This window comes from Babylonia areolata, chromosome 26, assembly GCF_041734735.1.
Source record: "Babylonia areolata isolate BAREFJ2019XMU chromosome 26, ASM4173473v1, whole genome shotgun sequence".
Taxonomy (NCBI): domain Eukaryota; kingdom Metazoa; phylum Mollusca; class Gastropoda; order Neogastropoda; family Buccinidae; genus Babylonia; species Babylonia areolata.
The window spans coordinates 31,113,556-31,245,725 of NC_134901.1; the positions used below are offsets into that span (position 1 = coordinate 31,113,556).

A 132,170-nucleotide genomic window follows, 5' to 3' on the forward strand; every position below is an offset into this window, starting at 1 on the left:
AGAGGTCAGCATCAACACTCCATTCAGGTCCACACCAAACATCCCTGCACGGTCCACAATACAGTCACACACGGAGACGTACGTCCACCCGGCCTGTAATACGAACTACAGGAAGTATTCCTTCTTCCCGAGGACTGTCAGGGACTGGAACAGCCTGCCTCCAGAGGTTATCTCCTCAACCTCGGTGGAGTGCTTCAAGTCCCGAATCTGACCGACCAGCACATCTCCCCCCCCCCCCCCCCCCCCGCCCCCCACCTGCCCCCCCGCCTCCTCTTCCTCTACCACCACCACCCTACCCCACCCAAGTCCCAAACTGCCAGTTCTACAAAACAACCTAGCTAGTGGAAACCCCCAGTTCTTTTCACATCAGAACCATCAAAATGATGATGGTGGATGTTCAAGGAAAGAAGAAGACCAATTGAAACTAAACTTGCCCCAAATACTAATGTGTTAGAAAATCTCTTTGACATGAACATCAATTCAAAAGGAACATTTACAGACTTTGAAAGTAAATGAAATCATATGTGAGTCCTACAAATAAAAGGAGACAGATATTGAAGTGGACATAAAAAGGCCGTGAGGCCAAGGCAGTCAAACTGTCTGTCCCTACACCACAACTACTACTGGTACTAGTACTAATAATAATTATGGGACCACAGCAAAATAATTAATTTTGTTTATCTTTGGGACTTGATCCATTCAGAATTGCCCCATTTGAGGATAACTTTCACTTCCTGGACAGAGGAGTGACCGAGGGAAACTGGGACTGTCAAAACAAATGACCATAAAATAACAGACTACATATTATCGTAGTTAAAGAAGTGCGCGGACAAAGTTGACTATGTCAGCTCGTTGAGGATGGCAGAGACAGAAGAAATGACAAAATATGTAGAGGAAGGTAGTCATCATTTGAAGTGCCCGGTGTGTGGTAACATTTATCGAGAGCCAGTGATCAACATATCCTGTGGCCACACCTTCTGTCGGCTGTGTGCCGACACAATTGCCGATTGTCCAGTGGATAATGCCGCGTGTGTCAAGGAGCAGCTTGTTATCAATAGGTTTGTATTTTTTCCGTGTTTTTGTTGTTGTTGTTTTTCTTTTTTTCTCCCCCCCCCCCACCCCCTCCAATAACTCAAACTGAGAAATCTGAAGCTTCCGAGTCTTGAGTGTAGGAAATGTGTGATAGTGATTATGATTGAGACATGTATATATATATATATATATATATATATATATATATATATATATATATATATAACATCTGCATAGACATTACGACCAAAGAACCACACATAATTTTTTCACACTTCATATGGCAGTACACACACAGGAGGACATGCACTGAAGCTAACCAAACACAGATCTCATCTCACTTCACACTTCACGAACAGAACTATTATTCACAACTAGCTTAATCACATTTCTACTGCAGGAACTCTTAATTATTTCCAATTCTCATTAGATAGACACTGGAAGGATTGTAGCTTCCAGATCAGTTTATCATTTATAAGGTAGACGTAGCATTAGCACCTAGAATATATATGCCTTGTCTCGCAGTTGCTTCTTGCTGGGAAAACCACCAAGGGGCATTACTCTTGCAATTTGTGTGTGCATTCAAGCTGGTGCGTGCGTTTATGTGTGTGCATATGTGTTTGTGTGCATGCATTTATGTACATACAGTATGTGTGTGTGCGTGACACTTTTTGTGTGTGTGCATGGGCAAAATTCTGCAACTCTTCATGACAGCAGTTTCTGAGCACAGTTGTAGTATCTTTACCATGAAATGAAAAGATCAGTGTCATGACCCATAGTTCTGATAATCATTTAGTCTCAACCAAGGGAATGTGTGGAAAACTGCAAACCCATATCGCTATTGCATATTTTTCATAAATTGTATTATTCTTTTTTCACAACACATTTTTCTGTAAAATTTTGACTGTTCTCCCCTGGGAGATTGTGTCATGGGGTCAGCCTAATTCTCCCCCATGTCGATACTCCCCCGTGTTGATACTCCCCCAAGGTGATACTGCCCATTGTCGATTCATCCCTTTGTCAATACTCCCCCGGCTCGTTAATCCCTCTCAAAAAGATCCAGAAACAGGCAAATACACTTGTATGTAGGTACAGTTGTGACTGATAATGCTTTTTGCTTGATCAAAGATGTGTTGTGGAATGATGAATGTGTTATGTGTTCTCTTCTTACAACCGTCCACCATCAGAGTTGAGCAGCAGTGCACGACTTGTATGTTGGGGCCCGCAATTATTGTGTGGGCTCGCTGCTTTGTAGTTACATGGGCCATCTCTCTCTCTTTGTATGTCTCTCAGAGATTCTCTCTCTCTCTTTTTCTCTTTCATTTTTATTCTCTCTTCCCTTCCCCTCTCTCTCAGTTTCTCTCTCTCTCTCTCTGTGTTTCTCTCTCTGTCTCTCAGATTCTATCTCATTTTCTCTCTTTCATTTTTTTCTCTCTTCCCCCACTGTTTGTCAGTTTCTGTCTGTCTGTATGTCTGTATCTCTGTCTTTCTGTCTCTCTCATTTTCTGTCTTTCTGTCTCTCTCCCCTCGTCTGTCAAACTCTCTCTCTCTCGTCTTTTTTTTTCTTTTTTTTTCCCTATCCGATTTTGTTTCATTGTGTTCACCATTTTTGTTCTGATTTGTACCCCATGTCACTAGAGCTGTACAGCTAATTACATTAAACATTTTAGTGTTCAGTGCTCTCTCTCTCTCTTATATTAGTGTGTGTGTTTGTCTGTGTGTTAGTGTGTGTGTGTGTGTGTGTGTGTGTGTGCTCGTGTGCACGTTTATATGAGTGTGTGTGTGTGTGTGCTTAAATATGACTGTGGATTCGATTAGTGTGTGTGTGTGTGTGTGTGTGTGTGTGTGTGTGTGTGTATGAAAGTGTGTAATAGTATTGGTTGTGTGTGCATGTGTGTGTGTGTGTGAATACACAGTAATGGGGCAGTATGAATAGGAATGTACCCTCGTGTGTGAGTGACAAATGAAAAGAAAGATTTTATTGCACCAAGGTACACCAACATAGACACGTGCTTTGTATGAAACCATCACCTGCAAGTGGTCTTCAAAGACATGAGAGCTGAGGTTAGGGACAGGAACCATCTGTTGGACAGCTGGGTGTTATTCTGTTATATCAGTGTTATTAGCTTGGACTTCGCCTTGAGTTGTGCTGTTCACCTTAATTTTCTTTTGATGCGTGTGTTGACTGTCCACCTACCACTATGAGTGTCTTCAATATGGTTGAATCAGTGAAAAATATATTTTTTGCTTCTCTCAGAAAATAATAATGATAATGATGGTAATAATAATAATGTACATTTATATAGTGCCCTTTCTCTCTAAGAGCTCAGGGCGCTTTACATGAAAGAAAAATATTACAAGTTACATGGAACATTCATGACCACTCTTTCTCAAAACCCCTCCCCACGTTGCCCCCCCTCCTCCCTTGCCCCCCTCCTTCTCCCTCCCTTACCCCCCGGACGCACACAAACAGGTACCATTATTCAAATAATTTTCATTATTTCATTCGTTCAGTCATTCAATCTGTCTCTCATCCACTCCTTTCAATCTATCTTAATAATAATAATAATAATGGATCCTTATATAGCACACTATCCAGAAATCTGCTCTCGGTGCTTTACAAAAACGCTTTTGTTAACATAAAACATCATCTATGTTACGTACACACACCAAAATGTGACTACACACACACACATACACACATGTGCACACACATGCACACACACACACACACACACACGCTGCATACATACATTTTAACATACATGTGTATCTAACAGCTACCCTAACACATACGCACACATAGGCAGGCACAAACTTACATAAACACACGCACACGCACACACAATACACATTCATATACATGCATGTAGTTATGTACACATACATATGTATACACACATAGTCAAGCACAGCTAACGCAAAGGAAGTAGACCTGCCACAATTGAACTTATTGCTGAGGGAAAAGGTGAGTTTTGAGACGAGATTTAAAAGATACAAGGGAATCAGAATGACGGAGGTTATCAGGGAGCTTGTTCCATGTCTTTGGTGATTGAAAAGAAAACGATCTGTGTCCATAGGTCTTACTTCTGACGTGAGGTATCCTGAGAAGTTGAGTATCAGAGGAAGAACGGAGCTGGCGAGATGGGGTATAGATATGGATGAGTTCAGAAAGATACTTGGGGCCAGATCCGTTGACTGCAGAAAAGGTCAGAGTGGATAGCTTATAGTCTATTCGATCAGAAACAGGCAACCAGTGGAGAGACTGAAGGAGAGGAGAAACATGGTCAAATTTAGAAGCTTAATACAATATTCAACAGAACATCTCTCTGTGTCTCTTTCTCTGTCTTTCTGTCTGTCTGTTTTATACGCAGACTGTGTGGGCACTCTTCTGTGTGTGTCAATGTGCCAGTGTGCGTGCGTGCGTGCATGCGTGCATGTGTGTGTTTGTGTTTGATCGGTCCATATTTATTAATTCCGTGCATACACATGCAGCCACACACATACGTGAACACATTCTCTCTCTCTCTCCCCCTTGCATGTGTGCGAGCACACACAGAGACAGATATGCACTCACTCACTCACTCACTCTCTCTCTCTTTTTATCTGTCTATCTATCTGTCTGTCTGTCTATCTATCTGTCTATCTATCTATCTCAGATACAAGTGTACACCCACCTACTCTCAACCACACACGAACTCATACATGCAGCCACCCCCCCCCCCCCCCCCCCCCGCGCGCGCGCGCACACACACACACACACACACACACACATTCACACAGTTTCGCCGCGGTATGAGATTCAGTTTTGATGATGATTTTAAAGTTAACTTAATTTGTCACAATTTACTAAGAAAGGAAAGAAATTGATTAATTGCATGTATTAGGTGAAGGCATGCGCTTTTCGGGGGGATATCCTGCTCCTCTGTCAGTCCGTTCCCTGCTTTGTCTTTTTGTCTTGGATAAATTATTGTGGAATGCCATTGTTTGGTGCTTGTCAGATCTTTCACAAGCTTGGACACTTTTTGTTGTTGTTCAGGCTGTCTTCAGTGTCTTGACACTGTGCCTCGATCCATTCCTAATCTGCTCTTTTCATGCGTTTCTTGATCTGGTTGAGAGCTCTGTTTTGTTTGGCCCCATTTACCTCATTCTTCCTCTTCTTCAGCTCCCTGATTTTGTCACATAGGTCCAGGACATCTGACGTGACCCAGGGCTTCTTTGCTGGTCGATGTTTTGAAAGAATCTCAGTAATTTGTCGAGGTTGAACATAATTCTTTTGCGGCCAGTTTCTTTTGTGGCCAGTTTTTTTAAAATCTTCAGGTGGAGGTGGAATGTCAGCACCACAAGGTCATGATCACTTCCGACATTAGCTCCTGGCAAAGTTCTTGTCTTGGCAATGCTTACACTTGACTGAAAATGCTATTTGATAATTGCGTAATCTGTTTGGCTGTGGTGCTCTTCATCTGTGTGGTGTCAAGTCCACCTTCTGGATGCTTTGTGCACGCCGATTGTGCTGGCCATAACAATGTGGTTAACTGTTGTATCTGGCAAATTCCAGGAGCCTAAGGCCTCTGTGTTTGACTCAGCATTGCAGGACAGTCTGCAAGCGCCTTTCCAGTTGTTGTAAGCATCCTCTCCTACTTTGGTGTTCCAGTCCCCTTGCACAATGATGATGTCTTTCTTGGGGGGTTGATCAAAAACTTCTTGCACTTGTTCGTGTAAATCTTCAGTCCACAGCCTCGTCGTCATAATCGCTTGTTGGTGCCTGACCACTACTATTAACCATTGGAAACTACTAACCACTACTGATCACTGACCAATACAGACCACTGACCACCACTGGCTACAACTGACCGCTGAACACTGCTGACCACTATTGGCCACTAGTCACCACTGACCACTATTGACCACTGACCACCACTGATCGCTAACCACCACTGACCACTAGTGACCACTACTGACTGACCACCAATGTCCACTGCTGACCACTGACCATTTCTGACCACCACTGACTGCCGACCAGCAATGCCCGCCGACCACCAATGCCCGTTGCTGACCACTGACCATTGCTGACCACTGACCACCACTGATCACTGCTGACCACCACTGGCCACTGACCATGAATGACCGTGGAGAATATAAACCCGGGAGAATGTAGAACTTGGGGAACATAGACATGCTTTCGAGCTTAGTTACCATGCAAATACATAAAATAACCTCCCTCCTCCCACGAGGCCTACAAAGCAAAACAAAGTGTTAAAGTCATGAACTGTCGGTGAAGGAAATAACAATGACAGATCATAGATTACTAAATAAATGCTGAAATGTCTCCAAATCAACTGAAATATCGCCAATCCACTGATAAGTCATCAACTGGCAAAATTTTTACAGTTCTCTGACATGCTGAATAGCAACAATTCAGCGGTTAACTGATGAGGTGACAATTTAGTAGTTAACACCCTCCTTGCATATAATATTGTTGCCGGCGACATTATGTACTGGAGAGTGACAATATATGCAGTGAGGGGTTGCACATATATTGTCGCCGGCAACAATATTATGCCGCAGTATCTCTCTTTGCCTGTGCCTCTGCATGTCTGCTCTGTCTGTCTGTCTGCTTCTGTGTGTGTGTGTGTGCATGTGTGTGCGTGTTTGTCTGTATCTGTCTGTCTGTCTGCCTGTTTGCCTGTGTGTGGCTCTGTCAGTATGTCTGTTTTCTTGTTTAAAGCCAGCATGTATCCTCCAGTAAGCCAGTGTATACATATATATATACACAACCAGTCGTATGTTGTAGCTTGGGTTTCTGCATATGAATATCATATGTACTTTTACATTCAGGCATGCAGGTATACATGCATGCATGTGTGTCCGTGTAAGTGTTTGTGTATGTATGTGTGTGTGTGCGCATGCGCATATGCGTGTGTGTTTATCTCTGTGTACATGTGTGTGAGTGTGTGCGTGTGTGAGTGCATGGGTGCGTGTGTGCGTACGTGTGTGTTTGTGTAGGGGGTGGGGGTGGGGGGCATGCGAGTGGGTTCCTGTATATATGCGTGCATGTGTAGGTATATGTGAATTTATTCAATAATCTGTAGGGTAGCAAATGGTAATGCTTACTCTGGTGGGGGTTGTAAATAATAGGTCAAGTGCTGCTTTCGTTATTCCAAACATTAAGTCTCAACAGTTACTTCATCTGGAAAAGTTCTAAAAAGTTCTTCTTCACTGTTGAACTCACAACAATTTTTATGGTGTTAAAATGTATAATCTTGTTTCTGAAAACCGTTTTTCAGAATCTATTTTGTGTTGATAGTAAATCAGTTCTTCACGCCATAAGATTTTTAAAAGACACAGTCAGGTCAGAACTCATTGAAATAACCATTTAGTTCATGAACTCGAGGCTTACACTTGTTGCGGCACATATTGTCGCCATGCACATGATTATTGTCGCCAGTGATGTATGCCAGGCGGGACACAACAAAAAATCAACTGCAGTGGCGACTCTGCATGCAGGCTATAACATGTTGCGGCATAATGTCACCAGGAATCACCACAACAGTTTTGTAGTTGTTGTGCTGATGGTGGTGGTGTGTTCGTGTGTGCATGCGTGTGTGAGTATGTGTGAGTATATGCGTGCATGTATTAAAAGGTGTGTGTGTGTGAGAGAGTACGTTGAAGTTGTGTGTGTGTGTGTGTGTGCATGTGTGTGTGTGTAAGTGGGTGGTTGCGTGTGTGCGTGCACGGCTGCGATCGCACCCTATGTTATCTTATCTCTAGCACTTTATCTTTGCCATCATATTACCTCCACCACTTGGCTGGGTCGTAAAACATGCAACTTTTGTGTCTGTTGTGCTCACTGTGTCGATGTGTGTGTGTGTGTGTGTGTGTGTTCTTAAATGTGGGTCTTTGTCTTATGTGTGATGTCTCCTCGTCAGCCCCTTCACATCTGCATCTGGGGTGGGGAGCTCCAACATGGGGCCATAAAAGGACCATAAAAGTGGCCCATAAAAGGTTGGAAGTTGTTTCAGGCAGCGGGATCAAAGCATAGTACGACAGCTTGGCCGAAGGTTTGGGGTGGGGGTGGGGGGTATAAACTTTACGGGTCGGTGATACCATATCGAGGTCCATCAATGTATATGTGCATTTGTGTGTATGTGAAGCCTTACCACCACCCCCCAAAAAAGAATTAAAAAAATAAAAAAATAAAAAGCAACGAGCAGTAATTGACATGCACAATTGATTAATTTCCTTCTTTATTTTATGTATTACAAATTATATAACGTGAGTTATATGTGCTAAATCTTACAGCAGCAAAATGCTCTCTCTCCCTGTGTGTGAGTGTGTGTGTGTGTGAAAACAATCAAAGAAAACATGAACAATCCATGCAAACACTGATGCATAACCCCACCACCCAAAACTATATGCCTTAAATAAATCATACAATTATTGATATCTTTTTACCCTGTGTATGTGTTGCTAATCACATTACATTATATTGCTTATCAATGCTTATTCATTCCGATTCAGATCTTTGTTGATTAGTCAAGTCCGCTTGCTGTTATCATTTGTATTTCGTTCCAAGGATGTTATATTGTAATCTCATTTTTTAAGCAAAATTTCACCAATTATGATTATCTAACACACACACACACACACACACACACACACACACACACACACACACACTTTCATACACACACACTAACTCATATGCGTGAACAGTTACTTTTCCCTCACCAGTAGCTGTCTTTTCCCCGTATCTTTGTCAAATAACACTTGTGGCTAAAAGATGCTAAACTGAAGAAGAAGAAGAAGAAGACAACAACAACACACACTCACACACACACACACACACACGCACACATGTATGGGGGAGTATCGACATGGGGCAGTATCGCCACACCCCCGTGTGTCACTACAGTGAGAGCGCCACCCTTTTCTTTTCTCTTTTTTGTGCCTGCAGGTGTATTTGTTTACCAGTAGAACTACAAGTGGATTTTTCTATTGAATTTTGCCAGGGACAACACTTTTGTTGCCATAAGTTTTTTTATGTGTGCAAAGTGCATGCTGCATTTTTGTAAGTGCTTCTGTATTGCATTCTTAAGCATTTACATTTACAGTGATGATGGCAGGTTCCTCAGATCATTGAGAAGAAGGTCCTTGGTGACAAGTCCTCTGGTGGCTGTGCAGGCTGATTCTTGTGCGAGCCACACACCCTGGCACACAGAGGGCAAGGAAATCCATGAATTGGAGGGCTCTGGGCAGCCAATTCTTTCCTCTGTATGCACTTTTCCTTCGCAGTTAGCCTTCTTTCAGGTTCAAAGGTCTCAGTGTCTGTTGTGGTTGTTGATCTCCAGCTGCCTGTCTTTGGTAGTGTTTCCCAGCCCTTTTTTTGCAATAACAGCTGCATTGAGTTGTCACCTCAGCTGGTCTTTGTAGCATTTTTTGTGGGGCTCTTCTATCACATTTTCTGTGGCAAAGCTCACCGTAGAAAATGGCTTTGGACATTTGTTTGTCCTCCATGCATGATAGATATCCCACCCATCAAAGTTATCTGGTCATTAGCGAGGACTTTCATGTTTTTAGATGTTTGTCACAGTCTTTCCACTTGATGCCCAAGATGGTTCAAAGGCACCATTCTTTAGCAAAGAGAATTGGAGGAAGGATGTAGCCTCATTTTACCCCATTGTCAAATTGGGAATGGGTCAGACAAAACATCACTTGCCCCATCTGAACTTCATGGAGCTGCTGCAGCATCTTAAGGAGGTTTGGTGGGCAGCCTTGTATTCACAGAATATCCAGAGCCTGTTTCAGCTAACTAAACCAAAGTCTTTGGTCAGTTCTATAAAGGCTTTAGTTAGATCAATTGTGAAGAAGAAAAAAACAAGAAAAACAAAAACAAAAAAGACCCCCCCCCCCATATATATATATATATATATATATATATATATATATATATATATATATTCATTCAGTTCTACAATACTGGAAACAGTTTTAAGACATGCAATGCAAAAATGAAAAGTGCAGAAAATATGTCAGATATATTTTCTGGTATGGTTTAACCATCCCACTATATGATTCTAACACTGAAAATAAGTGGCTTTAACAGCTACCCTGAAAAAGCTTTCATTATGAACCAGTGTGGCTGAAATGATGTGGGTTACACAGTGGACACCATCTATTACTTGTTCCAATAGCAAACAGACACTGTAGCAGAAATTATTGAAGCTGAAATATTACAAGAACAAGCAAGAGAATTACTAGAAAGATGTCCGCTAAAGGTGGACGTCGTAACCCACATACTTTTTGGTTCTTGACATTTCTACAGAAACTGTGGCTGTATGTCTTCACATTTATGACTGCTACTTAAAATATTTTTACCCTTAAGAAAACCTGATAACAGTAAGTTAATTCACAAAGGATGATATACATGCAAATACTCTTAAATAAGATATTGTGGGTTAAAACCTGATAACAGTAAGTTAATTCACAAAGGATGATATACATGCAAATACTCTTGAATAAGATATTGTGGGTTATATGGACACCAAATTTCATACTTCTTCAACTGTGCAACATAAACAAAAACATCCTTGATTGGATGCTTGATTGGATGATTTATTGCTCCTGTATTTGTGAGCTTCAGGCTAAAAATTAAACTGCATTATAGATAATTCAGTATAGCAGTGCTTTTGTCTCAGTATTAGGAGACAAAAAGTGTTGGCCACAGGACCTGACATATATACAGGGCAGCAACAGGTGTTGAAGTTGGGGCCGCTTTTGTAATCCCCAAATTTAACATTAAAAAGATGTAGCCATCTTGTGAACTGAGTGGTTTATTAGGGGACGGTACAAAAGAACTAACTAATGATGATTTACTGTATTGAAGGATAGACAAGAATTCCCGCGCACAGGCCAGGAACATATAGAGGCCAGTCACAAAAGGGGGGTTTTCTATTATTTTATTTACAATAGTTATGAGAAGAAGAGAATAGAGGAAGAGATAAAACAGTGCCTGGAATGACACAAACATATATCATGAAAATAAGTACAACATGTCAGCACAAGTGAATAGTAAAGCACTTGTATACATATTACATGGAAAAACTATCACTCAGTTTGGGATAAGCAACAACATAACATAAGATAATGCATATGCATGAAGACCAAACACTGACATCAAATGACATTTCTGATACATTTAAATTGTGTAGATAAAGTGGTTAAAGTTAAGCTGATTTAGCGAAAGTACACTGACAGTATAGATTAGGTAAAGCTTATACTGTGTCAAAGTGACTCAAATGAATCAGTTTATCATGTTGCACTATACTGGAGTAAGCCGTATAGAAGGCATGATAACTAAATTACAATTAACAGACTGTGATACATAACAGTTGGTTTTAACCAATAACTGATATTAATCCAACACTATCTTGTAATCACCACAACAGAATACTACACACATCTTAGAGTAATGAGAATCAGTGAAACACTAGCATCATAACTGATATCAGCATGTGAAATAATACATGAATAATAAACAAGACAATAGAATCAGTGGCTTTGGTATTTTACTGGCAAACTGATAGACCAGATAGTCAGTGAAGAACCATCATGGCTTAACCATTAAGTGGTGAATGAACTTACACAAGTTATCCATTGCATCAAAGCCAAATATCAACATAGCTAAGCTTGTGCTCAACATTTAAATCTCCTCTGCTGAAGCGGGATAAGGAACCTAACCTTCATCAGTGACAGCAGATGTGAAAGAATGCGTCATCCACTAGAACATTCTCGAACAAACTATCAGTGTCCAGAGACGTCATTGACTGTGATGTTAAGAAGAATTAAATGGAATACTGCTCCAAGCATATGACGACTTGGCGATTATCTAGATCAATCATAGCTGAGCTGTGACTACATGTCAAAGCAGTAACTGAACAAAGCAATAACTGAACAAAGCAATATCAACATACTCATATGAACACAAGTACTGTATCGAAGAATACAATTTACAAATCAACACATTCTACACACTAGTACTTACATTGATATGTAGCGAGATGTCAGCCTCTGGGACAATGATATTAGCGAGATGTCAGCCTCTGGGACAATGCACACACACACACACTGCTTGCGACATGGCAAGAGAGAAAGAGAGCAGGGCCTAGCCGGTGACTCACCAGGTGAAAAGTGACCACTGATCACCCACTCCATCTCTTTATGCAAGTTAAGCGGACTGCAAAGACAATCGTGTGTGCTGAAAAGCAGATTGATTCAAATCAGGCCAAATCCAACAAGAACTGTGTTTCTTCCAAGGTGTTCAGTTACAGATTTCTAAATGATTCCTGAGCCAATTTATGTCGGATAGGTTGCAAAAGAAAGAGCTCAACACCTACTTTCTAATGAGTATAAAATGAAGTGTTGTTTATTTACGATAAATTTATAATCTTACTTTAAGTCACCTGAAGAGGGTCAGTTTTAGCGAGCTCATCGCAGAAAATTACAAACTGTGTTAAATCAGTTTAACGTAGGCAAACATAAATGGAATAGATTTAAAGATGGAATCGCGACGATTCTGCCAGTATATAATACTTGTATTTATTGATCCGACAAAAGAGATATTAATAAAATATGCTGTGTCAGAAACACAGATGTCAGCACACCCAATCGCGTACAGCGACGCTAGTTATGGAGTGGTGTGTGGCGAGACAAAATGACGTAAGCTTAGCGTCTGTTGAAATCTTTAGACTGACGAATGATTAAACTGAAACCAAGTGTGCTTCTAACTGATTTAAGTGTGTGTGTAAGCACAACAAATATAATATTTCATACAGAGACTTGATTTAATAGAGAATAGGTTTAGAATGGGCTTTGCATCAAACCAGGAATGGTGTCACACATTCTGCGCGAGCCATTGAAGACCAGCAAGATAATTGCGAAAATGGCATTTGCTATAGCTCATGTGTGAAGCAGTTTCTGAAGCAAGCAGAGTGCTTGGTTACAAAGAGATTCCACTTAACTAAATGTTGTTAACTGCTGAATTGTTTGCAGTTAAGATGGCTTTCACCTTTTTTCTAGTGGTATGCCTCGTATACCTCCAAAAATTCTTATATTATCTGATTTAGAATCAGTCTTGATGGCTATACATAATCAGTCTTCATCTGAACGAGCAGATATTATTTACAAAATTTTGTATTTGATCCACCAGTTAATAATGCGAGGTTCAGACTTTCGTGGATTCCTGGACATTCCATCTTCATGGCAACAAAATGGTTGATCTTTGTGCCAAGGAAGCTGCATCGAACAATTCAGTTTCAATTGATTACAATATTCCTGTTTCTGTGTCTGAAGCCTGTACCATTCTCTCAAAATCTATCTGGAGTTTAGGACAGGAACAGTTCTCAGAAAATTCAAATAAGAAGCATTGGTGGGATCTCTCTCTTCCAGTAAAGAAAGGCATTAACCCCCCCGGGATCAATTTCCACTAGAAACTTGATACACAGGTTATGGTTTAATGCAAGGTTACGCAGATTTTTGATACCTCCACCACTGTGTTTGTGGTGAGCCTCTTGACAACCTTCATTTTTTGCTGGAATGTTCAGACACACAATCACATTTCAAAGACTTCATAATATGATTGCATCCTTTAATCTTTCAGTTACCATGTCCAGCGTCTTTCACCCAAGGAAAGAAAAATGATTTGTCTCTGACTAAAACTGCAATTAATCAAAAGCTATCCAGTTGGTTGGTTTTTCTAATTTGATTGGTCTTTAAAAAAAAAAAAAAAAATTTATATACTTTTTTCCCTAATGCTGGAGAGTTATCCCTCTGTTTTATTTAATCCAGATTAGTGTTTCATTTTGGGTGATAGCATCAGATTTACTTGCAGAGCAAAGTTCTCATTACTCTAATTATTGAAACTGACCTACTCTAACATGTAGTATATTGTCTTGATTACATTATGAAACCTTGATTTAATGATTGCACACTGTAAATGTGCAATGAAATACACTTATATATATATATATATATATATATTATATTTTTATGTATGTTAGTGCAAGTATATGTGTGTATATGTATGTGTGTGTATGTGGGGGTTGTAGGTGATAGAGAAAGAGAGACAGAGTGTGTGTGTTGGGGGGGTGAGGGGGAGAGGCAGGGGGGTGGGGGGGGGGGGGTGAGAGAGAGAGAGCTTGTGCATGTGGGTGTGAATATTTACATGTATGTCTTTGGAGCGGGGGAAAGAGATCAGATTGTGACTATACAAGTGTTCTTGGGGGATGTGGTGGGGGAGTCTGAATGGGCGTATGTGTGCAAACATGGATATATGTAGGGGGTGGGTGGGGGATACACATCTGTGAATATATGCGTTCAACACAATGTCTGCGTTCAACACAATAATGCCATCAAAACTATATTTTAAACTGAAAGACCTCTTGCTGCCTGAATCAGTTTGTGCATGGATCCTAAATTTTCTAAGATGCAGACCACAAGTTGTTAAAGTTGGTGACCTCACTTCCTCCACATGCATTCTCAACATAGGCACCCCACAGGGATGTGTTCTATCCCCACTGTTGTACTCACTATTCACACATGACTGTGCAACTCAAAATAAATGTAACACCATGGTCAAGTTTGCCGATGATACTACTCTAGAAGGGCTGATTATGAACAGTGATGAGTCAAAATATAGGGAAGAAGTACTGGAACTTGTCAGCTGGTGTGATCAAAACAACTTAGAACTCAACATATCAAAAACCAAAGAATTGATTCTAGATTTCAGGAAGGTCAGAGCTGACCCCTTACCACTTGTCATTAAAGACAAGCAAGTAGAGATCATCAGTGTGCTTGAGATCATCAGCGACTTTGAATTTCTCAGACTGTTCATTTCCAACGATTTGAAATGGGAGAAAAATACGGAAAAAATTGTTAAGAAAGCACAACAGCACCTGTACTTTCTTCGGCACCTCAAAAAGTTCAGAATTAAAAAAGAAATCATGGTTGATTTCTTCTGAGCAGTCATTGAAAGTGTGCTAACCTTCACTATTACAGTTTGGTACGGAAAGGCAGAAGTTGCAGCCCTTAACAGAATTGTAAAAACTGCCACCAAGATTACCGGGGCTGATCTACCTTCTCTAGAAGACATATATATATGATAAGTGGCTACTCAAAAAAGCAAAATCAATCAGCCAGGACGAATCACATCCAGCTTTTGGGATTTTCGAGATGCTCCCCTCTGGTCGACGGTACAGAAGTATAAGGACGAAAACCAATTGCTTTGCCAATAGCTTTTTCCACAAAGCAGTCAATGCCCTGTCTCTTGAACAAATCCAGTATGATAAATAGAATTGTGCAACCAACAACCATCTACCTGAAGATCTAGTCATCAGCCCCATCCACATGTAATATGCAGCTTCTGTTCAAACGTGTGTGTGTGTGTGTGAGAGAGAGAGAGAGAGAGAGAGAGAGAGAGAGTTTGTGTGTGTGTGTGTGCGTGCATGTGTGTGTGTGTGCGTGCATGTGTGTGTGTGTGTGTGTGTGTGTGTGTGTGTGCAGTGCATGCATGTGTCAGTATGCACAAGTTTTTATATTGATATGCATTTGTATGTATCCTAATTTCTACTGTATCTGTGTGTGTGTGTATGTGTGAGAGAGAGAGAGAGAGAGAGAGAGAGAGAGAGAGAGAGAGAGAGAGTGTGTGTGTGTGTGTGTGTGTGTGTGTGCAGTGCGTGCATGTGTCAGTATGCACAAGTTTTTATATTGATATGCACTTGTATGTATCCTAATTTCTACTGTATCTGTGTTTGTGTATGATTTTCGATTTATCTTCGTACAGTACAGTCCCCCCCAATATTCCTTGTGACCCCGGTACACTTGGTAATAAAGACATATTCTATTCTGTTCTATGTGTGTGTTAAAACATTTTTTGAGATATTGATGCTATTGATATTTGGTCAATTGATTTGTTGAATATATTGCTTTTTGACTCACTTGTGTAAACAAAGTGAGTCTATGTTTTAACCCTGTGTTCGGTTGTCTGTGTGTGTGTGTGTGTGTGTGTGTGTGTGTCCGTGGTAAACTTTAACATTGCCATTTTCTCTGCAAATACTTTGTCAGCTGACACCAAATTTGGCATAAAAATAGGAAAAATTAAGTTTTTTCCGGTCATCTTGTTTAAAGGAATATTGCACCTTTGGGATGGGCACCAAAAAAAAAAGAAAGAAAAAGAAGCCATATTATATGCAAACTGAATTTACTGTTATATTCATATTTTTTTTATTCTCTAAACTTGGCACTTTTATCTGATATTCTGACACAACAAGAGCAGACATTTTTATCATTTTTTGTTCAAACAGGAATTTCTTTTTGCTAAGCATGGAAGTTTTTTTTTTTTGCATGTCTTTGGTGCAGATATTAAAGAAGGGAAATTAATCTGTAATTAATGCTAGGGGGGGTTTATTTGCTTTAAACTGATCTTTCTCATCTTAAACATTACATTTTGAAATTATACTCAATACATAAAAAGCTTGTGTGTTTTACTCTCAGTGTACAGGGCTATCACTATGTTCATTCGCCCAAGTGGTCTTTTTCGGAAAATATTAAAATCAATACGATGAGTGGACTTTATAGGTCTATTGGCTGAGCCCTGAAGGTGATGGGCAAAAATCAATTGTGTACACATATTTATACATATTCAAAGCGCGTGCTCATATTCTTCGCGAACGCAAACGACACCATTTTGTTTCAAGTTGTTGACCTGCCTGTTCAATCCTATATTCAATTGACAATACATGATAACATATGATGGAAAGTTGGAGAAGGAGACCGTTAAATATTTATTCAGAGAAAGATTTGTGAACGCCTCACCACTTACTGGATTATGCCCCAAACTGCCATAAAAATATCCACAGAATCAGTCGGAATTCACAGTTTAAAATAATAAACCATGAGAGTTAATACCCTTGAATTGATGAAATGTAAAAATTTCCAGTCTTGACTTTTCTCAAAATGAAGTCCTTTCTTTCCACTTCATATGACATTTAGAAGTACTTGTACTTGGCTCTACATGTTATTAGTTTAACAAAATACTCAATTTTCATATCAACTTTAAAACTATAAAACTAGAATGAACATAAAAGAGAAATTGAATTGACCGTGTCAACCAGGTGTAACTAAACTTGTACATCTATCTAGATCCAGAGAAAATGGCTAAATGTTGCAGTGTGATTGCGGGGATAGCCACGTCTCCTTTACCGCGGACTTAAAAAGAATCTTTAATTGCCCTTAAAGATTTTTTGAATGCCCAAGATACACCAGAATAATATGATTTAAACAGCGTTCTCACTGTGAATACCGCAAACGATTTATCGCCCTTTAAAAAAGCATGTTAAAATGTTATATTTTTTAACGTCAGCTAAGGAGCCATGATAGTGTAATGGGTAAGACAGTTTCTTCTCACCCGATCATGCGGGGTTTGAATCTGCCGGGTTTTTTTTTCTCTTTTCTTTTTCTTTTAACCCGAAGCTTTATAATAACAAATACAGAACACATTTTAACAATTAGATTTAAGTTAACACAAGTGAGTCTTGAAGGTCTTGCCTCGCTTGTTAAAATTGTATTGATATAATTGTTTTTGTTTTTTTTCAAATTTGATTTTCTTTGTGTTGCTCAGTTAATATTAATTCAGGTGATTGTTAAAATGTCAGTACAACAAAAAGTTAATCAGACAATGAATGGTTTCAGTCAGTCAGTTAGTTTAACTGGGTCAGAGCAAGCGCTCAGTTGGAGGGCAGAAGAAATGCTACAAAGACTGCCTCAAAGCATTCTTCGAAGACCTGGGCGTCTACATCAACATGTGGGAGATGCTTGCTCTGGGCCGTCCAGCTTGGTGCAGCAAGATCATCACAAGAGCCCATGCAGCTGAAGCTAGGCCCTTCACTGAGGTGCAACGAAAGTTTGCTGTGCACAAGGCCCGAGCAGCGTCCACTGCCATGACAGCACCCACTCACTTGTGTCCCACATGTGGGCGAGCCTTCAAGGCCCAGATTGGCCTCATCAGTCACCTCTGGATCCACAGCCACCGATCAGCCATGGTCATCTTCAAATCCAAGGATGAATTCCATATGCTATACCACATCTGCTAGGCAGATGCGTGATCAGCAGCATTACTCAGTGCGCTTTGTTAGGTATTGAATGCATGCAAATATTTGTGTACCTATCAGAGTGGATCACTTAAATTACATAATTTTGTCAGAATGGATCGGTTTTACATAATTTTGCCAGAGGACAACACTTTTTCTTAGCCCAACTCAGTTAACACCTTCCATAATTTACAACACTTTTTCTTAACCAACTCAGTTTAATACCTTCCATAATTTTATATATATATATATACATATATATATATATATATATATATATATATATATATATATATATATATATATATATATATATTTATTTTTTTTAATTTTTTTTTTTTAATATATCAAATATTCCCAACTCTTCCATCATCATTTAAAAAAAAAATTTACACTGTGGTCTGAATGTCTAGTGGATAGAGGAAGTAAAAATTGTGATCTCACAAACACTCGCTTCCCAGTCAGGTGCATTTCCACTAGGCCATTGCTCCACTGATACTGATATACATATATATATATATTTTTATTTATTTATTTTTTTAAATTATTTTTTATATATATATTTTTTTATATATATATATATATATATATATATATATATATGCTGATTGTGTGCAGACTAGTGGTTGGCCAGATAGATGATCTGCTGATTCATTGTCAACATGGATTGATCCTCAGAGATGGAAAGCTTGTTCTGGATCCCACTGGCTGTCCAGAGATCATTGTGCTTGGTAAGAAACTTGCCTGTTATAATGTCACCCACCTGAAACTGATTATAATGTCTGTTGAAAGTACCATTTCTCTTTCGTTGGTTCAAGCTGGCTGATAGGAGTCTGGGATGATGCCAACAGCTGGTGAGAATGACAAGAGCAGACTTCAGGAGATTGGATTTTTTTCTTTTATTGTATAAGACAGAGTAAGATTAGATCATATTTTTCTCTGAGTCTTCTGTCATTTTTAAAAACAACTTGACAAACATGTTTTTAAGAAGAAGGGAATGGAGTCAGATCATCAGTATTCAATTTAAACCTTTTATTGACAGCAACTCAACTGGGAGTCCTTGTATCCTTTCTAAAGGAGTGTTCCATTTGTTGTGCCTAATTTGAATCATGTGTGACAAGAACTAGAGAGGAGGTTGAAAACAACCTGACAAAAGAAAACAACATTACTGTCAAAGCCTGCACTGCCAAATACAGAAAGACCTACATCCAGGCTGCAAGAACAAGCTGGATGGAGAAAACAAAAAAGCTGAACAGAGATGGCAACAAGCCCTGGAAACTCAACAAAGCCATGAACAACAAAGAGAGAAGGTCAGTGCCTGTCACGCTTCAAAAAGACCAGGAGATGGTGACAGGGAGAGAGCAAACTGCTTCATAGACATCTATGAGCAGATCAGCAACATCATTGTGTCAGAGGACAGAAAACAACAAGTCAATGACGAAATAAAGAATCATCAGGATGACCAAGACCAACCTGAATATGTGGACAGGCCTTTCAAACTGAAGTTTGAAGAAGCTGTAAAGTCTTTTCAGGACAAGAAATCTCCAGGTCCTGACAAAGTCACCAACGAAATGCTAAAACACCTTGGCACCAAAGCAAAGACCAAACTCCTTCTCTCTTCAACAAGAGTTGGAAGACGGGGCATGTTCCACAGAGCTGGCGAGAAGCTGACATGGTGCCCATCCACAAGAAGGGCAAAGACAGAGCCAGGTTTGATAGTTATCGCCCCATCAGCCTCACCAGCTGCATGGGCAATCTCCTAGAGCGTATGATCAACTCGTGCCTAGTTTGGCACCTGAAGAAGAACAACATCACTCCAGAGCAGGCAGGCTTCCGCCAACATCATTCCACTGAGGACCAAGTGACCTACATAGCCCAGAAGATCGAGGATGGCTTCCAGGACAAACAGCATACACTGACGGTGTGGACAGACATGGAAAAGACATACAACAAAGTCAGGAAGGATGGCCTCCGGAGGAAGCTCCAGAAGAGTGGTGTGACTGGCTGTATGTACCAGTGGATCTCGCAGTACCTGAACAATAGGAAGGCCCAGGTCCATGTCAATGGAGCATACAGTCGGAAGAAGACACTGAGAGGAGGAGAGGGTCAGAAGTTCATTGCACCAAATTCCAATGGAAGAAAAATTGAAATACATGCAGGAGGTCAGTACTATGGCAACACTTTTTGCAGGATGTCAGCTGATGTCTTCCATGCATTCAACTAGTTAATTTTCCAAGACCCTTTTTTCTCAATAATGATTTGCTAACTGGACCACTTGGAGCACACGTGTAAAGAGGGTTTGCCTCAAATGTGTTGACAGACGATAGACAGGAATCACATATTTTTTACTTTTTCAAGATTTTTTTGTCACAGATCAGTTGACCAATTTATTTATAGAGGAAACAAAGTGGATGCATAGCAGACACTTTGTTGGATCAGTTACAACCAGGAGGAAGGGAATATCATCAAAGCGCTCTCTCCTCTAAAGGGGGACTCTCTTAGGTGTAAGAAAAGCTTGATGGCTCACTCTCTGACAAAGTTATTAACTTTTTATCTTGACCAAACCCACATGTCATTGCAGGGACAGTTACTCACTTTCATGACTACAGGTGTTGTTATTGTTATCATAAGCTTGTAAGCCATTTTCTTTTCTTTTACAGGTATATATCAGACAATAAGCATGCTATTTCCAGCTGTATTTTGTTTGTTTTCTTTCTGGGTGTTATTCTGTGGAGGTTGAAATAGACTTTTTATTGTATGGAAATTATCATCTTCACTTTGAAATGCCTGAATGATAAAGATAAAAATAAAGATTAACAAGAGAGGCAAGGCCTTCAAGACTCACTTGTGATACACTTAAAAAAAAAAAAATCTAATCGTTAAAATGTGTTCTGTATTTGTTATTATAAAGCTTCAGGTTAAATGAAAAAAAAAAAAAAAAGAAGAAGTCCTAACGGCAGATTCGAACCCTGCGTGTTCGGATGAGAAGAAACTGCCTTATCCATTACACTATCGTGGCTCCTTAACTGATGTTAAAAAATATAACATTTAAACATGCTTTTTTAAAGGGCGATAAATCGATTGCGGTATTCGCAGTGAGAACGCTGTTTAATATTATTCTGATGTATCTTGGGCATTCAAAAAATCTTTAAGGGCAATTAAAAAATCTTTTTAAGTCCGTGGTAAAGGAGACGTGGCTATCCCCGCAATCACACTGCAACATTTAGCCGTTTTCTCTGGATCTAGATAGATGTACAAGTTTAGTTACACCCACCAGGAATCGTACGACACGGTCAATTCAATTTCTCTTTTATGTTCATTCTAGTTTTATAGTTTTAAAGTTGATATGAAAATTGAGTATTTTGTTAAACTAATAACATGTAGAGTCAAGTACAAGTACTTCTAAACGTCGTATGAAGTGAAAAGGACTTCATTTTGAGAAAAGGTAAGACAGGAAATTTTTGCGTTTCATCAATTCAGGGGTATAAACGCTCATGGTTTATTATTTTAAACTGTGAATTCCGACTGATTCTATGCCGGGATATTTTTATGGCAGTTTGGGACATAATCCAGTAAATGATGAGGCGTTCACAAAGCTTTCTCTGAATAAATATTTAACAGTCTCCTTCTCCAACTTTCCATCACATGTTATCATGTGTTGTCGATTGAATATAGGATTGAACGGGCAGGTCAACAACTTGAATCAAAATGGCGTCATTCGCGTTCGTGAAGAATATGAGCACGCACTTTGAATATGTATAAATATGTGTATGCAACCAGTTGATTTTTGCCCTTGTCCTTCAGGGTTCAGCCAATAGATCTATAAAGTCAACTCGTCGTATTGATTTTAGTATTTTCCGAAAAAGACCACTTGGGCAAATGAACATAGTGAAAGCCCTGTACACTGAGAGTAAAACACACAAGCTTTTTATGTATTGAGTATAATTTCAAAATGTAATGTCTGAGATGAGAAAGATCAGTTTAAAGCAAATTAAGCCCCCTAGCATTAATTACAGATTAATTTCCCTTTTTTACTATCAGCACCAAAGACATGCAAAATAAATATAACTTCCATGCTTAGCAAAAGAAATTCCTGTTTGAACAAAAAATGATAAAAATGTCTACTCTTGTTGTTGTGTCAGAATATCAGATCAAAGTGCCAAGTTTAGAGAATTAAAAAAAATATGAAAAAACAGTAAATTCAGTTTGCATATAATTTGGCTTCTTTTATTATTTTTTTGTGCTCATCCCAGAGGTGCAATATTCTTTTAAACAAGATGACAGAAAGAACTGAATTTTTCCTATTTTTATGCCAAATTTGGTGTCAACTGACAAAGTATTTGCAGAGAAAATGGCAATGTTAAAGTTTACCACGGACACACACACACACAGACATAGACTCACTTTGTTTACACAAGTGAGTCAAAAATGGATCCAGGAAATTACGGACATGTACATTTAATATGCATATCTTGTAAAGTTTTAGAATCTATAATTCTGGGTGACATAGTTAAGCACTTTCAGAACAATAACTTGTACTCTGAATGTCAACAGGGTTTTAGAAGAAAAGGATAATGTGTAATGCAGTTATTTGAAGTAATGGAATGTTTTACAACTAAGTTAGATAATGGAGACACAATAGATGTAGTATATGTAGATTTTAAGAAGGTGTTTGATACAGTACCTCACAAAAGATTGTTATCAAGCTAGAAGCATATGGAATTAAGGGTAAACTCCTTGTCTGGATAAAGCACTTTTTAACAGGTGGAATACAAAGGGTAAGACTTTGGAACTCCTGCTCACAAGTAGCTGATATTTTATGTGGTATTCCACAAGGCAGTATACTAGGTCCAATTCTTTTTACATTATTTATCAATGATCTGTCAGAAAATGTGAAAAGTACAAGTAAAATCTCTGCAGATGATACAAGACTTTACAATATCACAGGTAACAGTGGGAAACTACAAAGGGACTTTGATACTTTACAGGAATGGACAGAGATTTGGAATCTTTAACATTCAAAAATGTAATGTTTTAAACATTGGAAGAAAACATCCTAAACATGAATATGCAGTGAATTTTAGCAACAGCATAAATCCTATTACTGTTTGTTGGGTAGAAAAAAGATCAGGGAGTAATTTTGATGAAACATTATCCTTTGGTCCACACATACAGAATGCAATTATTGAAGCAAACCAAATAATAGGTGTAGATGAAAGGTCCTTTGATTACATCGATAAAGACTTTTATCGAAATTGTACAGAGCCCTAGTTTGAACGCAGATAGATAATAGAGTATGGAAATGTAGTATGGTATCCACATTTAGAGACAACCTATTGCTTTGAAAAAGATTCAAAGGAGAGCCACCAAAATAGTTAAAGAATGCAGAGATATGACATACTTTAAACAGTGAAGATACCTGCAACTGCTGTTGTTGAAAGGAAGAAGATTAAGAGGATATTTAATCCAGACATATAAAAGATTGAATAACTTAGACAATATCAATGCAGACAAAATGTCTGTTAAGAGTTATTCTGATAAAACATGAAAACTGCACAAAGTCTTAACAAGCTAAAAGAACTGCTTGATAGTGATCTCAAAATACAACAAACTTTTCAAGGTTTTGATTAGTAGGATTTATGTTCATTGATGATAAAAGGAAATTAGAGCAAGCATGCAAAGCAAAACAGTAAGAAATCATGAAACAAGAATGACTGAGAGATAATTTTTTTTTTTTAAACTGGCCCCTGTTACTTCTACCCTATGTCAAATCTCAATGTATGATGTAGGACTTGATTAACTGGTATGATATTTTTATATATGAGTGTTTGATGATATTTGATTCAGACCATGCCACTGTTGTAGAATTTTGCATTCTTGGCTACATTTGATTTGTGATGAACTGCTGTGGTTGCAGGTCAGAGAAAAAGCCATGAAGACAGCTGCCCCTTTGCCATGGTTCTGTGCCCCAATTCCACTGCCTGTGGCCTCATGCGACGCAGCACACTGGAAGAACATCGATTGCAGTGCAAACATGCTGCTAAGCTCTTCCATACACACAATAGTACGTGGATGTATTTGCCAAAATATGATCCAGAATATATTGTCAGTTTATATGCTTGATGTTGATGGTTATATGGTTATTGGCGCTCCAATTTAAAGATGTAATGACAACCAAGTGATAGATATTGTTCTTAATTTATTTGTCATTCTCCATCAGGATATAACTAGATCTAAAGGGTTGTAAAGGGTTTGTGTATTTCTTCTCCATACTCGGCCAGAATTTCACCAGTACATGTATGTCTGTTGGGTGGTAAATGGTAATACTTACCCCGGCATGGGGGATTTTCAATGTGATTTTCTTGCATGTTTTTATGTCAGAAATCATGATTTACCTGTTTGCCATGTTTGAATTATGATATAAATGTAGGGGAAGGATGATAAAGGCCATTTTCCCTTCTTTTGGCCCTATAAATGACTTTTGGGGGTATATGTGAAACGATGCTATATCCACATATTTCATCACACAGTTAATTTTTTAATGTTTACAGAAAGGAATTAGAGTGAAATATCCCATGAATGACTTTAGAATTGGATTAGTGCCATAATAGCTTCTCACATGACCAAATATTTCCAGTGTGCTGAAAATGCTCAAAAGCCAGCAACCAGGTTACAGGATGAAGAATTTCTTTATCAGTGTAAGGGAACTCCTGACATGATTAGGCACTGTATCAGAATGTATTTATGTTATATATGTAGTATTGCATTTGATCAGTCTAATTAACATGGTTTATGGCCCAGCTGACCACAAGGGCCATTCTGTAAATAAAACGGGGTGTTTTTTCTTTTCTTTTTACAATGCATTTTTATGAAGGAAATCATGCAGTATCAGTCTGAATGGGGTTTATTTTGGTTTGAATGCAGGGGGAGTATATCTGTGTGTGTGTGTGTGTGTGCGCGCGCGTGTGTGCGTCACTTTTCCTTTAAACTGTATAGATGAAGTCTTGGGTAAACCTGGTTGCAACACCACAGTGCCCAAATAATGAACTTACATTCATTTTCTTTGTGTTAAACAGAAAGGTTACAAGCATGGACAGACAAATTATGCATCATTCACAACAAAAACAACTTTGAGACAGATATAGAATTAGTGACTGAACAAAGCAAGGCTTCGATTGAGAAATATGAAATTTGATGTTCACAAAACCCATGTGAATTTTGAAGGTTACACAAAGTTGGCAAAGAGACTAGATGATACATTGTACATATTTCACAGAGAGCGTTTCAAAAACTTTACAAATGTCAGCAGAGCGATATTCTTGGCACGCAGCCAACGCGGTCTGATGAGAACTGAATCAAGTGACCGTGTGAGAGGGGTGAGGAGGAGGGGGTGGAGACTGAGGGGGCGTGGCCTCACATCCATCTTATCACTTGGAGAAGTCACAATGTATTGTGTATCTATCTCTTAAAAAATATATATATATTGTGGTTGTTCTAGTATGATTTTGTGTTTGCAGATATCCATTTGTCCAGAAAATATGATGTTTTTGTGCAAATTACCTGACTAATGTTTGTAATGAACAAGTTGAAAATGTGACAAAAAACAAAACACTGATTTCAAAACAACAGCATGTCACTAAAAATATATAAAATGGGAAAAAAGCATGTGTTTTGTATTCTTTATTCATTTACCTTTCAGAAAATATATACTTTTATGGGTCTTTCTCCAATAACAAAGAGCACAGAATTTTTGGAAAATTTATACCCGTTTTTTGTGAAAAACCCTGGCAAATAGATTTCACTTAAATCTTATTTTCCTGGCAGCGAAAGGGTTAATTAATGAAAACAGTGAAACATTGACATTGGGACAGAAAGCCAAAGAGAAGGATACCACAGCCAGACCATCAGCTCCAAGCTCTTCTTTTTATAATGATTGAAACGTACACGCGCGCGCGCGGGCACACACGCAACACACACATAGTTGTTGCACTCTGAATGTAATAGTATCTTATCCACATGTTTTTCTTTTTACATAATAATTGATGTGTACATGGTGAAGTGAAGGGTGTGTCAGTTTTGTTTTTTGTTGTTGTTTTTTTGCTGACGGGCATTTTATTTTAGATGAGCCTAAAGAAAATTTTCTGTTTTTGGTTGAAGCAGATAATAAAGTATTTTGAATTGAATTGAATTGAATTGAAAAAGATGACTTGCACTGTAAGCTTCAACTGTTTTGTTTTCAAGAGATTGCTGCATCATACTGGTTACTGGTTACTCGTTGTGTCCGTGTTGAAGCTCTTTGGAGCTTGTTCACAGGTCTCCCTAATACAACTGAAAATACATACGCATACGTGGCGCAAGATATCGACAGTGACTAATAGTAACAATCTGGGTCGAATTTTGCAGGTAGCTCCTTCCAGTGTGCGTCGAGCCTGTTCTTAAAAGCACTGACTGATGGGGCTGTGACCACACTGTCTGGCAGGCTGTTCCAGGTGGCGGTTACGCGCTGAACAAAAAAACTGCTTCTGATGTTGAGTTTGCAGTGTGATTTGTCCAACTTCAGGCTGTGCCCTCTTGTGTCTCTGCCTTGATGGTAACTGATATGTGGGCGGCTGGTCAAGTACAGGCCATGCGTGTATTTATACATTTCGATCATGTCCCCCCTGAGGCGGCGGTGCTCAAGACTGGGCAGGTTCAGTGCAGCAAGGCGCTCTGGATACGGCTTGTCCTTCAGTGATGCAATGAGCTTGGTGGCACGCCTCTGTACGTCCTCTAGTTCGCAGCACAGTGTCTTGTGTCGGGGTTGCCATACTGTGTGTCCATACTCGAGAATTGGGCGAACTAGAGCCTTGTATAGCTGGATGAAGACTGCGGGGGTGAGAAAGTAAAATGATCTTCGGATGACTCCAAGAAATCTGTTTGCTTTCTCAGTTGCTTGGTTGATGTGGTTCTTGAAAATCAGCCCTTTGTCAATCAGGACGCCAAGGTCCTTCTCTACCTCACTTTCTGCTAGTTCCACAACTATCAGTTCCCCTTGTCCATTATGGCCTTTCATGTGGTATTTCCTGTCTGTCTTTGGGTTCCCTATTCTCATGACTGAGCATTTATCAGGATGAAACCGCATTTGCCATTTTGTAGACCAATTGTGAAGTCGATCCAGATCGTCTTGCAGTGTTGCCATGGCAGTATCGTTGTCGTTTCTTGCAAAAACCTTCGTATCATCGGCGAATAACTTGATATGGCTCTGGACATGTCGGGGCAGATTATTTATGTACATCAAGAACAGAACTGGACCGATGACACTGCCTTGTGGGATGCCGCTTGTCACCTCTCCTCTCTCTGACATTGCTCCGTTGACATAGACTCGTTGCGATCGGTGGCTCAAGAAATCCTGGATCCACCGGAGGACATTTCTTTTGATGCCGTGGGCTTCTACTTTGGCTACAAGCCTACGATGTGGGACACTGTCAAATGCCTTCATATAGTCCATGTATATTGCATCGACTCCTCCTCCTGCATCCAGGGCCTCTGTCCAGGTGTCAAGAGTGTCAAGCAGCTGCGTCACGCATGATCTCCCCTTGGTGAACCCATGTTGTTCTTGGTCGATGAGGTCGTTTCGCTGCAGGTGTTCAGTGATATGCTCGCGGACAAGCACCTCCATTACCTTGCACAGGACACAAGTCAAGCTTACTGGCCTATAGTTGTTCGCTGCAAAACGGCTTCCTTTCTTGAATACTGGGGTGATATTTGCAGTCCTCCACTCATCTGGGATCTTGCCTGATTCCATAGATTTTTTGAACACAATTGTGACTGGTAGCACGAGGACATCTGAAAGCCCAGAGGGTATACGAGGGCTGAGTCCGTCCGGTCCTGGGACTTTGGTTATCTTCAGATTTGCCAGCTGCTTGCGGACGCTTTCCATGAGAATGTCCATATTAGATAGCTCTGTGTCATATTCATATTCAGGCATGTCTGGTAGGTTGCCTTCTTTTTCAACTGTAAAGACACTCTGGAAGAAGGTGTTCAGCAGATCTGCTTTCTCTTTGTCTGTAGTTGTCTTTGTTCCATCATTTCTCTTCAAGTCAGCGATACTTGTCCTTGTTTTCGTCTTCGTCTTTACGTATGACCAAAATGACTTAGGGTTTGTTTTGGCTTGTCCTGCTACCATCTCCTCTAGTTTCTTTTTTGCTTTGCGGCATGCCTTTGTTGCCTTGTTCCTGCTTTTGATGTAGGCCTGATAGTCCTGTCCATTTTTGGTTTGCAACCAGCGTCTATACAGCTTGTGCTTTTTTCGCACCGTTTTGAGTGTATCTCCATCAAGCTACTTCTTCCTTCTTGCTCTTGAGCCTCCTGTTTTGGGGACGTGTTTCTCTGTTGTTTTGTCCAGTTCCCTACGCAGCTTTTCCCACGCCTCTCCCACTGACAGGTGTTCCAGCTCCTCCTCCCATCTGATGTCTTCCAGGTCTTGCCTCATTTTTTCAATGTTTGCCTTTGCGAAGTTGAAGTGTTCTGTCTTTTCAGATTCCTTGTATGAACAGGATAGGTTGACTGTCAGTACTACATGGTCGCTTTTTCCAAGAGCTGGTGCTATTGTGATGTCATTTATAATGTCTTCCCTGTTGGTCATCACCAGATCGTCTAGAGTTGGACACTGGCCTTCTCTAATTCTTGTTGGTTCTCTCTGGTGTTGAATCAAGAATGCTTCCTTTGTTGCTTCTAAGAATTTGCTGGCTGGGTGGTTTTTGCCTTTCAAGCTCCTGTTATGCACCCAGTCGATATCGGGGTAGTTGAAATCGCCAATTAGCAGCAAATTTTGGTGCTTCTTGTCTGCCACGTTTACAAGTAGTCTATTGAGGCTTTCATTGTTTTCCTCTGTTTGATGATTATCGGTGCCTGAGCTCATGTTGGGGCTTCTGTAGATCAGCCCAATTGTGATATTTCCTTCTTGGAGCTTACAGTCTATAAAAATACACTCTTCAAAGTCCGTTTCCAGTTCATTGTTCAGGGATGGTCTCAATTCGCTTTTAACATGTAAGCAAATACCACGCCCATTCTTCTCTAGGTTGTGGAATTGATCATAGCCTGGAATGGTGGTTTCGCTCTAGCTCTCTTGGACAGCAAATCTCGAGTTCTTTGGCTTAACTTCTACGATACCAATCACTGCAGGCTTATGGATTTCTATCATGGCTTCTAATTCAGTTCGTTTTTTAAGAAGACTATCCGCATTTGTGTACAAACATGTGACATGACTAGAAATCTTTCGCGTAGGTGTTGTCTGACTAGATAAAATATTTGGTGTAGATGTTGCCTGACTAGAACTGTTCAATGTAGCTATGACTTGACTAGAAAAGTTCGAACAGGATGGCTTGAAACTATTTACACTATTTACATGCTTCTGACCTCTGCCTAATTGTCTTCCCCCTCTCGTGCTGGTGTCGGGTATTTCCCGATGTTCACGACTCTTCCGTTTCGGCGCACCCATTTCGCTGATTCGTCCCCCGATGTCTTGGCCTCTTCCTGTTTCTGCTTGAGCTCCTTGAAAAGCGCCTCTTCTTCCTTCCTCTCTGTGGGTGTCATATCGTTTCTTGCACTGGAGTTTGTGACCAGCAGCTTGGTGTTGCTGTCTGTGTCCTGCTCTCTGGCTGCCCTCTTAGCTTTCCTGAATGATTGTAGAACTTCATCCCTGGTGTGTTGGCTGGGGAAGGAGAGTCTCAGTGGCCTGGGATTTTTTGCTGTTGAGAGGTTTCCTAGTCTGCGGACATCTGTTGGATTGTGCTGGTTGTCTGAGCAGCTGATTTCAGTCATGAACCTCTTAACAATGGTTTCTTCTTCCTGAGTTCTTTTTTCTTTGTCTGTTGTAGAAGGTTCCTCCAGTCCAAAGATGACCAGGTTTTTGCTTCTTCTCGCCCTATCTTCTGCCTCTTCTCGCTGCTCTCTGACTTTCTCCTCCATCATTTTTTCAATGCCATCTTTGTCCAATTTTGCCCCTCCTGATGCATGTTCTACCCCTCCTGTTGCTGACAGACTTTTAACCGCTTCCAGCATCTTGGGTGGGAATTCTCCTTCCTCAATCTTTTTGAGTCGATCCTTCGTGTCGTTCATTTCTCCCTCAAGTGTGTCTATTCTGTCCTCCATCATTCCAAAGCCGAGTGGAAACTTTCTGGCTAATTTGTTGCAGGGTGTAGGACAGTACCAGTGGAGGCCGGATTTCTGTTCCTTCTGGTTTGCTTCTGCTTGTACCGCCTTAAACAATGATTCTCCCAGGCCTACACATTTTGCATGGTACCAGGCCCTGCACAACTCGCAGCCAACAGATCGCTGTCTTTCCTCCACCTCCTCCTTACAAATGCTACATTTGCTTGGCTGCTTGTCCTGGTCACTGTCACAAGGCTGGCTGCTGCTCCCCTGGTTTAAAGCAGGTCCTTTTTTGCCTCCAACTGTCTTGCTTGCACTCATTTTTCCAGTTGAAGATGGACCGAGAGTTGGTAGTTTCGTGGTAACAGGTGAGCTTGTGATGCTGAGCTAAAAATAGATCGGCAAGACCTAGTCTGCTTCGTACTTGTTCTTGGTCTTAATAAGGAAGAAAAAAAGTCACTCACCGGCCAGATGATGTTTTGGATGATAATGTTCTGCTCAAGGGATGTTGAATCGAAAAGCAGGAAAAAGGAATCACAAACAAATTTGCTTAGGCCGGAAGTGGTAGCTAAAGTTGGGCGCGAAGATCTGACCGTCTTCAGCGGGTCCACCTCGGCGTCGATATTTGCTTTACAGTGTCAATTACCACAATTAACTTGTTTGTCCAGCTCCAGAAGCACTTTATACACTTTGCCAGACGATCTGATATTGTTGTCACAAAACTTATTTTGCTAAATCGATTTAATTTGTGGCCTCGAGTTCACTGTCTTCCATCTTACACCACGCATGCGCACTCACATCTCACATCATGTGTGACAAAACGAGGAAATGGAACCCAGTTTCTAAAGACTAGAGCTATCAAACAGGGAAACATGCAGCTACTCAAGCCAAAGGAATTGTTGTGTCTAAATGCATGACAGATCTTGTGGCACGGGAAGTACACTATCACAAATTCTTTCAGAAGGGACTTAATTCTGAGGCATGTGGATAGACGTGAAAGAAGAAACAAATTATTTACACAGCAAAGGAAGCCCACAGGGACGCTTTTAACAATGTGTGAGTAAATTGAAAAGAGCACCATTGGCGAAGATGAAGTAGAGCGCTTTACAATGCTGAGTGACGTATTATGCATGCAGTTTCACAATCTTAACCACAGGACTGAACATTTTGGGACAAAAGAGGTTTTGCAGCTCCTAACCAGAGTTACTAAACTCATGAGACATACATAAAGGCTGAACCATTAAAAATGCTTTTGTTGTTTCTGCATCAGAGGACAGAGGGTTGGAAGAGGCAGTCTCTTTCAGAGTTACAGATAGGCTCAGGTGAGGCCAAGGAATAAAATGCTCCTGATTCTGTGAAGGACTTTCTGGTAAATGTTCTGACTGGAAAGAAAAATGCTCCTGAAAAAAAGAAACAGAATCACTGCCTATATTTCGTAAGATGTGTTATGCTTTCACAAGTGGAAATGCCAAAGCACATCGTTCTGGGCACTGCAGTCGGCCAACAGGAAATGCTAAACTTGTCAGTATACACATTTTTAGTCACTTTGGCCACTGTATGTCTCACAGTTGTGTCCTTGAACTTGAAACTGCAATCTCTTACAATGGACTTTGAAGTAAACCATCTGTCCCGATAAAGTGATTCCTCACTCCTGCAGAGACTATTGATTTACATGAGACAGGATAAGGATCTGGCAAACACATTCAACACATGGAATTGTCATTCAGAAAATAGTAAGAAACTCTGAAAACCAGGCCCAGACACTGGTTTCCAGTGATGCTTAACCTTCATTGACACACCCACATAGACTTCATTATCAGCCTCCAGAGCTCCAGCCATGTTTCACAAAAGATAAAGTTGAGTCCGTACTTAAAATAGATGACACTCATGGCCCCATTCAACTTACTGCAAATGATGCTGCTATGTCCAGATTCATACAGATTCTGACCAGATACAAATTCTGTGAGCAATGCACAGGTTGGGTGTCACTCACTGGAGCGAATCTGGCCAATGTGCAAGAGCAGTCACCAGTTGACTGCAACCTGTTCATCCTGTCACAGACAATATAATAGTTTAACACATTTTGCAGGTGTCACTGAACGCAACAAGGCAACTGGGTCAGGAGTATGCCTTTGTCATGTTTGACCTTGCACTGATGGTCATTTGGCAAAATAAACATTCCCAGAGGAATGCAATTTGTCTCCGTTCATTTCAGTTTTCTTTTACTTTCCTTGGTACTCAGGGAAAACTCAGAAAAGAAGCTTTAGAATTATCATTGTTCAGTCAAGTGCCTGCGCCAGTGGCTCCACTGAAGCTTTTGTGACCGAGTTAAATTTTGCAATTTACTCTAAACTGTCCGATATTTCTGCTGGCCACATCTTTCACAAGTGCCAAAGAGGGGAGTTGGTGTGTGTTTTTTGGTGTGTGTTTTTTTTGTTTTTTTGTTTTTTTTGACATTGTCTGGATTCTTCAACAGCAACTGACATTGAATGAGACAGGTAACTATGGACATCAAAACTGACCAGTCTGTGAAGTAGATACTGTGACCCCCCACACCCAATCCCCCTCTACCATCTGCTGATGCAAGTGGGGTGTATGGACACATGAATCATTAATGATGATGTTTTGTTTCCCAAATAAAACGTTCTAAATTGTGGCGATGTGATATGTGAAGTTGTGGAGTTTTGGTCAGCGTTAGAATGTCCGTAGTGCTTGGGTACATTTTAGCAGGTCATTGTTGATACTAGAAGGCTGAGTAATATAATATGAAGCTCAACAAACCTAATCTTAATCAAATAGAACACTTCACCACTGATAACAGCATACCATTTTTATTGATCACACACTTTCACCGCAATACGAAAACCATGCCTTTTGGGGTGTTTTTTTAACCTTACCCTGGTATATTCATAGTGTAATTCATTTTTGGCAGACAGGTATATTTGGACAGCATATTGGTCAAATGTTTGGGAAAACATATTGAAAAATCCCCCCTTGCCAAGGTAAGGGGGATGGGAGTGGGGGGTTATGGTCACCTGAAGAACTATGTTGTATGGTGTTGCATACAAATGTACGGGGGAGGAGGAATGAACACAGTGATTTTATTAAAGGAAGAGAACTAGAGCAATAAGAATAGAATACATAGCTATGTTTTCAAAATACAAAGAAATATGTCAAATGAATTATAAGTTATGATAAGCCAGCACATGCAAATTACAACAAACCCTTTCTCTCTCTCTCTCTCTCTCTCTCTCCTCTCTCTCTCTCTAATTCACTGGGCATTGTTGTATGTACAGATCACCACAGTCAGATGTGTCAGTGTGAGAACCACATGTCTGAAGTGACACTGCTGAGGAAAAAGGTGAGTGTTGCTTACCACTGACTTTCTAATTTGTTGCAGGGTGTATATATTTATATTAACCCCATGGGTGCCCCAAGACAAAATGTTCCATTCCCTTCCAGAATGCAAAAAAGTGCCCATGTACGGAAATATCTGTCTGCATCATTGTAGGAAATTTTCTATCACAAAATCATAAATTGATTTGAAAATGTCATATTTGGATAGTGTGTTCATTTTCCTTTCAGATTTTTTTCTCTCTCATGGGCAGTTTACTTATTCTGAAAAAGAGTAGCAATTTTTTTGTTTTTATGTGGAAGATAGGAATGCTATGAGAGGTTCAAACATGCTGGGATTTTACAGTTAATAACTTTCGTAGTGTGCCCATTAGTGGTAACTTTGATTTGATTTATGGAGTAGACAACATCATCATCAAAATGTCAGAGAATTGGACATGTCCAGATTTATTATTGTGTATAAAATAGAGCACAGATAAAAAAATTTTTGATTAGTTGTTAACTTCTAATATGATTGACTGTATTGCTGAGCAAACAAATGAATGTGCATATGTCATGACTTTAGCAAAACCACATAGCTCTGGAGATGAACTCTTGCTGGACATCAAGAGACAATGTGATCCAAGTAAACTACAGCAAGAACCATAATCTGAGTGCTGCAATTAAGTAAAACTGTGTTTTAATGTGAGGAGAGTGTCCTAGTGACCCTTGAATGACACATGAGCCATGAAGGCTCTTACAGAAATGTATGTCTGAACCTCTGTAAAACCACTGTCCAGTGTTTCAGTGTTTGTATTTCCTATTAGGTGATTGTGAGTTGAAAATAAGTGTGATTTCTAACCACTTATTTAACACAGATTGAATTCATATTGTATGTCCACTACTATTAGGATTGAGATGACAAGAAATGAAACTGAGTTTGTCCTTTGACTCCTGGAATTTTAAGAAATCATGTAAACAGTTTGAGTCTATATAAAAACAACAACAACTTGTGTGTGTGTGTGTGTGTGTGTGTGTGTGTGTGTGTGTGTGTGTGTGGTAAGCTTTAACATTGTCATTTTATCTGAAAATACTTTGTCTGCCAATAGCGAATTTGGATTAAACATAGTGGGGAAAAAAAGTTCAGTCATACCAGTAATAGGTTGTAAGTCTTCCGGATTAAGCTGTATGTTGGTTTATGTCATCGAGGATCCAATTAAAAAAAATCTCAATTTATGGTTTGGTTTGAAGACGGCCCGACCCCCTTTTTTTGTTCGCAATTAAAAGAAAAGAAATACAAATTCTGCACAGAACACACACATTGACACTAATGACACCATTCATGTATTTACTGCCTTTGAATATTTGAAAGTGGATACTGAATTAACTAGAATGAACATGAAAGAGAAATTGAATGGGCTGCATTGTAGTTTCTGTCAGCATGTCTTCTTCTTCTTCTGCGTTTGTGGGCTGCAACACCCACGTTCACTCGTATGCACACAAGTGGGCTTTTACGTGTATGACCGTTTTTACTGTGCCATGTAGGCAGCCATACTCTGCATTTGCGGGGTGTGCATACTGGGTATGTTCTTGTTTCCATAACCCACTGAACACTGACATGGATTACAGGATCTTTAATGTGTGTATTTGATCTTCTGCTTGCATATACACATGAAGGGGGTTCAGGCACTAGCAGGTCTGCACATATATTGACCTGGGAGATCGTAAAAATCTCCACCCTTTACCCACCAGGCGCCATCACCATGATTCGAACCTGGGACCCTCAGATTGAAAGTCCAACGCTTTAACCACTCGGCTATTGCACCTGTCCTGTCAGCATGTCGAAAACACAGATCTGGAGGAAATGGCTACAGTGTGCAGTGTGCCTGAGGCGATGGCAACGTCTCCTTTACTGTGGACTTTGAAGAATTTCTTAAATTATAAGGTATACCAAAAAAAGGATCCGGAAGACTTACAACCTATTACAACCTATCACCTGAAATACTATAATCAATTTATGACACCAAAGAATATACATTTAGATATTATTCTTTAAACGTCATTAGTATGATGCAAGTCTACTTTCTCTCGAACCGAATGTGACTGGTTCAAATCTGCTGACATGCTCTCTTTTTTTTTTTCTCTCCAAAGCTTTATATCATTAAACACAGAACACATTTACCTTTTTTTCTTTTTCTTTTTTACTGGATACAGTGTGTATCACAAGTGAGTCTTGAGGGCCTTGCGTCTCTTGTTATTTTCTAAAAATCACAAAAAGATTCTATTGTGTAACACAGTGATTAACTTATTTCAAATGACCTCAGTATAAACAAACTGCTGTTTGAAAAAGAGTCAAAAGGTTGTATCAAGAATTGCTTACAAAGAGATCTTTTTGATATTGCACAAAATTAGATATCAAGCTAAAATGGTTTCAGGTTTGAATAATACACAGGATACTAAGTATAACCACATTTCTGAAATAAATGAAAGTTGAAGAAGATGATAGTGCACATTTCTTTTTGAGCTAAGAGTTTCAATTGAACACTTTCCTTGAAGTTGTGAATGTGTACAGCATTTCTGGTCGGGATTACCAGTACTAAATGAAAAGTGTGCTTTGTCCTTACACTTACCATGGAGATATGATTGTGTACTGCATTTATGGTAGGAATTACCAATAGTAAATGAAAAGTGTACTTTGTCCTTCAACTTCAAATGAAATGAAAACATAATGATATGTGGTACAGATTCAGAAGTTCAAGCAGATACATATTTGATTTAATCATGTTTGCCAAGTCCTATATTTGACTCACTTGTTGAAACAAAGTGAGTCTATGTTTTAACCCAGTGTTTGGTTGTCTGTGTGTGTGTATGTGTGTCCATGGTAAACTTTAACATTGCCATTTTCTCTGCTAATACTTTGTCAGTTGACACCAAATTTGGCATAAACATAGGAAAAATTCAGTTCTTTCCAGTCATCTTGTTCAAAACAATATTGCACGTCTGGGATGGGCACAAAAAAATAATAAAAGAAGCCAGATTATATGCAAACTGAATTTTCTGTTATATATATATATATATTTTTTTTTTATTCTCTAAACTTGGCACTTTTATCTGATATTCTTACACAACAACAAGAGCAGTCATTGTTATCATTTTTTGTTCAAACAGGAACTTCTTTTGATTAGCATGGAAGTTATATTTCTGGTATTTGTCTTTGCTGCAGATAGTAAAAAAAAGGGAAATTAATCTGTAATTAATGTTAGAGGGGTTAATTTGCTTTAAACTGATCTTTCTCATCTTAAACATTACATTTTGAAATCATACTCAATACATAAAAAGCTTATGTGTTTTACTCTCAGTGTGCAGGGCTTTCACTTTGTTCATTTGCCCAAGTACAGTGATCTTTTTCGGAAAATACTAAAATCAGTACTATGAGTGGACTTTGTAGATCTGTTGGCTGGGCCCTGAAGGTCATGGGCAAAAATCAGTTGCGTACACATATTTATACATATTCAAACCGTGTGCTCATATTCCTCGCAAACGTGAAGGTCGCCATTTTGTTCCAAGTTGTTGACCTGCCCGTTCAGTCCTATATTCAATCGACAATACACGATAACATGTGATGGAAAGTTGGAGAAGGAGACTGTTAAATATTTATTCAGAGAAAGATTTGTGAACACCTCATCACTTACTGGATTATGCCCCAAACTGCCATAAAAATATCAACAAGAGAGGCAAGGCCTTCAAGACTCACTTGTGATACACTTAAAAAAAAATTCCAAGCTTTTTATGTATTGAGTATAATTTCAAAATGTAATGTTTAAGATGAGAAAGATCAGTTTAAAGCAAATTAACTCCCCTGGCTTTAATTACAGAGTAATTTCCCTTTTTTACTATCTGCACCAAAATGTTTGCAAAATAAATAAAACTTCCATGCTTAGCAAAAGAAGTTCCTGTTTGAACAGAAAATGATAATAATGACTGCTCTTGTTGTTGTGTCAGAATATCAGATCAAAGTGCCAAGTTTAGAGAATATAAAAAATATAAATATAACAGTAAATGCAGTTTGCATATAATTAGGCTTCATTTTTTTTGTTGTTGTGCCCATCCCAGAGGTGCAATATTGTTTTAAACAAGATGAATGGAAAGAACTGAATTTTTCCTATTTTTATGCCTAATTTGGTGTCAACTGACAAAGTATTTGCAGAGAAAATGTCAATGTTAAAGTTTACCACGGAAACACGGACACACAGACACACACACACACACACACACACACACACACAAAGACAACCGAACACTGGGTTAAAACATAGACTCACTTTGTTTACACAAGTGAGTCAACAAAATCAGTCGGAATTCACAGTTAAAAATAATAAACCATGAGAGTTAATACCCTTGATGAAACGTAAAAATTTCCAGTCTTGACTTTTCTCAAAATGAAGTCCTTTTCACTTCATACGACGTTTAGAAGTACTTGTACTTGGCTCTACATGTAATTAGTTTAACAAAATACTCAATTTTCATATCAACTTTAAAACTATAAAACTAGAATGAACATAAAAGAGAAATTGAATCGACCGTGTTGTACATTCCCAGTGGGTGTAACTAAACTTGTACATCTATCTAGATCCAGAGAAAACGGCTAAATGTTGCAGTGTGATTGCAGCGATAGCCACGTCTCCTTTACCGCGGACTTAAAAAGAATTTTTAATTGCCCTTAAAGATTTTTTGAATGCCCAAGATTCACCAGAATAATATGATTTAAACAGTGTTCTCACTGCGATTACCGCAATCGATTTATCGCCCTTTAAAAAAAAGCATGTTTAAATGTTAAATTTTTGAACGTCTGTTAAGGAGCCATGATAGTGTATTGGATAAGACAGTTTCTTCTCACCTGAACACACGGGGTTCGAATCTACCGTCAGGACTTTTTTCTTCTTTTTTTTTCTTTTTTTTTTAACCTGAAGCTTTATACTAACAAATACAGATCACATTTTAACGATTAGAATTTTTTTTTTTAAAGTGAATCACAAGTGAGTCTTGAAGGCCTTGCCTCTCTTGTTTTAGATGTAAAATAAGTAAACAAAACAAACAAACAAAAAAAGAGCCACACGTTTCTGGTTTCCTAAGGGAGTTAAAATACAGATTCCTCCCCCCCCCTTTTTTTTGTTGTTGTTGATAACCTCCTATAATTTTTGGTACAGACTTTTTGACTTGCTTGTGTAAACAAAGTGAGTATGTAATAACCTGGTGTTTGGTTGTGTTTGTGTGCAAGAGAGAGAGTGTGTGTGTGCGTGTGTCCATGATAAACTTTAACAAATTCATTTTCTCTGGAAATATTTGTGTTTTAATACCAAATTTGGATTTTACAAATTTGAAAAAAAATATATATAGTAATACCAATCACAGGTTGTAAGTCTACCGGATTAAGCAGTATTTCCATTTCATGAAAGGTTTATTTTGTTGAGGCTCTGATCCAGAACATTTATTGGGGCTATCTTCTCATTTAGTTGCTTGAACATGTGTTTGGGTTTGATGAAGGCATGACACTGTTTTTCTTGTTCGCAGTTAAAAAAAAGAAGATATACCGGTACAAATTCTGGACAGAACACAGAATGACACTAACTACACAATCGACATGTTTACAATGTTTGTGAATATTCCAAGGTGATGGTCACTGTGTCTTTATCTGTCTGTCCATCTCTTTTATCTTTTTTTTTCCTGCTACTTTGTTTCCCTTTAGATGTAAAACTGCGCATTCACAGTTCTATGTTTTTTGTTTTTAATTTTTTTTTTTTTTTTTTTTTGATAAACTTATGAAAGTTCAAGTCATGGTATTTTGTGGGTGGACATAATTATTGTTGAAATATTTGCACTTGTATTGGACATAAAAGCCAAGTAAAGTTATTTCATTTTCCTCAACTATCATGTTGTATACATAGACACACATCCACTCTCCATGACTGTGTATGTTCAGCAACAGTTAACAACAGTGGCATTGATTCAGCTGGTGTGTGGATTGTCTGACATTTTTGTAAAGAGGGATTCAATGCCTTTCATGTTTGGAGTTTACATCTGAGTGATGGATAAGTTTGTGGTGTGAAAATAGAGAAATCAGAAATGATTACTTGCAAGGAAACTGTAAATCTTGATTCTGATTGAACACTAGGGCTGCAACAACAGTAAGAGTATGATGTATGTGTATGTCCTTACAGTAGAGCAGTGGAATGTACCCCACATCTTAGCAAAGAAGCTTATGCACATGGGACTTGCTTTTCCCTCTATTTCATGGATTTTAGACTATCTTACTAACAGGCCCCAGTTTGTGAAATTAAATAATTTTATGTCTACTGTTTTTTACAAACACTGGGGCACCACAAGGCACAGTGCTCTCACCATTTCTGTTTACCCTGTATACGGCTGCAGAAGTTTGTATAACACATGCCCACTGGTCAAGTTTGCAGATGACTCTTGACTAACAGTTTCAGTTTCAGTAGCTCAAGGAGGCGTCACTGCGTTCGGACAAATCCATATACGCTACACCACATCTGCCTAGCAGATGCCTGACCAGCAGCATAACCCAACGCGCTTAGTCAGGCCTTGAGACTAACAAGACTGATTACTGATGACGAAGATGATGACGCTGACTATCGAAGAGAAATTGACAGATTTGTGAACTGGTGTGATGAAAATTACCATGAACTGAATGTTGGCAAAACTAAAGAACTTGTAATTGACTTCAGGAAAAAGAAACCATGTTTAAGTAAGATTATCATTAAAAATGAAGCTGTTGAACAAGTATATTCATACAAATATCTTGGTGTGATAAGTGACAATAAGCTTTCTTGGAATGAAAATTCCACTGCACTTATTAAAAAAGACCAATAGCTGTATGTACTGTCTCAGAAAAAATGAGGTCTTTTAATGTATGTGACCAGTTGCTCCAGATGTTTTACACATCTGTTGTCTGCAGCGTTTTAACTTATGGCGCTGTGTGCTGGGGGGGAAACTTGACCAAACACGACAAATACGGGTTGGAAAAAGTCATTAGGAAAGCGGGTGGGGTGGTGGGTAAAAGACAAGACACCTTTAGCGACATCTACAATAGAAAACTGACTGACAGACTGAAAACAATTTTGACAGACGAAACACACCCACTACATGATGACATTAATAGTCGACGATCGGACAGAAGTGGCAGGTTCATAGCTCCACGCGCAAGAACATCTCGTTACATTAGCTCATTCATTCCTTGAGCTATTCGCGCACACAATCAAAGCATGCAATACACTCACTCATAGGACTCACAAACCTCCCCCCCACCCCCTCCCAGTACCACCTGAACTCTACGGTAGGCGAGTGCATGGGCATGGGCAGACATTTTGTGTGGGACTGTGTGGCTGAGCACAGGCAAGCGTTACTTGTACGTGCTTGTGATTTAATGGATTTCATGTATCTTAATGTTAGTTTACTGATTTTATTGGCGTGATATATGTTGTGAGAGGGTGTGGGCGCACAAGCATTCATACATGTGTGTGTGTGTGTGTGTGTGTGTGTGTGTGTATGTGCATGTGTGTGTGTGTGTGTGTGCGTGTGTGTGTGCATTTTATAAACACGATTTATTTGATAGATGTTCTGATATGCTGGATGTTTTTATATGTTTACATTGTTGTGCAATACGTTATTGTCTTGATATGTGCATGTGCGTGTGTGTGTGTGTGTCTGTTTGTGTTTGTGTGCATTTTACATTTATATACGATCTATTTGTTGGAGATTTAAAAAAAATTTTTTTTAACGTTATACGCTACCTTGTCTTTACACGTATGTGTGGTGGGGTGAGGATGAGAGTTAAATATTTATATTTTATTTGCTGGATGTTTTCTATTGGTATACATTATTGTCTTAATGTGTGCGCATGTGTGGGTGTGTGCAGGTGTGGGGTTGTTTTAGTCAGCTACTGAGAGTTTATATCTGACTTGTTTTAGTGTATTGTATGGTACATATGTTCTTTCTTTATGTTGGTGTCTACAACGAGCCTGCGATTGCACATGTTAATTTCCATGTGGAGTAATAAAGTGTTTTTGAATTTGAATTGAATATGTATATATAGTAGAGCAGTGAAATGTATGTCACAGCAGTGGTGCAAGTGCATGTCCTTATAGTAGAGCAGTGAAATGTATGTCACAGCAGTGATGTATGTGTAGTATTTCAGAAGTGCTGTGTGAATCTTATTAGAGTAGTGATATGTATGTCATATCATAACAGTAATATAACAGTAATAACAGAAGTGACTCGTATTTCTTACTGAGTGTTCATCCAGGATCAAAAGCAGTATGGGCCAATTGATTCATTTTTCTTAATTTCAGTGGGTTATTTACAGGTTGTATGTATCAGTGGCACTTTATTTCAAACACACTGTGACATGTCTTTGAATTTTTGATTGTTTGTTGTAATACCAAGAAATATGTGGGCCAATCAAATTGTCTCTGCTCAAATAGATTGTTATTAATACAAGTATTTGTGTATTTTGCGTAAACAACATATTTTCACACAAAACACAAGCATGCTGGTCTCCATCATAAGAGTGTGCTCAGTATGATCATCCAATTTTTACACGTAATTTTCAGTGGCCTTAAAATGAACTCATTTGATTACGGCGTGACGTGGTTGTCATGTCACAGCAGTGGTGTTTGTGTCATTATATAACAGCAATATGTGTGTCATATCATAGCTGTGATGATGTAGATATGTATGTCTGGCAGGTGGACACACTGGAGAAATCTAACATCTCTCTGCAGTCACAAGTGGACACTCTTTCACAGCACGTCAGTGCACTGGAGCAATTCAAGTTGGATGCTTCATGTCAGCTGGACAGATATACAAGGTAGGAGTGACTTTTTAAAAATACTTTATTTAAGTTTGTTAATCAAAAGAAACTTTTTTCCAAATTCAAAATTTCGCAAAGTTACAAAAATAGATAGACATAATATACGTTTAGGTTTGATTCAGTCAAGAAAATTAACCCCTTATTCCCATCCCCAGTGGGACGCCTGACAACCCCAATATTTGTGACTGAATTTGTACTCCATCACAATATGTGAAATGGTATATATATATATATATATATGTGTGTGTGTGTGTGTGTGTGTGTGTGTGAATATTTTGAGACTTTGTGCTAATGTTTGTAATGTCATGATGAACATGGAAAATATAATATAGTCATTACTAAAATTATTTTGCAGTGCTGAAACACTGACTTATGCTGAATGCTCTGGATAGCAAATGTTCACATTATGGTCAAATTAATTCAAAGGAAAAGTAGAAACAAAAGCAAAGCAGTACAGCGGAAAGACATCAGACCAATAGTGTCACTGTCACTTTCATTGTTCTGATGTCATTATTTTAGGAAAGTGCTTTCCTCTGCATTATGGAAATCCAATTCTTCACAGCTGTAAAATGTCTCTAAAATTTCCAGAAGCACCAAGCCAACATAATGCACTTTAAAGATAATGTTATCAATGTCAGTGTGTGTAATCTGGGTTATGGGTATGGGTAATGGAACCAAATATATACCCCAAACGAAGTTTAAATGTTCAAATATAAAACAAGAATGATCATGCACGTTAAAGTGCACCTGTACATATCTTGTACATATCTTGATCGTATTCTGATTTAACTTGAAAGGCCTACACTCTTACATAATATCGATGAAATAAACACTTAAGTTGCCCATGAACACTGAAGACATATCACAGATTCAGACTCTTCAAACATGTGTAGAATGGATCGAGAGACTGCAACTGTTCTTAACACTTTCTGATCTTTCTTGACATAAGGCAGCGCCATTCAGCAGCATGCTGGCATGCTTTACAATGTGGATGATTTCGTATGGCAAAATGTTCTACATGTATGTATCAAAGCCATCCTCAGTTTGAATTGAGGAGCCTGGCAGGAAAGTAAAAAGCTAAACTGGCACTGTATATTTTGCTGCAGTTCACAATACGCAAAAAAACCATTGTGTAAACATACCTCATTTCGGTTTCCATTATGGTACAACAAGTTTTGATTTGCTTTTCATAATATCCGTCTACTCAGTGTCGTATTGCAGAGCAACAACAGTTACCATTATATTTATGTTTTTTCAGAGTTTGAAACTGCAGAATAAGACAAATCTGCAAAAGCCCCTTTTTTGTTGCAAAAGCCCTTTTAGTATGATCATTTTTACCAAAAAAATATTATCAGTCAAGTGACTGACTGGCTGCCACATCGATGGAACATATCAGAATTATATGCATCAGTGACTGATGACCTACATGAAACCTAAACCCTGAACATATTAAGAACATTCTTATACAATTTGACATAAAGGTACCCCAAAAGATGGCTGTACATATTAACATTGTATATCTATGCATGAAAATGAAACTTGAAAGCAGAAAAAATACATATATGCTAAAGATTTTGTGTGTGTCCTACAAAGGCAGTGTTGATGGTACTACATTCAGAACTGGTGCTGTATGAATAGCACAGCTGTCAGAGTTTTTGTGATTTGGAAGAAACTAAAGTCAAATGAAAGACGAGTAAAGCAAAATATAAAATCTGACTGATACAGTCATAGAAAGCAGTGAAAGTTTCATCTGGTACCCTCTGTTTGGAGAACTTAGAGACTGAGCGTTCTATGGAGCTGGAATATAGATTGATCTACAGCTAAGCAATTTCTCAGGGTGTACAGTTATATTGTGTGCTTTTTGTATTAACAGTACTATTATTATACTTATGATTTATGTTCAAAATATTGTCATATTGTGGGGGTGCAAAGTCATCTTGCATGTACTGAAAATCTAGCCTATAGCATCTTGATTTTGGGCAGTTTCTGGCATGGAGACATTTTTGTTTGGGTATTTTTTGTAGCCATTTCACTCTCTTTGATTTCTCTGTTATACAATAAATTAATGACATTGATTTGCCTTGGATGAAACTTAAATTTTTTTTTTTAAAGCTAGTAAAATACTCACATTTAACTGAATGTGTTGTTTACTTAAGTTGCATGTGTAACAATGTGTTGAAGGCCATGCATGGGAGAGAACTGCAATGGCTCGATCTCTGATGAGTTAACTGTAAAAAGTGGTGTTGACCAAGTCAGATATTGTCATCCTGATGTCCAGCATCATGAAGTTTTCACTAAATTATGACAGCCAACTTTGGACTAAAAATTGTGATGATTGTGTGAGATTTGCGCGGAAGTGGGAATGGACGAAGACAAAAATGAAAATGGATTTTAAATTTGAGACATGATGCAAACAAGATTGACTCTACAGATGTGTGTTTCTGTGTGCCATATGGTCAGACTTAATGAATACGGATCCAGTGGAAAGTAAATGCTGACAAAACACACAAATGATCAAGCACACAAAATGACCTGCGGTGTAGATAACTGCAAACCTGATGGAGCAACCACATCATCTTAATCAACTGGAAAACACACCATTGCCAACCAGACTGCGGAAATGAAACCTGTGTAATGCTCAGTTTGGCAGAACACTGTTTGCTGTATTGTTTTGCCAATTCATTGGCGAAGTTTGTGAAGAGCTGTAGATAAAACAGGTGCTCCAAGATTTCACATTATCAAGAACAGCTGCTACTTCCTTTGGCCTCAATATTAACAGTCCACTATATATAACCGTCAGTGACTCAGATCACCACAAACATGACAGCCACACTCATCCTCCCCTTATTCCTACTTTCATGAGCAAAATGCATGGTGTAGGCAGAAATTCAACCTCTCCCCTTATCCCTCTCTGGATGCAGCATTGTGAGATGCGTACAGTGACAGTACTATGTTGACAGTTAATGAGTGACTCAGCTGTTCAGTGCTAGAGAACCTGAGACTGGTTACATATGATGAAAGTGATTTTGTGCTTAAAGTTGAATAGAAAAACACTCCTTCCACCATTATCTCCAGTTGTGTAAGAAATATTACTCCCAATGGACAACTGAAAGTGACACCTGGGGATGATTTTTAAAAATTATTTTTACAATGGGTATGCTGTAGCTCTCTCTCTGTCTCTGTGTGTGTGTGTGTGTGTGTGTGTGTGTGTGTGAATTATTTCACTATTATAGTTTGTTTTCATAACAGGAAAGGGCTTGACTTATGTTTTGTTTTTAATAAAACATTGCTGTTGTTTTGCTCCAATGCATTCTACCTTTTTAACACCAGTAAACCTTTTGCTATGCTGGATTGTACATTCTGATGAATTAAAGACCCACACTGAGTGAAAGTTTAGTATAAATCTTTTCTTTAAGTTTTTCTATACTAAGGTACGCTATAGTGTACCTCATGTGCACAACGCTTTGTTACTGTGGTACGCTATAGCGTACCACGAGTTTAAAAATTCATAATTCACAGGTTAACGGTCTTGTATGAAACTAAATGACACAGCTCTATTCTATAGTCAAAAGTGCACCTTTACTTTTATTGTGTCTGAGAATGCCTTTGTTTGAGTACAGTACTTGTGAGTGTACAGTCACCCAACTCTGGCCTCTCACTCAATCGCTGGACAAGATGGCGAAATTGGCGAAAGTGTTGAAGACACATGGTTTCAGAGACAGTGACTCAGCAGCAGACAAACATGTAGCTGTTGCTGATGTTGCTGAAGGCCAAGATATGAAAAAGGAAGAGTTTCGGGAAATTCTCATGCATGAGTGGCACCAAAGCTTCTCTGTTTTTCTGATATTTTTAGTACTCCATTCTAATAGGCAGTACAGCATGTGCATATGCGTGAGTGAGTGTGTTTGTCCAGGTGATACTGATACTGATTCTATAGTGGATCTCCATTGTGCATACACATTTGCCCATTCAAATGCTACAATTAAGAAGTGTCCGTGGTGTAGTGTTCCATGATTGTTCTGGCTCTGGTCTGCTTTGATTTGACTCCACTTAGCGTCCCTGAACTCATTCACGCTAAGCAGCAGTCAGACAACGGTTTTAGAGGCTTGCTCCATTTATTCCCAGAATGCTCCTAACTATATCCATAGTAACAATCTTGTTACCGAATTCTAGCCAAAAACGACATCCCTCCTTTTCTCGGGAATTAATTTAAACCATTTAAAAAAAAAAAAATTATTTTATTTAATAAAGCATGACCTCTGTTTCTAACCTTTAAATTAATGTTAAAGTGTGTAATGACAAAATTTAACGAAACCGACTATTTCTCTTTCATCATTCATCATCATTATGCCCATCGCTCCCGGTGGAGCATAGGCCATCGACGACTCCTCGCCATCGCTCTCTGTTCTGGGCTGTTCTGGCCATTCCAGTCCAGTTTGTCCCTTGATGCTTCAGCTCTGCCTCGGTGTCTCGCCTCCATCTGTTGCGAGGCCAGCCTCTCTTCCTCTTTCCCTGCGGGTTCCAGGTCAGGGCTTGGCGTGTGATGCTGGACGCTGGCTTCCTGAGGGTGTGTCCAATCCAGCCCCACTCCCTCCGCAGTATCTGCTTGGCCACTGGTTCCTGTCCCACTTGCTCCCACAGATCTTCGTTTCGGATCTTCTCCTGCCATCGGATTTTGTAGATGCGCCTCAGACAGGTGTTGAAGAATGTCTGAATCTTCTGCTGCATCGTCTGTGTTGTCCGCCATGTCTCGCATCTGTAGAGCAGAATTGACTTCACATTGGAGTTGAAGATGCAGAGTTTGGTTTTCATACTGATTGCTCCAGATGCCGAGATGTTCTTGAGCATGATGAAAGCTGTTCTTGCATTGCCGATTCTGGCTGTGTCGTCTCAGTCCGTGCCTCCCTGTCGGTCAGCCACGCTTCCCAAGTAGACGAAAGACTCCACCTCCCTGATGGGCTCTCCACTGACTGTGACTGGTGTGTTGGCAGTGGTGTTGATCTTCATCAGCTCGGTCTTCTTCTTGTTGATCTTGAGCCCTGTCCTGGCTGACGTGGTCTCCAGGCGAGTGGTCTTGTCCAGCATCTGGCTGTGGTTGTGTGACAGGAGCGCCAGGTCATCAGCAAAGTCGAGATCATCCAGCTGTGTCCAGAGTGTCCACTGCATACTGTTGTTCCTGCCTGTTGTAGTGGTCTTCATGATCCAGTCGATGACCAGGAGGAAGAGGAAAAGTGACAGCAGGCACCCCTGACAAAGTCCGGTCTTCTCCTCGAAACTTTCGGACAGCCAGCCTGCGTGGGCAGTCCTGCAGCTCATGTCCTGGTAGGTGCACCGGATGAGGGAGATGATCTTCTGTGGGACTCCATAGTGCCTCAGCAGCTTCCACAGCATCTCTCTGTCCACGCTGTCAAAGGCCTTCTCATAATCTAGGAAGTTGATGTAGAGGGGGGAGTTCCACTCCAGCGACTGTTCCACGATGATGCGCAGGTTGGCAATCTGGTCGGCTCAGGATTTGTTCCGCCGGAAACCTTCCTGCTGGTCTTGGAGCTTGGGTCGACGGCCTCTTTCATCCTTTCCAGTAGAACCCTGTTGAGAACCTTGCCAGGTGTTGACAGGAGCATGATCCCTCGGTAGTTGCTGCAGTCCCTGAGGTCTCCTTTCTTCTGCAGCTTGATGATGATTCCTTCTTTCCACTGGGCTGGTACCTCCTTCTTCTCCTAGGTCTTGCTGAAGAGGCTGTATAGCATGTTGACAGCTGTTTCCATGTCTGCTTTGATGGCTTCTGCTGGTATCTCGTCCGGTCCTGCAGCCTTCCCATTTCTCAGAGTCATGATGGCCTTCTTGATCTCTGCTTTTGAGGAGGGTTTGTCACAGTTGATGGGCAGTTCTGTCTCTGCGGGTGGGATGTCTGGTGGTGCGTCAGGGGCGGGGCGGTTCAGCAGCTCCCTGAAGTGTTCTGCCCATCGTTTCAGCTGTTCCTTGGTTGTTGTCAGTGGGTTCCCGTTCTTATCCTTCACTGGCTTGTCTGTCTGCTGGAACTTGCTGGTCAGCTTCTTGGTCACCAGGCACAGGTCCTTCAGGTTCCCCTGTGCGGCTGCTGCCTCTGCTTGACTGGCCAGGTCGTCGATGTAGTCCCACTTGTCCTTCTTGATGCTCCTCTTTACATCTCTGTCCGCTGCTGTGTACTCTTCCTGTGCCTTTGCCTTAGTTGCTCTTGTTCGGCTCGTGTTCAGTGAGGTTTTCTTCTCTTTCCTTGTTTCCAGCTTGTGGATGGTGTTGGCAGAGATCCATTCCTTTTGCTGAGTCTTCTTCTTGCCAAGGACCTCTTCACATGTGTCGTGCCAGAGCTTCTTGCTGTGTTCCCACTGTGTCTCGATGTCCATCTCACCGTCTTCTGTCAGCTCTTGTAGTGGCTGGAACCTGTTGGAAAGGCTGATCTGGAATGCTGCTTTTGTGTCCTTGTTTCTGAGCAGTCCAACAATTAACCTTGTCCGTGTGTTGTGTTGTCGTCGTAAGAAGGTGGTGGTCTGATGACACATCGGCTCCTCTCATCACTCGCACATCCTGCCATGATCTCCTGAACTTGCGGCTAATGCAGATGTGGTTGATCTGATTCTCCGTTACATGGTTCGGGGATCTCCATGTGGCCTTGTGGATGCGCTTGTGTGGGAAGATACTTCCTCCTATCACCAGCTAGTTCAGGGCGCACAGGTCTGCATGTGCTCACCATTCTCATTCATCTGTCCCAGTCCGTGTGTCCCCATGGTGTCCTCGTAGCCGGTGTTGTCCCTTCCGATTTTGGCATTGAAATCTCCCATCAGTATGGTTATGTCTTTGGCTCCTCTTCTGTCTATCACTGTCTGTAGTTGTTGGTAGAAGTCATCTTTCTTCTCTTCTTCCACATCATTGGTGGGAGCATAGCACTGGATGATGTTCAGCCTGATGTTATTCTTCTTGGTGGTAAACTTGGCTGTGATGATGTGGGAGTTGACAGGTTCCCAGCCAATGAGTGCCCCCTGTGCCTCCGGTGCCAGCATCAGGGCCACACCCTCCTCTGTGTGTCCTGAATACAGCAGTTGCTCTCCAGATGAAAGTCTCATCTGTCCTGACTGTAGCCACCTTGTCTCACTCAATCCTAGCACTCCGATCTTGTAGTTTTTCATCTCTCTCGCTACTTGGATGGTTCTTCCTGCTTCATACATCGTCCTGATGTTCCATGTGGCTACTCGCGTTGTTGTCCTGGGTGTCAGAAGGGGAGTCAGCGTTGCAGCTTCCTTTCGGCTTTCACTGCACCACATCATAAGTCTCCGGGACGGAGACCCTTCCTTGCCCAGGTGAATGTTTTGGTTCTTTGTCGTCGATGCTTCTGTAACTGGTCTTTTTTACAGGTAGGGTAGTTAACCCTACGCAAACCCCTTTAACCTCCGAGCGAGGTGGTCCTGCCTTAGTTGCCTCTTACGACATGCATGGCAGGGCAGTGGGTCAATTCTATCAGTGCCCAACTCACAGGGCATTTTTTCTTTACTTTGAAGTTAATGTTCAACTTTTTTTTCTTTAAAAAAAAAACAACAACAAAAAACACATAATAAATTCACAGTGAAATGTGATGTTTATAACACAAATGGTTTTCACTTGAATAACTGAATTTAAAACTTTATAGTCTATGTTTCACAAAATGTCCCTTTCTCATTAATGTTTTTTGTGATATGAAATGTCAGCTTTTTTTTCCCCTTGCAATGAAGGTTATATTTTCTCTTCAATATCATCACCATGACAATTTTCCTGTGACAAGTTGCATATTATACAAGCATGGTAATAATTAGCAAGGGTATTTTCACACACACACACACACACAAGAAAAAGAAAAAGAAAAGAAGAAAAAAAACCCATAAGAAATCCACTTATAATGTGACACCCTGATTCCCAACTAGCTGAACCCATTTGACAGTCAAATAACATAGTTCACAGGAGACATCATAGAGCTACAACTGCCCCATTGCTACCAAGTTAACATATGGTGAGTGTTTTCTAATAATAGTAGACCAAATTCTTCTTTTAACTAATTAATTATGTCAAGTTATCATGAAACAATAGTGCAAATACATATCATTTGTTGGGCACTGCTTCTTTTTGCTAAATAAAAGTATCCAAAAAGAAAAAGGACATGGAGTCTGGGGTTTTCAGTGAGCAGGTTTTTGTAATAACACCAGTTGGCAGAGAATTCATTTAGTCTAAAATTTATACTTGCTTTGTGCTTTTCTGTTTTGTATCTATAGGTAAGTAGTGTTCTAAATATATTCAAGTCAGGCTGACTGTTATCCCGTTTACACTTATAAATGTAGGATTTAGCTACCAGAATGATAAAATCAAATACCACATCCAAACAAAACCAGGTTTTCAGTTAATCTCAAATTTGATGTTAATTCACAAGTTTCGTTAAACATAGTCTGAACACATTTCCAAAAACACTGTATAACTTGGCATTTCCAAAAGATATGATCAATACTGTCTTTTTCATTATTACAAAAATTACAGTTATTGTCATTCATTATTCTTATTTCTTTAAGGATTACATTTGTTGCTAAAAATCTGTGGGTTATTCTAATCTGAAGCCATTTTAAATTGATATCTTTAATTTGTTTTGTTTTAAGGAAGCATTCTTTCCATTTGATTTCATGTAGTAATTTTTCTTCCCACTTCCTACAATATTTGGGCTCTGGTCCACTATCACACATGATGTTGTAATACAGTTGTGTTCCTTTTTTAACAGAATGTAGTGTTTGCAATGCAGCATTTTTCTCTGCTATGGTATTAACATTTATAGGTATGTTACACTTTCGTATGAAATTTTTAATTGATTTTTTTTATTCCAGTGAAGGTCACAAAATCAATCGTTAAATCATATTTTTGTCTGAATTCTGTAAAAGATAAAAATTGTCCATTCCCTCCAATAAAGTCAGCAACTTTTTAAATACCTTTTCCAATCCAATTTTTGTAAGAAAGAATACTATGACCAACTCTTATTCTTTCGTTAAAGAGAATGGGTTCAGCAAGCATCTGACTAGGATTCTCTATTTCAGTTTTATGATAAAATTTATCATATGCATTAAGAACTTCTGTCCAAAATTTATGTATTGTTTTATGTATTCCTAATATCTTTGGGCCATAATTTTCCATATTATTCTCTAATGCTATATTTTTCCATTTATGATTTGTCTCTTTAATTTTCCTAAGCCATGTTAGTTTTAAAGAGTGCAAGTATGTTTTCAATTCAGGACAATTTAAATATTTTTCCATTTATGATTTGTCTCTTTAATTTTCCTAAGCCATGTTAGTTTTAAAGAGTGCAAGTATGTTTTCAATTCAGGAAAATTTAAACCACCGTTACTTATATTTTTTGCTACCGTTTTTCTATTTATTCTATCCTGTTTTTTGTTCCATATGAAAATATTGCATCTTTTTTTGCAAATCATCTATAAAATCACCAGGGGGATTAGGAAGCAATAACCATAAATAAATCAATTTTGACAGGATAAGTGATTTAAGAATTGCAACTCTGCCAAGTGGTGTTATTTGTCGTCTCGTCCATATCTTAAATAGTAATTTTATTTCTGTTAATTTTTCATTGCAATTCATGTTTTCGCAATCTTTTAGATCATTAGTAAACCAAATGCCAAGTATTTTGAATCTAGGGGGATTCCATTCTATGACAAGGTGTTGCATGTATCTTGTCTTTGACCTCTTTTTGCATCCTAACCACACTACACTTGTTTTTCCAGCATTCATGTGTAATCCAGATTTTGCTCCAAAATTTTTTATTACTGATATACACATTTCAAATGATTTTTTATCGTCTTCTAAAGTAAACTCTGTATCATCTGCATATTGGGATAATTTATGTTCAGTATTATTTATTAGAATGCCTTTAATATCTTCATTTATCTAATCATTATTGCAAGAATTTCTACAGACAGAATAAAAAGATAAGGAGAGATTGGGACACCTTGTCTACATCCTCTTTTGACAGAGAACCATGTGGATGCATGTCCATTAGTAATTACAGTTGACTTAATATTAGCATAAAAGGTTCTAATCCAGTTGTTTATGCTTTCCCCATAACCAAAAGCCTTCAGTACCTTAAACATAAAGTTCCAATCTAACGAGTCGAAAGCCTTTTCAAAATCTATATTCAACAGCAGGCCGGGTAGATTCTTACAATTTAGGTACTCTATCAAATCATAAATCAATCTAATATTGTCTCCTGTATACCTCCCAGGAACAAAACCAGTTTGATCATCATTAATCAAAGTAGGTAATACAGTCTTTATTCGGTTAGCTATGCATGTTTATCCAATCTTATAAACTGTATTTAAGAGGGATATTGGTCTCCAATTTATTATGTCTTCCCTTGCTTTGTCTCCTTTTGGAATACAAATTATAATGCCTTCTTTTTGTGTTGGAGTGAGTTCACCCTTTGATTATGCTGTATTTAGAGCTCTGACAACAAAGGGTCCTATCCTGCCCCAAAACACTTTGAAAAATTCTGCAGAGAATCCATTGTTTCCTGGGCTTTTTGAATTTTTCATTTTTCAGAAAGCCTCACATGCTTCTTCTAAATTTATTTCCCCTACTAATTTGTTGGCTTCTTCGGTGTTTAATTTTGCCATGTTGCTTATAAGGTGATCTATTTCACACTGTTCAGCATCCCTTTCCCTGTAAAGTTGTTCATAAAATCCTTTAACATGATTTGATATATCCCTTGGTTCAGTAATAACCGAATCATCTTTATCAATAAGTTTGGTCATACATTTACTAATATAGTGTCTTTTCTCTAAATTACAAAAGTATTTTGAGAAATGTCAACTTCTTCTTGAATATCTTTAGTTTTAACATTTAACAACTTACATTAACTAACATTGAATTTATTAAACAAATAAATGTTTGAACAAATTAAATCAATGTAAAGAACTTATGCTTCAATTAACAATGCTGAATTGTGTGGTAATGTACTTGTTTTACATTACAGTCTTCACACTTTGAATGTGTTTTTGCTTTTGTCTAGTGGGTTAGAGCATCTTATCTAACCCAAGTTAAGTCTTCATAAAGTCACTGAATTTCTGTGGTATTTTCTTGGTCGTATAGGTCTGTGTTTGGGAGTTGAACTCTGCTCATCATTCGCTTCAAATGTCATTAGTACGACCAGTGGGTTTGTAATGTTTCTGGTGTCATTGGGATTTGCAAAGTGTGGTGTTTGCACACCGGGTGGGCAGGACATTTTCTCCGTTGTCTTGTCTTCTTGGTCTGATGTTGGGGGCGCAATCTCAGTGGGAATAGCTCCAGCCTCCTCTTCTTCTTTGTGATGAAGATTATTTCCTCATGAGGGAGGAGTTACGGCTGTAGACGGCTCCATCTGATGACTGGATGGTGATTTTGCTGCCGTGTTTCTGAACAACTTCGAAGGGTTCAGGGATGAATGGAGTGTGCAATTTTCCAGTCTTCTGGTTCTTCATCAGCACCCTGTTTCAAAGATCGATGTCTGAGGATTTTGCTCCTCTCCTCTGATCAGCATATAGTTTTGAAAGTCCTTTTCTTTCAGCATCATGATCTCAGGTTTCCTGATCAATCATTTCTGTTGTTAGTTGAGGAATTTTCGTTCAAATTTTGCGTCCGAACAGAAGTTCTGCAGGGCTTTTTCCTGTTGTTGGGTGAGGCGATGCTCGATAGGCAGCAATGTAGGTCAGGATCTGGTCTTTCCATTCTTTTCCCTCTGCTTTTGCAATCTTCATTCTTTTGAAGAGAGATCTGTTCTGCCTTTCTATTTCTCCATTGTTCCAGGCCATCTCGGTGTACTTTTGATGTGTTTCACTTCGTTTTCTTTCAGGAACTTGGCAAAGACTTCAGATACAAATTGTGGGCCATTGTCCGAGTGTAGAGTCAGTGGCAGTCCATGCCTGGCAAAAACTGTTTTTAGGACGGATATTGTTTTCTCAGCAGTTACTGACTTCATGACAGCGACTTCGTAGTATCTACTGTAGTAGTCAATGATCATGAGGACTGATTCGCCTGAAGGAAGTGGTCCAAGGAATTTGAGAACGATGTCTTCCCATGGTCCTTGTGGTAGTTTTGTGCTATCCACTGGTTCTGGTGGGTTTGGTCGGCTCACGAGTTGGCAACCGTGGCAAGTTTTGCAGTATTTTTCTGCTTCTTTCTCCATTCCAGGCCACCAAACTTTGGTTCGCAGGTTTTGTTTTGTTCCAACAATCCCAAAATGTCCTTCATGGGCAAGGGCAATGATTCGTGGGTGTAGTTTCTTCGGCACGATGATTCTTGAACCTCTCAGCACTAACTTGCAGATTGTACACAGCTCTGGACTGATAGCTGCTTACAGTTTCAAATTGTTGTCATTCCATTTTCCCGTCTTGAGATTTTCTCAAATCTTTGTCAGTTCTTTGTCTTAACCTGAAGCTCTTTCTATCTCCCTTGTGGTCACTGCATTTGGCGTTGCACTCACTGCAGTGAAATGAATGTGTTTCTCTTTTTCTTCGGCCAGTTTTGACTCAGTTGGTGTCGGCATTATAGTGAGTCAGCGATGTTGGTTTTGCCTGGGATGTAGACGACTTTGAATTTGTAGGCTTGGAAGTTGAAGGACCCATCTTTCTATCCAGGCACTTGGTTTTGAGTGTGGACTGTAGATGACTTATAGAGGCTCATGGTCCATCAGCAGATCAATTTTTCACATGCCCAGACGATGGCAAGGGCTTCTTTCTCTGAGTGTACCGTCTTTCTACATCTGTCAAGCTTCAACTTGCATAGCTGATCACTCTGGGTGTGTTCTCATCAACTTGGCCGGACAAGAATTCCCCACTAGTGATGCATCCATGATGATCTTGGTTTTGGCTTTCGGATCAAAATATCCCAGTTTTGGCGCTAGCTAAGGTTTTCTTTAGTGACTCAAATGCTGTTCACTGTTCTGGTCCAAAGATGAACTTCTGGTCCTTTCGTGTCAATTTTCGTAGCGGGTCGGCCAAAGTTGCAGAGTTTGGGATGAATCATGAACAGTAGTTCACAAGTCCCAACAAGCTTCTAACTTCACTTGCTGTTTCTGGTTCTCTGGCGTTCTGGATTGCTTCTACTTTCTCCTTTGTGGGATGAATCCCGTTTGCTGTCAGTTTGTGTCCCAGGAACGTGATTTTGGACTTTCTGAACTTGCACTTTTCTTTGTTCAGTGTCAGGCCGGCGTCTTGCAGATGATGAAGGGCTTGGTATAATTGTCGATCATGTTCTTCTTTGTTTGGATCGTGGACTTCGATGTTGTCTGTCATGTTTGCTACTCCTGGTATTGCGTGGAGAACTTTCAGGATCTCATGCTGGTAGATCTCACTTGCTGCGCTGATTCCCATGACAAGGCGTTTGTATCTGAACAGACCGCTGTGTGTGACAAAAGTGGTCAGGTCTCTTGACTCTAGTTCTAGTTGATGATAGCCTAGTTTGAGATCTAGTTTTGAGAACATTTTGCTTTCACTCATGCCTTGTAGAATTTTGTCCATTGTCGGGATTGGATGTCGTTCTCTCATGATGGCTTCATTCACTCTTTGCATGTCAACACATAGACGAATGGCTTCGTTTAGTTTGGGGACAATCACGACTGGACTGACCCAGGGCGTTGGCTTTTCGATTGGTTTGATAATGTCTTTCTCTAAAAGCTCTTGGATTTTCTCCTGTAATTTTGTACAGAGTCTGAATGGAGTGTGTCTCACAGGCTGAGCGATGGGTTTGACATTCAGATCAACGGTGAGCTTGACTTGATGATCTTTCAGTTTCCCAAATCTGGTGAAGGGTGGTTGAAAATCGTTGAAAATGTCAGTTTCTTTGTTGTTTGAGGACACGTTCTGAATGTTAATTCTGATTTTGAGAACACCCAGCAACATGGCGGTGTCTGTGCTCAAAAACGCTTCACCTTTCTCTTTGATTACACAGAATTCAGCCATGATGCTGGTCTCACCTGCTTGTATTTCTGCATTGAAGCAACCAATGGTGTGTAGTGGTTTATCAGATGTGTATGGGAACAGCTTCTTGACACATTTTCTTGAAGTACATTTTATCTTCTGTTTCTTGAGTTCTTTCCACAAATTCTCATCGATGATATTCGTGTCACTTCCTGAGTCGACAGTCATAGCAATTGGTATTCCTCCTGTCTTCACAGGAATCTTCTTGTTCTTGATGCTTCAGTTGGTAGCAAACACGTGTTTCTTCTTTATCTTCTGAGTGTTTCGTTTCTTCTTCTTGTCTTGTAGCAATGTTTTGACTGTTGACACTGTTTGTCATGAAGAGGTTCGTTTCGTCTTCTTCACTGTCTGTGCTATCTTCAGCATCCAGTTGATGAACTGTGTTTCCTCTTCTTCTTCCATAGAAGTGGGTTTTCGACTTCTGGAACTTTTCCTTTCCGTTTCTGTCTTTGTTTCTCTCAAAGTTTTTTGACCGGCACATTGCTTGGAAATGATTGGCACCTCCGCATCTTGAGCAAGTATTCCCCTTGGCAGGGCAGCTTGGGTCTCTGCCATAGTGATTTCCGCCACACCAGTAACACTGAGTGAGTCTTTGAGAACTTTCGTGTTTGGCACTCTAACCTTGGACACACTTTCTCCCTCTTCGGTCTTCATTTCCTGGGCTTGATCTTCCACAGCTTCAAAAGTAGCTGTAATTTTGAGGGCATTTGCCAGATCTAAGTTGTCTCTCTTTTCCACAACTTGATTGCGGATCTGGTTTTCTAGATCATCAGCTCCAAAGTCACAACCATCTGCTTGTTCATGTAAGCATGTGATGTATTGTGCTACTGTTTCTTCCGGGAGTTGTTCTAATTTTCTGAATTTGTGACGTAAACATGTTTTGTTCGGTTTGACGTTGTAAAGTTCTTTTAGAGCCTTCACTGCTTTGTCATAGTTTTTTTATGTCTCCTGTGTTTTGTAAAGTTTTGAAAGTGTCTCTTACTTGCTTTCCTGCAGTATACAGTAGAAGTGCACATTGTTGTTGTTTGTTTTCATCCGAATCTTCGTCAATAAATAGTCCGACACTGTCTGCATATGATTCAAACTCTTCCAGCCATGCTGCAAGTCATTCATGTCTATTCTCGTCACCTTTGTAGTGTTCCGTGATTGTTCTGCTTTGATTTGACTCCACTCAGCGTCCCTAAACTCATTCAGCAGCAGTCAGACAACAGTTTTAGAGTCTTGCTCCATTTATTCCCAGAATGCTCCTAACTGTATCCATAGTAACAATCTTGTTACCGAATTCAAGCCAAACATGACATGTGGTTACAAAAGACCACATTTGTGAAATTTCTGTTATATGAAAAAACTCACCCCTCAGTTGTGAAAAACATGGATTTTTTTCAAAATATGATAAATCAGCCAATAATAAAGTGAGCGTTTTGAAACTTTGCCAGATGTTATATTCTTTATATCAACACAAAATTCCACAGCTGTATGTGCTTGCATTCTTCTTCTTCTTTTTTTTTATTTATTTATTTTTTTTAGGTATTTTTCTTATAACATAAACAAACGGACAGTACAGAGAGTATAATCAAGGAAGTTATTGGGCAGTATAGAGTGAGTTAAAATTGTTTTTCATTGACAGCTTTTTAGGTTCGAATTCTTCCCTTTACAGTCTTCTTGAATTTTCCTAGAATTCACCATCATTCCCTCCTAAATCACTGTGTTTTGAAAATAATACAGTAACAGTGTTCAGGCTGGACTGTGTTTTATTGAGCTATACAGGCTTTCATTTGGGTTGAACAAGATTTTAGGCTTGGGCAGGTCTCTGCTGGGACAAATATGAGTCTTTTAATATAATAAGTTGATGAAGGTAAGCCTGTTGTATTGAAGTGTTACATGTTTGCTGTATGTTCAGTTCAGTAATTTATTGTTTTCTTGTTTATACTAACTTTATTATGGCGAGGTCAGGACTGCCAAAAAGCAGTTGAAGTGTGGCAAAGCCCCTGGGAAAGATGGAATTCCTGCATAACTGTACAGGTCACTTGGAACTACAGCCTTCAAACCTTTCAATTCTGACCGTGGTTAAATCCACAGTTTAGGGGGGTAACTGCAATATCAGCAGTCCAACCACTCATTTGAACACGCATATATCTTTGGACATGGTGACTGCCTTGATGTGTGTTTGATGCAATATGTCAGCAAGTTTTGGTTCAGTTTTGATGCATTTTTTTGTGTTCAATAAAGGGAAAAGCTGTTGCACATGTCAGGATAGTAGCCAGCACGTACGGTACAGAAGAGGTGGCTAGAATTTTGTTAGATTTTCTGCACGTTGAGAATAGCAACAACAAAAACGTGATAGAAAATGAATGTAATGTTGTCGTTGATTAACTGAAGTGATTCTGGTTATCCTGATGATGATAGAAAATGAATGTAATGTTGTTGTTGATTAACTGAAGTGATTCTGGTTATCCTGATGATGGTAACATGCAACAAGCTACATCAGCAGGAAGGGGGTGGGACTGTGTTACAGGTGGGTACAGAAAAAAATACACCAATATTTCAGATTGAAACCTTCATTTTGGGGTTTTCATTTACTGTGAAACTCTCAAGCTGAAATATTGTTAACAGTGAGCTTTTGTATTGTAATATTGTGCAAGTGTTTGGATGGGAGGATGTGTGTGTGTGGATGTATGTGTCTGTTCATGTATAGTGTTTATGTTTAAAACAACATGACAGTGGAGGAAACAACATAACTGCACTTGGTTATTGTGTCTTATGCATTTGCAAACATTTTAACACCATTTCCATCCACAAGATAAACAAACTTGAATTCTTTTTTTCTTCTTTTTTGTGTTCTTTCATTCCACTTCAGAATTTTCATTATTGGATTGATTTCCATCTGTCATGGTACTTCACTTTGTTTGAAAGAATTTTTTCTCGTTGAAATGACAGATTAATTTGCTTCATTATTGAATAATGTGTTTCATAACTGGGATGTTTCTTTGTTTTAAGATTGTTGGCTACAGACTCGGTCAGCATAGTTTAGCGTGAAATAGCTAGTGGTTTTCATGTGACTTGTTTCTTTGTTTTAAGATTGTTGGCTACAGACTTGGTCAGCATAGTTTAGCGTGAAATAGCTAGTGGTTTTCATGTGACTTGTTTCTTTGTTTTAAGATTGTTGGCTACAGACTTGGTCAGCATAGTTTAGCATGAAGTAGCTAGTGGTTTTCATGTGACTTGTTTCTTTGTTTTAAAATTGTTGGCTACAGGCTCAGTCACCATAGTTAGGCGTGGATTTTTTTTCTCAAGGCCTGACTAAGCGCGTTGGGTTGTGCTGCTGGTCAGGCATCTGCTTAGCAGATGTGGTGTAGCGTATATGGATTTGTGACACCTCCTTGAGCTGATACTGATTCTCAAGCTGGGGAAAACAGAGGTCCTGGTTCAAGTAGCTCGGAACATAAGCCTGCCCCAGCCAAACATCACTATTGATGGAATCCAGCTAAAGTGCATGGAGAACTTCTTGTACCTTGGCAGCATAATAATATCTGCAGATGGTTCACTGGATATAGAGATCACATCCAGAATGAAAGGCCAGCCAAGACTGACAGTGAGGGTCCTTTCAGCAGAAAAGCATCAGACTGGCCACAGAGATCAAGGTCTACAAAACTGTTGTCATTTCTTCACTGCTCTGCGGATGTGAAACGTGAACCCTGTATCCCCGGCATGTCAAACAGCTGGAACAGTTCCATGTGAGATCACTGTGCTTGATCATGAACATCTGAAATTTCAGCTAATCATGAACATCTGCTGGTAGGACAAAGTCACAAACCAAGAAGTGCTGGACAAATCTGGCTTATGGAGCATTGAATCAATGTTGCTGAAGGCTCAGCTATGCTGGACTGGCCATGTCAACAGGATCAACAACAGCTGCGTATCTAGACAGCTGAAATAGGGTCAGCTAAAGAAAGGCTCATGCAGACAGGGAAGGCCAAAATTGAGGAATAAGGACACTTTGAAGACCTATCTCAAGTGGAGCGGCATACAGCCTCATGAACTTGAAGCATCTGCAGCAAACAGACCAGCATTTAGGTCTCTCATCTATGGCTGACTTTGAAGAGGACCAGCAATGTATAGCTGCTGCGAGAAATATGCATCACATGGCAGCGTGTGCCCCACCCCCAGACAACAGACTACCATTGTAACATTGGTGGGCACCTGTGTGCCTCAGGCCTTGGACTGCGGAGCCACTTCCATCTCATTGCTGAAAACACAGACTGCATCATCTTCAGATTACAATGACTTACTTTATTAATAAAGCCCAAAGGACTCAACTTTTTTTCTTTCTTTTTTTTCTTAGTTGCCATTTTGGGTTTATATTGTATCAAATTCAGTTTATGTATTTAATTGTGTGTGCACTTGTATTTGTGTGTGTGTGTGTGTGTGTGTGTGTTGGTACCTGTAACTTGTTGAATTCAGTGGCTGATGGATGTGTGTGTGTGTGTGTGTGTGTGTGTGTGTGTGTGTGTGTGTGTGTGTGTGTGTAAGTGTGTTAATGTGTGTTGTGTTTTGTTGTTGTTGTTTTTTTAGTATTTTGGATGGAAGTAAAGGGACTTTCATATGCTTGTTTCAACAGCACATTTGCCAGCCTCCAACAGCAGTGTGAGCGACTGTCGTTACAGCTGCAGCAGCTGTCCACTCCAGGTCAACCTCTGCGTAAATCCCAGTACAGTTCTTCTTCATCGTTAGCTGAAATTTCAGGTAAACATGCTGCTCTCCTTCATCTCAATTGAAATACCTGTGCAATTGTTTCTCCATTACGTGACTGGATATCTGCAAATAACAAAAAAAAAGAAGAAAAAAAAGAAAAAAAAATTAGAAAGAAGAGAGAAAGAGGAATTAACCTCTTGACTGCGCTGTTGACGTACGGCATACATCATGAAATGTCACTCAACAATGCTGTATTGACGTGCGCCGTACGTCATGTTACAACGTTCTGTTTCAAGTCCCACATTACAGAAAATGCAGTCTGCTCCCCTGAGAGCTCTTTATCTCCTGAGTTCCATAAGCTAAAATTATTCATTGGATTGTCATATTTATGGCGAAAGTTTTGCAAGTTTGTACGAAGCTCAAGTTGTGTTTGCAAAGCCATGGCTGAACGCAGACAAACCCCGACACTTGCACTAATTTTGAAAGAAATCTTTCGCGATGCAAACATTAGAGATGAAGATTGTGGACTGAATGAGATAGAACTGCGTGAAGTTGATGCTGAAGACGCTGATTTTGACATGGAGGGGGGTGGGAGGTGGAGTTGCTTGACGAAACTGAAGACAGACAAGCTCAGCTGATTCAAGATGCAGGTGGGTGTTTACAAGGTTTGTCAGTTTATTATTTGCTTTCTGTTTGTTGTAACAATGAATATGACTGCATTGTGTGTGTTTTGAATGTGTTAGCTGTGGTAAGTAGCTTCGTCAGTCACTGATCAGTGTCTGTGTGAGAGAGAGAAAGTCACGTGTGTACTGTGTGACCAATGCTGTGCGAGGGGGTGTGGCTTGCTGGCTGGCTCATTGTTGAAGACATCGTGTGTCACTCGCCAAGAGCTTTCTGTGAATTCGTTCCCGAGTGTGTATTGGGTTGTTGTTGTTGTTGTTGGGTGGGGGGAGGGGGCCGGGGCCAGGGAGAGGGTGGGGGTGGTGGGGGGGAGGAGATGTTTACTAAACTGAAATCAGAGAATGATATACAGAATTATATGCCTAAATTACTTTGTAAATGCAACACTTGTAGAAGTGTGTGTGTGTGTGTGTGTGTGTGTGTGTGTTATTATGAGAAAGAATGAAGGGGGTGTGGCATACCATGAACCAGTTTCAGTGTGTGTGTGTGTTGGGGGGTGGGATGTTGCGGGGAGGGGGGGTGTGGGGGGTGGGGGGTAATTGTGTGTGTTTGTATTTCAGCTTCTGAAAACAATCAGAAATAAAATGGTACCATTTCATAACCTTTTTATATGTAAAAAAAACCCACAACAACAAACTTAGTCTTTTATGCAATGTGTTTCAGGTATGCAGCATGGTGATGATCATGATGTTCATCCTGGACCATCTGTAGTTGACAACTTGCCACAAACCTACAGCTGAAGACCAGCAGCAGCAAGACCAAAGGACAGTAAACAAGCCTCCAGCACTTCTGGATTGCAACAAAAACATGGGTGCCATGGACCATCATGACCAACAACTGCGGCCCTACGATGCCACAAGGAAAACCCTGAAGTGGTACAAATATCTGTGTGTACATTTTCTACAAATTGCCATCCTGAATGCACACATCCTCAACAAAAAAGCAGGCAACAGCATTACGTTCCTGGACTTCCAGACGGATGTAACTAGTGCTATGATTTTTGGTGACCAAGACCCAGACACTGCTACAGATGACCACGCTGTTCGTCTGTGTGGACAACACTTCATTGATGTCATCCCACCTACCCCACAGAAGGCCCGGCTACAAAGGAGGTGCAGAGTCTGCTGGAAGAAAGGGCAAAGAAAGGATGTGAGGTTCTACTGCCCAGACTGCCCCAGCAAACCAGCACTGTTTCCACAAGTACCACACACAGCAATTTTACTGGTGATAGATGCTGGGTGAGTACACCCTTTTGATTGTTTGTGTGGACTGTGTTGGAGACTTATGCACCTGGACACTGTTCCACAGCCTTTGACAGTGTGTATGGTTGATCACAACAGTCAGAAGAAAGACTGGTTAATAAGCTGGTTGATGTTGTAGCACCTACATGATGGAATGACAGTCCCAAATTTTTTTATTATTGCATTTTATGGAATTTTTGTGTCAGATTGGCTCGTTATTTGAACATGTGAGTATTAAAAACAAAATCTTGGTTCATTTTCCTTTCATTTGATAGTACTTTTATGCACTTATCTTCAGTACTTTTTGAAATATAAGCAAATTAAAATCATTGGCGTGTTTTTCTTGTTTTTCTGAAAATTTTCTCAGCATAGGCTATAGCAAAACATACTAGCAGTGAAGGGGTTAAAATTTAGAACTGCTTTAATGTACTGGGGAAAAAAAAGATATTTACAAGTTTGCCAAATCATGTCCAAGCTTGTGCCCTTTTAGTGATAAAAATAAACACACAGAAACACAGCTTCTTAATTAATGATATGCTTGGTTGAACTCTTTGTTAGTGTTACCAAATTCAGCAAAACAATGAGATTAATTATCAGTATCTGAAGTGATGGCACTTTTAGGACATTTGCTTTTCTTTCAACTCCAGGAAGCTCCACAAATAGTACTTTTGCAAAATTTGGTCACGAAGTAAAAGAACACAAAAACTCTTGTTTCATGGACTGATAGATTTTCACTGTTTCTTTCCTTGTGAGATAAGGAGTCTGTAAAGTCATTGATACATAAGCTGGGAAGCAGATCTGTCAGGGATTTGTTATTGCTGGTGTTGTGTGTATGTTAAAAGTGTTCAGTCATAGACTTTACATCATGAGTATTAAACATACATGAGAAGGATTCTGTCAAGTGTATAAATTCTATTACTGTGTACCTGAGCTGGGTGGTGCACCGGCAAGGTACGACGTGGGTGTGTGCAGCCTGGAAAAGGGTTATTTTTAGTACTTTTCAAGTGAAGATTTTTTAAATTTTTTATTATTTTATTTTATTTTTTTACAGATTCAGAATAATGTTTGATGTTATACACAGTCAAACTAATGCAAACCAAGTCTATTGATTTGTTCTGTTTGGCCAAAATTTGCGGTAATCCGGTGATAAGACGTCTCGCTATTAGTCTGCTGTCTGCTGGCCAATTGAATGCCATTTCTGGCTGGAGCAAAGTACTCATTCACAATTGCCACCATTCTTGAGATAAGTACATTATCCTGTTGTTCTGTCTTTGCCGACCTCTTATGCATTAGAGGTGATTTTCTTGCATGCTTGTTCGATGCAACATTCCAAGATGTTTTCATCTCAGAATTCAAGTCATTTACATCATTTGCGTCAATTCTTGACATCTAGTTCAATGCTTTATATCATTTCCAATTTGTTCACGCTCCTTTTTCTTTCTTTTTTTCTTGTAGGCTCGGCGTAATGTTTGTGAATGACTTGTCCCGATTGCTATGCCTCATGCCACCATGCAATTGCTGGACTCATGTGGTTGGGATAGTGCTCTCTCAGGAGACTGGGGTTCTCCTGTTTGTGATCGGGCTGTTGCATCTTTGCAGATGCATCTTAACACAGTCTGGAAGGCGACTGGGAGGAGTTGTGGTCACGTTTGACACTAAGTTAACCCAAGTAAATGGTGGTTTTGTTGAGGGCTGTGCCTGTACTGTGGATAGCGCCAACATATTAAAAGGAAATTCATATATATATATATATATATATATATATATATATATATATATATATATGTGTGTGTGTGTGTGTGTGTGTGTGTGTGTGTAAAGGGGCTTATCCTCATAAGCAGATTAGGTGTCAGCCCTCTATCCTTGATGCACTGAGTAGGCTCTCAGTGGTGGCACTGCTCTCTCTCTTTTGATTTTTCTCTGTTATCATTGCCTGTATTTCTTTATTATTCTCATCGAACCCGTCTTGGTTTCTTCGGGTTGCTGGTCCGAGATGTTCAAGGGCTGAAGTGTAGACAGCATCTCTGAAGGCCATCCACTGTTCCTCTACGCTGGTCCCGTCTTCCTGTGGTGTGTCTGGCAGTCTGCCTTTAAGGTCATCGGCGAGTTCTTCTGCAACCTTGCTGCTTTTCAGCTTGGAGACATTCAGCCTCTTTGCAGTCTTCTGACCTTGGTGTCTTCTCATGGGCAGAATACGAAGCCTGAACTTGGACACAATAAGGCGGTGGTCGGTCCAACTATCGGCACCACACATGGTTCTCGTCACTCTGACGTCCAGCCTGTCCCTCTTCCTGGTGATGACATAGTCTATGAGATGCCAGTGCCTCGAGCGAGGGTGTTGGTGATAACAAGGTCATGTGTGGCACATGTCTTGAGGAGCAGAAGGCCATTGCTGTCACACTTGCCAGTGCCATGTCTTCCAGTGATCCCTTCCCAGGTTTAGTAGTGTGTCCCTACTCTGGCACTGAAGTCCCCGAGAACAATGAGCTTCTGACTGTGGGACTGCTGAAATGAGGGCGTCGAGTTCTTCATAGAACTTGTCTTTAATGTCATCTGGGTTGGTCATGGTGGGAGCATAGGCACTGATCAGTGTTGCACTCTTCTTGTTTGAGAGTGGGAACTGAAGTGTCATCAGGCAGTCATTGATGACCTCTTGAAGCTTGGAAAGTTTTAAGTCGAGGTGAGATTTGATGGGTAATCCCACGCCTGCTTCTCGTTGTTCAGCGCTGCTGCGACCTCTCCAGAAGAACGTGTATCCACCACCACAGCCTGTAAGCTGGCCCTTGTCTGCTAGGCGCGTTTCGCTGAGAGCTGCTATGTCCACATTGTAGCAAGCTAGCTCTTTGGCAACCATTGCAGTTCTTCGCTCTGGTCTGTCTGCCTTGATGTTACCCAGCAGAGTTCTCACGTTCCATGTGGCAAGGTTGAGCACCATCACTTTCTTCTTCTTTTTTGTTGGTCGACCTCAGTAAGGGATCCCGACCAGGTGCATTAATATAAAATGGCCAGGGAGAAGTGAAGCAGGCTATGTTTGAGGTACCTTTTCTAGCCCTTTCATCCATGGAGGTGAGCAGAGTGGTCCTAAAGAGGGCTGCTCAGACACTCAGGGGGCTGTTGAACTCCACTGCTGCTTCGGTCCAGTAGAGAGTGACCCTATGCCCTGGGCCGCCTGTGTACAGGTTTGTGACAACAGTTTCAAGTGTATCTGCACCTGCTGCTTGGCCACTTCCCTATTGTGAATCGTGAGGGTTCTGTAGACAGTGGAATTCTCTGATGATTTATTAACATTTTTATACTGCCAGAGCCTAATATTAAAGCTATTTAGGCAGTAACTGACTTGCATGCTATTTAAAAAAGGATTGTTATATACGTGAACTAAATATGAGATTGCCTGGCAATGAAAATAAAGAACAAGAAAAATACAAAAGATCCGATACTGAAATATACATGTTAGTTCCTAAGTACACTGCATAAAACAAGTCACAATAAGATACAGCATCACATACACTAGATTTGCCTCAAATAAACCAAACGGGGGCACTGCATAAAAACCTGTACCCAAGACAAAAGTTGGCAGGGATAAGTAAACCATAAATATGATTACCGGTATTTAAAAAAAAAATTACAGTAAGATTACGATATTAATTACAGGAGCAAAAATATCTGTATGTGTACAGCGCAATGCAGTGAATAAAATGTCACTTTGTGAAAAAAGAAAAAGGCATTGGAGCCCGAGTAAAGTGGATGAAATTTGACCCATTATATAAAACATTACGATAAGACTAAATGTACAATTACAATGTACAAGCATTCGAATCACACATTATACATGTTAATGCAGATTTAAGGAAAAAGCAGTGGAGGCTTATACTACAACCATTATAAACATAAGAGGTAGACCAGAATACCGTCCCACCATCGCCCCAGCATCCCTAACAGCTCTGAGAGCAATGGATGGGCGCCATCCAGGCCATTGGTAGCACCTTACAACTGAAAGGTTAATAGCATGCTTATGTATCAATAGATACATAAAAAGTATTAAATTACACAAAGTTAACAGAGGCATCCGGGCATTAATGTACGAATCAAATGTATGCATTTATATGGAAAAGTATACTAAGTAGACTTACTTCATCTCAATAAAAAAAATTAACAATACTACCACCACCAACACCATCATCATCACCATCACCATCGCCATCATCACAAATACAATAATAATATTTAATATGATTTAAAATGAAGATTAAACAAGGAAAACATACAAATCAGGAAAGCTCCTAACACTCCCTAGGAAACAACTCAAAACAAAAACCGAGGTCACACCAGGAGCGAACACACTAACAAACAAGACGCATCTTGGTCATACACTCACCACCCCCACCCGCCCCCATCCCAAAACGCCCCGCCAAAAAATTAAATCCCAACACAACCCCGAAACCCGCCCTGGCCCAAAGAAAACAGAACTATTTTCAATACAGCTGTCTAAACCAGATGGCCAATACTGCTAAGCAGTTCCCAGAGGAAAACTCCCACAACTCTCCAGCCTAGTGTTGGGTGTCTAGTTAAAAGGCTCTGTCTGTTCAAAAGAATGCTATACTTCCTGGACAGTGCCTGTAAAACAGGCATCTGGCCTATAACAGAGTTACATGTGATAATATGAGTAAAAGTAAGTAGTTGGCCACAACTGCAGCTTTGTAGTGTAAATCTGGTTTTAAAAGTTTTTGCTCTGAGGTGGTAAAATAGTGGTAAAAGTTCTTTAGAAAGCTTAGGAAATGTTCCTTTTCTACTGATGTCAGTTTCAACCCAATCCTTCTCTTCTGCTAACTTTCTATGCTGATCTTTCCAGAATTCCATGGTGACTAGCTTCAGTTTAGCAGTGGCCTCACTGTCAGGCCAATGTCATTTGTTACACTGGGAAGATTAGCACCGGCTTTAGCTGCTCTATCTGCATTTCATTACCACATATGGCTGTGTGACTTGGGGATCCACTGCATGGACACTTTACAGTTGCGACAGCTCAGTTGATGAATGATATTATGTATATCTTTTACAATGTCTTTTCGATTTTTCTTTGGAAAGCTGATTTTGAGTCAGTTAGAATAACAATGTCAGACAGCGCACGTGGAAAATCAGCTATGTACGAAAGAGCCCTCAAAATGGCATACAATTCTGCAGAAAAAATTGATACATCGTCGTTGAGATGAAACTGTTTTGTTACATTAATGCCTGGAATGTAAAATGCACACCCGACATGTCCATCTTCAAGCTTTGAGCCATCGGTATAAATATTAAGTGATTGAAAGAATTGTGAATATATTTTTGTCAGAGCAACTGCTCCAAGTAAGACAGGATTTGAATTTTTTTTTTAGAAGGGACCAAGATCCCAACTAATCGTAGCTTTTTCCATGAGCCACGGTGGGAATGGATAGTTTGGGACAGGTACAATTTGTTGTCTATTCAGTTTAGCTTTTTGACATTGTTCCATAGTAAAGTTTCCAACAGACTCTGTCTGAGCATCAATCCTGGGTGGGTTTTTTTTCCTACTTAATAGTGCTGGATCATATCTGTTATCAAAATCGATATCTAGTTCTTGGTTTGTGGAATTATTGACCATGTTTGCTCTCATAGTGTACTGAGTAACTCTAAGTTTTCTGTTAAGTTCTAATGGGAGCCATCCAACCTCCCTATAAATAACTTCCTGTGAAGAACTATTAGGTACATCTAAAGCGTATCTTAGGAACTTACATTCCTTTGTTTGCAGCTTAGTAAGGGTTGAGGGGTTGGCTGCATAAAAGACCTCTTGACCATGAGACAGGTGACTACGTACTAATGCTCCTATAATCTGAACAATCTTCTTCTTGTGTCTTACCCCTTCAGTAGATTTGAGAATCTTTATGATGTTCCAGACTGAGTTTGTTTTTGCAATGAGATGTTTGATATGTTCCTTCCAGGTCAGTTTGGCATCGATAATGAGTCCTAAAAATTTAACTTGTGCAGAACAACTGATCCTGCAGTTATTTATATGAATATATAAATCTTTATTGTACCTGCTTCTATTAAAAACCATAAAAACTGTCTTTTCTGCAGCTAATTCAAAGCCATTATCCTTCATTTAATTAACTATCAAATCAACAATTTTTTGAAAACGGTTCCGAACTACCCTAACAACGTACTGAGATTTCAAATTTTTATAATTTTCATTTGTCCATAGTGTCAAGTCGTCTGCATATGGAACAGTTTGCGCATTTTTTAGTGGAACAGTGTGAATATCATACAATATGATATTAAACATAACTGGCACGATAATACTGCCCTGGGGAATTCCCGTATCTGTTCTTCTGGAGTCAGACAATGTTGTTCCCACCCTTACTCTAAAAGAACATTCTTGCAAGAAAGCCTTACAGAAAGCGTACATTCTCCCATTTATACCTACTGTGGACATTTTGTGCAATAGCTTTGCATGCCAGATGGAATCAAAAGCCCACTGCACATCATAAAACGCTGCCATTGTTGTCGTATTTCTAGCCAAAAACCGCTTAACATGTGATGTTAGTTTAACTATGTGGTCTACACATCCACGACCTCTTTTGAACCCTGCTTGGGAAGCTGGGATTATCTTATCTTTCTCTAGATAATATTCCAGGCGAAAGAAAGGAAATAAGGTAAAGTAAATAGAGAAACAATTACCTGAAGTATTGCAAATGATGGACCTGGCTTACCAGACATTAAACATTATGTAAATGCTCTTAAGTTCATTTGGATTAGAAAGCTAAAAACCACCAATAGTAATCTTTTATAGCATGTGTATTTAAAAAAAAAAAAACACACAATAATTTAACAGTTAAGACCCAATCTACCAAGTTTCAGTTTCAGTTTCACTTTCTCAAGGAGGCGTCACTGCGTTCGGACAAATCCATACACGCTACACCACATCTGTTGAGCAGATGCTTGACCAGCAGCATAACCCAACGCGCTTAGTCAGGCCTTGAGTGCATGCTTACATATTTGTGTACCTATGAAAGTGGATTTCATTTTACGTAATTTCGCCAGAGGACAACACTCTCGTTGCCATGGGTTCTTTTTCAGTGCGCCAAGTGCATGCTGCACACGGGACCTCGGTTTATCGTCTCATCCGAAAGACTAGACGCTCAGTTTGATTTTCCAGTCAAACTTAGGAGAAAGGGCGAGAGCGGGATTCGAACCCACACCCTCACGGACTCTCTGTATTGGCAGCTGAGCGTCTTAACCATTCTGCCACCTTCCTCCAATCTACCAAACAGACAGAAACTGAATCTTTTTTAGGCAGAGGAGGGAAGGTGGCAGAATGGTTGAGACGCTCATCTGCCAATCATAGTCTTCAAAGGTCTGGGTTCGAATCCTGCTTTCACTCTTTCTCCCAAGTTTGATTGGAAAATCAAACTGAGCGTCTAGCCATTTGGATGAGATGATAAACCATGGTCCCGTGTACACTACGCACCTTGCACATTGAAAAAGAACACATGGCAACAAGCAAGAGTGTTGTCATCTAGCAAAAGTATGCAGAAGAAATTCACTCAGATTGGTACACAAATATATATGCATGCACTGAAGGCCTGACTAAGCGTGTTGGGTTATGGTGCTGGAAATGTATCTGCCTAGCAGATGTGGTATAGCATATATGGATTTGTCCAAACGCAGTGATGCCTCCTTGAGAAACTGAAACTGAAAACTTTGGGCAGATGTATAAAGGCATATAACCATTTTGGAAAGAAGATACTGGCAGAAGATTCATCAGAAGTTTTTGGTTGAATCAGTATTTTACAATGATATTAAGATTGGAAACAAATGTGTTTATCTAGTGAAATGGACAAAGAAAGGTTTATGTTATAGTAAAGACCTGTTATGTCAGATGGTTCGTTTTTATCCTTTAGACACCTCAAAGAAAAATATTGTCTTCAAACACACATCATGGCATATTTAAGTTGCACCCAAGCAGTTAAAAGTTAGATTAAACAAACTGGCGATTTGTTATAAGCAACTTTAACTGTATATTCTTGAGAAAAAAACAAACACTAAATCATGTAGTAAATGGAAAGAAAAGTTACATATAGAGACAGACTGGAGTATTACTCCTAGGAAGGACAAAACAATACAGGAAATAAAATTGAAATGGTTCCAGATTAGAATTATAGAATTATTGGTGACATCTGTTATTTCATATGTGAATTGTGAATAAGACAGTTGTTCTTTTTGTATAGGAGGATGAGATAGTATTCTACACTTGTTCTGGAATTATATACATGTCCACTTGTCTGGGAACAATTATGGCTGGCTGTTAATGACTGCAACAATATTTCAATAGATGATTAACCAGTTGAGTGCCTATAAGATGTCAGTTATGTCCTGCAAAAGGTGTTGCCAAAGTGCCTATAAGACATCCACTGACATCCTGCATGTGTTTGATTTTTCCTTCATCAGAGTTTGGCACAATGAACATGAACACACTCTGAATGGTTAGTTTAATGTGTCTGGATTATAAACAAACTATTTATATGAGCATTCATCAGGTGGAAGACCCCTTTTTTCTCAATAACGATTTGCTAACTGGACCACTTGAAGCACGCGTGAAAAGAGCGTTTGCCTCACATGCCAAAAAAGCGTCAGACACTTTCTCAAGTAAAGACAGAGGTCCCAGTCAGTGGATTTACACAATTTCCTGTGCTGAAGATTATTTATGAGTATAATAATGAGAGATGGATCTGTTTTGTGACTGGTTTGATCTGGAAGATGATGACAACAACAGTGATGAAACTGACAAGAACATCCTACTCTTTCTTCAGTCCATCTTCCCAGTCAGACATCATTTTTGAGCAAGTGACCATGACTGACATTGAAGGTGTGGTACTTTCACGTAATTCGTAATTCGAGAAGAGGGGGAGGAGAGATAGAGGAGTGGTGTAAGACAATATAGGTCGAAGGCCAGACAGAAGGCGTGGTAAGTGGGTGTGACTCACCGGTCATTTTACTGTCTTTTCATGGTGATTAACTGCCAGGGATGGCAACAGCTAATCATCCTCAGTTTTTGTTAAATCTAGGGTTTACAGACAATAGACTGGAATCATATGTGTTTTACTTTTTCACTCTTTTTGTCATGTATTAGTTAATTGATTATTTAAAGAGGAGATGAACTAGATGCTCAGCAGACACTTTGACAAATTTGACAATGGGGAGAGCACTGGAAAAGGTATTGTTGTTGAAAACATTGTCAAATTATTGAAGTACCTGCCCTCAATATGAGAATGTGAGCTGTTAGCCTGTTCTCCTTGTTATTTTGCTGAAGCAAAAATAGTATGTGGTATGGCGATGAGATATATTTTGTCTTCATGAATGGAATTGAAATTGTGTCTCAGCTATTGAACAGATACACAAAAGAATGTGATTCTTCCTTTTTACACTATCAGCCCTTTCAGTCCTTTAGGGTCTTTTGCCTGTGCAGCCTTTCCAGCCTGGCATGTTTTGGCCTAGCTGCATCAACAGGAAGGGGTGCTTCACTTCAGGCACAAATTTATAGCAGCCACTCAACCAATAGCTACCAAACTTCACATTATTACTGAAATGTAATTTTGACACAAACTGCTGAAGTCTCAAGACAAAGGATGTAATAGGATACTTTTAACTTTAAATCAGAAACAGAAATAGTAAAATGTCAACTTCTGTTGATGTTGAAGGTTGTGGGCTATCTCCTTGATTGAAATGTCCGCCACTTGTCCACACTGGTTGCTAATTTCATCTCCTTCACTTTCCCATGAATTATCGAAAGAATTATAAGAAAAATCATCGCTATCTGGGTTGAATTTGCTGCAAGAGTCCATCATGATTTCATTGAGCTCTAACCTGTGCAGTAAGCCTTTGACGTTTTACCATATCAATGTTGAAAACAGGATAAAAAAACACACTGATCGTTCCATTTTTGGAACAAAACTTTGCGTGCAAGTGAGGAAGGAAGTTAAGTTGGAGTTACTTCCCTTACATAGCAGTTTCATGCATAATAATAAGCTGAGGAATCAGTTTGAATAAACGGGTTTCTTCGCTCACCTGTCAAGCGGGCTCAGGCGGAGAATGGCGATCAGCGGTACACGCCTCTCAGGTGGGCGCAGGGTTGAATGAGTTAATATCATGCTTGAAGTTTATTTATTTATTTGTTTGTTTGTTTACTCATTTCTCTGTTTATTTATGTCTGTTATTTACTTATTTATTTTATTGTTTTAATATCATGCTTGAAGTTTATTTATTTGTTTGTTCCTCTCAGGTGGGCGCAGGGTTGAATGAGTTAATATCATGCTTGAAGTTTATTTATTTTTTTGTTTGTTTACTCATTTCTCTGTTTATTTATGTCTGATATTTACTTATTTATTGACTCACTTGTGTAAACAAAGTGAGTCTATGTTTTAACCCGGTGTTTGGTTGTCTGTGTGTGTGTGTGTCCGTGGTAAACATTAACATTGACATTTTTCTGCAAATACTTTGTCAGTTGACACCAAATTTGGCATAAAAATAGGAAAAAATCAGTTCTTTCCAGTCATCTTGTTTAAAACAATATTGCACCTCTGGGATGGGCACAAAAAAATAAAATAAAATGAAGCCTAATTATATGCAAACTGCATTTACTGTTTATATTTTTTTTATTCTCTAAACTTGGCACTTTGACCTGATATTCTGACACAACAACAAGAGCAGTAATTATTATCATTTTTTATTCAAACAGGAACTTCTTTTGCTAAGCATGGAAGTTTTATTTATTTTGCAAACGTTTTGGTGCAGATAGTAAAAAAGGGAAATTACTCTGTAATTAATGCTAGGGGACTTAATTTGCTTTGAACTGATCTTTCTCATCTTAAACATTACATTTTGAAATTATACTCAGTACATAAAAAGCTTGTTTTTTTTCAAGTGTATCACAAGTGAGTCTTGAAGGCCTTGTCTCTCTTGTTTTATTGTTTGTTTCTGTAGTGTTCCTGCTTCAAAGAAAACCTTGCATGTACAACAATGTCCTATTATTGTGCCTCATTGATTGTAAAATGTATTTCTTTGGAAGTGAAAAAAAAACCTTCTTTGCAAGGGAGAAAAAAGGGAAGGAAATACAATTCACTCACCTCAAGCATCAAAAGAGTTAATCTTGAACAATTACATAAAATTCACCTTAACACACAAGCACAAAACAAAAGATGATGATGAGAAGCACACACTGTCACTTTCAACACAGAATTCAACACAAACACAAATCCCATCAGTATTATCATGTTTTTTTGATAATTTCACTTTCATCTGTAACAACTTCTTCAAGTAAATCATTTTCATTTTCTCTGTGTTTATCTTATTTTCAAAATAGCTTCACTCATAGCCAGAACCACTCTGAACCACTCTTTAAACACTTCTTCAAGTGACATGACTGCCCATTGTTCACTTTGTTGTCATTTTCACAGCAAAGTGACCAGGGTTGAGTATGTTGTTTCAAATCATGGATTGTACTGGGTAAAACTGATCTATATGAATGGAAGTTAGTCCAAAGATATATGAATGATTGCTGAGTAGAATTTCATGAGCATTTTCCCTTGAACCATTGCTGGGAAGTTTTTGTTTAGAGTAAAAACTTTGCATGCAGATGTGCGTGCAATGTGTCAAACAGCATGTGATGGTATTGCATAGATATGTATGCATGCTATGTTTCTGTAGAGCTTGGAGCTCTGAACATATGTGCTCAGAATGTTGTCATAAAGTTAACTGATATATCTGAACGACAGGGGTTCCATCAAGAGGCAACACAAGTTACAACCTCAGTCCCAGCAGTCCCAGTGCTGTGGAGAAGTGGGAGATGCCTTTCCAGTTCAAGTGCATTGGTACCCTTAGGTAAGACTCCATTTGAAGCTGTTAACACCGTTAAGCTGGATACATTCAGTGCTTTGGAATTCTTGATTTAAGAACAAACAAGTACAGTAACTTGCTTTGAAAAACTCTTAACCAGTAGAGTGCCTAAAAGATGTAGCTGACGTCCTACAAAAAGTATGGTATTGCCATAGTGCCTATAAGACGTCCACTGACGTCCTGCATATGTTCCGATTTTTCCTTCTTTGGAGTTTGGTTTAATTCACATATAAACAGACTCTGAACAGTTAGTTTGATGTGTCTGGATTATAAAAATACTATTTAAATGAACATTCATCAGGTAGAAGACCCCTTTCTACTCGATAATAATTTGCTAACTGACCACGTGATACGCGCGTGGAAAAGGGGTTGCATCATGTGCAAAGAAAGTAATTGAAAACTGTGTCCAGTAAAGCAAATAGTCACAGTCAGCAGATTTACACAATTCTGAAAGTTCTGCTTGTGATTATGGACAGCTTTCACGATGGAGAAGGATCTCTCGATCTTGTCTGATGATTGGTTTGAAAACGAAGGTGATTGACAACAACAGTGACAAAACTGACAGTCCATTTGATGCTAATTCATTCCATCTATCCAATGAGACAGCATTTTTGAACAAGTGGCTATGACTGACAGAATATGTACAGCGAGCATTGGAAGGAGGAGAGGAGAGGGAGAGGAGTGATGTAAGATGATAGGTCGAATATCAGCCAGAGTTCATGAAGGGGGCATGGCTTTTAGGAATGAGTGTGGTCACATTTCAATGCAGACTGTAGAATCAACAACTGCCAATGCTCCACGATTTTCAGAAAACGCATGGTGGAACTTGCACTGGACATGAAACATGTGCTTTTTGTTTTTCATGCTTTTTTTTCTGCTGAATCAGATGGTTGACTTGTTTGAAGAGGTGACAAGCCGGATGCACAGCAGACACTTTAATTGGCTCACGTGCAACTTGAATGGAGTGAATGTCATCAAGAACTTTTTTCCTTTTTTTTTTCCTGCCCCATCATCTGCACTGTTTCAGTGGCATTACTCCCACGCTGCTCATTTAGATTCCCCCATACACGGCTACACCCAGGTTCATCCGTCGCAGTTCCAGCGTCAGCAGTCCACAGGGAACCATCGATGTTAGGTCGCCAAGAGGCCACACACCAGAGGAGACCCTGCACTGCTGCTGAGTCACTTCGGTGGTGTTCAGTGGTGCCTGTTCTGATTCAACATACTTAGGACACCATCTACTAAGCCCCCTACTAACAACAATAATGGCCCATGAATCTGCTGACACTGACGACATTGACAGGACTCACCCCAAGCACGGAAGTGGAGGGGTATTGAAACTGAGGTCACCATGAGAGCAGGGCATGAAAGGCCACAGATTTTGAGACTATTTTGTTTATATTGATGACGATGAAGGAGGAGGAGGATGACAATGATGATGACAGTGTTGCTATGGAGGTCCATTTTGGTTTGGGACTGCGTGACAAGGCTGTACTCTACGCTTCCTGTCATAATGATATCCCAGCGTTAACCAGGCCCGAGAGATACAGACAAAAAGCTTGCCAGCTCAGTTTCTAAGATGGTGATTGACCTTTTACGTTGACTTTACCCACCTTTGTCATTGTTGGGACAGTGATTTACTTACATGTCTGCATGAGCTATGATTTATTTTTATAAACTTATAGCCAGTTTTAATTTCTTCTACAGGTATAACCTGACAATAGGCATGCTATTTCTAGCTGTATTTTGTTTCTTTTCTTTATGGATGTCATTATGTAGAGGTGGAAATAGACTTTTTTGTTGCACAAAAATTATTATCTTTACATGCCTGAACAGTTATCTACATACAACCTAATTGGGTAAAAGAGCCCAGAAGCAGAATCTACACTCATTTTCCTTTACAAAAACATTCACTTTCTTTCTGTATCACCCATAGCTTTTGTGCTATAATTTTTTGTGATTTATTACCCCCGAATCCTCAAAAGTCCCTGGCAAGGGGAGAACACTTTTTTTTTTTTACAAAATTCTCTAACACTGAACTGGTTAATTTAAGAACAAACAAGTACAGTAACAAGTACAGTAAGTGTATGTGTTTAACCACAGTGCTTGTATTTTGTAGTGGACAAGATATGTTTTTTGTCGTGCATTTGTATACAGTGTGGTATGCACAGTATGTGAATGGCCAAAAAGCCATTTATAAATGGGAATGCACACACACATGCGCGCACATACACATGCACACACAGGCCAACAGGGTTCTGTTTGATGTTCAGGGGCCACCAGGACATTGTGTGGTGTCTTGTTGCATCACGTGGGCGGCTGTACAGTGCAGGTAATGACCAAATAATCAAGGTGTGGAATGTGGACCAGCTGGCCAAAGGCTGCATTGACAACTTCCGTGGACACACTGACAGGGTGAGGGTTCACTGGTAGCAAAGAAGATGTGTGAAAGTCACTGAGCAGGAGACCTGTAACATGACTGCCAGTGTCACTTCCTGTAGCAATGTGGTCATTGCGTTTTTCTGTACATACCTCTTTCTTCCAAAAGTATTTTGTTATCTCTTTTGGACATAAAACCTCATTACCGGAAGTGCCATCTGCACATAATCTTCAAGGTGACCTCCAACCAAGAAATTATGTCTTTAGTGGCTTATCTGATCTCTCTTTATGATGATGTAATAATAAGATTTTGTTCTGTTTCATAATTGAAACAAGAGAGGCAAGGCCTTCAAGACTCACTTGTGATACACTTTAAAAAAAAGTTCTAATCATTAAAATGTGTTCTGTATTTGTTAGTATAAAGCTCCGAGTTAAAAAAAAAAAAAAAAAAAGAAAGAAAGAAAAAGTCCTGATGGCAGATTTGAACCCTGCGTGTTCAGGTGAGAAGAAACAGTCTTACCCAATACACTATCGTGACTACTTAACTGACGTTCAAAAATTTAACATTTAAACATGCTTTTTTAAAGGGCGATAAATCAGTTGCGTTAATTGCAGTGAGAACACTGTTCAAATCATATTATTCTGGTGTATCTTGGGCATTCAAAAAATCTTTAAGGGCAATTTAAAATTCTTTTAAGTCTGCGGTAAAGGAGACGTGGCTATCGCCGCAATCACACTGCAGTATTTAGCCGTTTTCTCTGGATCTAGATAGATGTACAAGTTTAGTTACACCCACCGGGAATGTACGACAGTCGATTCAGTTTCTCTTTTATGTTCATTCTAGTTTTATAGTTTTAAAGTTGATATGAAAATTGAGTATTTTGTTAAACTAATAACATGTAGAGCCAAGTACCAGTACTTCTAAACATCGTATGAAGTGAAAAGGACTTCATTTTGAGAAAGTCAAGACTGGAAATTTTTTCGTTTCATCAATTCAAGGGTATTAACTCTCATGGTTTACAATTTTTAACTGTGAATTCTGACTGATTTTGTTGATATTTTTATGGCAGTTTGGGGCATAATCCAGTAAGTGATGAGGCGTTCACAAATCTTTCTCTGAATAAATATTTAACGGTCTGCTTCTCCAACTTTCCATCACATGTTATCATGTATTGTTGATTGAATATAGGATTGAACGGGCAGGTCAACAACTTGTAAAAAAATGGCGACCTTCGCGTTCACGAGGAATATGAGCACGCGCTTTGAATATGTATAAATATGTGTATACAATTGATTTTTGCCCATCACCTTCAGGGCTCAGCCAGTAGACCTATAAAGTCCACTTGTAGTATTGATTTTAGTATTTTCCAAAAAAGACCACTTGGGCGAATGAACATAGTGAAAGCCCTGTACACTGAGAGTAAAACACACAAGCATTTAATGTATTGAGTATAATTTCAGAATGTAATGTTTAAGATGAGAAAGATCAGTTTAAAGCAAATGATTCCCCCTAGCATTAATTACAGATTGGTTTCCCTTTTTTTTTTTTTACTATCTGCAGCAAAGATGCATCAGAAATATAACTTCCAAGCTTAGCAAAAGAAGTTCCTGTTTGAACAAAAAAATGATAAAATGTCTGCTCTTGTTGATGTGTCAGAATATCAGATCAAAGTGCCAAGTTTAGAGAGTAAAAAAATGTATAAATATAACAGTAAATTCAGTTTGCATATAATTTGGCTTCTTTTTTGTGTGTGCCCATCCCAGAGGTGCAATATTGTTTTAAACAAGATGACTGGAAAGAACTGAATTTATCCTATTTTTATGCCAAATTTGGTGTCAGCTGACAAAGTATTTGCAGAGAAAATAGCAGTGTTAAAGTTTACCATGGACACACACACACACACACACAGACAACTGAACACCGGGTTAAAACATAGACTCACTTTGTTTACACAAGTGAGTCAAAAATAGACAATAAGAAAGAAAAATAAGAAAAATAGAAAGAGTTATTGAAAACTGACAATGGCTGTGAGAAAATGACAGAATTGTCTTTTGTTGCACAGGTCCATGCAATGGTGATGCATGGGAAGAAACTGTTCACAGGTGGTGCGGACACTTCCATACGGTGCTGGGACACAGAGAGAGGCTCACAGACAGAAATCGTGGAGGTAGGTAGATAAAGATTGTCCTTCAACTTTCTGTCTGTTAAATCAGGTAGCTTTCTGAAAGTAGGATAAAGGGTGTGAGGAAAAAGCTATAGTTGATTTTTATATATCTTTGTTTTGGTATGTGTCTTATATGTCTCTGTGCTTTTCACTCTCTGTCTCTCCTTTTGTTCCCCCCTCCCTTTCCACCTCTCTCTCTTTATTCTCCCTGAAACTTTATTTTGTACTTTTTACATGTTAACTGTTGCCTTTTTCCGCTTTTTTCTTCTTTACTCCTCATGGGCTAGGGCAGCATGAAGAAAAGCTCAATAAGCATATTAAGTTTGACCATTGTTATATATGGATGCCAGATACTGGACAGCGTGTGTCACTGCTTCAACTTCCATTGTCAGCTTAAAGGTTGAGACTACGCGGAATGTGCATGCACAAGTGTGCTTATTTGTACACATGCATCAGTGCGCAAAAGTTTATTGTACATGTCCCATTTTCTTTTTAAGTACTTGCCTTCTGTCATGTTTTTGAAAATCATTTTGTTATTTCTACTTATTTACCTATTTGTTTACTTGGTTTTACTTGTTTATTAACTATTTTTTAAATCTTACTTTCTTTCAGTTTGTTGTTTTCAAACACACATGCACGCATGCTTGCATGCACAAAGTCTTGTCAGAGAGTATAGGTGTAAGCACTCAGTTTCATCTCTGTGTCTCTCTCTCACTCCCTCTGTCTATCTCTCTTTCTCTCCAGAAAAAGCTTGTGTGATGTGAGAGGCAATGGCACTAATTCAAAGATCAAAAAGTGCTGCTTCAACAGTGTTTTACAGATATATGTGTGTCTGTTCACATCTCAAAGAACATTACTTTATAGGTAAGCTGTGATAATTGACAATAAGCTTTCTTGGAATGAAAATTGCAAAGGCAACAGTCACATTTACTATCTCTATGTCTCTGTATTTTTCTGTCTCTCTTCCACTCTTTTTGTCTCCCTATCCACCTCTCTCTCTCGTCTCCCTGCCCTCTTCCCCTCCTGGGATTCCACCTAAAAGCTTACATCTTTGGTTTTGATGTACACATATCTGAATGATGAAACTTTGTTTTCAATTATTTATGTATTGACTGTTCCTTTTTTTCCTCTTTTTTTCTTTACCCCACATGGCTAGGGCAGTATGTAAAAAAGCTAAATAGGCATATTATTGTTTAACCCTTGTTATGTATGGATGCCAGTAACTGGACAGCATGTGTCACTGCTTGAAGGTTTGACTGTAAGCAGCTTGTGCATGCACATGTGTGCTTATTTGTATGCATGTGTCAGTGCGCACAAGTTTGCTGTACATGGCCCATTTTCATTCTTATTTTATTTTGATTACATGTACTTGTCTTTTATTATGTCTTTTTTTAAAAATTCATTTTATTATTTCAGCTTATTTACCTATTTGTTTACTTTGTTGTATTCATTTTTATTCCATTTATGTTTACTGTTTCTTGAATTTGTTTTATTTCATTTTGTTCAGTTTTCAAACACAGACACACACACATACACACACACACACACACACACACACACACACACACACACACACACACACACACACACACAACATGCACGTCAGTCTTAACAGAGAGAATATGTGAAAGCACTCAGTCTGCAGTGATTTTACTTTTGGTGCCATGTGTTGGGGTGGAAACTTGACCATACATGACAAAGACTGGTTGGAAAAAGTTATTTGTAAGTGGGTGGGGTAGTGGGTAAAAAACAGGACACTTTTGGTGACATGTACAGTAGAAAACTAACTGACACCAGTGACAGACCCCGACAGTTTTGACAGATGAAACAATCCACTACATGATGACATTAGTAGCAGATGGTCAGACATAAGTGTCAGCTTTAGAGCTCCACATGCAAGAACATCTTGTCACATGAATTCATTCATTCCCACAGCCATTTGTGCATTCAATCAAAATGTGCAACATTCTCATTGATAGGACTGTAGCACTGTACCCCTCCCCTGAACTTCACCAGCATATCCCTGCTTGGCTGTATTGGTAAAGCCCCAGAGAGATGAGTTCACAAACAAGTTGCTACTAGTACCATCTGTTATCTAATCATATCTCCTCAATCAGGATTCATCCCAGGTGACCACACAGTCAATCAGTTATTTTGTATATAATTTATGATTTGTACTCCCTGTTATTCATGGAGTCAATATGTAAGCTGTAAACCTTGATACTTCTGAAATTGTTGGTTTGTGTGTAGCACAAAGGACAACTTAGATTCCTAGATGTATCTGTGCAATTGTCATAAAAAGTTGGGTCAGATTTTAAAATATTCCCTGCAGGTGATCCTCAAGGTTCTATTTTACGATCATTTTTATTCCTTATTTATGTCAATGATGCTATAAACAATACTTGAGGTGGAGAACTGATTGAGATGAAATGTGCAGGGTGCACATGACAACATTATCTGTGCCATGGCCATCGCTGGAGAGTATCTGTTTACCTCCTCCTTCTCTCTCATTAAGGTAGGCATGCATGTATCTTTTTGTCTGGGTCATCAGTCTGTATGTTTATCAACATTTTCTACTTCATCATTTGTGAATCTATCTCTCTGTGTGTATGGATGTGTATTTGCTTGCATGTGTGTGTCTGTTTGTGAATGTGTAAATGTGCATGGATGCTTTAAAATAAATGTCTGTGATTATATGTGTGTATGTGTGTGCGCATGATGTGTGTAAATGTGACTCTGTGTGTGTGTGTGTGTGTGTGTGTGAGAGAGAGAGAGAGAGAGAGAGAGACTTGGTATAATATTAAGTTTATATTTGTCAATGTAACAAAAGATGTATCTCTTAATAAATAGTTTCTGATAAAATCTGGTCACAGATACCATGATTTCTGGCATGTAAGGTACTACATGACATAAGCTGCATCTTAAACTATTTTGAACAAGATAATAGATATTCATGACATTTTTATAAGAATTATATATTTTGTGGAAGTTTATGGAGGCCATTCACTTTCGAAAGAATGCTGGTTGCAGGTTTCATAGTGTCTATATATTGTTGTTGTGTAGGTGTGGGAGGTGAAATCACTGTCATTTGTTACGTCCTTTAGCGGTCTTCATCACTGGGTGCGGGCCCTGGCCCTCAACCCTGCCAAGGTGGGTCTCAAACCCCTTTTTCCAAGAGTTACCTCAATGTCTGTCCTGTCTGTCTTTTCACACGAGTTGTCTTCCTCAGTGTCTGTCCTGTCTGTCTTTTCCCACGAGTTGTCTTCCTCAGTGTCTGTCCTGTCTGTCTTTTCCAACTCGTCTGTCCTGTCTGTCTTTTCCCACGAGTTGTCTTCCTCAGTGTCTGTCCTGTCTGTCTTTTCCCACGAGTTGTCTTCCTCAGTGTCTGTCCTGTCTGTCTTTTCCAACTCGTCTGTCCTGTCTGTCTTTTCCCACGAGTTGTCTTCCTCAATGTCTGTCCTGTAATGTCCGTGAGCGGCCAGAGCAGACTCTCAAGGTTTTTGTTGACGGTTGTCTTCGTAACTAAGTAACCCTGCACATGCGCCAGGAAGGGGACATAACTCTACATCTCCCTTTCTTAACAGAAAGCATGCATTAGATTTAACTTTGCTTTTAAACATCCACAAGCATTGTTTGTTTTTCAATTAGTCTTTGGCAAATTCTAAAACCTTATTCTAAAACCTGTTTAGCAGAAACACTTATCTCTAAACTTCAACAATTGAACTCCATTCACTTTTCGTCCTGACTTTGTGTACTTTGTCTTTTGATCCTTCTGTTCTTCACAAATCAAGTCTTTGAGGCGTTTTCACTTTTTGTCCTGATATTGTGTATATTGTCTTTTGACCCTTCAGTTCCAAGGGCGGGTTGTCAGGCCTCTCCTCTGGTTGATGGAGTTGTGGGGTAGTCCTTTCTTCAGCAAGCTCTTCACTGTTCATTTCAACGCGAGTCTCCAGGTTTTGCTGTGGAAGAATTGCTGTTGCTCTCGGTGTTGCAGGCTGCGTTGCTTTCTGGTTCCAACTTTTTCGACGAAGTTGAGTACGGTTTCTGTGCTGAGGACCTTGTTCAGTCTGAACAACAACAGACCGAGGTGTAACGTTTTTGACCACAACTGCTTCTTTGGTTGTTGGAGTCTTCACCCACACAGGTTGTCCATTTGAGAGTTGTGTGGCTTCTTTCACTCTATGTCGCAGATCATGGTAATGTTTCTGCTGATTCCTGAATTATTCATCCTTCATCCAGAATTTCTCAACTTCCAGTTTGAAGGGAATGTGTTGACTGGGCATTGTAGGCACACAGTTTCCGAGTTTTCGGCTCATCATCAGTTCTGCTGGACTGTAGCCATTTTGAAGAGGAGTTGTATGGTAGTTGAGAAGGGCAATGTAAGGGTCAGTAGACTTCCTCAGGAGATTTTTCACGGTTTGAACAGCCCTTTCTGCTTCACCGTTCCCTTGTGGATGATAGGGACTACTAGTCAGATGAGTGAAGGTGTAGTCCTGTGAGAATTTCAGGAATTCTCGCGAGTTGAACTGTGGACCGTTGTCGGATAGAACTATTTCTGGAATTCCAAATCTTGCAAAGATGGATTTGCAGTGTTCAATGACAGCTGCTGATGTAGTCTGCTTCAGGTGCACAGTCTCCATCCACTGAGAATAGTAGTCAACTACTATGAGATACATGTGTCCATTCAGTTCGAACAAGTCCATAGCTATCTTCTGCCATGGGTAGTCTGGGGTCTTGGTTGGCTGTAGAGGTTCTGGTGGAAGTTTTCTTTCTTTCTCACATATTGCACAGGTATCAACGACTTCTTCTATTTTCTTTGAGAGTCCTGGCCACCACACACAACTTCGAGCTAATGCCCTGCATTTCACCACTCCTTGATGTCCTTGGTGAAGTCTCTGAAGTATTTCTTCTTGCAGATCAGCCGGTATCATCAGACGACTCCTTGCCTCCAACAAGCCTTGCTGAACTGTCAAATCTTGGCGTACAAACCAGTATTGTCGCAGATTGACGTCCTTCTTCGCTGTTTCAGGCCAGTGATCTAATTTGCAAAAGTTCATGACTTGACTGCAGATTTTGTCAGAGCATTGCTTCTTTCTAACCTCTTCCAGCTTTGCATCACTTGCAGGAATGCTGTTGATGAGAGCACCGACAAAGGCGTTTGTCTCATCTTCCATTAAGGTTTCCTGTTCAGCTGGTTCAGATCCAGGAGCCCTTGACAGCGTGTCTGCGGTCAACAGGTTTTTTCCTGCAGTGTAGATAATGTTGTATGAAAACTGCATCAGGCACATGCGGAACCTCTGTATCCTTGGGGTCAATTCATCAAGCATCTTGGTTTTCAACAGTGCCAACAGTGGTTTGTGGTCTGTTTCAACTGTGAATTTTGACTGTCTTAACAGGTAGTCTTGAAATTTTTCACAGTTCCAAGTCACTGCCAAGGCTTCTTTTTCCACTTGCGCGTACCTTTGTTCAGTTGGCGTGAGAGATCTTGAGGCGTAGAATACTGGCTTCCGGTCATTTTCTTCTTTCTGAAGTAGTACGCCACCTAATCCGTATGATGATGCGTCTACTGAGACTTTTGTTGGCTTGTCTGGACTGTAGTGTGCAAGCACCGGCGTTGAGCTCAGCTGCACTGTTTGGAAGGCTTTCTCTTGTGGCTCTTCCCAAATCCAATCCGTCTCTTTTTTGAGCAGATCTCTCAGTGGTTTTGTTGTGTCAGCCAGGTGCGATGCAAATTTTCCAACATGGTTCACCATTCCCAGGAACCGGTGCAATTCTGATATGTTTGCTGGTCTTGGGAAGTTGGAAATGGCTTGCACTTTTTCCGGATCCATCTGGATTCCTTCCTTGGAGATCATGTGGCCCAGGAATTTCACTGAGTCCTGTAAGAACTTGCATTTCTCATTGAGTGTGACACCAGCTTCCTTCATCTTCTGTAGAACAAGCTTCAGTCGATCATCATGTTCTTGCTGATTTCTCCCAAAGACAAGAACATCGTCAATGTCGCAGATGACTCCAGGTATTCCTTCGAGGATGCATGTCATCTCTCGGTGAAATACCTCTGGTCCTGAGCTGATACCAAACGGCAGACGTTTGTAACAGTATCGCCCAAACGGTGTAATGAAGGTAGTTAGCTCCTGACTGTCTGGGTGAAGTGGTATTTGGTGAAATCCACTGTTGCAGTCCAATTTAGTGAACACTGTGGCACCATCCAGTTGGGCTAGCAGTTCATCTGTTGTGGGTAGTGGAAGGTTCTCTCGACGCACTCTCTCATTGAGCTTTGTGAAGTCGATGCACAGTCGTACTTTCCCATTTGGTTTTGGTACTGCAGCTATTGGTGTGCACCAGTCAGTGGGTGTCTCCACTGGGCGGATGATATCCTGTTCCTCCAGTTTCTTCAGTTCTTCTTGAACTTTTTCTTTCATGGGAAGGGGTAGTCTGTGGGGTGTTGAGATTGCAAATGGTTGAGCATTTTCTTGCAGTCTTATTGTGTAGACATTCTTCATTCTCCCTAGGCCTGTAAACAGCTCTGGGAATTCTTGCTTGTATTCATGGTTTTTGTCTACAGAGTTGACCCTTTCAATCAGTTTCAGTGCTTCAATTGCAGGCCTCCCCAAAAGTGGCTCCTTCAGATCACCTACAACATAGAGTTCTTGCTCTGATGATGTTTTACCTACTGCTAAGGTAGCATGGACTCTGCCAATCATGTTGATTTTGTTCTGGCCAGGCCCAAACAATTTCTGAATTCTTCTGAATCAGTGGCGAGTTCTTCTTGAAGAACTTATCAGGTACTACTGTCACATCTGCACCAGTGTCTGTTCTGAAATTTACAGAATGACTATGTGTCTTGGTAGTAACCTGCATGCCAGTTCACAGCACCACACACTGCTGATTCTTCTGTGACTGTGCCAAGTATTTTGCCATCTTCATCTTCAAGATATTTCACATCTGCCTTTGTTCTGCACATGACTGCATAATGACCTTTCCTGTTGCATTTTCTACATTCTGTTTCCTTAGCTGGGCATTCTTGCCGACTATGTGATGGGTGTTTTCCACATCTTATGCATTTTCTTGAAGAATTTTGCTGTTGATGTTTTTCACTCTGGTTTGAGTTTATGCTGTTTCCTTGTTTCTTTCTGAACAGGCGTTGCACTTGTGACAAATCTCCTTCACCTGACATTGACTGCAGCTGTTGTTTGGAACTTTTATATGCCCTTCCAATTGACATGCACTTATCTAATGTCAGTTGTTTGTCTTCCAAGAGTTTTTGTCTCAAACCTTCTTCTCTTACTCCTACAACCACTTGATCCCTGATAAGTCTTTCTTCAAGTTTATCAAAGTTGCACGTTTTTACCAGCTTTCTGAGTGCTGCAATGTATGCTTCGATTGACTCTGATGTCTCCTGCTTTCTAAGGTGAAATTTATACGATTCAAAAGCTTCATGTGTGTCTCCCACAAAGAAATCTTGCAATTTTTCCATGACTTTTTTTTAGATCGTTTTTGTCATTTTCCTCATCAAACTTGAGATTGTCAAATATTTCACATGCATCAGGTCCAAAAACAGCAAGAAAAACAGATACTTGGTACTCTTGGTCTTCTTCTCTGTTAAGTCTACTTGCAATGGCATAATTCTCGAATTGTCTCCTGAAACGCTTCCATTTTTGTGACAAATTTTCTTCCAGGCACATTTTGTCTGGTGCTGGAACGTTTGCCGTAAACTGTCCGTGTTGCCCCCTTGGCTCGTTTTGTGACGTCGGTTCCATCGTTTTCTTCTTTTCTGGATTCTTCTATTCTTCAGCAGCTTCTTCTCAGTATTATTCTTCTTATCAGCCTCCCTTTTCAGGATTCTTCTATTCTTCAGTTGCTTCTGACACCATGTAATGTCCGTGAGCGGCCAGAGCAGACTCCCAAGGTTTTTGTTGACGGTTGTCTTCGTAACTAAGTAACCCTGTGCATGCGCCAGGGAGGGGACATAACTCTACATGTCCTGTCTGGCTTTTCCCACGAGTTGTCTCCCTCAGTGTCTGTCCTGTCTGTCTCTCCCCACAAGTTGTCTTCCTCAGTGTCTGTCCTGTCTGTCTTTTCCCACAAGTTGTCTTCCTCAGTGTCTGTCCTGTCTGTCTCTCCCCACGAGTTGTCTTCCTCAATGTCTGTCCTGTCTGTCTTTTCCCACAAGTTGTCTTCCTCAGTGTCTGTCCTGTCTGTCTCTCCCCATGAGTTGTCTTCCTCAGTGTCTGTCCTGTCTGTCTTTTCCCACAAGTTGTCTTCCTCAGTGTCTGTCCTGTCTGTCTTTTCCCACAAGTTGTCTTCCTCAGTGTCTGTCCTGTCTGTCTCTCCCCACGAGTTGTCTTCCTCAGTGTCTGTCCTGTCTGTCTTTTCCCACGAGTTGTCTTCCTCAGTGTCTGTCCTGTCTGTCTTTTCCCACGAGTTGTCTTCCTCAGTGTCTGTCCTGTCTGTCTTCTGCCATGGTTAGTGCCAGCATTCCATATTGTATTGTCAGTGTTAGGTCACTGTATGGCTACTCACCAAAAGAGAACTGGCACTGCAACTCAGTCGCTTTGGTGGTGTCAGTAGCACTTAGCATGGTTCAACATATGCAAAATAACAGACTGCAATCTGCATGTGTGTATGTATATGTGACTCTGTGTGTGTGTGTGTGTGTGTGTGTGTGTGTGTGTGTGTGTGTGGGTGGTAGAGATCAGCTTTAGGAACACACGGAGCAGGCTGCGCGTGTGAAAGGGGATGGTAAAGAAATAGCATGCTCTGACAAACAAGAATACTTGCCAGGTTGCACAGAAAACATGTCCAAATAACTTGGAAGTTCCGGTGGCAGAATCGCACAAAACAAGGCCCCAAGTATCTTTCTGAACTCCTTTATATCTATACTCCGTCTCGCCAGTTCCATTCTTCCTCTGATACTCAACTTCTCAGGATACCTCACGTCAGAAGTAAGACCTATGTGGAACAAGCTCTAAGACCTATGGACACAGATCATTTTCTTTTCAATTGCCAAAGATGTGGAACAAGCTCCCTGATAACCTCCGTCATTCTGATTCCCTTGCATCTTTTAAATCTCGTCTCAAACTCACCTTTTCCCTCAGCAATAAGTTCAGTTGTGACAGGTCCACTTCCTTCGGTTAGCTGTGCTTGACTATATGTGTATACATATGTATGTGTACATAACTACATGCATGTATATGAGTGTGTATTTGTGTGTGTGTGTGTGTTATGTGTTTGTGTTTGTGTGTGTATGTGTGCATGTCTGTCCATGTATGTTTGTGTTTGTGCGTGCCAATGTGTGTGTATATGTTGAGGGTAGCTGTTAGATACACATGTATGTTAAAATGTATGTATGCATTGTGTGTGTGTGTGTGTGTGTGTTTGTGTGTGTGTGTGTTTAGTCACATTTTGGCGAGTGTATGTAACATTGATGTAATGTGTTATGTATACAAAAGTGTTTTTGTAAAGCACCGAGAGCAGGTTTCTGGATAGTGTGCTATATAAGTGCATTATTATTATTATTGTTATTATGAAATATATATATATATATATATATATATATATATATATATATATATATATATATATATATAAGCTGCAAATTATGTGGCCTTTCATGCTGTGCTCTCATGGTGACCTCAGTTTCAATGCCCCTCCACTTCCACACTTGGAGTGAGTCTTGTCAAGGTCTTTAGTGTTGGCAGATTCATGGGGGACTGCCGTTGGAGGGACGTGGTGGCTGTCTCCACTCTGGGGGAGACATTCACTCAGTCTGGCTCTGCAACTAAGCCATTATTGCTGTCAGTAGGGGGCTTAGTAGGTGGTGTCCTAAGTGCGTTAAATCAGGACAGGCACTACTGAACACCACCGAAGTGACTCAGCAGTAGTGCAGGGTCTCCTCTGGTGTACGGCCTTCTGGCGACCAAACATCAATGGTTCCCTGTGGGTTGCTGGCACTGGCACTGCGACAGATGAACCTGGGTGTGGCTGTGTATGGGGGACTTGGAATGAGTGGCGTGAGTGTAATGCCACTGAAACGGTGCAGATGATGGGGCAGCAAAACCAAAAAAAACAAAAAAACACACACCTTTTTTAGTCAAGATTTCAGATCACTAAAGTGTACTTCTTGACCATATGCAAGTTTTGATCTGATAAGTATGGTAGACAGATAAAGTGTTTACTGTGTTTACTAACAATCTTTTGGAGAATCAAACTTTTTCTTGCTTTTGTTTGTATACAGTCAAAATGAACATTCCAAGTCAGTTTTGTTGTGAGGAAAACTGAAAAAAATTGACACATTGCTTGTATTCTTAAGATCTCCAAGTAGTTTTAAAGTTGGTAGTTAACTTTCCTGGGTTGCTTCTGGGGTTAGATAACATCATACTGGTTTTATAAGTGGACAAGGAAAATCCATATTCAAACATAGTCACCCAAGGCTATTGTGATCCGCCTGATATAATCTCCTAATGTAATCTTGTGTTCTTTGTGGTGTTGACTTCTTCAGGGTTAAGTTCATCCACATGCAAACATCATCAGCATATTGAACCAAAGTAACAATTTTTGGACATTGCTTTGGTAAGATCCTGTATAAGGATATTAAAAAGGATGGGTGCTATGAATGATTCTTGAGGTATTCCCATGTCAAGATTTTTAGGCATGAGGTATGCTGCTCCTATTCCAGTTTTGATAGATCTGTTTGACAGCACTTTATAACAAGAGAGGCAAGGCCTTCAAGACTCACTTGAGATACACTTAAAAAAAAAATCTAATCGTTAAAATGTGTTCTGTATTTGTTATTATAAAGCTTCGGGTTATAAAAAAAGAAAAGAAAAAAAAGTCCTGACCAGATTCGAACCCCGCGTGTTCGGGTGAGAAGAAACTGTCTTACCCATTACACTATCGTGGCTCCTTAACTGACGTTCTAAAATTTAATATTTGAACATACTTTTTTAAAGGGCGAGTATTCGCAGTGAGAACGCTGTTTAAATCATATTATTCTGGTGTATCTTGGGCATTCAAGAAATCTTTAAGGACAATAAAAAATTCTTTTTAAGTCCGCGGTAAAGGAGACGTGGCTATCGCAGCAATCACACTGCAACATTTAGCCATTTTCTCTATATCTAGGTAGATGTACAAGTTTAGTTAAACCAGCCGGGAATGTAGTACGACATGGTCGATTCAATTTCTCTTTTATGTTCATTCTAGGTTTATAGTTTTAAAGTTGATATGAAAATTGAGTATTTTGTTAGACGAATAACATGTAGAGCCAAGTACAAGTGCTTCTAAACGTCGTATGAAGTGAAAAGGACTTCATTTTGAGAAAAGTCAAGACTGGAAATTTTTTCGTTTCATCAATTCAAGGGTATTAACTCGCATGGTTTACAATTTTTAACTGTGAATTCCGACTGATTCTGTGGATATTTTTATGGCAGTTTGGGGCATAATCCAGTAAGTGATGAGGCGTTCACAAATCTTTCTCTGAATAAATATTTAACGGTCTCCTTCTCCAACTTTCCATCACATGTTATCGTGTATTGTCCATTGAATATGGGATTGAACGGGCAAGTCAACAACTTGAAACAAAATGGCGTCATTCACGTTCGCAAAGAATATGAGCACGCGCTCTGAATGTGTATAAATATGTGTATGCAGTTGATTTTTGCCAATGGCCTTCAGGGCTCAGCCAATAGATCTATAAAGTCCACTCATATTGATTTTAGTATTTTCCGAAAAAAGACCACTTGGGCGAATGAACATAGTGAAAACCCTGTACACTGAGAGTAAAACACACAAGCTTTTTATGTATTGAGTATAATTTCAAAATGTAATGTTTAAGATGAGAAAGATCAGTTTAAAGCAAATTAAGTCCCCTAGCATTGATTACAGATTAATTTCCCTTTTTTACTATCTGCATCAAAACGTTTGCAAAATAAATAAAACTTCCATGCTTAGCAAAAGAAGTTCCTGTTTGAACAAAAAATGATAATAATGACTGCTCTTGTTGTTGTGTCAGAATATCAGATCAAAGTTCCAAGATTAGAGAATAAAAAAAATATAAATATAACAGTAAATACAGTTTGCATATAATTTGGCTTTTTTTTTTTTTGCCCATCCCAGAGGTACAATATTGTTTTAAACAAGATGACTGGAAAGAACTCAATTTTTCCTATTTTTATGCCTAATTTGGTGTCAACTGACAAAGTATTTGCAGAGAAAATGGCAGTGTTAAAGTTTACCACGGACACACACACACACACACACACACACACACACAACCGAACACCGGGTTAAAACATAGACTCACTTTGTTTACACAAGTGAATCAAAAATGTGTGTCCTCTTTTTGAATTTTCCCTGAATTCATCATTATTCTCCACCAATCACAGTGTTGAGAAAATAACAGTACGCTAACAGATTTCAGGCTTAAGTAGGTCTCTCTGCTTGCACTCCTATAGAGGGATAGAGCAGTGACTGAACAGTGAGGATTTGATAAGTGTGTGTTGTGGCTGAATGGTTAAGAATGGAAGTCACCTGCAAGTGCTATATAGCAGATTGAATAAGACTGCGATTTTGGAAGAGGGTGAACTGCTGTGGTGTGCAGGACAAATTGTACAGCGGTTCCCACAATGCCATTGATATGTGGGAAACTTCAGGCAGCTTCCAGTCCCTGGGGAAGATCGACCACGAGTGTGGCTCTGTGTATTCCTTAGCCGTCACCAAACAGTTTATCATCGCAGGTAATTCAGGTGGGACCAGCTTCGTTTTTGTCTGTACTACACATCATTGGTTGTTTGGTTCGGCCATTGGTTGGTGGATTAATTCTTGATAGCTGTAATTTCTGGTCCTTAACTCAGTAATGCCAGTTAGCTCCACTGACTTTTCCCACAGATGACCCATTTGTATGGGTATGAAATAAAATCGCAAAAAAACAAATGTTAGAATTTATGAACTGAAAACTTCCAAACTGATCAGTAATGTAACAAGTTAGTTGGGGAAAAAATATTAAACTACCTCCCTTCTAGTGCTATCATACAGTGAGAAAGTATCCATATTTTTTGTTTGAAATTTGCACACACTGACTTGTAAACGAATCTAGGAAACACACAGAGTTTGATTCAGATTAAATTCAGAACGTTTTATAACCACGATAGGGCCCCTTTGTTTAATTCTGTTGTCTGCCTTGTGACTGAGAAGAAACTGGGTCAGATGTCATTGTTGACATGCACTGTTCACTGCAAAAACAACTCTCCTGCTCATGAGTTATTTGCTGCAGTGGAGAGTGGAAAGGTCAGTTAAGCTATTCTTAGCTTGTAACGTCATAATGCAAAATAGGTGTCTTCCCAAAATTCAAAACTACCAACGGCCCCGATCGAACTCCTTTGTCTGAAATGGTTGATAACATTAGGGCTTTGATAAGGGTCCTTCATCCAGAATGAGTTAAAGCACTCGTGTTTTTAATATGCACTCCCCCCCTTTTTTTTTCATTTTTATGAAAAATCTTTGAATAATGTATTCACATGTATTAGGCGCAATCAAAATATGGACAAACCAAGTTCAGAAGAAAACATTATCTAAAAATACAATGATAAAACGGAACTTGGGTAGTATTAACATAGTATCATTTTCAAGATTTATAAAAATAAAAGAAACCAGAAAGTAGGCTCTCTAGAAAGCGAAAATCAGTAATATGTACCATCATGAATCTGATTCATCATCATCATATATGATAAGAAGCTTCAGAATGCTATGTATTTTTACCATGTGCACCAGTTATGTGTCATCTCATCTGGCATCATTGTTGTTCTGGAGGTGGAACAGTGCTGTTGTATTGTGTGATATGACACAGTCTGTGTTCAACATCATTCAAAACTTGCTTACATCTCACTCTCAAACTTCCATACCAGCACATAAATGAAACTGTCAGCACAAACCCAATACAACATCGATAGTAGCTCTGAAGAATCTTGGAGTCTGTGTTCACAGTGCTGTTGTGTGGTGTGATGTGACACAGTCTGTGTTCACAGTGATGTTGTGTGGTGTGATGGTTGTATGGTGTGATGTGACACAGTCTGTGTTCACAGTGCTGTTGTGTGGTGTGATGTGACACAGTCTGTGTTCACAGTGATGTTGTGTGGTATGATGGTTGTATAGTGTGATGTGACACAGTCTGTGTTCACAGTGCTGTTGTGTGGTATGATGTGACACAGTCTGTGTTCACAGTGCTGTTGTGTGATGTTGTGTAACACAGTCTGTGTTCACAGTGCTGTTGTGTGATGTTGTGTAACACAGTCTGTGTTCAAGGTGCTGTTGTGTGGTGTGATGTGACACAGTCTATGTTCACAGTGCTGTTGTCTGACCTGCACGGATTCCTCTCCAGGAATGGACGAGGTCCATTGTAAACTTTTAAAACAACTTCCCGAAACCTGTCTGGACACCCTGCTCAAAGTTTACAACCACATCTGGATCATAGGCTTTTTTCCACCCTCCTGGCGGAAAGCCCTCATAATCCCGGTGCCAAAACCGGGAAAAGACCCCTCGAACCCCTCCAACTACCGCCCAGTAGCACTGACCAGCTGCATCTGCAAACTGATGGAGAAGATGGTCAACAGTAGACTGATGTGGAAACTAGAGACCGACGGTCTTCTGGCGAAAGAACAGTGCGGTTTCCGCAAGCATCGCTCTACCGTTGACCATCTGGTTCGTCTGGAAACCACCGTAAGAAATGCCTTTGTAAACAAACAGCATGTGGTGGCCATATTTTTTGACTTAGAGAAAGCTTACGATACCACCTGGAAATTTGGTATTCTCTCGGACCAGCACAAGCTCGGCTTCTGAGGACACCTGCCCCAGTTCATCCACAATTTTTTGCAAGACAGACAATTCCAGGTGAGGGTTGGCACCACCCTGTCTGACATTCACAAGCAGGAGCTGGGTGTTCCGCAAGGGAGTATTCTGTCGCCAGCTCTCTTCAGCATCAAAATTAATGACATCGTTCAATCCGTTCAGAAGGGATCGGACAGCTCGCTGTTCATGGACGATTTCGCCTTGTGTGCAACTGGCAGCACGTATGCCAGCATCCAGCGACAGCTTCAGCTCTGCGTCAACAAAATCCAGTGTTGGGCAGAGGAGAATGGCTTCACCTTTTCATCCTCCAAAACTGAATGTATTCATTTTCATAACTTTCGCCAGTTCTGTCCGGATCCTGAAATCCATCTGGGAAAATCCACCATCTCGGCGGTCAAGGAAGCCAAACTTTTAGGGATTGTTTTTGATCAGAAGCTGAACTTCCTCAGCCATATCAAACAGCTGAAAATATCTTGCCAAAAAGCCCTGAACATCATCCGAGTTGTAGCACACACGGGCTGCGGTGCTGATAAGAGAACTCTCTTGCACCTCTACAGAGCCCTGGTCCGGTCCAAAGTGGACTACAGAAGTGTAGTATACGGCTCGGCCAGACCATCTTACCTGAAACTGCTGGACCCTATACACCACCAAGGGCTCCGTCTCAGTCTAGGTGCTTTCCGCACCACCCCTGTGCACAGCCTGTATGCAGAGGCAGGGGAACTGTCTCTCTCCAACCGCAGACTGAAGCTGACCCTAAATTATTACTTGAAACTGTTTTCTGAACCTACAAATCCTGCTTACGATGCAGTGTTCAGTAGTTAACTGTAATTGTCTTTTGAGGTGATGTCACTACTGTTCTGCTATGTCAGTGAACATGAATGTCATGAATTTGTTCTGTGTTGTCATTTTAACTCTTTCATTCCTATTTTTCTATGAACCATTTCTCCCCCTTGTTTCCAGTTTCCTACGATACATATATTCCCTTCATTCCTGGATTTAGAGAAGAGAAAGAAAGTATGAAGCAGGGTACTTATTTCAGAGACTTATGGCAACTCACCTCATTACAGTACACTAAGATTGTCATGTACTATTGTGTACAGAATTGACGTGAGAAGTTGTCTGTGACCCTGTTGACATTATAGGGTGACATTTTTGGTGACACTCAATGTAAAACAGGTGAATTTGGAGTCAAACACGTGGCTTGTGGTGTCACTGATGACGACAAGCCCTTGTCGGCTCTCAGCCCCTTCGCTATCCAGAAGGGCTTCCAGTGTCTGGCAGGCTCACTGACATCTATCAAGAGGCTGAGGAGCGGAGCATTTCTGGTGGAGACAGCGCCAAAAAGGCAGACACAGCTTCTGCTGAAAGCGACCACTTTTATGGATAGGGCGGTGAAGGTTTCCCCTCACAGAGGACTGAACTGTTCGAATGGGGTTATCAGATGCCCGGAGTTGAGAGGAGTGTCTGAAGCAGAGATCAAGAGCGAGCTGTCCTCTCAGGGAGTGACCGACGTTTACAGGTTGACAGTAAGGAAGGGGTCGGACAGAGTCCTGACCAACACATTTTTCCTCACTTTCTGCTGCCCGAATGTCCCCAAGGACATACGAGTCGGATACCTGCTGGTGAACGTAAGTCTGTATGTGCCGTCCCCTCTACGGTGTTTCAAGTGCCAGAAATTCGGACACATGCGGGACCGCTGCAAGGAGGAAGAGGCATGTGGCACCTGTTCAAAGATGGAGTTCTTAAAAGAAGTTTTTTAACCAGATTTGAAAGTTTTAAACTATGGAAGTTTTTTTTTAAACTTTGGAGTGGAAAGTTTGAAGTGGTGACTCGTTTTAATTGTTTGTTTTTTTACCCTTGTAGTAGTTATTAACGCGGCGGCGATAGCCTTGAGATGGCCTTAGTGGTCGGCGAGGCTCTAAACACCATAATTTCATTTCATTTCATTTGATTACAGACGTTTCTTAAATGTGTAAAGGGTTCAAACGTGTTTGATACATGCCAGTTTTTTTTAAATTTATTTATTTATTTATTATTATCATTGTCTAATTACTATCATTATCTCTCTTTTTTTAATGACAGATGATTAGTTGGTTTTGTTGTTGTTTTTTTGTTTTGTTTTTCTTTGACTTTTTTTCCATTCTCTCTTTTTGTTCTTTGTGAATTATGAAATAGAAATACCATTGCAAGTAAATTGTCACTGAAGTTCATTGCAGTTGCCTAATTTGTTGAGGATGTAATTTTCCTATTGTGACATATGTGAATTGTGCAAAATTCTGTCAAACATGATATTTCAATGAGAGAAATATAACCAAAAAAATCAAGAGAGGCAAGGCCTTCAAGACTCACTTGTGATACACTTAAAAAAAAAAAAAATCTAATCGTTAAAATGTGTTCTGTATTTGTTGTTATAAAGCTTCGGTTTAAAAAAAAAAAGAAAAACAAAACAAAACAAAAAAACCCTGAAGACAGATTTGAACCCCGCATGTTCGGGTGAGAAGAAACTGTCTTACTCAATACACTATTGTGGCTCCTTAACTGACGTTAAAAAATTTAACATTTAAACATGCTTTTTTAAGGGCGATAAATCGATTGCGGTATTCGCAGTGAGAACACTGTTTAAATCATATTATTCTGGTGAATCTTGGGCATTCAAAAAATCTTTAAGGGCAATTTAAAATTCTTTTTAAGTCCGCGGTAAAGGAGACGTGGCTATCGCAACATGTAGCCGTTTTCTCTGGATCTAGATAGATGTACAAGTTTAGTTATACCCGCCGGTCAATTCAATTTCTCTTTTATATTCATTCTAGTTTTATACTTTTAAAGTTGATATGAAAATTTAGTATTTTGTTAAACTAATAACATGTAGAGCCAAGTACAAGTACTTGTAAACGTCATACGAAGTGAAAAGGACTTCATTTTGAGAAAAGTCAAGACTGGAAATTTTTTCGTTTCATCAATTCAAGGGTATTAACTCTCATGGTTTACAATTTTTAACTGTAATTCTGACTGATTTTGTGGATATTTTTATGGCAGTTTGGGGCATAATCCAGTAAGTGATGAGGCGTTCACAAATCTTTCTCTGAATAAATATTTAACGGTCTCCTTCTCCAACTTTCCATCACATGTTATCGTGTATTGTCGATTGAATATAGGATTGAATGGGCAGGTCAACAACTTGAAACAAAATGGCGTCCTTCACGTTCGCGAGGAATATGAGCATGCACTTTGGATATGTATAAATATGTGTACGCACTTGATTTTTGCCCATGACCTTCAGGGCTCAGCCAATTGATCTATAAAGTCCACTCATAGTATTGATTTTAGTATTTTCCAAAAAAGACCACTTGGCGAATGAACATAGTGAAACATGTACACTGAGAGTAAAACACACAAGCTTTTTATGTATTGAGTATAATTTCAAAATGTAATGTTTAAGATGAGAAGGATAAGTTTAAAGCAAATCAACCCCCCTAGCATTAATTACAGATTAGTTTCCCTTTTTTACTATCTGCAGCAAAGACATCCACCAGAAATATAACTTCCATGCTTAGCAAAAGAAGTTCCTGTTTGAACAAAAAATGATGAAATGACTGCTCTTGATGCTGTGTCAGAATATCAGATCAAAGTGTCAAGTTTAGAGAATAAAAAAATATGAATGTAACAGTAAATTCAGTTTGCATATAATTTGGCTTCTTTTTTAAATTTTTTTGTGCCCATTCCAGAGGTGCAATATTGTTTTAAACAAGATGACTGGAAAGAACTCAATTTTTCCTATTTTTATGCCAAATTTGGTGTCAACTGACAAAGTATTTGCAGATAAAATGGCAATGTTAAAGTTTACCACGGACACACACACACACACACACACACACATACACAGACAACTGAACACCGGGTTAAAACATAGACTTGCTTTGTTTACACAAGTGAATCATAAAAAAGGGGGTGGGGGTGGTGGAGCAGAGGACGCTGTGTGCCCATTTTGCCATGGCAAACAAACAGTGGAACATGTCCTCAGCTCATGCACAGCTGCGTTAAGCCAAGGATGGTACACATGGAGGCACAACCAAGTGCTAAAAAAGAAATTGCACATGTGGTGAGCACTGCCTAAGGAGCACCCAAACCACCAGAAGTTCCAGTAGAGTTCCTCTCTACAGAAGGCAATAAAATCTGACCAGGAACAGCTGTAACATCCAAAGTATGGAAACATGGGCTGCTGGATGGTGCTGAAGATTTGGAATGCACAGTTGACCTACGAAAGGGAAAGAAACACCCAGAAATCATCAGCAAGTGGACATAAGACCTGACATAGTACTCCACTCCAAGGCAACGAAACAAGCAATTCTGATTGAGCTCACTGCGCGATACTAAAGCAGAATGGAGGAAGCCCACATCTACAAGACTGAGAAGTATGCTAGTCTAGCCAGCAGCTTGAGAGAATCTGCCTCCCAAGCCAAAGTCCTCGCCATAGAGATTGGCGCGGGAGGGTTTGTGGGCGCATCTACCTACAGCCTCATGAAACAGCTGTCGATTTCTGGCAGAGAGAGGACATGGGCTCTCAAGGCAATGGCAGAACCAGCAGAAGAGAGTTCCAGCTGGATCTGGTCAAGGGGGAATGAAAGTAAACTTCATAAGGATTAAATTTCCCTACTCAAACTAGCCGTATGATGGCTCAGTGGTTAAAACATCTGCCAGAAAGGTGACTCAGTTCTGAAGTGGCGACCACCCTGGAGGTGTAGGTTTGAACCTGCTGAGGACCAGGTCAGAATAAAAATTGTAAAAAATGCGGCAATACAAGGGCATCCAGGAATCATGACCAGGGTGCTGCCCCGCCCCACAGAGTGTAAGAAGTTAAGGACTGAAACACTTGACTGAGGGGGGCTCCTTCTCTGAAGGTCTTGTATTGTCCAGCTCTCCCAAGAGTTTCTTATCACTACTACTGTTTACTAGTATAATCCAGCTCAACACATACCATTACTTTGTACTAATCAGCATAACACATCTGACTGCAATGCACAGTATTCTGTATGTGACTGCTGTGTACTACCCAGCATAAAATACTGTGTATGTTGTGTCGCATAGTTGCCCCACACTGTCTGTCTGACTGCTGCAGGGACATACAACCGCAACATCCAGGTGTTCAGCGCCACCACCCACGAGTTTGTCACCAAGCTCAGCAGTCATCTTGGCACAGTCACTGCCCTTGCTGCTTCCCTGTCTGGCCGCTTTCTCTTTTCAGCATCTCAGGATTCCAACATTTTTGTATGTATCTTCACAACTGTGTGTCTTGTTGCATACCATGGTATGCATTCACAATAAATGTTGACAAGTCATATACCATGATATGCAGTTACATGTTATGCCATGAAATTTGTTTGTATCTGTGATGATGTATTTGTGTATATGGTTTTTCATTCTTATCCCACTTAAAAGAAAACAAATTAAATCTATTTTCTGCTTGCATATTTATTCTACATGTGTGTCTATGGGTGTGGGTGTGTTTGTTTGTGTGGGTGTGCGTGCATGAATTTGTTTGACTGTGCATGTGTGGGTGCTTGGTATTATGATTACATGGATGATAAATGGATGTTCACCATGTGGTTGAGGTGACTGTATGTTGTTTGCTTGGGATAATTGTTACAGAAATTTTTATGTAAAATGTTTGGGTTTTTTATTATGTTTTACCCATGTGATGTGCCTTGAGCAAATTTGTCCTTTAATAAAATGCGCAACAGAAATCAAGTGTAGTTACTACAATAAATGTTGCCACTGTGACAGGTTGCTGCAGTAATAACAGTACACCAACCTGTCACAGTGGCAACATATTGAAAAAAATAAAAAGCCAAATGTCATGGTTAGCATTGTAGACTAATGACTAAGAGGTCTTGGGTTCAAGCCCCAGCAGATGTGGGTTTTTCCTGCCTGTGGCTGGCTCCTATTAAGAGTTGAGTGTGCAATGGGTGCAGATGGAAAGACTGGAACCATATCATCAAGTATCATCCACTTTACTGATGCATCTTTTGGAGTGGTGCTCAATACTGCAGGCATCTGTATCTCTCTGGCCTGGTTGAGAGATACAGGTTATGTTACTAAAGGAAGCATAGAGTAAAGCCTTGTTACATTGTTCCAAACCTGAAATGGACCACCACAGCATCATCAGCATTATCATCCTAATTCATAGTCAGTATAAAAAAATTGTGTAAATTCTGTGGTCTTTCATGCCCTGCTCTCATGGTAACTTCAGATTTGATCCCTTCCTCTTCCACCTTTGGGGTGAGCTCCTATCAAAGTTTTTGATGTCGGCAGATTGATGGGGGACTGTTTTGGAGGGATATGGTGGCGGCGCACTCTGGCGGGGATGTGCATTCACTCCAAGAGATGCATCAGTGAGGTGGATGATACTGGACTGTGTGGTCCCAGCTCATAGCACACTCAACTCTTAATATGAGCCAGCCACAGGCAAAAAAACCCAAAAACCCACCTCTGCTGGGGCTCAAACCCATGACCTCATAGTCATCAGTCCACAATGCTAACTCCAGGACTAAGCAGTTACTGTCATAAGTTCAGGGAGTAACTGGTGGTGTCTTGCATATTTGAATAAGACAGGCACTGCTGAGCACCACCAAAGTAACTCAGCAGCAGTGCTTCTTTTCCTCTGGTGTATGGTGTAATATTGACCTAAAATCAATAGTTCCTTGCAGACTGAAGGTGCTGAGAACCGGAAGATGAACCAAGGTGTGGCTGTGGATGAGTGACTTGGAATGAGCAGTGTGGCAGTCATTCCACTGAAATGGTGCAGATGATGAGGAAGCATAATCACAGTCTTGCTATTCATCAAAATATAGTATTTTTGCATATCTGTGGAAATGTGGAACCACACTAAAAACATAGCATACCATCAATGAAATTATCAACTCTTGAATACATAAACAGTTCCACCTTAGAAAATACAAAAGATGCTGAAGAAATTAAAGGGAGTAATAATAAAAGAAATGAAGGTGCTTCCCCCCCCCCCCCCCCCCCCCCCCCCCCCCCCCCCCCCACTGTATTACTGTTCTCTGTGGCCCTCCTCACTTTCCCCCTGTGATGGACAAGTTCAGACTTCATCAGTGCTACCGTGAAATTATTCTGACTTTGTAACTTTGCAGATATGGAACCTTGAGAACTTTTTGCCAATCCAGAGCCTGTCACGCCATTCAGCCGGTGTGAATGCTCTGGCCATTTGTGGCAATCTGGTTCTGTCTGGATCTGAGGATCATGAGATTAAGGTCAGTGCTGTGTGCTTCTGATCCATTGCACATCTTGTCAGTCATATGTTGTGCTGTGTGAATCATTGCATAAACACTGTCTTTTTTTTTTCTTCTTCTTCTTCTTCTCCCTTGACTCTGTGACTCCACACAGAATGGTTCAGTAGATTCCTTCAGGTCAGTTGGTTGTGTGTCTTCTTCTTCTGCGTTCACTCGTATGCATATGAGTGGGCTTTTACGTGTATGACCGTTTTTACCCCGCCATGTAGGCAGCCATACTCCGTTTTCAGGGGTGTGCATGCTGGGTATGTTCTTGTTTCCATAACCCACCGAACGCTGACATGGATTACAGGATCTTTAACGTGCGTATTTGATCTTCTGCTTGCATATACACACGAAGGGGGTTCAGGCACTAGCAGGTCTGCACATATGTTGACCTGGGAGATCATAAAAATCTCCACCCTTTACCCACCAGGCGCCGTCACCATGATTTGAACCCGGGACCCTCAGATTGACAGTCCAACGCTTTAACCATTCGGCTATTGCGCCCGTCGGTTGTGTGTCAAAGCCTGGGTCTCTGCAAATGGTATTCCTGTCCATTCTGCAGTGTTCTGTCTTCCCCTCTGTCTCCATCCTTTATCAGTTCCTTGGAGGATTGTTTTGGCAAGACTATTTTATCTTATGATGTGGCCATACCAGCGCTGTTTTCATAACTGATGCCAGCAGATCTCCATGTGGTCCAATGTGCTGCTTGACAGTTTGGCACACTTGTTCACTGGTGATGTGATCAGTGTGTCTGATGTGTAGTATCTTGCAACATCTCATTTCCATGGCCTAAAGTCTTTACAGATCCACTGAATTCCAGGAATATGTTGAACAGTGTCGGAGACCAGAGGCAGCCCTGACAGATTCCAACTAAAGTATGGAACCACCCTCCAGTAGCACTGCATCAGTCACTTTGGGGTACAGTTGCTGGGTGGTGTTGATAAGCTTTTTTGGAGTACAGTTGCTGGACAGTGTTGATAAGCTTTTTTGGAGTACAGTTGCTGGACGGTGTTGATAAGCTTTTTTGGGGTACAGTTGCTGGACAGTGTTGATAAGCTTTTTTGGAGTACAGTTGCTGGACGGTGTTGATAAGCTTTTGCCCCAATTTTTTTTTTGTGGCCCATAGTGCTTCTGTCAGACTCTGTCAAATGCCTTCTTGAAGTCTGTGAAAAAGTGGCACAATCCCTCTGGCATTGGAGGTGTTTTTCCGAAGGGCATTGGATGAAAGATTTGTTTGATGATGCTTCTGCCTTTGCAGACTCCAGCATATTCCTCAGCAATGATAGTATGTTTGTGACTGTAGCAGATGCTCAGAGAATGATTTTACTAAGCATTACTTGCTAACATGGCTAATCAGATTGATAGTATGGTGGTAGTTCTGGCAATGTTGGAGATTTGGGAGGATGATGATTTGTGATTGGGTCCATGATTTGGGTCATTCTCCTGTTTGCCAGATTTTGTTGCAGATGCCAGTTAGGATGTCAATTACTGCCTCTCTGCCATGTTTCAAAAGTTGTGTAGGGAACTTGTCAATGCCTGCAGCCTTTCCACATTTTACCAACTTCAGTGCTATTACTAGTCACCCTCATTTTATGAATATTGTGCTTATAGTACAAGTGGGTGTCCTTTGATCTGTTTGTTGTAGAGGTCAGAGCAGCACTCAGTCCTTCTTTTTATGATGTCTTGTTCCTGTATGGGACAGTTGCCGTCTTGGTCCTGGATTGTGCTGACTTGACTTTGTTTGGTAAAGTCTTCTACAATTTTTAAAGCCTTTTTGTCATTGCTGCCATGTTTTTTCTCAGTGTCTTCACAGTGTTGTTCAGTCCAGTTTCCCTTTGCATTCTTCATTTTTTCACCAACATGCACTGTATTTCTCATTTCCCTTCTTAGTTTTCTTTTGTGGTTTTAAGCTTGTTCTAGTGTCGCACATCTCCAATATACTGCTAATGATCCATGACTTGGATTTCCATCAGCTTGTCCTAGGATCTCTGTTGCTGTTTCAGTCATCACTTGATTGAATTTTTTCTGAGGGCTTTAAGATGTTTATGCAGAAGTAGGGTGAATTTTTTCTGAGGGCTTTTAAGATGTTTATGCAGAAGTAGGGTGAATTTTTTCTGAGGGCTTTAAGATGTTTATGCAGAAGTAGGGTGAATTTTCCTCCTGTGACTTGTTGTACAGTGATGTCAGGATCTTTCAGTTTGTCAAGGTTGAATTTGAGTCGTTTGCTATCCCCCCCTCATGTTGTTCCTTCAACCATATTTTAAAGCTTATTGTTATAAGGTTGTGGTCACTGCTAAGGTAAGCTCCTGGGAATGTTCTTGTTTTAGCCCAGAACTGTTCTGGTTCTCCACAAGAATACAGTCTGTCTGGCTGTGATGCTGACTGTTTAGGAAGTGTCATGTCCACAGGATACATTATGGTCACCGAGAGTATTAGCAAAAACCAAGTCATTATCACTGGTAATTCTAGCTGATGTAGTCCCCTATTATTGCTATTCTCATTACAATAGGGCCGCAGAAATTGCTTCAGTCTTCGTAGGCATCAGTACTAACCTTGGCATTCCAGTCACCCTGATGATGTGAATGTCTTATCAACCTTGTTGATGACAGTTTGAAGGAAATTGTAGAATTCTTCAGTTTGGTCGTCATCATAATCTGATATGGGAGAACATATTTGTACTACAATGGTGTTGAATGGTTCGGCTCATAAGTGGATGGTCATGATACTGCTGGAAACTGGGCAGCATCCCAGTTCTGCATTCTTTATTTTCTTCTTGAACAAAAACCTACTCCATGTACATGTTTGTCCTCTTGTTCACTATAGTACACGACATGCCTTTCTTCTGTCTGTACTTCTCCATTGTTTTTCCATCCAGCTTCATAAAGGCAGAGAATGTGCCAGATGTAGTTGTCAGTCTCATGGGTATCTTTTTTGTTTTGTTTTCTAACCAGTCTGAGTGTTCTTATGTTCCAGGTGTTGAATGTGATGATGTGGTGGGTTTTTTTAATTTTAATTTTTTTATATACACTCAGGGCCTTTGTTTATTTTATTTAAAAATACTGTTGTTGTTTTTTTGTTTTTGTTTTTTCTTCTGCTTTTTTCAGCCATTTTATTAACAATGGTGGGGGAGAAAACCCACATACATACACGGCAAGATTGGATGTGTGCATGGTTATGAGAATTGTGAAGAGGGAATGGGGGAATGAGTGCACTTCCTTTTGAAGTGGGGAATGTGATGATGTTCTTTCCACAGATATTGTTTGGTTTCCCTCAGTGGGACGCTTTTTCATGTCCACCTGGATAGAGGTTGACAGATGGCATGGTCATTCTTAGCCCAGGCAGTGACTGATCCAGTGAGATCTCTGCAATCGTTTTTTTTCATAATGCTGCGTGTCTTGGGCAGGTTGGCAGAGCCCACCTCTCTCTATATTGGATTTTCTTGTTCCATTTACTCCCCACATGTAGCAGGTAATACAGAGTTACATGGTCACCAGTAGCAGAGTAGAACCTCTGACCTGAGGTAGTCTTGAGTCTACTTTCACTGTAATGATTGTTCTGTCAAGCTGAATCTGAGTGAATGCAGTTCAGACTCCCAAGCCCTGCAAGAGGATCCCGGTAAATTTTTGGAGGGTGCTTGCATGAAGCACATGTGATGATAATAATGATTGTAATTATTGTACTTATATGGTGCAAACTCCCTATATAATAGGCTCTAAGAGCCTCCCACGAAACAATACATATACAATAGTGCTTAATAGCATACCTCTGTACATGAAAAACAACACCACATATATCTATATCTATACACCAAGACAGTACTACAATTGCAGATCTATCATGAATACACTCATGCAGACACACACAGACACACACATGCATGCATACACACACACACACACACACACACACACACACACACACACACACACACACACACACACACACACACACACACAAATGCCCTACACATGCACACGCACACAAACACCCACCCACAGACACACTAGATGATGATTTCAGTAGAAGGTAAAGTGGGGTGGGTAGGAGGAGGAAGAATGTAGACAGTTAGCTGTGCTTCATCACACCCAAAGGCCTGTTTGAACAGGTGGGTTTTCAAGTTTGTTTTGAAAGTGGACAGCATTGGTAAGTGACAGAGATCCATAGGAAGAGAATTACAGACAGAAGATGCTTGATTCTGAAAGGCCCTTAAGCCAAATGTCTTTGAAGAGGTTTTGGGGACTCCAAGGAGCTTTTCAGCACAAGACCTGAGATAACAGGAAGGGGTGTAAGTATGAAGGACAGAAGATAAGTAAGATGGGAGAGATCCTTCAAAGTGGCGTGTACTAGATGGGTAACCATTGAAGTTGACGTAAGAGTGGTTATCATGATCCTTTTCATACTTTCTGAAAATGATTCTTGCAGTATTGTACAAAATCATCAGAAGGTGTAACATCAAATCAGAAGGCAGACCAGCAAGTAGTCATGGGCACAACAGCCGAATGATTAAAGCGTTGGACTTTCAATTTGAGGGTCCTGGGTTCAAATCTCAGTAACGGCGCCTGGTGGGTAAAGGGTGGAGATTTTTCCGATCTGCCAGGTCAACATATTTGCAGACCTGTTAGTACCTGAATCCCCTTCTTGTGTATATCCACGTAAAAGATCAAATACACACATTAAAGATCCTGTAATCCATGTCAGGGTTCGGTGGGTTATGGAGACAAGAACATACCCAGCATGCACACCCCTGAAAACGGAGTGTGGCTGCCTACTTGGCGGGGTAAATAAACAAAATGGTCATCCATGAAAAATGTTACTGAGTGTGTGTGCATGTGTGACTTAAACATGAGTGAATGACACAAAAAACAAATGATGAGTGCCCAGTGGCAGCTGTCAGTCAGCTCTACCCATGTAGGCAGCCTGTTGTGCAAATGACCCAGTGTTTGTAAAGGGCTTAGAGCTTGGTCTCCGACTGAGGATAAGTGCAATATAACTATATAATCCATGTCATTCATTCAATTGCAGTAGTCAAGGAACAAACAAGATGAGTGGTTGCTTCAATAGTTAGATATGGTTGAATGGTATGGATTTTCCTCATTTGGAAGTTTGCAGTTTTACATAAATTACTGACATGGTCGTTCATGGACAGAACTGAATTTAAAAAATGCATCCAGGTTTCTGACAGAATTCTGAAAGTTGATATCAGCATTCCAGACAGTCAAGGTATGGTCTGAAATGTGACTTAGTGCAGACTTAGAACCAAATAGTATGACTACTGTCTTGACGTAATTAACTGTAAGCTTGTTTGTCAGCATCCACTCCTTCCCACCAACATCTTCATCTTTTTGCAGAGAATAGCAATAGAATTGGGGGAAGAAGCTTTAGTGAGTTGGGTGTCATCTGCGACCTTGTGAAAATCACATTGATGTATCAAGAGCTGTGCCAGAGATTCCAAAAGATGGTTAAGGAGACTATTGTGATCAGTTGTGTCGAAGGCTGCAGATAGATCGAGCAGACACAGAACTGAGACATCTCTGTTGTTTGCACAGGACAGCAATGTGTTGGATAAGTGTAAGACTAAGAGGGCTGTCTCTGTACTGTGATTCTGTCTGTATACAGACTGAAATACCTCAAGGAGGTCATATACCAGGAAGGATTTACCCATTTAATACATTCCTTGCATTTTATTCCCTAATGCTCTTTGATCTTCACAAGATGCATGGGCCTAGTTCAGGGCAGTGATTGCACTGACCAGAGACTTCTGAGAAAAGGACAGGCAGTATGGCATGCACCCTGTCTGTATCTCTGGATTCCAATTTTCTACTTGGGCTTCACTAGGCTGCCTGCATGACGAGATAACTCGTCATGGCAAGCATGTATGCTTCGCTGCCACAATGACGAGATAACTCGTCATCGAAATATTCTGACTTTTCCCTGGTTTGCATTCACTTCGTTGACAAAAATAGTGGTTGCTTTAGCCTGGGGAATCTCTCTAGATTCTATTCATAGCTAGAAACCCCATCTATGTCATGAAGCAGTCCTTTATTTGAACGTTTTGGTTGGGTCACTGTCCAAGTGTTTGCCTGACTTCTCTCCTCGCTCGCTCAACAAAATGTCGGACTGACACCGTGCTCAAGACATGCGATCTTGACGAACTAAATCAACCAAGATTTCTTTCTTTAGCTGATGCTCAGAAAGAATTGAAGCGTAAATTCGAAGGAGAAGAAAGTGATGAACATTTATAGGACAATCTGATAGAAAGTAAAGGGAGCAATCAAAAGAGTGGCCAAGTTGCGACTATCAGTGAGTGATGCCGGCTGTACAGATGTTAGCAGTCGACAGTATAACCGAATTAGCAGCAGAGCGGTATTCTTGGCACGCAGCCAACGCGGTCTGATGAGAACTGAATCAAGTGACCGTGTGAGAGGGGTGAAAAGGAGGGGGGTGGAGACTGAGGGGGCGTGGCCTCACATCCATCTTATCACTTGGAGAAGTCACAATGTATTGTGTATCTATCTCTTAAAAAAATATGGTGTGGTGGTGTGTCCATCAAGATCGATGATGACCATTGTTGTCATCCAGCTGGGGGATGGGAGGAGGGTGGTGGTGGGGTGGGGAGGGGAGGATGCTCATGAATCTATCTGTGAATGCGCAGATGACTGAATAGTCCAATCTGCGCACGAAATGTTCGCTGACAGTTGGGGCAGACAAAGACAGGCATATCATTGTCAGGGGGCTTGTTTGCCCGTGACTTTCTGGCCTGCCTCTTCTGAACAGCTGCAGCAGTCCTGTTGGCCTCGCACAACTTGGCGCCTTTGTGCACAGCAGCGCGCCATTTGTCTCGGTCCACTGCAGATTCCTCCCAGGAGTCAGGGTTGATATCAAACGCTTTAAGAGAGACTTTCAGAGTGTCTCTGAAGCGCTTCTTCTGACCTCCGTGTGATCTCTTCCCTTGTTGCAGCTTGCCATAGAAGAGCCTTTTGGGCAGCCGATGGTCTGGCATGCGCGCCACGTGTCCAGCCCAGCGAAGCTGGGTCTGCATCAGGATGGTGAAGATGCTGGGAAGGGTGGCTTTTGCGAGCACCTCTGTGTCTGGGGTCCTGTCTTGCCACTTGATGTTCAGTAGCTTCCTGAGGCATGTTGTGTGGAAGTGGTTCAGCTTCTTGGCATGTCGTTGGTACACTGTCCAAGTTTCGCAGGCGTACAGTAGTGTGGGGAGAACTACTGCTCTGTAGACCTTTAGCTTGGTCTCAAGACTAATGCCTCTTCTGTTCCAGACATTTGCACTGAGTCTGCCAAAAGTTGCACTTGCTCTTGCAATCCTGACGTTCACTTCATCGTCGATGGTCGCATTTCGTGATAGTGTGCTGCCAAGGTATGTGAACCGCTCCACCGCACTGAGTCTCTGACCGTTGACTGTGATGTTGGGCTCAACGTATGGTTTCCCTGGGGCTGGCTGATGGAGAACTTCAGTTTTCCTCGTGCTGATGGTAAGGCCAAAGTTCCTGCTGGCAGTGGCAAACTTGTCGACGCTGAGTTGCATGTCAGCTTCAGATCCAGCGTTGAGGGCACAATCATCAGCAAACAAAAAGTCTCTGATGATGTCTGTCATGACCTTTGTTTTTGCTTGAAGCCTTCTGAGGTTAAACAGCTTGCCATCTGTTCAGTACTTTAGGCCGATTCCAACATCGCCATCTCTGAAGGCATCAGTAAGCATTGCAGAGAACATGAGGCTGAACAGCGTTGGAGCCAGGACGCAGCCTTGCTTGACACCATTTGTGACAGCAAAAGGAGCAGATGTTTCGCCATTGTCCTGGACTCGAGCCTGCATGCCTTCATGGAATTGGCTGACCAAGGAAATAAATTTCCGAGGGCATCCGTACTTGGCCATGATCTTCCACAGTCCCTCTCTACTCACGGTGTCGAAGGCCTTAGTGAGGTCGACATAGATGGAGAACAGATCAACATTTTGCTCCTGACATTTCTCTTGCAGCTGCCTTGCAGCAAACACCATGTCGGTGGTTCCGCGCTCTTTCCGGAATCCACATTGGCTCTCAGGCAAATGACCTTGGTCAAGGTGTGCTGTGAGGCGGTTTAGTAGGATCCTGGCAAATATCTTGCCTGCGATGGAGAGCAAGGAAATGCCCCGATGGTTATCACAGGCTTGCCAGTTCCCCTTTCGCTTGTACAAGTGAATGATAGATGCATCTTTGAAATCCTGGGGGATCGTCTCTTCTTTCCACATGAGTGAGTACAGCTGATGGAGCTTCTCAGTCAGCACAGTGCCTCCATCCTTGTAGACCTCTGCTGGTATGGAGTCTGAGCCAGGTGCTTTGCCACTGGATAGCAGACGGATTGCTTTCTGGGTCTCAAGAAGTGTTGGCGGATCGTCCAGTGCTTCGTTGATGGGGACTTGTGGGAGACGATCTATGGCTTCATCATTTATGGAGGAAGGGCGATTTAAGACACTGTTGAAGTGCTCAGCCCAGGGTTCGAGAATTTTCTCCTTCTCGGTGATCAAGGTATTCCCATCTGCACTGAGGAGGGGGGATGATCCTGAGGATGTGGGACCGTAGACTTCTTTTAAGGCATCATAGAACCTCTTCATATCGTGCCTGTCAGCATATCCCTGGATCTCATCAGCTTTGTCACTCAGCCACTTATCCTGCATCAGGCGTAACTTTTGTAGGCTTGATGCAGACGGCGTTTCTCATCCAGAAGCTGCTTGATTTCATCACAGTTTTCATCAAACCAGTCTTTGTGCTTTCTGGTCATGGGTCCCAGGGTCTCTGAAGCTGTACTATAGATCAGCTCACGCAGGGTCCTCCAGTCAGACTCCACATTCTGGTTGTCCAGAGAGGCGGATTCCAGACGATCTTCCAGCAGTTCCACAAAGGACTGTTTGATGGTGATGTTTTTCAGCTTAGCGATGTTGAGCTGTTTTTGAGCCTTCTGGCCTTGGGGGCGTCTCTTGGGTTGGATTCGAATATTCAGCTTCGAGACTACAAGGCGATGGTCTGTTCAACACTCGGCGCCGCACATGGTCTTTGTTACACGTACATCTTGCCTATCCCTTTTCCTGACGATGACGTAATCGATGAGATGCCAATGCTTTGAGCGTGGGTGCATCCATGACGTCCTGTTGCGGGTAGGGAGGCAGAAAACTGTGTTCGTTATCAGCAGTTCGTGCTCTGCACAAGTCTGAAGCAAAAGCAATCCATTTGGGTTGCAGTGGCCCACACCGTGCTTTCCAATCACTCCATCCCAGGAGATGTAGTCAGAGCCAACTCTAGCATTGAAGTCCCCAAGAATGATGAGCTTGTCTGCTTTAGGGATAGCAGCAATGACAGAGTGAAGGTCCTCGTAGAACTTCGCCTTCACTTCATCCGGGTTGGTCATGGTTGGGGCGTAGGCACTGACAATGGTGAGGTGCTACTGGCCAGATGCCAGTGGGAGTTTCATGGTCATAAGCCTATCGTTGACTCCCTTTGGGATTCCAGCTAGCTTGCTGACAAGTGCTGTTTTTACTGCAAAACCAACGCCAGCCTCACGTCGCTCTTCGCTTCCTCGTCCACTCCAGAAGAAGGTGTAACCAGATCCCCGTTCACAGAGCTCGCCTTCGCCTGCAAGCCGAGTCTCTCTCACTCAAGGCTGCGATGTCGATGTTGTATCTGGCGAGTTCGGATGCAACTAGTGTCGTTCTCCTTTGGGGTCTGTCCGCATTATCTCTGTCCAGGAGAGTCCTTATGTTCCAAGCACCAATGGTGAGAGGAACGATCCTTGTTTTTTTCTTTTCTTTCTTTTTGTTTCGACCGCTGATGTAGGGTCCCCGCCAGCCGCGGTATGCTGGCCAGGGTGATATGGAGCAGGCAATTTTTAGGGCACCTTTTCTAGCCCCTTCCTCATGCCAGGGAGGTGAGCAGTGCATTCCTAAAGAGGGCTGCTCAGACGCTCAGACGGCTGCCGAGCTCCATCGCTGCTCCTGTCGATGAAGAACGACCCTATGGCCTGAGCCGCCTGCGTGCAGGTCTGCGGCTGCGACTGCCAGTGTACCCACACCTGTCATTTCGTCGCTCGCCTGTCGCCACAGGACTTGGGGGTGATGAAATGATGAAGGATGAAAGGTCATTTTGGATGACTGATGACTTGCGCGATGAGTTTGTTTAAAGTGAAGAGGATTTGTGCAACGTCGACCTCACTCTCTTGTCCGGGTCCACCAATTTCCAGTGGCAAGACTAAGTCAAGACGACTGGAGGATGAGCACGGATGCAGTGGATGACCAAGATATCCTTTCGGTGTCTCATCTTGCTCTCTGCACTCCACAGTGCGTTGCTGTAACCGCCTTCCTCTCCGTTGAACCGATAGGTTTCTTCCGCAGATTCTGCCGGATCCAGACTTCACATGCATGGGTAGACACACCCCGGGGGCCAACTGTGTGTGGCATGCCCACAGCACAGTGGAGCTAGATGGCCGTCGGTGGCTCTCCTGAGCCGACGCCCTTTTATGGATCTCCATAAGGGTGTCTAGCCACCCGCCTCACCAGTCCCGGAAGGGAGAAGTGGGAGTGCCGGTTTAGTCGCCAGCAACCCGACCCTGAACAGGTTGTACTGGATTACAGGTTACCAGTAGCAGATCTAATGACCTGACCTGACACTGTAAAAAATATATATATTGTGGTTGTTCTAGTATGATTTTGTGTTTGCAGATATCCATTTGTCCAGAAAATATGATGTTTTTGTGCAAATTACCTGACTAATGTTTGTAATGAACAAGTTGAAAATGTGACAAAAAACAAAACACTGATTTCAAAACAACAGCATGTCACTAAAAATATATAAAATGGGAAGACATCATGTGTTTTGTATTCTTAATTCATTTACCTTTCAGAAAATATATACTTTTATGGGTCTTTCTCCAATAACAAAGAGCACAGATTTTTTGGAAAATTTATACCTGTTTTTTTGTGAAAAAACCCTGGCAAATAGATTTCAATTAAATTTTATTTTCCTGGCAGCGAAAGGGTTAAGTACAGTATCTTTTTATCAAACCAAAATTTGTATTCTAATTATAATGATGATAACATGTTACTTGACTACACTTTAACTATCTGTTATTGTGTGTGTTACAGTATCATCATTAATTCATTGTTGAATGAAGTATTGTATTGTTTTACTCTTTTTTGTCACAACAGATTTCTCTGTGTGAAATTCGGGCTGCTCTCCCCAGGGAGAGCGCGTTGCTACACTGAGGGCGCCACCAATTTTTTTATTGTATTTTTTCCTGCCTGCAGTTCTTTATTTGTTTTCCTATCAAAGTATATGTTTCTACAGAATTTTGCTAGGGACAGCCCTTTTGTTGCCGTGGGTTCTTTTACGTATGGGAAGTGCATGCTTCATATGGGACCTCAGTTTATCATTTCATCCAAATGACTAGCATCCAGACAACCACTCATGGTCTAATGGAGGGGGAGAAAATACTGATGACTGTGCTTGGATTCAAATTAGTGCGCTCAGATTCTTTCACTTCGAAGGCTTTTGCTTTTGCAGTTTGGTCTGGTTACAGGTTCCTTGTGATAGTGGAATGAAATGATATGTGTTAACGGTATTAATTTATGACATGGTGCCATGGTAAAGTATGCCAGCTGTTAAGATAACAAAATTCAGATGTATCCACATGTGATGATAATGTGTCCGTGTTTCAGGTCTTTCGCCACTTCTCTCAGATGTAATGATGACCAGAACTGCAGAGACCAGAGACAGCAGGTTCAGCTTGTGTTGTTGTACACCAGCACAGGCTAGCATCAATGATTGCGGTTTCTGAGAATGGAATGAGAACCTGACTGCCCAGGGGTGGGTATTGTCCAGGTAGACTGAACCTGTATCTTATCCATCAGACCAGATGATACATTATTGGTATGCAGTGTTGTCTCATGTTGTAATCAGTTGTGATATAATATTTCAAGTGTGATTCCTCACTGGTGTCTTTTGCCATCAGCATGAAGTGCATGAGTTGAACTTTGAGATTTGAAAGTCACTGACTGAACAAAACCTGTTGATGCAATTGTTCAGGAATGGCTTTCATGTCCACACTGCTTACAGCTGCTAGATGGTGTCTGGGGACGCTGAAATTTTGAGATCCCAACAAAGTGCCAGTACACCATCACAGCAACCACCTACCAGGTCTGCCACCCCCAGGTGTCACCGGCAGAGAACTTAGCTGCATTGCCTGCTTTTGACTGCAGCCCAGGGTTTTACTTCAGTCTTAGCTGTGTATTTCTGGGTCTTGTCTCTCCTTCACAAGCTGCTGTCCTGGACTTCACATTGTAGTTTTCTGTGTGACGTCTGGTTTCTCTCAGAGTGTCTGTTTACATGTTTGAAGTTACTTCTCAACTCACTGATGAATTATAAGATTTTTTTGTCTGTATGTGTAAAGAAAGTATGTTTTTATTACAACTTAAATAGGTGTTTTAGATGTTAACATGAAAGACTTAAATAGGATATTGGAAGAAATTTTCACCGCTGTCTTTCATCCTATGTTATTATATTTATATAATTGTATTATGTGTAGCAGTATGCAGGTGAGTCATTTTACATCTGTTAGAGTATTTTTCACTTGGAACAGATTTGACAGTGAACCATTTTATAGTTTGTTGAATTAAAAGAACATGGGATAGTGATTATCATTCAAGTTCTCTGCATATTGTGCTTTTGTTGAATTTGTATTTGAAGAGAAACTATGCATGGAAGATATTTTATCAGATTTTTTTTTATCTGCTGTACTTTGATTGTCACCCAGAATTTGGTGTTGCCTATTGATTTGATAAAACATATTATCAATGAAAGGAAATGTTACATAGTATTATTACAAGATAGCTTAGTTTTTCAGTGAAAATGTGAGTGAAAGTTAACCCTTTGAGCCCTGAGTTCCTGAACAATTTTAAACCTTCTGCCTGAGCTCCTGAGCCAAAATTTACAAATAATTGGTATTAAACCCTTTGAGCCCTGACCACCGCTTTACCGGTGGCAGAGAAAAATGACATAATGCCCAGCCACCGGTTGAGCAGTGCGTAAACACTTGAAGCGTGCAGAGTCTCAACCTGGCCCGTCAGGGCAGAAATCAGGGACAAAACGTATAAGAAAACAACTGTACACAACGCAGCAAGTAATTGATATGCTTGATGATTTATTGGAAGTAGAGTATGACAATGATTACTCTGATAGTGAGGTGGTATTCGAATCGGATGTTTTTGCTACAGATAGTGATGTTGAAAATGAATCTGAGCATGCAGAATCAGTTGATCAAAAGAGGCGTGTCAGGTTGAGACTCTGCACACTTCATGGTAGAAATCCATCTTTTTTATCCAAAGCACATGCACAAAACACAGTGAATAGGCGCGACAATGTTGGTACTACGTTCGCTGATGTCAGAATATTACGGTTTTTCTGATTGGCTCTTCAATATAAGTCAACCAATCGCAAAACATGACACAAGTGTGTGTACACACCGCTCAACAAGTGGCCAGGCATTATGCCACCCCTCCCCACCACCGGTAAAGCGGTGGTCAGGGCTCAAAGGGTTAAATGTTTAATTCTGTCTGAGGGATATATGACTTGGTTCAATGTGCACGCAGCAATGATTTAGCAAAGTTGTGTATAACACCAGAGGTCATCATGATAATGTGTTCAAACAGTCATGTAGAAGCCTGTGTTCTCATCTGTGTAAGCAGAATGTTCATATCCTGTAAACACCATTTATGTGTGGCATGCAATATTACTTTCTAAAACATTCCTGTGCACTTGGTACACAACTGGTGTATATTCACACTTCCTTCATGGTGTGTGATATTCCTTGTACAAAAATCACATGTGAATAGCTCAAGGCCAGGAAAGACATATTTTGCTGTTGATTTGCGCTGTTCATAAGTGTGGAAAGTTTTGTTTTTTCAAGAATGTGCAGCGTGGCCATCAGCATTCCTCAAGCCTGAAATCCTTGTGTGCATGAATGAGTCTTTGGGTGTAACTGTGTGTATACATGTGTGCGTGTAGATATCTTTGAATTTTTGCGCATAAGAAGGAGTGCCGATTCAGTTAATGCTGTCTATTTTTGATAGGATACTTGGAATAGGTCAATGAATACATCTTAATAAGTGTAGTCATGTCTGTATACAGTGGAATATAGATTACAATTTTCCTTTTTTCAAGGAACTGGATTATACATGCTGAAATGTCTGCCACAACATTATCCACTTTGCTTTCGCTCAGACACCATAAGATCTCTCTTTTTCTCTGCCCCCCCCCCCACTCCCCGCCTGCCCCAACCCTCCGCCACTCCCCCACCTCCCACTGCATCTCTCTCTGTATCTCTCTATCTCCAAAATGAATTTTTGCCAGCTGAACGTTAATGATTGATGAAAACCAAAACATACTCTACGACTTTTTATCAGCTTGTCTGATTCTGTTGAGATTTGCTGGCATGCTAATTCATATTGTAATAAATGACTATGTTCGTGCTATTGATATGTTTGTCTAGATTGTATCCCCTCCACCCCCACCCCCAGACCCCAGACCGCACACAGATCCTGCCCCCCAACCTATCACCCACTTCCCATGTGTTTGATAATGGCCTGAGGCCGATGTACAGTAAACCACATGTCTTGTCTTGTCTCTCTGTCTAAAACAATATATCCATTTCCATTCACAAGTGCATTTAGATTAACAGGCTGTTTTTCATGCTTCTGTTATATCATCCTCAGATAAATTCAGGAACTCTGTCAAACAAATGTCACCACCCATGTCTGTCTTTGTGTTCGTCATGTCTCTCCCTTCTCCCTCCCTCTCTCTCTGTATCCATCATTCAGTAAGACATAATAAATTGTTACATTTGAGAAACCAGGATGTATCTGTCAATTTTTGTTTTAGTCTCAGAAAGTGATGTATGACTCATTGTTCGCATGTGTCAGGGTTAATTCACAATATTCTGAGCTTTTTGAATGTCCACTTTGTGTATGACAGAGATGTGTCATGAGTCCTACTTTATTTTGTATGTATTTCCATCAGTCAGATAGCGGAACATATGTTTGTGGCGGGAAGATACGGGTTCAGTTGTTATCTGATAGCATAGAACTATTCATATTGCTTTTTGCTGATGATATTGCTTTATTATCAACAGCTCCCATAGGACTTCAGAATCAATTAAATATTCTTAAGTCACGCTGTCAGGAGATGAATTTAAAAATCAATGTGCAGAAAAGAACAACGACAACAAAAAAGAGGAAATAGAAGTAATAATTTTGTTATTTGGGGTTTACATTTACATAAAAATTAAGCCCCAAAACGGAGACTGAACATCTTGTTGTGAAAGGCAAAAGGGCAACCATGAGCCTTGTGAAGGCTTTTCAAAAGTATAAAGAAATGTCATGTGTAGTTTTTTGACTCACTTGTGTAAACAAAGTGAGTCTGTGTTTTAACCCGGTGTTCGGTTGTCTGTGTGTCCGTGGTAAACTTTAACATTGACATTTTCTCTGCAAATACTTTGTCAGTTGACACCAAATTTGGCATAAAAATAGGAAAAATTCAGTTCTTTCCAGTCATCTTGTTTAAAACAATATTGCACCTATAGGATGGGCACAAAAAAATATAAAATGAAGCCTAATTATATGCAAACTGCATTTACTGTTATATTTATATTTTTTGTATTCTCTAAACTTGACACTTTGATCTGATATTCTGACACAACAACAAGAACAGTCATTATTATCATTTTTTGTTCAAACAGGAACTTCTTTTGCTAAGCATGGAAGTTTTATTTATTTTGCAAACATTTTGGTGCAGATAGTAAAAAAGGGAAATTAATCTGTAATTAATGCTAGGGGGCTTAATTTGCTTTAAACTGATCTTTCTCATCTTAAACATTACATTTTGAAATTATACTCAATACATAAAAAGCTTGTGTGTTTTACTCCCAGTGTACAGGGCTTTCACTATGTTCATTTGCCCAAGTGGTCTTTTTCGGAAAATACTAAAATCAATACGACGAGTGGACTTTACCAATCTGTTGGTTGAGCCCTGAAGGTCATGGGCAAAAATCAATTGCGCACACATATTTATACACATTCAAAGCGCGTGCTCATATTCTTCGCGAACGCGAATGACGCCATTTTGTTTCAAGTTGTTGACCTGCCCATTCAATCCTATATTCAATCGACAATACACGATAACATGTGATGGAAAGTTGGAGAAGGAGACCGTTAAATGTTTGTTCAGAGAAAGATTTGTGAACGCCTCATCACTTACTGGATTATGCCCCAAACTGCCATAAAAATATCCACAAAATCAGTCAGAATTCACAGTTAAAAATTGTAAACCATGCGAGTTAATACCCTTGAACTGATCACAATAAAACGAAAAAATTTCCAGTCTTGACTTTTCTCAAAATGAAGTCCTTTTCACTTCTTACGACGTTTAGAAGTACTTGTACTTGGCTCTACATGTTATTAGTTTAACAAAATACTATATTTTCATATCAACTTTAAAACTATAAAACTAGAATGAACATAAAAGAGAAATTGAATCGACCGTGTCGTACTACATTCCCGGCAGGTGTAACTAAACTTGTACATCTATCTAGATCTAGTGAAAACGGCTAAATGTTGCAGTGTGATTGCAGCGATTGCCATTAAAAAGAATTTTTTTATTGCCCTTAAAGATTTTTTGAATGCCCAAGATACACCAGAATAATATGATTTAAACAGCGTTTTCACTGCGAATACCGCAATTGATTTCTCGCCCTTTAAAAAAGTATTTCAAATGTTAAATTTTAGAACGTCAGTTAAGGAGCCACGATAGTGACAAGGCAGTTTCTTCTCACCCGAACACACGGGGTTCGAATGTGGTTAGGACTTTTTTCTTTTTTTTTTAAACGCGAAGCTTTATAACAAAAAATACAGAACACGTTTTAACAATTAGATTAAAAATTTTTTTTTTTTAAGTGTATCACAAGTGTCTTGAAGGTCATGCCTCTCTTGTTTCAAAATGTTTTATGTAAAGGTACGGCCTGTTCTGTTGTGTGTATCTGAAGTTGTGGGTATGAATAGACTAGAGAATAACAAAAAATCATTTATTGTATGTAAGTGATTCTTGGGAGTGCCAGTGAAAACACCAAATATAATGGTTTATGGTAAGCTTGGTAGATATCTGCGAACTCATTCCTAAATGTTATAAGGCACTGGTTGTGAATGCTACAGATGAATCAAAACAGACTGCCATATTTGGTTTATCAGATGTTGCTTGGATTAGGTGTAAATGAAAAACAGTGTTGGGCTTCCTTTGTTAGAGAAATCTTACACACAACAGGCTTTTATTTTGTGTGGTTACAGGGTGTTGCTGATGTGAAACAATTTCTTATTATTTTCATGCAAAGACTTTATAGACATGTTCAGTCAAGAATGGTTGGGTACCATTAGTGATGGAGATAGGTATTTCCGCTACAGATAATAATAATAATGGATACTTATATAGCACACTATCCAGAAATCTGCTCTAGGTGCTTTACAAAAATGCTTTTGTTAACATAATACATTATATCTATGTTACATACACACACCAAAATGTGACCACACACACACACACACACACACACACACACACACACACACACACACACACACACACGCACGCACGCACTGCATACATACATTTTATACATGTGTATCTAACAGCTACCCTAACACATGCGCACACATAGGCAGGCACAAACTTACATAAACACACGCACACACAATACACATTCACATACATGCATGTAGTTATGTACACATACATATGTATACACACATAGTCGAGCACACCTAACGAAAAGGAAGTGGACCTGCCACAACTGAACTTATTGCTGAGGGAAAAGGTGAGTTTTGAGACGAGATTTAAAAGATGCGAGGGAATCAGAATGACGGAGGTTATCAGGGAGCTTGTTCCATGTCTTTGGCGATTGAAAAGAAAACGACCTGTGTCCATAGGTCTTACTTCTGACGTGAGGTATCCTGAGAAGTCGAGTATCAGAGGAAGAACAGAGCTGGCGAGACGGGGTATAGATATTGATGAGTTCAGAAAGATACTTGGGGCCAGATCCGTTGACTGCAGAAAAGGTCAGAGTGGATAGTTTATAGTCTGTTCGATCAGAAACAGGCAACCAGTGGAGAGACTGAAGGAGAGGAGAAACATGGTCAAATTTAGAAGCTCTGCAAATGAGTCTGGCAGCGTTATTCTGAATTCGTTGGAGTCTGTCTAACAGATATTTGGGAAGGCCGGCCAAAAGAGAGTTGCAGTAATCCAATCTTGAGAGAACCAGAGAGCATACAAGTGTCTTGGTTGCATCGGTTGAGAGATAGTGGCGGATAGAGCTGATTCTACGCAGTTCCAAATAGGCAACTTTACAGATATTCGAAATGGGCTGTTGGAAGGAAAGAGACTGGTCCAGGATTACACCAAGACTGCGAACAGAGGGAGAAAGTGAAACAGGTGTGCTATTGATCAGAACAGAGTCAGGAAAGGAAGGATGTTGACGAAACTTCTTTGGACAGGTTATCATAAATTCAGTCTTATCATCATTTAATTGCAGCTTGTTGAGAGTCATCCAGTCCTTTAGGCCAGCAATGCACTCCTGTGTTTGAGTCACCAGTGCATCAAATTCAGCTATGGAAGCTGACTGATAAAGTTGTGTGTCATCAGCAAAGCTCTCATGCAACATCGCATGATGACTGATGACATCCGACACAGGAGCCGCATACAGCACGAAAAGAACAGGACCTAGGACGGACCCTTGTGGGACACCATATTTCAAGGCAGATACTCTAGAGTATCTACCATTTACACACACTTTCTGTGTACGATCTGACAGGTAAGACGTGATCCATGCTAGTGCAGTGTCACGAATACTAAAGGAAGTTTTAAGTCTGTTCAAGAGGATAGAGTGGTCGATAGTGTCAAAAGCTGCTGACAAATCTAAGAGAGCAAGAACAGATATCTTATCCTCATCAAATCCCGAAAGCAAATCATTCACTATTCTAAGAAGGGCTGTTTCACAACTATGACCACATCTGTAAGCTGACTGGTGGGAATTAAGTACACCATTCTGTTCCAGATGAGCTAAGAGCTGAGACAATATGATCTTTTCTAGCAGTTTTGATAAAAATGACAGATTAGAGACAGGTCGATAATTTTTTAAACAATTATGACAGATCATTTAAAGTTATAGTTAAAAAAGAAAAAAAAATCAAATGCTGATGAATATTGTTTCAGGGTGGTGTTGTCTCAGGCCAGGTTTAATGTACTTCCTTTGAATAATGATGTCAATAGGTACACTGGAAATAATGTTTTAAAATATTGTCGGTTTTGTCAAGGTGAACTGGAAAATGAATATCATTTATTGTTTGTTTACATTGATTTACAAACAAAATTTCTTTAGGGCTGTTTAAGCATGTCTCTTATTACACTTCTTCGATCAAACAATGAACAGATAAATTGTCCATGCAATCAATCATCTGCTTTGACTTAATTAAGTAAAAGAAGGTCATATCAGGTCCATGTACAGTCTGATATTGTGTGATGCTATGTAAGTATTCTGATACTCTCGCACACCCACCTCCCAGGCCCCTGGTTTTAAATTGTGGTCCATGGCCAAAGTTCAGTAAAACATTTCTATTGCTTCCTGTGTTTGTTCTCTCCCTCCCTCCATCTCCGTCCTCTCTATCTCTCTCGCATACAAGAACTTGCTGAAATGGATTATTTATTATTTTACTGCAACAGATTCCACCAACATAGCAGACATTGATGGTGGTGGTGTGCTGAATGCTGTCCACTTGCTGATGCTGCAGTGAATCAAGACATCTGTCCATACATGTGAATTATGTGTCTCTTAGCTGCAGACATGGGTTGTGTATCCAGTTCCATTTCTTAGAAGGATGACTTATTCAGCTAACCTGTTTCTCATTAATCAGCTGACTGTGTTATGTGTGATACGGGAGTAAGAGAGCAAACATCACTTACTACAACAAGACAAAGACATTCAGGTGTCCATGATTTAATTCAGTAGATCCGGATGTTACCAAGCTCTATGTCAGGTTGTTTCCCTTGGTGTCTTATTGCAGAACAATAACATATATACAACACCTCCCCCTCAAGATCTTTAAATTTATGATACTCATTTTAAAGAAAATAATAGAATGAATCATGAACAAATTTAAATCTTCACTGTCTGTAATCTTAAATATGCACATTTAATCTTAACCTTATAACTTTTAACGATGTTGTGAATAGATAGTTCTTTATCAAACCCACATAATGTCATTGAACTTAAACCACTGTGGACCAATGAATTTCTGTAACTGTTCTTGTTATTTATGATGGTTGTCCGATGCTCAATAGTTGATCCCTAAATGAAACTTGTGAGTTCCACCCACAACTTAGTAGGTCAATGTTCAATAATGCAAAACATATATAGAAACCAACATTTTAATCAATATTTCTGACAAAGTGATCTTATTATGCATTAGCATTATAACTTAATACAAATGACAAGATACTGAAACCTGACGCATCTCCCTCCAAAACGTAATAATAAATTTCTTTTCCGTTCTGTTTGAAAGAAAAATAGAAATAAAATAAATAATAAAATAAAATAAAATAAACTTGCATATCCTTTCAAACAGTTCCATAGGTAATACCCAAATGTTTTCAGGAAAGCGTTTCTGTCTAACCAAAATCTATTAATATCATAACATCAAAACAAAACCAACAACAACAAATGAAAAGCATGCACCCCAACTGTTATAATAACACTTCTAGTTCTCTACACAATTTCCCTATAATAGTAACCAAACTACACGGTTACTTAAAACCAGGTGAGACACTGCTGCTCACGGGTACCGGCCATGGATCACACTGACTACAGAGCGACCTGCTGCTCTCTACGACTAGTTTTCAAACTTCGTAAGCAAACAAATACCATTGCTTACAAGTTGTACTGACCAAATGGTCAACCTATCTACACTGTTGCCATTTGGTGACAGGCCATTATTCACAAAATTTTGTTGGACGGATGACTCTTCTGACACTGCGGGTGTGGACCTGGCTTATAGGAGAGCCAGGTGAACATCACTCTACGTAGAACCCAGGACGTAGTCATCCAGATGCCTTGGTTTGCGTACCTCGCGCCCAGAGCAGCGAGGTGTCAGGGTTTTAGCTGGCGTGGCTGGACGTGGCTCAGGTGGTGTTGGCGCCTGGCTAAGCGTGGTTGGTGAAGGCACGCTTGGCTGCTGAAGAACCCGCGGGGATGGCGGATCTTCACTTGGTTTGACCAAGTGGCGGCTGTTGCGGCGTACTGTGCCCTGGTCGGTGTGGACCAGGAAAGACCGGGGACTGGCGTGGCGTTGGATGATCTGCCCAGGTCTGTTCAGGTCTGTGACATGGACCGCGTCACCAGGCTGGAGGGGGTGAGCAAGGTGGACAGCGTGCCGTCGGTCGTAGTTCGCCTTCTGTTTTTGTTTGTTGGCCATTTCTGCGTCACGGATGGCCTCGTGATCTGGGGTAGTGGGCTGCAGGATGGTCGGTTTGACTGGGACACGGGTGTTGAGCCGTCGGCCCATCAGCAGCTGGCTTGGGGAGTAGCCATTCTGGAGCGGGGCTGCCCTGTAGTTGAGCAAGGCCAAATAGGGGTCTTTGGCTTTCTTCAGGATGTTTTTTACCGTCTGCATGGCCCTCTCTGCCTCACCGTTGCTCTGCGGGTATCTGGGGGAGCTTGTCATGTGCACGAACCCATACTCGGTGGCAAAGCGGAGGAAATCGCTGCTGGCAAACTGGGGGCCGTTGTCACTGATGATGACATCTGGTATGCCATGCGTGGCGAACACTGCTTTCGTCTGCCTGATAATGGTTGTGCTGGTCTGGGAGGTGAGGTGTTTGACCTCCACCCACCTGGAGTAGTAGTCAACGATGAGAAGATATGTCTCCCCTTTCAGCTGGAACAAGTCCATCCCCAGCCTCTCCCAAGGTCGACTCGAGAACGTGGAGGGGAGAAGCGGCTCACGCTTCTCGGGGCGGTGCTTGGCGCAGGTGGTGCACCGTGAGACCATCTCCTCGATGGCAGATCCCATCGAGGGCCACCAGACTGACGACCCAGCTAGAGCACGGCACTTGGTGATGCCGAGATGACCTTCATGAAGTCGGGTCAGGACCTCCATCCTCATGGGTCCTGGGATCACGAGCCGGTCGTCGTACAGCAGCAGGTCCTCAGCCATGGTCAAGTGGTGTCGATTCTGCCAGAACGGCTGTAGGAGAGGGTTGGCGGGTACGTACACTGGCCAACCGTGGCTGCAGAAGTCTCTCACCTGCTGTAGGACCTCGTCTGCCTTCTGCACCACTCGTATTGTTTGGAGCTTCTGCGATGATGCGGGCAGAACCTGGATGGTCTGTTTGACCATGGCTGCAGTGTCCTCGACGAAGTTGATGTCAGCTGTGTCCGGCTTGCCCACTGGTGCTCGGGACAGGGCGTCTGCAGCAATCTGGTTTTTACCCGGCACATGGACCACCGCCGGGTTAAATCGCATCAACCGGAGTCTGAACCTCTGGATGCGGGGTGGCATGTTTGCAATCTCTTTGCTGGACAGGAGCGGAACGAGGGGTTTGTGGTCTGTCTCAATGGTAAAGTTCATGCCCAACAAGTACGTACGGAAGCGTTCCACTGCCCAGGTAGCTGCCAAAGCCTCTTTCTCGATGACGGCGTAATTTTTTTCTGCTTCTGTGAGCGAGCGAGAGATGTAGCTGATGGGGCGTCGTGAACCATCAGGCTGTTCTTGGAACAAAACTGCTCCGATGCCCACCGATGATGCGTCGGCTGCCACCGTCGTCTTCCTCTCTATCGAGTAGTGGGCCAACACAGTCTCTGACGACAGAAGCCTTTTGAGGTCTTGGAAGGCTTCTTCCTGAGGCTTATCCCAGGACCAGGTTGTGTCTTTACGGAGTAGCTGGCGCAGTGGCTCCGTCTTGTGTGCTATTCCTGGCATGAATTTTGCGACGTGGTTGACCATCCCGAAGAACCTCTGCAGTTCGGTGATGTTCTGCGGTGCCAGGAATGCAGTGATGGCCTCGACCTTGGTTGGATCAGGCCGGAGACTGTCAGCGTTGATGACGTGGCCTAGGAATTTGACTTCGCTTTTGCCAAACTCGCACTTCTCGTTGAGGGTGAGGCCTGCTGACTTCAGACGGGACAAGGCCTCCCTGAGGATCTCGTCGTGCTGTTCCTCGTCGGGCACGTGTACCAGCACATCGTCCATGTGGCACACCACACCTTCTATGTAGGTCAGGATCTCCGTCATCATTCTTTGAAAGATTTCTGATGCTGAACAGATACCGAAGGGTAGTCGATTCATACAGAATCGACCGAACGGGGTGATGAAGGTAGTCAGCAGCCTGGAGGATTCGGCAAGTGGTATTTGCCAATACCCACTCTTGGCATCAAGCTTTGAGAACACCCGTGAGCCTGCGAGTTTGGACAGGCTCTCATCCACCGATGCCATGGGGTAGACTTCCTGCCGGACAGCCTTGTTGAGGTTGGTCAGGTCTATGCAAAGAGGTACCCCCCCCGCTTGGCTTGGGGACCACCACCAATGCTGAGCATCAGTCAGTGGGCTCAGTGACTGGAGAGATGACGCCGCTGGCTTCCATCTTAGACAGTTCCTTCTTTACTTGGCCTAAGAGGGGATGGGCCACCTTCCGTGCCGTGTACAGGCAGACTGGCTTGGCGTCGTCTTTCAAGCTGATGGTGCATTCCCTTTGAGTCTTCCCTAAGCCATGGAATAAGCCTGGGAACTCTGCTTCTAATGACTTGGAGTCTAGTGCGTCCAGTCGTTGAACCAGCTGGAGTTTCTCGCATGCCTGGCGACTGAGGAGGGGTGTAGACTGCCCTTCGATCACGTACAAAGTTTCTCTTATCTTAATGTCCTTGCACGGGAGGATGGAGCCGATGCAGCCAAGTACTTTTATTGGTGTGTTGCCTGGGCCGCGTAGTGTCTTCTGTGCTGGCTGTAGTTTGGCGTTGCCCACGACTCCCTTGCCGACTGCGGTCACTGCTGCTCCGGTGTCCAGCTTAAAGATGGTGGGTCTGCCATTGACGGTCACCTTGGCCACCCAGTAGTCCGAGTCGATGGAGTCTAAGCTTTCCAGAAAGAACTCCTCTTCCTCTATTTCTTCTTCTTCCACCTCATGCACTGTCTTCCTCTGGGGCTTTCCTTTGCGACACACACGGGCAAAATGGTCCCGCTTGTTGCAGTTTTTGCAGACCTTCCCTTTGGCGTAGCATGTTCTGTCTTTGGGGTGATCATATCCGCACTTCGGGCAACTGCCGTTTGGGGCCCTGGAGTGGTGGGGACTGGGCTGGTGGGTTCTTTGGGTTTTGGTGTGGTGAGGGGTGCAGCTTTTTTGGCATGTGGAGGAGGGGCATTGCCTGACTTCCTCTACCGTCTTTCCTCTGAGGACTGCCTGTCCTTCTTTCCTGGCTTCTGCTTGGCGACTGAGTTGAATGGCGTCCTTGAGTGTCAGGTCTGCCATCATTTGCAGCTTCTCAGAGAGGCTGTCATCTGTCACCCCTACCACGATCCTATCTCTGATCAATTCATCTTTGAGCTGGCTATACTCACAGTCGTCTGCTAAACGGTGTAGGTCCTGTAAGTATGTGTCAATGGGCTCTCCCTCCATCTGGACCCGCTTGTTAAATTTTGCTCTCGTGGTTATAACGTTTTTTCTTGCACCGAAATGTGCGTCGAACTTGGCCAGGAGATCTCTGTAGGTCACTGTTGCTTCATCTACGTTCATTGTGATGAGAAGGTCATCAGCCACTTCACCCATGCTGTACAGGAACATTGATACCTGCTCTTTTTCGGGTTTAGTGGCGAGACCGGTGCACAATTTGTAGCGTTCAAATCGTGCTCGCCATTTCGACCAGCTTTCCGCCGATCCGTCGAAGGCTTTTGGTGGAGGAAGGTTAAGGGGACGGCCCCCTTGCGCCTGGTCGTTTTCCGTCATCTTCTGCGTGCGTTCTTGACCGTTGCCACCATGTGTTATGTGTGATACGGGAGTAAGAGAGCAAACATCACTTACTACAACAAGACAAAGATGTTCAGGTGTCCATGATTTAATTCAGTAGACCCGGATGTTACCAAGCTCTATGTCAGGTTGTTTCCCTTGGTGTCTTATTGCAGAACAATAACATATATACAACACTGACAGTGACAGTGTTCACACAAACACAGTCTTGGACTACTTTTTTCTAACATTCTTTTCTTCTTCTCCTTCAACTCTGCAAAGAGTCATTCGGGCACATGCACACAAGAACTGTTCACCAGATTCCTCTAGATCTGTTGATTGTGTGTCAAAGTCTGGGTCTCTGCAAATGGGTTTCCTGTCCATTCTGCAATGTTGTTTGTCTGAGAGAGTTCTTGCTCACAACCTACCAAACCATTGATGTTGTCTGTGAAGTGAAGGTTCATGATGGTTTTTCTTTAAATGCTGACTGTGCTGACATTTTTCATTCTGGGAATATGTTGAACAATGAACAATGTTGGAGACAGAAGGCAGCCATGACGGACTCCAACTGAAGTATGGAACCACTCTTCAATGGCACCCTGTGTAAGTACCACACTGGTCGCTGTGGAGTATAGTTGCTGGATGGTGTTGATAAGCTTTTGCCCTGTGTTATTTTTTTCACTGTGTCCAATAGGCCTTCCTGCCAGACTGCCAGACTCTTCTTTAAGTCTATGAAGACATGGTAGAATTCACTGTGGTGTTGGAGGTGTTTCTCAGCAGTGATAGTATCTGTTTGCGGCTGTAATCTGTTCATATTGATTTTTAGCATTACTTTTCTAGTATGGCTGATCAAAATTGGTTTGGTAGTTCTGGCAGTGCTGGTGATTTCCTTTCTTAGGTAAGGTGATGATAAGTGATTGGGCCCATGGTGTTGCCTGTATGCCAGATTTTGTTGCAGATGGCAGGATGTCAGTTTCTGCCTCTCCGCCATGTTTCAAACGTTCTGCATGGATGTTGTCGATGCCTGCAGCCTTGCCACAGTTTAGCAACTTTACTGCTGTTATAAATTCTCCAGGTGTATATGACTTATTTGTTGAATCGTGAATTGTCAGTACACATGGGCCTCCTTTGCTTTGTTTGTTTTTTAGGTCAGAGCAGTACTCAGTCCACCTTTTTATGATGTCTTGTTCCTGTGAGAGACAGTTACTGTCTTTCTTCTGGGTGGTGCTAACTTTACTTTGCTCCTGTTTGGTAAAGTCTTTTACAATGAACAATCTTAGAGGGTTTGCATGTGTTATTAGTCATGGAGAGATTTTTGCTCTTCCTTAACCTCCAAGAAGAAAGTGTGGAGGGTTTTAAAAAGAATTAAGGGCAAAAACGTATGCCCAACCTTTCATCATCTTAAACTTTCAGATGCTCTGGTCACAGAGAAGAAAGCAGTTGCCAATTTGCTTGCCTCCACAATAGAACAGAACTCGAGATCTGCTAACAAATCTGCTCGCTTTCTTAAAACCAAAAACCTGTCAGAAAAAACACCATGTAACTTCTCTTCCGACAACACAGAGAATTACAACCTTCCTTTCACAATGAACGAACTTAAATCTGCCCTTCAGACCTGTACGGATTCCTGTCCAGGAGGACAGAGTCGCTGCATCTGCGTTCTGTACCGACTTCCCTGACCGGCCCTCAACGGAACACATCCTATCTGACAGCTCAGTGTACACTGTGGAATTGACTACACTGGTTCTGGCGGTAAAAATGGTTCTCTCTTCGAAACAAAAGAGATTCATGATCTTTTCCGACTCCTTGTCAGCCCTGGAGGCGATCGCCTGCAGGAATATCACTCATCCCAAACTGCTGGAATTTTATGAAGCTTTTACTCTCGCAACGAAGAAAGGATACGAGGTTGTGTTGGCCTGGGTTCCCGGACATGTTGGCATTCATGGTAACGAAAGGGCGGACCTGCTGGCCAGGAACGCTGTAAAGAAAGAATTATCCAGATCCTTTGTACCATACACAGACATGAAGCAGAAGGTGAACACTTAAGGATCTTTGGCAAGAGGAGTGGAACACCCAGACGGACAACAAGCTCTTCCAGATCCGTCCAGACCTAAAAGAGACCCTCCTTTCGGGGGTGAAGAACAGAAAGGAGGAGTCTGTGCTGTGCAGACTGCGTACGGGGCACACTTTTTTTTACTCATTCTTACTTGTTGAAGGGGGAGGAGGCCCCTCGATGCATTCCCTGTGACGAGCCTCTCACCGTGAAACACGTGCTCCTTGACTGTTGGGATCTGCATGACGTTAGACGCAGACATTACACGGCGGTTTCTTTGAAGACTTTGTTTCGTGATGTCCCTCCGTGGGCGCTGATGGACTTCTTAAAAGAAGTGAACCTTTTTAACCAGATTTGAAGGTTTTAAACTATGGAAGTTTTCTTTTATCTTTGGAGTGAAAGTTTGAAGTGGTGACTCGTTTTAATTGGTTGTTGTTTTTTTTATCCTTGTAGTAGTTACTGACGCGGCGATAGCCTTGAGATGGCCTTAGTGGTCGGCGAGGCTCTAAGCACCATAATTTCATTTCATTTCAACAGAAGTGTGTTTTAACCATGAGATAAAAAATATCATGATTGAAATGTTTGGAGTGGGAAAACTCATCCGATCCACTGTTCACAAATTTGTTAAAAGAACAGAACTTGCCTTGAGTGATTATTGTGTATACTTTGCCAGAAAGCTGAAGGCAGGTTTGGGTTTTTTGGTTGTGTTTTTTTCTGTTTATTTCTGGAATGATTGATTGTGCATCTGACCAAACAAATAAATGCACACGCTAAGATTGTAGCCAAACCAAGTGACTGGATGTTCAGTTGAGTCAAGGTGTGGGTATGATGTGTGCCAAGTGATCAAAAGCAAGGACACATGCTTCCAACACCATCTGGTTGTTGTGGTCAACTTAGGTTTTGTTTTGTTTTTGTTATTTTGTTGTTTTTTGTGATTGAGCGCACGTGAGCCATAAAGGCTTTGCCTCATGTTTTGTTGAAATTGACTTGTAGATTTTTTTTTCGTTTTTGTAATTTTTTTTTTTTTTTTTTTTTTTTTGATGGAGCGCACTTGAGAGCCATTAAGGCTTTGCCTCATGTTTTGTTGAAATTTGTCTTTATTGTGTTGTCCATTCAAAGCCATTACTGCTTTTGGGTTTTTTTTCAGCTGGCTTGCTAGCTCTCTCTCTCTATGGAATTCACTGTGATTTCTGTCACCAATAGCTGTTCAGAGGACCTTGATTTACCCACTACCCATGTCCTAGCCTGCTTCCCTTCTTTTCAGCTGGAACAGTTTTACTTCAGAGGTCAAAATTGTGGAAGTGATCATGCAGCCAATGATGAAAAGTGGTGATACATTTGTTGATGTTGTCATGATCATTCAGTCAATTCTTATTATAAATAATAGATATTCTGTTACAAGAAATTCTCATTGCTGTTTTTTTGGAAGAACATTTTGCAACTGTCCAGTGCCTTCTTTTTTCATATCATTTGTTCACCTTTGTACTTGTGCATGTGGTATAAATATGGAATTTTCTACAGTTGCCTGTTTTATACACAAAGTGTATGTTGCACTGGATTTCATCATGTAATTTTTCGCATACCCACATCGGCATTTGAGTACAGAGATGGGATGAGGAAGATACTTGTTTTCCTTTGAGCACTTCTGTGCACATGTTTTGTCTGAAAAGGGGCCAGAGTGAGTGCTGTGCATTTGAAAAAGAAGTAGAGGGAGAGAGAGTACTTTGTGTTTGAAATGTGTAGACTCCATTCATGCGTATATACTGTAAAGTGAAAACAGTTGTAATTTCATTTTTTAAGAAATTGAGTGATGTTTCTGTGTTCATGTGGGGGCCCACTGAGTTCAGCAGGTTCATTTTAGTCCTACCTGGTGCTGATAATGTGTACCAAAATACCCTGTTTCTAAGACCTCAGCATGAGACATCCATAAAATTCTTGAAAGAGGAGGAGCAATAGAGAAATCTATCAACCCCAGTTCCCTCAGTAGAACTCTTTGTTGGGATAACTTTTAACCAGCTTGATGAATTAGTTATTCCTTTTTTTCCAGCGTGGCTTTTGGTGTTTGTTTTTTCCCTCCACCCAGCTGTGTTCTTGTCCCATGTTTTCTCACTGAGGCCTGTTTTGTTCACAGAACAGTGAAGTGTTAAAGACTGAATTCAGCAGTGTTAGACATGTTCTGTTGTCCTGGGTACACAAAATAATAGATATTATTATATACTTGCAAAGCTCCACAAATATCAGATTTGCAGTTACGAAAATTAGTTGTGTTTGGTAATAGCTATAGTCATACATTTTACTTTTCTTTTCTCCGTGTTACCACATGCCATGCTATTTCCTTTCTCCAGCTGTTCAAAACAGAGGACTGGCAATTGCAAACAAATTCAATGAGTAGTGTCCAAATAAGTCATTTGTATGATGGAATCATCTTGATTTTGTCATGTCAGGTATGGATGGTAAGTCTTCTTAGGATCTGATGCGTCAGCCTGGTCAGGTCTTTGTCCAAGAAACTAGGTTCCAGCCTTCCGACTTCACTTTTTGACTCACTTGTAGTCTTGTCTTGTAACCCAGTGTTCAGTCGTCTGTGTGTGTGTGTGTTTCTCTGTATGTATGTATGTATGTATGTATATATGTCTGTGTTAACATTGTCATTTTCTCCGGAAATACTTTGTCTGCCACTACCAAATCTGGCTTAAACATAGGAAAAAAATCCTCACAGTCATACCAATAATAGATTGTAAGTCTCCTGAATTAAGCTGTATTTCCGGATCATTAATGGTTTATTTGTTGGACAGACCAGTATGTATACAGTGACACTAACTGCACCATCGACGTGTTCACTGGATATGAATATTCTCATGTGGACACTGAATTACCTAGAATGAACATAAAAGAAAAATTGAATAGACCATTTCACTGGGTTTCAGTCAGCCTTGTCTAGGCTGGTCTGTGCAGATCTTGTTTTTACTTGTTTGCAGTTTTAAGAAAAGAAATACAAATTCTGGACGTTCTTGAACAGATACAGTGACACTAACTACATCATCAACATGCTTACTGCTTATGAATATTTTAAAGTGGAAACTGATTTAAATAGAATGTACATAAAAGAGAAATTGAATGGACAGTGTCATAGTTTCCGAGTGTAACTAAGCCTGTCGAACACAGATCTCCGCAGATCTAAAGAAAATGGCTACATGCTGCCATCTGTTTGAGGTAATGGCAATGTCTCCTTTACCGCAGACTGTAAAGAATTTCTTAAATGCCTAAGACATACCAAAATAACATGATTTAAATGGCATTATCACCTCAAATACTGTA

The 132,170-nt window shown here is 40.7% G+C and overlaps 1 protein-coding gene across 2 annotated transcripts; it reads left to right on the forward strand.

Moving 5' to 3' along the window:
• Window positions 1-730: 730 nt before the first annotated feature.
• Window positions 731-117,632, forward strand: LOC143300608 (E3 ubiquitin-protein ligase TRAF7-like). Of its 2 annotated transcripts, none has more exons than XM_076614391.1 (15): window positions 731-1,058; window positions 18,795-18,907; window positions 24,094-24,240; window positions 33,605-33,669; window positions 42,407-42,528; window positions 61,156-61,280; window positions 74,935-75,040; window positions 77,329-77,470; window positions 79,498-79,602; window positions 82,037-82,114; window positions 82,663-82,749; window positions 92,198-92,333; window positions 99,557-99,705; window positions 101,592-101,711; window positions 113,434-117,632. In XM_076614391.1, exons 1-15 carry the CDS (start codon window positions 859-861, stop codon window positions 113,458-113,460), a joined length of 1,722 nt encoding a protein of 573 aa, XP_076470506.1. In that variant the 5' UTR covers window positions 731-858; the 3' UTR covers window positions 113,461-117,632. The 2 variants fall into 2 exon arrangements, with proteins under 2 accessions (XP_076470506.1, XP_076470505.1); XM_076614390.1 differs by having other exon boundaries at window positions 92,198-92,342; window positions 113,434-117,631.
• The last annotated feature ends 14,538 nt before the right edge of the window (window positions 117,633-132,170 follow it).

What these genes read in the sequence shown, in the direction of transcription:
- LOC143300608 (XM_076614390.1), top strand. Translation starts at nt 859, where the DNA reads ATGGCAGAGACAGAAGAAATGACAAAATATGTAGAGGAAGGTAGTCAT. An exon ending in ATCGTTAGCTGAAATTTCAG is followed by an intron (nt 61,281 to 74,934) that starts GTAAACATGCTG and finishes TCTGAACGACAG; the next exon opens with GGGTTCCATCAAGAGGCAAC. An exon ending in CACAGACAGAAATCGTGGAG is followed by an intron (nt 79,603 to 82,036) that starts GTAGGTAGATAA and finishes TGAAATGTGCAG; the next exon opens with GGTGCACATGACAACATTAT.